This window comes from Achroia grisella, unplaced genomic scaffold, assembly GCF_030625045.1.
Source record: "Achroia grisella isolate CSIRO2021 unplaced genomic scaffold, CSIRO_AGI_Agris_v1 utg241, whole genome shotgun sequence".
Taxonomy (NCBI): Eukaryota; Metazoa; Arthropoda; class Insecta; order Lepidoptera; family Pyralidae; genus Achroia; species Achroia grisella.
The window spans coordinates 4,086,189-4,230,367 of NW_026712734.1; the positions used below are offsets into that span (position 1 = coordinate 4,086,189).

The 144,179-nt window shown below is 32.7% G+C and overlaps 14 protein-coding genes and 1 pseudogene across 16 annotated transcripts in view; 6 read left to right on the forward strand and 9 right to left on the reverse strand.

Moving 5' to 3' along the window:
• Positions 1 to 420: 420 nt before the first annotated feature.
• On the forward strand, positions 421 to 34,721 carry LOC131842675 (facilitated trehalose transporter Tret1-2 homolog). Of its 2 annotated transcripts, XM_059191247.1 has the most exons (5): positions 421 to 634; positions 8,421 to 8,646; positions 27,369 to 27,688; positions 31,779 to 31,914; positions 32,484 to 34,721. In XM_059191247.1, exons 3-5 carry the CDS (start codon positions 27,377 to 27,379, stop codon positions 33,698 to 33,700), a joined length of 1,665 nt encoding a protein of 554 aa, XP_059047230.1. In that variant the 5' UTR covers positions 421 to 634; positions 8,421 to 8,646; positions 27,369 to 27,376; the 3' UTR covers positions 33,701 to 34,721. The 2 variants fall into 2 exon arrangements, with proteins under 2 accessions (XP_059047230.1, XP_059047231.1); XM_059191248.1 differs by lacking the exon at positions 8,421 to 8,646.
• Positions 34,722 to 34,950: 229 nt separating this feature from the next.
• LOC131842687 (uncharacterized) lies at positions 34,951 to 45,027 on the reverse strand. Of its 2 annotated transcripts, none has more exons than XM_059191264.1 (5): positions 44,873 to 45,027; positions 38,656 to 38,955; positions 36,911 to 37,064; positions 36,077 to 36,314; positions 34,951 to 35,399 (listed from the first exon to the last, which is right to left on the reverse strand). In XM_059191264.1, exons 1-5 carry the CDS (start codon positions 44,984 to 44,986, stop codon positions 35,282 to 35,284), a joined length of 924 nt encoding a protein of 307 aa, XP_059047247.1. In that variant the 5' UTR covers positions 44,987 to 45,027; the 3' UTR covers positions 34,951 to 35,281. The 2 variants fall into 2 exon arrangements, with proteins under 2 accessions (XP_059047247.1, XP_059047246.1); XM_059191263.1 differs by having other exon boundaries at positions 34,951 to 35,414.
• A 3,327-nt stretch (positions 45,028 to 48,354) lies between these two features.
• On the reverse strand, positions 48,355 to 52,842 carry LOC131842655 (uncharacterized). Its single transcript, XM_059191224.1, has 3 exons — positions 52,750 to 52,842; positions 50,047 to 50,182; positions 48,355 to 49,667 (listed from the first exon to the last, which is right to left on the reverse strand). Exons 1-3 carry the CDS (start codon positions 52,840 to 52,842, stop codon positions 48,355 to 48,357), a joined length of 1,542 nt encoding a protein of 513 aa, XP_059047207.1.
• Positions 52,843 to 53,173: 331 nt separating this feature from the next.
• On the forward strand, positions 53,174 to 62,163 carry LOC131842656 (uncharacterized). The gene is made up of 3 exons (XM_059191225.1): positions 53,174 to 53,240; positions 55,895 to 56,023; positions 61,385 to 62,163. The coding sequence occupies exons 1-3, from the start codon at positions 53,174 to 53,176 to the stop codon at positions 62,161 to 62,163; spliced, it is 975 nt and encodes a 324-aa protein (XP_059047208.1).
• Positions 62,164 to 62,699: 536 nt separating this feature from the next.
• On the reverse strand, positions 62,700 to 65,265 carry LOC131842657 (proton myo-inositol cotransporter-like). Its single transcript, XM_059191226.1, has 3 exons — positions 65,239 to 65,265; positions 64,289 to 64,424; positions 62,700 to 64,012 (listed from the first exon to the last, which is right to left on the reverse strand). Exons 1-3 carry the CDS (start codon positions 65,263 to 65,265, stop codon positions 62,700 to 62,702), a joined length of 1,476 nt encoding a protein of 491 aa, XP_059047209.1.
• Positions 65,266 to 69,237: 3,972 nt separating this feature from the next.
• On the reverse strand, positions 69,238 to 73,231 carry LOC131842680 (facilitated trehalose transporter Tret1-2 homolog). Its single transcript, XM_059191255.1, has 3 exons — positions 73,184 to 73,231; positions 71,587 to 71,722; positions 69,238 to 70,735 (listed from the first exon to the last, which is right to left on the reverse strand). The coding sequence occupies exons 1-3, from the start codon at positions 73,208 to 73,210 to the stop codon at positions 69,438 to 69,440; spliced, it is 1,461 nt and encodes a 486-aa protein (XP_059047238.1). The 5' UTR covers positions 73,211 to 73,231; the 3' UTR covers positions 69,238 to 69,437.
• A 4,610-nt stretch (positions 73,232 to 77,841) lies between these two features.
• Positions 77,842 to 82,519, reverse strand: LOC131842683 (facilitated trehalose transporter Tret1-2 homolog; annotated as a pseudogene).
• A 4,907-nt stretch (positions 82,520 to 87,426) lies between these two features.
• LOC131842682 (facilitated trehalose transporter Tret1-like) lies at positions 87,427 to 91,027 on the reverse strand. The gene is made up of 3 exons (XM_059191257.1): positions 90,989 to 91,027; positions 89,645 to 89,780; positions 87,427 to 88,685 (listed from the first exon to the last, which is right to left on the reverse strand). Exons 1-3 carry the CDS (start codon positions 91,025 to 91,027, stop codon positions 87,427 to 87,429), a joined length of 1,434 nt encoding a protein of 477 aa, XP_059047240.1.
• A 2,384-nt stretch (positions 91,028 to 93,411) lies between these two features.
• On the forward strand, positions 93,412 to 97,036 carry LOC131842678 (facilitated trehalose transporter Tret1-like). The gene is made up of 3 exons (XM_059191252.1): positions 93,412 to 93,479; positions 94,223 to 94,355; positions 95,496 to 97,036. The coding sequence occupies exons 1-3, from the start codon at positions 93,420 to 93,422 to the stop codon at positions 96,773 to 96,775; spliced, it is 1,473 nt and encodes a 490-aa protein (XP_059047235.1). The 5' UTR covers positions 93,412 to 93,419; the 3' UTR covers positions 96,776 to 97,036.
• Positions 97,037 to 98,703: 1,667 nt separating this feature from the next.
• On the reverse strand, positions 98,704 to 100,514 carry LOC131842684 (facilitated trehalose transporter Tret1-2 homolog). Its single transcript, XM_059191259.1, has 2 exons — positions 100,458 to 100,514; positions 98,704 to 100,067 (listed from the first exon to the last, which is right to left on the reverse strand). The coding sequence occupies exons 1-2, from the start codon at positions 100,483 to 100,485 to the stop codon at positions 98,779 to 98,781; spliced, it is 1,317 nt and encodes a 438-aa protein (XP_059047242.1). The 5' UTR covers positions 100,486 to 100,514; the 3' UTR covers positions 98,704 to 98,778.
• A 10,664-nt stretch (positions 100,515 to 111,178) lies between these two features.
• On the forward strand, positions 111,179 to 114,986 carry LOC131842658 (facilitated trehalose transporter Tret1-like). Its single transcript, XM_059191227.1, has 3 exons — positions 111,179 to 111,278; positions 112,220 to 112,930; positions 114,835 to 114,986. Exons 1-3 carry the CDS (start codon positions 111,179 to 111,181, stop codon positions 114,984 to 114,986), a joined length of 963 nt encoding a protein of 320 aa, XP_059047210.1.
• A 53-nt stretch (positions 114,987 to 115,039) lies between these two features.
• On the forward strand, positions 115,040 to 117,932 carry LOC131842659 (uncharacterized). The gene is made up of 4 exons (XM_059191228.1): positions 115,040 to 115,174; positions 116,184 to 116,316; positions 116,584 to 117,234; positions 117,550 to 117,932. Exons 1-4 carry the CDS (start codon positions 115,040 to 115,042, stop codon positions 117,930 to 117,932), a joined length of 1,302 nt encoding a protein of 433 aa, XP_059047211.1.
• A 2,805-nt stretch (positions 117,933 to 120,737) lies between these two features.
• LOC131842660 (facilitated trehalose transporter Tret1-like) lies at positions 120,738 to 122,812 on the forward strand. The gene is made up of 4 exons (XM_059191229.1): positions 120,738 to 120,827; positions 121,067 to 121,199; positions 121,464 to 122,114; positions 122,649 to 122,812. The coding sequence occupies exons 1-4, from the start codon at positions 120,738 to 120,740 to the stop codon at positions 122,810 to 122,812; spliced, it is 1,038 nt and encodes a 345-aa protein (XP_059047212.1).
• Positions 122,813 to 125,899: 3,087 nt separating this feature from the next.
• Positions 125,900 to 133,527, reverse strand: LOC131842661 (facilitated trehalose transporter Tret1-like). The gene is made up of 3 exons (XM_059191230.1): positions 133,504 to 133,527; positions 128,706 to 128,841; positions 125,900 to 127,194 (listed from the first exon to the last, which is right to left on the reverse strand). The coding sequence occupies exons 1-3, from the start codon at positions 133,525 to 133,527 to the stop codon at positions 125,900 to 125,902; spliced, it is 1,455 nt and encodes a 484-aa protein (XP_059047213.1).
• Positions 133,528 to 140,174: 6,647 nt separating this feature from the next.
• Positions 140,175 to 144,179, reverse strand: part of LOC131842681 (facilitated trehalose transporter Tret1-like) — a 7,544-nt gene continuing 3,539 nt past the window's right edge. The window contains exons 2-3 of the mRNA XM_059191256.1: positions 143,666 to 143,801; positions 140,175 to 141,472 (exon numbers count right to left, since the gene is read on the reverse strand). Coding sequence (XP_059047239.1) covers positions 140,187 to 141,472; positions 143,666 to 143,801 — 1,422 coding nt within the window. The 3' untranslated portion in view covers positions 140,175 to 140,186. The remainder of the gene's footprint in view (positions 141,473 to 143,665; positions 143,802 to 144,179) is intronic.

Here is a 144,179-nt window from a genome sequence, read left to right on the forward strand (position 1 = left end):
GGTACACCAACCATAAAATATTAAAAAATAATATTTTGTACTATGATAATTTTTTTTCGTGTTATTCATACGTATTAAAAATCGAATGTGTTTATTAACCTCTAAATAATAATTACATCTGACTAATATTTTAAACGCGAAAGTTCGTGAGAATGGATTGACGTTGGTTACTCTTTTACTCGAAAACCACTGAACTGAACGGATTTTTATGAGACTTTACAGTAATATAGCTTATAAATCAGAATAAAACATAGGCTATAAATTACACACGTTAGAAACTGCCGGTACAGCTAGATCTACAATGTATGCATTGTATCAATTTATTTTATATTATTTATCGATAAATTCATTGTTACATTCAGCGTTATCCCTTCACTAGTGAGTGATCAAGTTAATTATTAACAAACCTATAGAGCAGAAAGTAGTCATCTGTCGATGTGTCTATGGTAGAGAAACTAGTGAAGTGCTATACGGATTTGATGTGTATTTACCGTTACTTTTTGTGCTAGTGTTGTGTCTAATAAGTTTCGTGAAAAATATTAGTTATTTATTTTAATAATAGTTACGGTTTCATATTAGTTATTTCTTTTACTAATAGTTACGTGTTCATATTAGTTATTTCTTTTAATAATAGGTACGAGTTTTATATTAGTCATTTCTTTTAATAATAGTTACGTTTTCATATTAGTTATTTCTTTAAAGTGGTCCTGAGTTTGGATAAATTAAATTCTAAATATTGGAATTTACATGTAGGTAAGTACATACAGTACATTGTTATGTTTATTTATGAATTAGAAAACATAGCGTTATTTATATAATATTTATATGTATGTGTATATTTATATTTAGTTGTATATTAATAGTTTATTTTAGTGTAGATTACTATTTAAATCCATTCTGGTGTACAACTGTACGCTTAATTTTATTTACCTACATATGTGTATATACTTGTTTTTTTAATGTTTTTTATTTTAATTTTGTTATCTTTTTTCCACTCATGTGCCGCTTAATTTATTTTTATTAATACTTTCTTTATTAAGGTTATCTGGAAGAGATTGCATTAGCGATAAGAACGCATTCTGTCTTTCATTTATGTATCGCTATATATACATATATATGTATCTGCTTTTAATATTGGTGCAATAAAGAATTATCTATACATCTATACATATAAATGAAATTGGAGTGTCTGTTTGTAATAATGAAATAAACGTTTTTTACTTCATGCATATAAATATAAATACGGTACATACGCCATAATAACATTTTTTACAATTTAGCTGCCTGTCTGTTTATTCCGCCTAATCTCTGAAATGGCTGGACCGATTTTGACGAGACTTTTTTTAGCAGGTAGCTGATGTAATAAAGAGTAACTTGGCTACTTTTATTTTAGAAAAATAAAGTTAAATTTCACGCGGACGAAGTCGCGCGTCCAGCTAGTTAATAAATAAAATAAAAAAATGATTAAAATTCCAGTGTTTTTGTGTCTATGGCGGTTTACATTTGATTATTATTGTACATACATATATTATAATTGAAATTTTTATTTGCTAACCTTGAGTATAGCTGTTGTCACATTGCCCCATCATTGGATAGTTGTAGGTTCCATTACCATACAATACAAACATTAAATATTGTGTTAATGAGTACAATTGTTTGTATTGGTCTGGGTTTTTTACATGTTATGTATTTTATAAAAATGTTTATATATGTTTTTTATATCCATGGTATATAGATTAGATTATAAAGAATTAGCTGGAAAGATAAAGTAAGAAATGAAGAAATATTGTACAGGGTGAAAGAAAAAAGGCAGATATTGAATGCTATAGAAAGTAGAAGAGGAAATGTTGGGGCACTTGATACGGCATGATGAATTTATGAAAGTAATTATTGAGGGAGAGATAGAAGGAAAGAGATGGAGAGGAAGACCAAGGCACAGCTACATCAAGCAAATTAAAGACAGAATTGGACTCATGTCATATCAACGCTTAAAGAGTATGATGGAAGATCGTAGAAAGTGGCAAGAGCTCCACCGACAAGAGCGTTGCTCTTAAGTATAAATGATTTTTTCTTCTAAAATAAAAGTAGCCTAAGTTACTCCTTATTACATCAGCCAAAAAAGTCCCGTCAAAATCGGTCAAGCCATTTCAGAGATTAGCCGGAACAAAGACCGACAGACAGTCAGGCATGTAATAAGGAGTAATTTAGGCTACTTTTATTTTAGAAAAATAAAGTTATATTCCACGCGGACGAAGTCGCGTGTACAGCTAGTAATCTATAAAATGCATTTTATTATCACTGACAATAGAACTGAATCGCGGAAATGATATCCTAGTATTATGTCACCAAATATCACATTCAATACAATGTAAAAACAACTACACCAGACACATGATAAGGTTTGTTTTTCTGTGTCACATTGCTGACCTCTGAAAGCGATAATGAATTTCGTTTCAGGGCAACACAGAAATAGCAGAGTGTAGATATAAATAGATATAGTGTAATATGTTTTGTTAGTTTGTATAATATCTGGGCTTATATATTTTTTATATGTGATAATGAAATGGTGCACCCGCCTGCGCTAACGGTCTACGCTGGCAGGGCACCAGTAGAGGGTGATAATATGAGCATAAGTTCAGGTCAGTTAGCCTATCGTGATAAATTCACATGTAATTTATAATTGCATGGTAATTAACTTTATTTTTCTGATATAAAAGTAGCATAACTTACTCCTTATTACATCAGCTACCTGCCAATAAAAGTCCCGTATCCCCCAAAATAGGTCCAGCCATTTTAGAGATTAGCCGGAACAAACAGACAGGCAAAAATTATAAAAAATGTTATATTGGTGTATGTACCGTATTTATATTCACATGCATGTAGTAAAAACGGTTATTTCAATATTACAAACAGACACTACAATTTTATATATGTATAGATATAGGATGATATTAATGTCATTAAAATTAAATATGATACCACAATGGCTTGTAATGATGAATGTTTTATATCGAAAAATTTATTAAAAGGAAGTCTAACTATATACGTAGAAGCAACCTAGATTTGTTAATCTGAGTCCTGACAATAGTTTCATATAATACGAGTAAAATCGCAAACTTACGACTCCCTTCACTACATAAAAAACGCTTATTGCAATATTATAAACAGACTCCAATTTTATTTATATGTATAGATTATTGTTATGATGGTCAGTGGTCACCAGTTGCCAACAGGTGGCCCATCTTGTTCGCTAATCCAGTTTTATAAATAACAAACGACTAAAAATTTTCCACTACAGCCTTCTTAACATTATATGCCCTTTTTATAAATAGTATATTTTTATAACCAACTTAACTGGTATTAGAGCCACCGGTTTACTTACATGACGAGTTTACTGTGAACCCGAAATAAGCTAGAGCTAGCCATGTTAATGGACTTACTTGTTGAGATATCTTATATGGGATGTTTAACTTAGATTAGCAATTGTAAGTAACTTTGACGTGGTCTAGTGTTTTGAGTAGTCATGCTCATTAAAATGTCCAGACTTGTGGCGGTGGGCCGGGTCATTGGGCTCTCTAAAATATGGTCGAGCGCAGTGATGGCTGGCTCATCAGTCATACTCGTGAACGGTTGCTGCTTGTAGGGACTGGTCTGCTCTAATCACTATGACTGATTTCCTCTTATTAATTGTTTAACCAGTTGGTTATATATTCAATATTTTTTCTATTTGAGTATTTAATTGAATTAGTGCTAATTGGTGGTTGGTATTCACACACTTAAACTTAAAAATGTAAAGTAATAATAAAATTATTTAAAAGAGCAACAAGCAAGTTCTTCTTGTGATGAGAGATGTTTCAGCTTTCCGAACGAGCGGTAGATTAAAAAAAATGCAATGACTATTCAAAAGTGCTTCAATGTAAGTTTATTTGAATAAATGATTTTCTATTCTATTCTATTCTATTGCACGGGACCACTCTAGTGATTTCGGCGACAGCTGGCCTTTACAGCTTCGGACCACTCTAGTGATTTCGGCCGCAGCTGGCCTTTACAGCTTCACCGGACGATAGGAGGCGAGTGCAGATGGCACTCCAATCACGTGGAGTGAATTTATGAAACGGCTGAAGGCCAACTCCCGCCTGACGGATACAACTTTAGTTTGAGGGCATCTCTAGGGGTTCGAATCTCGCCTCAGGTCGTCGTAATTTCGATCCCCGTTTGAATTGGACGGGGGATCGATCGGAGGGGATTTTAATATCTATACTAATAAATATACAAACGATGGCCTCGGTGGTGTTGTGGTTTCGCACACCCCCTTTACTTCCGATGGTCGCGGGTTCGATTTCTCCCACGGTACAAACTTTTATATGACGTTTGTATCATTCTGAGTGTTTTCTATGTATAATATGTATGTATTTACGAAAAAATGTATCTATGTATTTGTATTAGTTATCTAATACCCATAACACATGCTTTAGCTAGTTTAATATGGGATGGATGGCGCTGTGTGAATTGTCCTGAGATTATTATTATAAATAAAATTAATGTGTCTATTTGTAATTTTGAATTAACACCTATTCTCAGACCTACAGATGTATATACACAAAATTTCAGAGAATTTTATATATTAGAGACTAGATAAATTCAAATTCAAATTAAAAAATTAATTATTCATGTATAGGGTTGCCAATTTTTTTTGATAATAAAAACGTATAAACTGGTTTGGATAGGAAAAAAAATATTAGGAAAAATAAAGTATATGTCTAATTTTTTTTTTTGCATTTTAAACTTTGCTTTTAACAAATACGACATCTAACATTTCGTTCAGTAATTATAAACCGTTAAGTACCCAAAATGAATATTTTGTTTCACGCATTATAGTAAAGGTTGAAAATAAAGTATTTTTGCATACTTTATGTAGAAATATAAAGTATAATTACTAAAAATAAAGTAGGATATGTTATTATAAAGTATGGTTGGTAACCCTATTCATTTTAGTAGGTCATTTTAGCCGCTTATGAACGTCAAATTTTTTACAATATAATTTTATTTTTTTCACTACCGTCCAGTTCAGTATATAGATCGAATTGAGACGAACTGGCAAGAAACTCAATTGTACCATTTCTTTAAATGATACTGTCGCGTACCAAGCAGTAACAAAACGCAATACAAAGAGAGCGTTCTGATTGGAGCGCACACCCATCCAATTTAAATACTCAACATAACGTACAGACTTAAAATATCAACCGATCGATCTAACGTACTTTTGTTCACTCCACCAAAATGTAACTTATCACAGCATTTACCTATTAAATTGAAGACTATAAGCAAATCTATCATTTCTACAACCCGTAATCTGCTGAAGCCAACATCACCTACCATCTGAGCATTCGAGCCGTATCATCACGTACCAGATACTTTTTACTCGAATTCTGATAGAGATATTGAATGGATTACATATATAGTAGTAAATATAATTTACTTCGTTCCAATTGCAGTTGCACATTACATACAAACTGTTACTTAGCAACAATAATTATTTTAAATGTGATGGATTATACTATTTCTACTTCAATCAATGTGCCTAATACGGTCCCTTAATCCATTACATTTAAGACATTCTACATCTCTACATTTAAATAACATACATAATATAAAACAATATACAGAAGAGTAAACAATAGAACTACTAGCAAAAAACATATCCAAAATTAAATCTGTTAAAATACTAATAATTTCTGTTGGACCTATAATAATTTACTTCGTTCCGATTGCAGTTGCACGTTACATACAAACTGTTACTTAGCAACAATAATTATTTTAAATGTGACGGATTATACTTTTTCTACTTCAATCAATGTGCCTAATAAATTCAGGCAAGCAACGCTGCGGGATGGTAATAGTTAAAAAAATATGCGACTCATTAGACAAATATGTATTGATTACACAATCATTAGGTAATAAACATAATATTAGTAATTCGTCTAAAACGTGACGTTTTAATAAGTTTAATGACCGGCTGCAGGTGCCTAGTTGTAAAAAAACACAAGGTCACCATACAAAAGATTGGTTTTTTAAGTAAGTAGGTAGATAACAATCACTTCCTATGTTACATTTATTAGTACACTGTCATACAATTGCATTTTGTGTACGTGTAACAATTTCGGGGTATTTTTACAGTTTGTAGATAGCGTCGAGTAGTAGCAAGATTTATTTAGCTTGTTTTGGCATAACGCAAACGTTGTTTTGACATATAAATTAAAATCACTATTAAAATAGGGGTTTGTTATAGAAGGGTGAAATTTTGAGTATGATTGAGAGTTGTGAGTTGTATGTATTTTTTAATGACACATTATAAAAAAATAAATATTTTGTCGAAAAAATAAAATTAAAAGTTTTGGGGTGGACACCCCTTATCACTTAGGAGTATGAAAAATAGATAGTAGCCGATTCTCAGACCTGAATTTCATAAAAATCGGTCAACCCGTTTCGGAGGCGTATGGTAACTAAAATGGTGACACGAGAATTTTATATATACATATAAGATTTATATATTTAATTGAGACTGTTATTCAGGTAATTAATATAAATAAAATTGTCTGTGTGGTCACGGGACTGATGACGGCAATCTGCCACGATACCGCCGATACATCACACCCTTCGGCCAGTAGTCCTCTTTCAGGTAGATGGTCAGCGTGCTGGTGGGGACTCAAGCCACAAATGCCTTGGAACTCGCGTTAACACTCAATTCCAGCTGCGTCACTCTCAATGTCAGGTTACTCCTGGTCCACATGTAGTCGACAATGCCCTGCTCCTTATAGGCATAGTGGAGGCGTTTTTGGAGCTTCCAAAAATTTAAGGCACACCTTAATTTATTCACTCTGTTGTTCATTAATTCATTTTAATACACGTTTATATGTCTCTGTTTATTACAATTCCTAACATCCAGCTCGATTTGAGACTTCAATTGAGAATTGTCGAGAAACTCAACTAGGATCTATTATTACCCGAACTTAGATATCAAGTGCGTGAGTTTGAATTTAGCCGACACCAAAAATTATGATATAATTATTAATTATATAATATATATTTCTGAACGACTCTCTGGTAATGTAAACACTGATAACAAACTAAAATTTCTCTGGAAAGCGGCGGTAGACTGGCATTTAAAACATACACAACCTCTGTTTGCCCCATCTCAAATCAAATCAAAATATCTTTATTCGTGTAGGTCTATTACAGACTCCTATGATATGTCAAATCTACCGTCAGTTCGAAGTGCTTTCGAGATGAGAAGAACTGACTAGAAACTCAGCTTATATTCTTTTCGAACAGTGTTTACAATAATAAAGATTCATTTTTAAATTCAAATTTGGAAGAGATGAGATAGAGTGGCTATTTTACCACCAGCATATGCTATTGTCATTTTGTCAATATTAGTGTTCATAACCCTATAATAAATCAGGATAATAATTATGAAGATGTATTATTTTATTATTGTATCTAAAAAATTGTATACGGAAATATCAATACCTGAACAATTGTGGACAAAAAGTCGATTAATGATACTGCAATTGCTAAATCATATAAAACGATTACAAAGCCAATCGACACGCGTAATCAATTATAAATTTAAATGTTCCCAGAATTTATTATTTTTTGGCTATAACTATATCGATAAAAACAGTCTATATTTAGATTTCTATTAAATTATTCATATTAATGTTAGAACTATTTTTTATATCTATACATGGTATAAATAATCTGTTTGTAATATTGAAATTACCATTTTTTACTACATGCATTTGAATATAAATACGATACATACACTAAAATAACATTTTTTACAATTTTTGTCTGTCTGTTTGTTCCGGTTAATCAGTGAAATGGCTGGACCTATTTAACATTGAATCTTGATTTATAGTCAAGAACAATACCCAAATTCCTGATAGAGCTCACATTTTTAAGATCAGTTCCATTTATATTATATATGTATGTATTTATATCTGTTTTCCTACTAAACTGAACATAGCAACACTAATCAAAAATAATAATCTCAGGATGACCTCGGTGGTCTAGCGGCCTAGCACACCGCCGACCGGACCTTACAACCGAATATAATAATAATCTCAGGACAATTCACACAGCGCCATCTAGACACATGTTAAGCTAGCTAAAGCTTGTGTTATGTGTACTAGACAACTGATACAAATACATAGATATTTTTTTCCGTAAATACATACACATTATATATAAAAAACACCCAGACCGATACAGTCATACTCATGAATACAAATGTTTGAGCTGTGCGAGGAATGGAACCGGCGACCATCGGTCGTAAAGCGGTGTGCTAGACCGCTAGACCACCGAGGTCGTCATCATCATCGTCATCAATATTAAGCTCCATACCATTATGCTCACAGCAATCAACCAACCTATCCAAATCTGCTTGGAGTAGATCATTATTTGCAGTAGACCGAATTTTTTTCATTACTTTGAGATCATCAGCAAAAAGATAGCATTTCGAATGATGAAAACTTTTTACCACGTCATTAATGAAAACATTGAAGAGTGAAGAGTGAGGGAGGTAGCCAAAAAGGGATCAGATGTGTAGCCACTTATTACAACAACAGACTCTCTTTCTGTAAGGTAAGACTTTTATTTGTACTGGACCAATTTTGACCTAAAAAAAATTGTAATTATACTGGACCGATTTTGACCTAAAAAAAAATTGAAGTGTCTGTTTGTAATATTGAAATAACCGTTTTTTACTACATGCATATGAATAAAATTACGGTACATATACCATAATAACATTTTTTATAAAACAGGTTCAAATCACATAGGTTCAAATATATGGCAGTATTTACCATAGTTAGTTATTATACTCATCACCATTACCTTGCCTTCATCCCATCAATTGGGTTCAGCGCAGTTATTATACTATAATATTTTTTTTTAATATGCGTCATAGTTATTTTTAACAATAGTTCAAAGTAACTGAAAAACATGTTATTTATTATCTGTGACGGTCTGTGACGTAGTTCAAGATAATTCTCCACGAGGGTGTAATTATTACCATATCTATTGCAGAAAGAAACATCCAATTACTGTGAAATAAATAAAGTTTTATCAATTCAAATTAGTCCCTAAGTAAGCAGAGCTGGAATTACGACTAATTAATTTTTTTGTCGTAATAGCAGCTCTACTTAATTTTTATTTAAATGACGAATACCTTACCAATATTATAAATATGAAAGTAGGGATGTTTGTTACACTTTCAAGCAGAAACTACTGAACTGATCATCATGAAATTTTATACACATGTTCTTGGAGGTATCAGAATGAACATAGGATACTTTTTATTTAAAAATAAACAAATACGTTTTATAAAAAGCAAAAGAAAGAAAATATAAACATTTTGCTACTTCAGCGCCATCTAGCAGCCAGTAATGATTCAATGCGACCGAAGTCGCGGGTAAAAGCTAGTTGTATACTATACATCGACAGGGAATTCATCCCCACACGCTGGAACCTAAGTGGTCTCGGACAGTGCGGTTTCAGAAGAGCTTCCTCCCACGTACACTTAGATTGTGGAATGAACTACCTGCCGAGGTTTTCTCGAGAGACTACAGCATGTGGTTTTTCAAGAAGGGTATATAAGGGTCGGCAACGCGTATGTGACACCCCTGGTGTTTCATGCGTCCATAGGCTACGGTAACCGTTTAGCATCAGATGAGCCGTATGCTTGTTTGCCACCTAAGTGGTATAAAAAAAAACACCGCCATTCGTTACTAACTAAAATAAAATAGAGATTAACTGTGTTAAGTCATTACAAAAGGTTCAATTAAAAAGATTGATATAAGTGTCTTTCTTAATTTAAAATATTAAGACTAAACCTTTATAACAAAACATGTATATAGACTTGCTTAGTGGCATCATTATTTTTAAATAGATTACTTATACAACAAAGAGCCAATATAAACACTTGTACCGGATGACTCTGTTTACTTTAGCGGAAAAAATATAACAGATTACATATATGCGAGTCGATAGATCTGTGATTGATATTAGTTTTTTTCTTTCATTTATTCAGCTGAAGGCCATTTCATTACTTAAATAATATATTATATTAATATGTTTACGGAATCATATAGTACATTATGAATTCCTGGTGAATTTGTCACGATGGGCTGACCTGACCTCATCCAGCACTAGTGCCTGCCAGCGTAAACTGTTTGTGCACCCGCCTGCAGGTCTTCGTTGGCGGGGCACCAGTGGAGGATGATAAGATGAACATGAGATCAGGTTATTAGCCCCTCATGACAAATTTATCACGACGGTATCCAGGGGGAACCGCGTGGAGGTCAACCTGACATGGTACGGTATGGACCTGCTAGAAATAAGATCATCAGTCCACATTACTAATAATTCCCCCCACTTTCCCCCCACAATCCTATGTTAAGTGTAACATATGTATAGTATTCTATAGTTTACTTTTAAATGACGATTTTTATGTAATTATAACTGGCAGAATATGGATTAATTGGTTGCCAATTCAAAGTCGAAATCAAAATAAATTTTGGCATAGAAAGAACGAAAAACATTTCTTGAGAACCATAATATGACATATATAATGTTCCTGAAACATATACATATATCTTATATATAAAATTCTCGTGTCACAGTTTTCGTTCCCATACTCCTCCGAAACGGCTTGACCGTTTCTCATGAAATTTTGTGAGCGTATTGAGTATGTCTGAGAATCGGCCAAAATCTATTTTTCATCTACCTAAATGTTAGGGTAGTCCACCCCAAAATTTTTATTTTTATTTTTTTTAGACAAAATTCTTAGTATCTATTTTTTTATGATACAACATACAAAAATACATACAATCCTAAATTTTCACCCTTCTATCATCAACCCCTATTTTTTTATAGCGTTATTAAATTATATGGCAAAACAACGTTTTCCGGGACAGCTAGTGACATATACAATTAATATTTATTTAAATTTAATTTTACAATTAATTACATATATAACATACACTATTTATGATTGACGACATGGCCGAAAATCTATATTTGTAGTATAGGTCACTCAGTATCGACCACTTTCAGCCATTTTCCATAACTCTTTTATAATTTTTTCTTACTCTTGATTTTACTATGTGTCTGTAATTTGTGAATAATGTACTTATCAAAATACGTTACAACTGATAGAAATACTCGCATACTTTCAATATTTGTATTTTACGGGAATTGAACTGTAAATACGAAAGATTCAACCACTACACCACGTCAACTATACAATAATAGTTATTTTTTACATTGACATCTCTGTTACTCTAGTCAGCTCGTGACCACGGCTAGTGCAACCTAGTCGAAACGTCACGAGAGGTAAATACGTTTATTTCCCATAAAATTAGTTCGTGTTAAGACCCGGTTAAGAATATAAATAATTTATATAATAATACATGAAGAAACCACATATAAACTAACAAGTGTCAATCGTGACGTCATCTTTTTAATTGACAAATTGATAAGCTATGACCAGACATACATAGATATAGTTGATACAGTGTAGCGAGCGAGTTTAAACAAACAGACAAACAGAAGAGCTATTCTCATATTATAATATCCATAAATAGGGGGAAAAGGGGATTGTTAGTAATGTGGACTGATGATTTTATTGCTAGCAATGGATGTCAGGTTGACCTCCACGCGGTTCCCCTGGAAATCACCTTGATAAATCTTGGTGAATTTATCACGATGGGCTAACTGACCTGACCTCATGTTCATCTTATCATCCTCCACTGGTGCCCCGCCAGCGTAAACTGTTAGCGCAGGCGGGTGCACCATTCCAATATCATCCATAAAAAAAATATAGGATCTAAATATCCATTTGAAAGTACACAAAGGTACCCAATTTATTTTAAGATCAAACAAAAACAAGCATTGCTAATCAACTCTGGAAATAGTACTATATTTACGACAGTGTCAAGGGCAAATTGTGTCATTTTTTATACGAATTATAATAATAATAATAATCGTATAATTAGTAAAAATCACGGGATCTTACGTTTTATATTTATTTACTGTAAAACTGTACAATCAGTTTACCCGTGATCATGGTGGTCGAAACACTGCCGAAATATCGGGAACTCAGCAAGTAAATATAAAACGTGGTAAGATCCCGTGATTTTTACTAATTATACGTATAAATAATGACCACGTCAAGTTTAAAACAGTATATAATAATAATAATCTCAGGATAATTCACACAGCGCCATCTAGACCCAAATTAAGCTAGCTAAAGCTTGTGTTATGGGTACTAGATAACTGATAGAAATACATAGGTTTTTTTTTCGTAAATACATATTATACATAGAAAACACCCAGACCGATACAAACAATCATTCTCATGAATACAAATGTTTGTGCCGTGCGAGGAATCGAACCCGCGACCATCGGACGTAAAGAGGTGTGCTAAACCGCTAGACCACCGAGGTCGTCAATTGTGTGAAACCCACAGTGTACTGATGGGAAATAGGAAATGTCACCTGCAGACAAACGTTATTACGAAAATTGCATGTTATTATATATGTAAGTAAATACATATATAATGATATTTTCATGTCTTCTTTCTTTGTTTAGTATAAACAAAGAAACGACATTTAAAGTTTATTACAATTATTTAACTATTACTTTCTTTTTATTACATTACTAGCTCGCCCCGGCTTCGCGCGGGTGTACATGTATAATATATATAAACCTTCCTCGTGAAGCACTCTATCTATTAAAAAACCGCATCAAACTCCTCCTCTATAAAAGATATATATCTTTTATTTTTTCTCCTCTACCCAAAGGCTGTCTGGAAGACATTACATACGCGATAAGACTGCCTTTTGTACCCTATTACTCTGTTAATTGATTCAATGTAGTATATACAAAGAATGTACAGAGCAACACTCAAGTTTCTTGCTCATTATTCTTGTGATGAATCTGCATTCCGAATGATTGGTAGAATCAAAATATGACTATTCAAAAGTGCTTATATTAAGTTTATTTGAATAAAGATTATTTCTATTTGTATAAATAAATAAAGATACTACAACAAGCTCCAGTCAGCTGGGGATATATATGAATTAATAGTAACTATTAATTTAGTACTTATATTTCAAACTGTATATCTGGATTGCATTTACAATTATGTACACTAATTGTTTATACACAACTGCAAAACTTTAAATGACTATTAAGTATGTCTGTGCATCACGGTCTGTGGAAGTAATTATTCTACTTTATATATAAAATTCTCGTGTCACAGTTTTCGTTCCCACACTCCTCCGAAACGGCTTTGGCGATTCTCATGAAATTTTGTGAGCATATTGAGTAGGTCTGAGAATCGGCCAACATCTATTTTTCATCCCCCTAAATGTTAGAGGTAGTCCAGCCCTAATTTTTTTTTTATTTTAAGGCAACACTACGTTTGCCGGAACAGCTAGTATCTACATATATATAATAAATACATAAATAAAATAACAGACACATGCATGAATATATATATATATAATATTATATATAAAATTCTCGTGTCACAATATTAGTTACCATACTCCTCCCAAACGGCTTGATCGATTTTTTATGAAATTTTATATGCATATTCAGTAGGTCTGAGAATCGGCTACTATTACTATTACCCCTAAGTGGTTAAGAGATATCCACCCCTAAATATGTATTTTTTATTTTTTGGACATATTGTTTTATTTTCATTTTATTATTATTTAGGATTGCAAAATACGTACAACCCTAAATTCTAATTCTAGCATAAACCCCTAATTTTTAATAGCGATTTTAATTTATATGGCAAAACAACGTTTGCCGGGACAGTTAGTATATATATATATATATATATCTATACATGTATAACAGAACAAAACATAGAGAAAGATTTTTAGTGGGAGAGAAAGTGATATTGTCGTGGATATGTTTGTATGTCGGTCCTTTATGTGCATAAAGCTATTGCATCTACTCTATAACTATATAAAATGAATCGATGCAAAAAAGAGTAAAATATAATCGTATATTTTTCTTATGTCACAAAATTAACAAATCAAATTATATACATTCTGTATAAAGGTAAAAAAGTGGCTTTAAACTGACCAGCAATAAGCTATGAAGTCCACAACAGATATCTTAGGAAATTTTTGATGATAGCTTGGTAGAAGATTTAATAGACAAATTGTACACATTCTTTTTAAAGGTAAAAAAGTGGCTTTTAACTGGCCAGCAATAAGCTATGAAGTCCACAGCAGATATCTTAAGAAATTTTTGATGATATATTGATTTTAGTAATTTTATTGATTTTAATAAAACGCGGACGAAGTTGCATGTGTCAGCTAGTGAGTCATACGAACAGATAAGATTACGAAGCAGCATCAATATTACTAGAGCGGTTTGCATACGAACATCGAACCGTACCTACAAGTGTATATGTATGTCCCATATCAGTTCTGTCACGCTATCACGGCGCAATAGTCGTCTATTTTAATTAATTCAAATACATTTGAACGCGTTGTGTTGTGAGTGAGCGTGTTGTTTCTTGTGAGTAATATATTATTTTTTAATTTTTTTGACGGCTTTGGTAGTCTAGTAGTTTGGCACACCGCCTTCTGATGATCGCGGGTTCGATTCTTCTCACGGTAGAAACATTTATATTTAATACTAGCTGTTCCCGCGACTTCATCCGCGTGGAATTTAACTTCATTATTCAAAATAAAAAAATCAAAGTAGCCTAAGTTACTCCTTATTACATCAGCTATCTGCCAAAATAAGTTCCATCAAAATCGGTCCAGCCATTTCAGAGATTAGCCGGAACAAACAGACCGACAGACAGAAAGACAAAAATTATAAAAAATGTTATTTTGGTGTATGTACGGTATATATATTTATATGCATGTCGGAAAAAACGGTTATTTCATTATTACAAACAGACACTCCAATTGTGTTTATATGTATAGATGATTGTTTATATGCTGAGTCTGAGTCTATAAAGACAAAAACTTTGTACCCCTTTTTACATTACGTATATTTCGCCTTCTGCACTCTGCACTCTATAGTGTAGAATGCCCTTCTTCTTTAACTAAACTATTGGGGTATGTTGGATTAATAAAACAACATAAGCTTTTATTATATTTGGACTGTATTTTTTATATTTGATTTACAGGAGTACAGTATGAGTGTATATGTTGATGGTTAGAAACAGAAAGGGGTGACAATTCAGTTTGAATTAATCTTTTTATTTTTTTTAATAATGCTTTATTCATGACCATGGATACAAGTCCTTCTGTCGAATACATTTTTATAATGAATTGAATACATATCTTTTTAAATTGTTTATTGTTGCCATTACAAAGAAAAAATATACACTATAAAATATTTATATTAATTTTAGGTTCAAATTGTCTTGAACAGGGTATATATTTTTATTATGTATAATAAATACATTAAATTAATAAAATAAAACATTACACACACTATCATATATTTGACAGACGCAAATATACTCTTGTGTTTAATTGTTATTGATGATTCAAAAATATTTTTGTATTTTTTGTTCATATGCTGAGTCTACTTTCCGAATAAGTAGTAGAATTAAAAAAAAATATATATGACAAAAGTACTTCATCATCATCTCAGCCCGGAAGACGTCCACTGCTGAACAAAGGTCCTCCCCCAAAGATCTCCACGACGATAGGTCCTGCGCTGCTCGCATCCAATGCCTTCCAGCGATCTTGACCAGATCATCGGTCCACCTTGCTGGAGGCCTTCCCACGCTGCGTCTTCCGGTCCGCGGTCGCCACTCGAGGACTTTACTGCCACAACGGCTATCTGTCCTACGAGCTATGTGCCCGCCCATTGCCACTTCAGTTTTGAAATTCTTCGGGCTATGTCGGTCACTCTGGTTCTTCTGCGGATCTCCTCATTTCTGATTCGATCACGCAGAGAAACTCCGAGCATAGCCATCTCCATCGTCCTCTGAGTGACTTTGAGCTTATTCATGAGGCCCATAGTTAGCGACCACGTCTCTGTGCCGTAAGTCATCACTGGCAACCCACATTGGTGGTAAATCTTAGTCTTATCAAAAGTGCTTATATAAAGTTTCTTTGAATGGAAATATTATTTCTAATTCTATTTATTTATCGGTGAGATTATCGGTATGTATGTACATAATATATATATAAAACACTCACACCACTCACACGAAATATTTATATACATTTTTTTGTTAATACATTATTAACAAAAAAATATATATAAATATTTATCAATTGTCTAGTTCTGACTGATATCCTCTTATTAATTGTTTAACCACTTGTTATGTGTTCAGTATTTTTTCTATTTGATTATTTAATTGAATTAATGCTAATCGGTAGTTTGTATTCACACTTAATCTTAAATTGTAAAGTAAGAATAAAATTATTTAAAAGAGAAACACGCAAGTTTCTTGCTCGTTCTTCTTGTGATGAGATAGTTTTCCGAATGAGCGGTAGATTAAGAAAAATGTGATGACTATTCAAAAGTGCTTTAATGTAAGTTTATTTGAATAAATGATTTTCTATTATATCCTATTCTGCTTAGCTTGGAACTAGATGGCGCTGTGTGAATTGTTCTGTGGTTATTATTAATGGTATTCAACGGGATGATTCTGTCATTTTATTTGAACCATTGTTTTTTCGTGAATATTTTATTATTGTTGTATTAACGTCCTCAGTAGTCTGTTTAGCATACCGCTTAACTACCGATGGTTGCAGGTTCGATTCCTCGCACGGTGCAAACATTTGTATTCCTGAGTATGTTTGTATCGGTCTGAATGTTTTCTATGTATATTATATATGTATTTACAAAAAAAAAATACTAAGTATTTATGTCAGTTGTCTAGTACCCATAATACAAGCTCTGCTTACCGTGGGACTTGGTGGCGCTGTGTTAATTGTACATGGTTATTTATTTATATATTTGCCCACATTTTTCAATTTAAAAGAAGGTAGGAAGAAATCGACAATTCAATAAGAAAAACGAAGTTTATTAGTTGTATTTGTGAATAAGATTCAGTCTAGCTCATAAGAATATCCTTAGATTCTTGTCCCTGACGGGTCTAGGTAGCGAACTTTGAAAAGGGCGAGCACAATAGATCTATGTAGGTCGCAGTGCTACTGGTGCTACAGTCACCTGACAATAGTCCAAACAAACCAATAAAAAAATGCCTTTTTTAAATATATATATAGATATATATACACGATATACATCGAATCGAACCCGCGACCATCGTAATTAAACCGATGGAATTGAGGCCCTCAATCTGAGGCTGGAATCTTTAGTCTAATATTTATTTTTAATAATAATAATAATCTCAGGAGAATTCACACATCGCCATCTAGTCCTAAGTTAAGCTAGCTAAATCTTGTGTTATGGGTACTAGACAACCGATACAAATACATAGATATATTTTTTTTTCGTAAATACATACATATTATACATGGAAAACACCCAGACCGATACAAACAATCATACTTATGAATACAAAATGTTTGTGCCGTGCGAGGAATCGAACCCGCGACCATCGGACGTAAAGCAGTGTGCTAAACCACTAGACCACCGAGATTAAAAATATTAAAAATATATTCATATTACAAAAACGTGCCGTTCGAGCGATCTACTGTATGAAGAGTCGTGACTCATTAAGAGAGAAATTCAAAGAGGCAAATATTCTCACCAATTGCTTCTCAATTTATATATTCAAATATCCTATATGTTCATAAAAATCTTGACTTATTTCCAAAAAACAGCAATATTCATAATATTAATACAAGATTTAAAGACAAACTTGCTGTCCCCAAGTATCGTTTAGAAAAAGTTAATAGGTCTTTTATGGGAATAGGTATAAAAATTTACAATAAGATACCAAAGGATATGTTGGAATTACCCTTAAATAAATTCAAAACATCTGTTAAATCATATTTACTGAGCAAAGCCTATTACTCACTAAACGATTACTTGAATGACGAGTGTGCATGGCAATAGTTGTTCATGCACTGAATTTTCATTTAATGTTAGACATAGACACCTATATAAATATACATTGTAAATAAACTGGCTTCAAAAAAAAAGTAAAAGTCAATTGAGTTTCTTGCCAGTTCTTCTCAATTGGATCTATATACCGAACTGGACGGTAGGGAAAAAAATAAAATTATAATGTAAAAATTTGACGTTCATAAGCGGCTAAAATGTCCTACATGAATAAATGATTTTTGAATTTGAATTTGAATTTGAATTTGATCGTCAAAATTAACGATTCCTGCCTCAGTCCATTTAGACTATCAAAGAACTCTTCAGCTCTATAGATAAATTTATATTTACAATATATCATTGAAATTTAATCATTTAATAACACTTCAATGACTATCTCGAACTCATAAATTGTATGATTTTAGTGATAATTCGACATACGTCATGGTTAAAGAATTTATGGCAGAGTTTTGGGATTAGCACTACACTCTTGTTCAGAACAATGGGGGACACAGTTAAGATTGCCATGATGTTGTCCAACCTGAAAACCAAAATCAAACCCGTTTCATTAACACAGTTAAAATTAAAATTAAAATTTTAATAATTGTACACATATAAATAATATTTAAAAAAATCGCTATATACATATATATTTTTATATAACTAGAATAAATAAAATAAAAAGATAAATATGTATATATATATAAACTTCTGTAAACATTTACGCATGCCGTGGCAACCAGTAATTAAGTCAACACTATAATAATAATAATAATAATCTCAGGACAATTCACACAGCGCCATCTAGTCCCAAGTTAAGCTAAAAGTACTATATACCTGAACTTTTTGCAAGTGATAATAATTGTAACCTCATAGTGTATGTCTTGTTGGTCGCTCAAATAAATAAATAAATAAAATAAATAAACCTGCAATAGGAGTAACGCCTATAACATAAATATATAAATTGGGCACATTCTGTTATCATTTATAAAGAAAGAAAAAAAAATTAAAACAAATGTAGAGTTTATATTATACGTACAAATAAAGTTGAAGTGTATGTTTGTAATATTGAAATAACCGTTTTTACTACATGCATATCAATATAAATACAATACATACACCAAACAACAAACACAACGTTATAATTTTCATACTGCTTTCTTGATATATGATAGCGTAGCGGCTTTTAAAGTGCGAATACTGTAACTACCATATAGTAATTTTTGTAGCTGTGACGTGGTCGTGTGGAATGAGTAGTCATGCTCACTAAAATGTCCAGACATGTGGCGGCGTGGTGGGCCGGGTCAATGGGCTCCCTAAAATATGGTCGAGCGCAGTGATGGCTGGCTCATCGTGAACGAGTGCTACTTGTAGGGACTGGTCTGCTCTTATCACTACGACTGATTTAATCTTATTGCATATTTATATTTGACCCAAAAATTTGTTGGTAGTTTGTATTCACACGTTTCGACTTGTAAATGTAAACTTACAAGGATTATTTAAAAGAGCAACACACAAGTTTCTTGCTCGTTCTTCTTGTGATGAGACAGCTTTCCGAACGAGTGGTAGATAAAAAACAAATTGTTATGACTATTTAAAAGTGCTTAAATTAAGTTTATTTGAATAAATGATTTTCTATTCTATTCTATTCTATTCCAAAATAACATATTTTACAATTTTTGTCTGTCTTTCTATTTGTTCCGGCTAATCTTTGCAATGGCTGGACCGATTTTGCGTTTCGGAGCGGACTTTTATTGGCAGGTAGCTGATGAAAATAGAAAATAACTTAGGCTACTTTTATTAGAAAAATAAAGTTAAATTCCACGCGGACGAAGTCGCGGGTGCAGCTAGTATGTAAGAAAGAAAAAAAAGGAAATGCTAATTCGAGTATGTTACTCTTTCTTCTTTCGGGTTAATGGCAAATATTTTTTTTCTAGAAATTTGTGATATCTTTGTGTGTTGTCGTTACGTCCTATCTTTCTAAGATATCCACAACCATCTTCTTCTTTATCCCATTCATTACGCCTTAATTAGATGTCTGGAAGTAATCCTAAGCCTTACTACAACAATCAGAACATATACATATATACATTCATTCGGACAGTCAAGCTGCTCTACTAACTGTGCAGATTTTTAAAAAAAATTAAAAAAAAATACTTGTCCTCACTCAGAAATCTGTGTCGTGATGTGTGTGCACTCCCAGAGCGGGGTAATGCAAGGTGTCAGCCTACTGGTGTCACCAGAACTTATGTTTATTTTATGTTTCAGTATGTAGTTTATGTTTGATGTTTATTTATACATGGTAGTATGTCATAAATATTTACTCTGTGTTGTCCGCCTGGATTTATGTATGTATGTGTATTATTATTATTATGTTTATTGTATATGAAGGTATCCGCTGAAAACCAGCGTCGTGGCACCCCGTCACGACATATGCTGAGCGGAGACCTATTTGGTACTGTAATTATTAATATAAAATGTAAATTAAATTTTAAAAAAATTTATTCAGTGTACCAAATAAACAATTTTCTTTCTTTATTAGCACTTCACTAGTACGAAATCCGACCTAAACCTATTAGAAACTGTATCCTGCTACTAAATGAAGTAGGAAGCAGAAATAATATTACACTGGGATGGGTCCCCGGGCATTCAAATATTGAAGGCAATGAGAATGCCGACCATCTGGCAAATTTAGGGGCAAAAACCATCCAACTGGGCCCCGAACCCTTCTGTGGTGTGCCTCGTTGCCTAAAACTGGGACATCTCAAATTAATAACCAATCGAGAAGCAATGAATCACTGCCAAGAAATGCCAGGATTGACACATTCAAAAGCCCTAATATCGGGCTACTTGAAGAAATACTCCAATAGACTACTGCTATTGAGTAAAAACAACATATGCATGATGACTAGGGCCCTCACAGGACACTGCAAATTGAACAAGCATATGGCTAAACTAGGCCTATGCACGACAAGTATCTGCAGATTCTGCCAAACTGAAGAGGAAACGCTACACATCCTATACATAAAAATATGTGGTTGAAAGTTTACACTCTTTCTCGAGGAGATAAAAACCATCGCTCCTAAGAATATCCTTCAATTCTTCCTGACGGGTCTAGGCAGCGAACATTGAAAAAGGCAAGCACAATAGATCTATGTAAAGTAAGATTATTAATTCCAGTCAGTAAAATGACATTTCCAGTGTTGCAGGTTTTTAGTCCCAATTAAATAGTGATGTGGTAGAATCGAGTTTTTACAATTAAAAGTTAGTCGAGATTACATTTTTTACATTACATTACATCAATTTGCCTTTATATAAATAAAAATTCTAGTATTAATTTCTCTGAATCTCTTTTTACATTTTTTCCCAGCTTTTGTAATAATGTTATAGTGAGAAATTTTAATATGTTGGTATGTTCCATATTTCTAAAATAGTATTATTTAATACGATATGTATTAAATATTAAAAATTAAAAAAAAAGGTTTTGATACCTAATAAAATAAAGCGTGACTAAATGTCTAAGTCTATTGATCGCCGGACATTATTATTGTAGCGGGTCACCCTTTTTTGTATCAGTGACAGTTGCACTTGTCATTTTACTGACTTGAATTAATAATCGTACTTTAGGTCGCAGTGCTACAGGTGCTACAAACATTTGACAATAGCCCAAAAAACCCCACAAAAAAAAATCCCATTCCTTTGGGGTCGGCATCAGGCCCCTCTACCTCACTGGGCACACTGATCCCCAACATAGATTGCCCCCTAGTCTAGTCAAGTCCCTTTTCTATTACTAAACGATAACCGATAGCTACGCTTTTAATAAAATAATTCCAAGCAATAGATATATGTATATACCTCGACCCGGAAATCGAATCTTGTACCTTTCGCTTCGTTATTCACCAATTATAATGCTGTTATTAACAAATTGGAGGGCGACAAAAAACATCTGCAAGTACATATGAAATACGACCTTGTAAATCGAAATGATTTGTGTGGTTCCGTAGTATATATGATACTAGCTACTCGACCCGGCTTCGCACCAGTGTACATGTATTATACATATAAACCTTCCTCTTGAATCACATATATTAAAAAAAACGCTTCAAAATCCGTTGAGTAGTTTTAAAGCATACTTAGGGACGGACAGACAGTGATAGCGACTTTGTTTTATACTATGTAATGATAGTCAGACTATGTATAAAAAGCATACACAGGGACAACAGCGACAGCGACTTTGTTTTATACTATGTAATGATGATAATGATGAACTAATTGATTTTTTTTATATAATCGTAATGACAAACAATGACGCACCACCAGATGGTATCTGGTAACCGTCTGCTTTTTTTCTATTTTGTATGTTTATCTGTCATTTTGTTTATTTTTTTATTATCAATATTTTAAGTAGTGCCGTCTCTCTAAGAAATTGTGGAATGAATTTCCTACCGAGGTTTTCCCACGGGACTACAGCATGGGGTTTTTCTGGATGGTATCTGGTGTATATCCATTACCATTTAGGGGTATGAATAATAGATGTTGGCCGATTCTCAGACCTACTCAATACGCTCACAAAATTTCATGAGAATCGGTCAAGCCGTGTCGGAGGAGTATGGGAACGAAAACTGTGACACGAGAATTTTATATATATTATATCTACCTTTTTACGAGGGTAATATATTCAAACACGCGGGCCTTAGCCAAGCATGGATGAGTTATGTGATGTCATTTTATTATTATTATTAAACTTACCCTCTGTCGTTACAAAATTGCAGTTATCCGGGTACCTTCAAGTCATTATAATTGTAATATTGATAATTTCAATTCATACAAGTATTTTTCCGACGCATAGAAAATGTCGCTTATGCAATAATTAGTTCAAGGAACAATGCTTTGCGTGTCATGCATGGGTAATTGGGACTAGAGTGACTAACTCTGTTAAACAAAATAGGATTTAAACATTATAAAATCGGGACCGACAAAAAAATCAAGTGTCCAGAAAGTCTTATTAATATCTTTTTTAAACCATTAAGTGACGGCCTCGGTAGTCAAGCGGTTTAACATGTCCTCTACTTCCGATGGTCGCGGGTTCGATTCCTCGCACGGCACAAATATTTGTATTCATGAGTATGATTGGTTGTATCGGTTTGGAAATTTTCTATGTATAATAATGTATGTATTTATCAAAAATATATATCTATGTATTTGTATCAGTTATCTAGTAACCATATCACAAGCTTTAGCTACCTTAACTTGGGTCTAGGCGTTGTGTGAATTATCGTGAGATTATTTATAAAATATATATAAATACTAATGAGCGCTTTTTGAATGAGGTTCTGTTCAGTATGTATGTATGTATGTATGTAACACGTGTGATGTTCTGATATAAGTGTGATTATGAAATGAAATGAAATTTTATTGCATAAAATAGCTCGATTTCAACCGCATAAAATTTATAGCCTATGTGTTATCCTGATGTATAGCTATATTACTGTAAAGTTTCATCAAAATCTGTTCAGCAGTTTTTGCGTGAAAGAGTAACAAATATCCATCCATACTTACAAAGTTTCACGTTTATAATATTAATAAGATGTGAATACATCAACAATGGGACACTGCGGATGTATTCACATATACATCCCGACTCGGGATCCCGAGATCCCGTGTTTCTTATCCCGAGTCGGGATGAGAAACACGGGGATTTGGAAACGGGACATCCCGAACAAGGATAATTGGTAATCATACTGGTGACCACGCTGCTCTTTTGTATACGCAGCACATTTGTATGCCGACGCGGCAGGAATGTCGTCTATCATTCTTACTAATATTATAAATGCGAAAGTAACTGCCTGTCTGTCTGTCTGTATCGCTTTCACGCCAAAACTGATTTAAATGAAATTTGGTACACAGAGAATTTACACCCTTAGAAAGGATATAGGCTACTTTTTAATGCTATAAAAGGTTGTAAGGGGTTGAAAGGGGAACTTATTTTTTAAGCTGTTAAGGGTTGTAAGGGGTTGAAAGGGGGAACTTATTTTTTAAGCTGTTAAGGGTTGTACGGGGTTGAAAGGGGAGATGAAAAAGGTTGTAAGGGGTTGCAAGGGGGAACTTATTTTTAAGCTGTTAAGGGTTGTAAGGGGTTGAAAGGGGGAACTTATTTTTTAAGCTGTTAAGGGTTGTACGGGGTTGAAAGGGGAGATGAAAAAGGTTGTTGCAAGGGGGAACTTATTTTTAAGCTGTTAAGGGTTGTAAGGGGTTGAACTTATTTTTTAAGCTGTTAAGAGTTGTAAGGGGTTGAAATGGCAAGGGGGAACTTATTTTTAAGCTGTTAAGGGTTGTAAGGGGTTGAAAGGGGGAACTTATTTTTTAAGCTGTTAAGGGTTGATGAAAAAGGTTGTAAGGGGTTGCAAGGGGGAACTTATTTTTAAGCTGTTAAGGGTTGTAAGGGGTTGAAAGGGGAGATGAAAAAGGTTGTAAGAGGTTGCAAGGGGGAACTTATTTTTTAAGCTGTTAAGGGTTGTAAGGGGTTGAAAAGGGAGATGAAATGGTTGTAAGGGGTTGTAAGGGGGAACTTATTTTTTAAGCTGTTAAGGGTTGTAAGGGGTTGAAAAGGGAGATGAAATGGTTGTAAGGGGTTGTAAGGGGGAACTTATTTTTTAAGCTGTTAAGGGTTGTAAGGGGTTGAAAAGGGAGATGAAATGATTGTAAGGGGTTGTAAGGGGGAACTTATTTTTTAAGCTGTTAAGGGTTGTAAGGGGTTGATGAAATGGTTGAGATGAACTTATTTTTTAAGCTGTTAAAAGGTTGGAGATGAAATGGTTGAAAGGGGGAACTTATTTTTTAAGCTGTTAAGGGTTGTAAGGGGTTGAAAGGGGGAAAAGCTGTTAGGTATACCTATAGATAGATATAACATTCAAAGTTTGTATGGAAAATAGTGAGTTTTGATAAGGCCGGCAAAGCACTTGCAACTCTTCTGGTATTGCGAATGCTCATGGGCCGCAGTAATTACTTACCATCAAGTGAGCCGCAAACTCGCTTGTCCTCTATGCTACAAAAAAAAAACTATTTTTATTGCATTTATTTCAAAAAGATGGTGAATAGAATAGAATAGAATAGAAAATAATTTATTCAAATAAACTTACATTGAAGCACTTTTGAATAGTCATCACATTTTTTTAATCTACCGCTCATTCGGAAAGCTGTCTCATCACAAGAAGAACGAGCAAGAAACTTGTGTGTTGCTCTTTTAAATAATTTTATTCTTACTTTACAATTTATGTTTAAGTGTGTGAATACAAACCACCGATTAGCACTAATTCAATTAATTAATCAAATAGAAAAAATATTGAATAAGCAACAACTGGTTAAACAATTAATAAGAGGAAATCAGTCATAGTGATTAGAGCAGACCAGTCCCTATAGACTATAGTCCCAGTGACATAGGCTGATAGTCTATTTCAGGATATTTTCCGAGCCGATACGATATTGGCACCATTCCATTATCATCCTTAAAAAAACCTTTATCACTTAGGGGTATAAAAATAGATGGTAGCCGATTCTCAGACCTACTAAATATGCATATAAGATATGGTAACTAATATTGTGATGAGAAATTTATATATTATAATAATAATAATCTCAGGACAATTTACACAGCGCCATCTAGACCCAAGTTAACCTAGCTAAAGCTTGTGTACTAGATAACTGATACAAATACATACATAGATATTTTTTTTCATAAATACATACATATTATAGAAAATACCCAGACCGATACAAACAATCATACTCATGAATACAAATGTTTGCGCCGTGCGAGGAATCGAATCTGCGACCATCGGCAGTAAGGCGATGTGCTAAACCACTAGGCCACAGAGTCAAAGTACATTAAGAGATCGTCTCAATATATATATTACTTCTATATTATATTTACTGTTAGTCATGTGATACACAGTCACATGCTCCGATAACTAAATCAAGTGAGACAACTATTGAACTCTGACTATATTTATACACGGCATATCTTTTTGCGTCATAATATAGGCTGATATAATATTATGCACTATTAAAACAACAACATACAATATACCGTCACCACTGTCATTGTACGTGGTGTGATTACAAGTATTGTAACCTCTCGATCTTATGGTGTACGCAACACTTGAAATGTTCACATTTTTGATAAATTTAATAAATTTAATATTTGATAAATTTAATAGTACACTTTCACTTGAACAAATACAGATAAAATGCTTAAACAACGATCCCTGCACTGAGCACTGAACTGTATATATATTTATTTATTCATTTATTTCAGGCAACTAGGCCCATATTATAAATACCTTATAGACTAACATACATATAATATAATATTTAAAAACTAATACAATAATATTGTCTGTGTGATCACGGCACTGAAGACGGCAATCTGCCACGGTAACGCCGATACAGCACACCTTTCGGCCAGTAGTCCTCTTTCATGAAGGTGGGCAGTATATAAAGTAAGAATAAAATTATTTAAAAGAGCAACACACAAGTTTCTAGCTCGTTCTTCTTGTGATGAGACAGCTTTCCGAATGAGCGGTAGATTAAAAAAAAAAGTGATGACTATTCAAAAGTGCTTCAATGTAAGTTTATTTGAATAATACTAGCTGTGCCCGCGGTTTTACTCGCGTGAAATTTATAGCCTAAATATTATTCTGATGTATAAGATATAGTATAGCTATATACTGTAACGGTTCATAAAAATCCGTTCAGTAGTATTTGCGTGAAAGAGTAACAAACATCCATCCATACTTACAAACACTTTTGAATAGTCATATTTTGATTCTACCACTCATTTGGAATGCAGATTCATCACAAGAAGAATGAGCAAAAAACTTATGTGTTGCTCTTTTGAATAGATGTGTTTTTTTATATATAAATAATTACAGTATAGTAAGTAAGAGGCATGCGATAATCAACATAGAAATCGCTACGCACTCATTATTAGTGTAATCAGATAATATTGTCAATGCTATGGATATATAGATAGAGAAGTTTTTCTATAAAAACATTATTATCGTTAATGAATTCTTCAATTTTATAGTAAGCTATTTTGCAAAGGTGTGTTTTATATGACATTTAAATCTTATTTCAGTTTCAGTAGCAAGAACCGTACTTTATTTTCATTAAAAAATTACTATCAATCATTATACCCATTTAAAAGAGAATTGACTATTAATCATTAAACCCAGGTGAAGGCAAAGATACTAATTAGTTCTTAAAAAAAAACACTAATTGTTCTAAATTACTGATTTCAGATATAGAAATGGATAATGCTGATGCAAGCAATCAGCAAGACAGAAGAATAGAACAAAACGAAGAAGAATCTATAAACAACAGCCAAGCTAAAGTACAACAAAATGAAGAAGAAAAAGAAAATCGTCAAGATGGAAAGGAGAATAGTAATGAAGAAGATATTAATAATACAAATAAAATTGAAGAGAAAATGTCACAATATAATGAAAATATAAAAATCTCTAGTTCTAACAATGGGCTTTCCAGTGATAAAAGTAACAAAGAAGAAACATTGTTAGCCGAGCCTACAACAGTAGTCAGATTTTCGCCTATGTGGAGACAGGTAATTATAAACTTTATATATATTTCTATTTAAGTTCAAATTCATCAATCAAGTTGTTTACGAGTATATTGTAACTCCTAAAATACTAAAAAAGATGTAGAGAATAAGTCCTTATCTAGACATTATACTACAGATAAGATTTCATTGAAAGACTCGTTTGTGAGCAAGGTAAGAGCAACATTGTTGTTACAGTATCATCAATTAAATATGTACCAATCAGAAGTACTACAAAAAGAAGGTTATATGTATATCATTCAGAGATCAAATAAAGAAGATAAGTAAATGATAAATATCTAATAATATATGACATACCTAAGTATGATTTGACTGATATCCCTACGTGAAAATGTTAAGACTTTAATGACAAACAAGCTGACGTGTTGAGGTAAATGGTAACCGCCGCCTATGAACATGAACGTTATGAACATCCCATTATTATGTGATGCCCTACCACTCAAGCGATACCAGTGAGGGATATTTAGATGTGTCTGTTTCTTGAAATGTAATTTATTCTACCTTATGTCTATCAACCAAAACATATTTTGGAAAGTCAACTGCTTGATAGCTGAACTCTTCTCTCTCTCTACCTCACCTAGACAGAGGAGAGTCAAATATAAAGCCTACCTTGGTAATAGATTGGTTAGTGTCAATAATCATTTTCCCCGTTCTTCTTATCTGTATCTGCATTCCGAATTTGGAGATAGGTTCAAGAAATTACTATTTATATACATGTTTTAGCATTGGTTACCATGTAATGGTTGCAGGCGATTCTCATACTTAGATATTGTTTAGTTGTATGATTGATTGCATTGGTTTTGCTTTCTATATTTAGTGTAATTAAAAAAAGAATATGCTTAAGTGTTTCTATCACCTGTTTAGTATTCACAGTACAAGCTCTGTTTCACTGTGGACCAGATTTTCATGTGTTATTAATATTTTGTGAATAAAAGAAACTCTTGCTATATATTTTATCTAATCACACCGAGGTATTTCTAGGTTAGCAACATTTACAGTTATAGTAATTAGTATTAATAACTATACTAAATTATAATATTCCGATTAAGTTATCGCGCTCACATCGAGCTGTGTCAATAACCTCTTGAATAGATTCATAGTTGGTAACTATAATTTTGTTTAGTCTTTTATTTGATAAAAAGTCTTTATGTATACGAAATGTTTTATCGTTCAGCCAATAAATAATGGTTTACTTTAAAGAGTGCCTTACGCGATATCTTTGCGAAAACAGAATATATTTGGTGATTCATTCCACAATTAATATGATTTAATTCCGTGTTAGATATAGCTATCTCCATCTATTTATCTGCTTACTTCGTTTGTTTTTGTCTTTTTCTCTTTGTTTTTGCAATTAATAAATATGTTTTTTTTTATTTCTTTCTTACTCTCTTCAAGTTTTGGATTTTGATAGAGTGTCAACTATGATTTCTTCCGGAAGGTTCATATGTATAATACATCCATATAGTTATACTGTGTCGATTATGCACGATTATGCTGCACATCCGTGCGAAGCAAGTGCGGATCGTTAATTTTTTAATGGCATGTCATTGAATAGCTTAACTATTTCAGTCAAAAATTGTATTATATATCGCTATACTACGGCTTCTACCGGTAGCCATTACTAATTTGCAATAAGTGCTTTATAATTTGGGCTTGTAAAAATGAATAATTATAATAACCCACTACTGTCTTTCAGTTCAACTCTAACAGTCTAATGGAAAGTGGTATCTGTCGTCCATGTTTCTACATGGACAGCATCATGAGTGTCTTAGAATACATCGTGATGGTTAGCTTACCACCTTCGTACTTACGAATTACTGTTCATTAGGATCTTTCCTAATTTGTTCTGCTCCGTATTCTGTAATTTCTTATTTTATTGATATCAGTAATCGATTATTTTTGGTGCAAATTAAACTCGTTTTCTGGTTTGGAGTGCTATTTTAATTGGATTTTTATCAGTATTGAAGACTGCTTCATTATTCGACTAAGAATATGTTAATGAGCACGTCGGCAGATAGCAAATGTAGGTAACGGATGTTCAATTATAAACTGCATTTATCAGCTTTGATATTTGACAGTTTGTATTCATACAAAATTCTTAAATATGTGATCTGAACAACGTTTATTTAAAAAATTAACACGCAAGTTTCTTTCTCGTTCTTCTTGTGACGTGTGAACGGATGCTGCTTGTAGAAACTGATCTGCTCTGATAACTATGACTGATTTATTTTGTTACTTAAAGTAACTATTCCATTATTGATGTCAACTTTGCTATTTGTCAGTTTGTATTCAAACAATATTCTTAAAAATGTAATTCTGAGCTAAATTTATATTTAAAAGAGCAACACGCGAGACAAGTACAAATAAAATAATACATTTTTTACATCCTTACTATAATTGTATTGAAATGTGAATGTATTGTTAAACATAATTGCATATTTAAAAAAACCCATTTTGAAAGTTTGAGTTTATATCCAAAAATAAATACTTTCGGTTTTAATAGACATATAAATAATCTTCATTCAAATAAACTTAATACAAGCAGTTTTGAAAAGTCATTTCCTACTATTTATTAATAGTAGAATAAAAACTGCTTCTTCATACTGAGCATCACTTTAAGTATGAATATACTGAGCATCACTTCGGTTCTCCCACTAACCAGAGAATATGGATTTATTAAATATTTAATTTTATAATTAAATAAAAAAGATAATAAAAAAAGAAATTATTACAACATGTTTTTTAGTCAATTTTGTATTTTGTATATTTCGAAAAATAGTGTCAACCTGAATTGGATTCGAACTCAATTATTAATCATTGTACTCTATTTTTTTTCGGCTCCGGGCAGCTGGCATTAACAGCTTCATTGGACGGTAGGGGCGAGTGCAGATGGCACTTCAAACCCACGGAAGGACTTATGGAGCGGCTGAAGGCCAACTCCCGCCTGACGGATACGACTTTAGTCTGAGGGCACCGCTAGGGGTTCGAACCTCGGCTCAGGCCGTCGTAATTTCGATCCCCATTTGAATTGAACGGGGTATCGAACGGAGAGGCGACCGGGGGCGCCGGTGTGTAGGAGCGCCAGTGTGGATGTTTATACTCGTATATTACGATTAAATACATTATCCTGGTGAATTACACCTACAATATAAAAAGAAGTCATAAATAAATGTATATATATATATATATTGATTTATTATTTTACTACTTATATTTTACTTATATTACAGAATAATATATCTTGAAATTAAAAAATAATTTATTCATGTAGGACATTTTAGCCGCTTATAAACATCAAATTTATTATAGTATATAATTGATCCCATGCATGAACAACGATTGCCATGCAAGCTCCTCATTCAAGTAATCGTTTAGTGAGTAATAATAGGCTTTGCTCAGTAAATATGATTTAACAGTTGTTTTAAATTTATTTAAGGGTAATTCCAGTATATCCTTTGATATCTTATTGTAAATTTTTATACCTATCCCCATAAAAGATCGATTACGATACTTATTATTCTAATCTTATGCTATTAAATTATCTTTAATGACATGTGTATGATTATAATAGAGTTTAATCTGATGGTTGATATAAGGTTACTTTTTTTTTAGTGGATGACAATGGAATGGTGACCCCGCCTGCGTTAACGGTTTACGCTGGCGGGGCACCACTGACCTGACCCCATGCTCGTCTTATCATCTTCCATTGGTGCACCGCCAGCGTAAACCATTAGCGCAGGCGGGTGCACCATTCCATTATTATCCATAAAAAAAATACCTACCTCTCGGCCAGCAGTCTTCCTTCATGAAGGTGGGCAGCATGTTGGATGTAAGGACCCGAGCCGCAAATGCCTCGAAACTCGCGTTTTGACTCGACCCCAGCTGCGTCACCGTTCAATGTCAGGACCTCCTGGTCCGTATGTAGTTGATAATGCCCTGCTCCTTATTGGCGTAATCTAGGCCATTACCGTGGTCTGTGTGTTGATTTTATGTATATGATTGCAAATTGTTTTACCAATAAATAAGTAAATGAGAGCTTTGAATAGTAATTAATGTGACAATTACTCAATTCCAGTCGCTCGCTGCAATGGCATCAATATTCTTGAGCTTTACCGCCGGTCTTACGTCTGGATACTCCGCCATTTTGTTACCGCAGTTGCAACTTCCCGGAAGTCCTATACTAATCGACGAGAGTACAAAATCATGGATAGGTAGGTCTATAAGTTTGATTGAACAAATTTGTTTAATTTCGCTTTTGTAACGTGAATGGTAAAAGAGCTGTCGGCCACCTGATGGAAATCGGCTAAATGATGAACAATAATCACATCATCATCTGCCTGCAATGCGTTCGCATATCTATGAACTAAGGTGCTTTCTTTTATCCTAATTGCAGTAAGTAACTGTCGTATTGCATATTTCTAAGCAGAACTAAGTTTAAAAACAAACTTCTGATACAGAAATAGGCGAGACAATTTAGTACAAATGTGACGGCCTCGGCCGTCCAGTGGTGGTGTACCCGCTTTATTTTTAATGACCGCGGTTTCGATTACTCTTCTAATAAAAAGTGAGTGAGTAATTTGTATTGGTCTGTCATAATTGTTTGTATTAGCACTTACAAAAAAATGTATTGAATTATTTATATCACCCGTATGTATAGTACCAAGCACACAAACTTTGCTTAACTTAGAGCTAAATGTGAATTCAGGGTTATTATTATTATGTTCAAATACAGGAAATTTAAATTACAATATATTGATAAGGAATATTTGTGCTTTTTCAGCTGCAATGGCTGCACTACCCATGGCGCCAGGGTGTCTCATATCTGGATGGCTTATGGAGAAATTCGGAAGAAAAACATCACACTACATTCTCTGTGGACCTTTCCTTTTCGGTTGGATCCTCATTGCCTGCGCTAATAATTTAACGTTAATGCTTCTTGGAAGATTCTTTACTGGGCTTTGCGTCGGTCTGCTGGGTCCTCTTGGTCCTGTATATATTGGAGAAACATCTGATCCTAAATACAGAGGATTCTTCCTCGCGAGTGTATCTTTAGCCATTGCCGTGGGCATATTTGTAGCTCATCTCATTGGAACATTTATTACATGGCAATGGACTGCAACGATTTGTTGCCTGTTTCCAGTTCTAACTGTAGCAATATTAGTCTTTATCCCTGAGAGTCCAACTTGGTTGATTTCAAAAGGAAAAATTGAGAAAGGAGCCGAATCATTTTACTGGCTGAGAGGCTACGGTGAAGAAGCGAATAATGAATTAAAAGGACTCATTGAGAGCAAAAAGCTAGTCGACGCTGAACCTGCAATGAATTGGAAAGAGAAATTAATTAGTCTTAAGAGTCCTGAATTGTTGAAACCTTTGTTCATAATGATTTCCTTTTTCGTAACTTGTCAATTCTCTGGAGTCAATGCTGTTGCGTTTTATTCTATAGAAATAGTAGAAAAAGCTGTCGGTAAAGGACTTGACCATTACATGGTAATGTTAATAATAGATGCTCTAAGAGTTGTTATGTCCATTGTCGCATGTGTAATTTGTAAACAGTATGGTAGAAGACCATTGTGTTTCATCAGCGGAATTTTCACAGCCCTATCAATGGTAGGGTTGTCTATGTACTTATACTGGAAACCACCAAATCTCACTTGGATACCAATGATGTTTTTGATGATGTATATTTGTGCTATATCTATAGGTTTAGTTCCATTGCCATGGATAATGTGCGGTGAAGTATTTCCAACAAAAGTTCGAGGATTAGGATCTGGAATTAGTTCTGGTACAACTTTTGCGGCGTTTTTCGCAGTTGTAAAAACTGCACCTGGAATGATGACGCATTTAGGAGAAGTGATTACTTTTCTTATCTATGGCGTCATAGCTCTTACTGGTACTGGTTTAATGTACTTCATACTACCAGAAACTAAAGGCAAAAGTTTACAAGAGATCGAAGAAAAATTTAGAAATAAGAAAAAATCAAATGACCCTAAAGTTTAGATTTATAATTGTTAGGAATTAAATACTTACTCAAAGTTAATTAGCTTAAAGCGAACAAATGTTTATAATCTGTGATACTCGTGGTCATAAATGACTTTTATTAAATATGTTTATAATATAAATTACTGCATTTTTTCTTTTACATCGTGTATTACTTAAAAATGTAACTTCTGTATTATCTACTATAAATAAACTTAGATTTAGTGTTATGTGTGTGATTGATAGTATATTATTTTATCTGTCCATACTAGACTAGGATTCTGATTGTAATATTTTAGTCACGCCACTCTAAGCGTGAGGTGATAAAATCTTCTATAATATTATCACCATGGCCTTGTTTAACAGGTAGCTTAGTATGTACTTTTGTTTTAGATTTTTCTTGATGTAACTATGCTATGTTCTTATAGATAGCTGATCTTATTATTATTTTAGAACTTTGCAACAATGAATGAGTGCTAATATCTTAAGAAATGAGATTTGTGAGAGAAATTTAAGAACAAATACTTTTTTGCTTAATATTACGTAACAATTTTATTATAAGGTTCAAAATAAAACTGCGATACTATTAAATTTATATTTTAATATCTCTAGTAACATTGAACGATAAAAGGAAAACAAATATATGATAATTAAAATGGCACACGTTTTAGTAATCTAATGTAAACTAACAATAAATGCATACCGGTACTGGCACATGATAAGCGATAATATTTCTAAAATGAAATGTCATTGTAATGAATAAGGATTTTGTTGCTTTTGTGAATTATATTAATTTATGATTGTTAGATTTTGTTTCGTACAACTCAACTGTGTCAAGTGGAATTAGATACTAATGAATAAGATGAATCTTGTTCATTAGAGTTCGACCATATCTCATATAGATCCGTGGAGAAAACGCCATCATCGTAAGACATAATTTTATCATGCCGTCGTCAACTGATTTAGTAATCTAATTTGATAGTAGAAATAATGAAATTAAATCTTCATGATCAAGTTCCTAAATCTACAGAATTAGTTTCATTTACTTCAATATCTTTACGTTTAGTACGTATGAGGTTAACTTTTGCTTCAACTGCCTCATCACGCACAGCGATTCTGTGATCCTCTTTATGTTCAATTATTAGTACGATTATTATTATTGAAAAATATATTTGTATCATGAACTTTCATAAAATGATATACAATGAAATGATTTTAAGTAACGAGCAGGAGATTTTGGACCATCTTTTATGATGTCCTACATGATATGTTACATTAATTAAATATATCATACCTGTACAGTACAATGTAATTGTGCATATTGACATTATTTACTTTCACATTATCAGTGTAATATTTGTCATCCGCAGATTTACTACCATTATAGGCCGTGAGACAAACTCAACTTAAATGTGTTTGTTTTCATTGGCTTCATTTAGAGCTTCTTCCACTATGGAATTGTTAGTATTATAAAATTTGTCATCTGTTTAATATTCGTGATATATAAGAATTTTATTATTATTAATATCTTCAAGAATATCAAATGGTTATCATTCAGTATATCAACAGCAATGAAAAATTACGTCTCTTTTTCTTTGATTCTCACTTGGAGCGCGGCTTTACAAGTCTTGAAGCTGGCGGTGCGAATTTAGTGAAGCCTTGCTGATCGAATACCGGGAGCAGATCTCGGACCCTAGCAGAAACCGTTCCGCCAGTCACTCTGGAAATAAACGGACTTCTATATGTTAGTTATAATATACGAAATAAGAATAACGCAAATACAATTGTTGCGGGTTCGATTCTCGTAGGATATTAACATTTATATGATTGTTTGTATTGGTATGTTTATATGTATTCTATGTATATTATATTATTTCTATGTATGGGTATTAAACAATATATAGAGATACATAGAGGTCGTGGGTTCGATTCCTCGCACGGTACAAACATTTGTATTCATGAGTATGGTTGTTTGTATCGTTCTGGGTGTTTTCTATGTATAATATGTATTTATTTACAAAAAAAAGTATTCATGTATTTATATCAGTTGTCTAGTACCCATAAAACGAGCTTTGCTTAGCTTGGGACTAGATGGCGTTGTCTCAATTGTTAAATGTAATTAGTTTTTAGGAAATGTCTAAGTTATCTGATGGTAAAACTAAAAGATAAGAACATTGTCATTAGATACAAGGTAAAATAGAATCATCTCAATAGATTTTTCTAATTCAATAGAACTAGAAACCAGAGTTCATAGATTCAAGGAATGAAATTAGTCAACGCAAAGAAAATGTGGATATTGTTGTTTAAGTAGATAACATAGTGATAGCTACCCAAGAAAATAACACTAAAGTTATTTATTTTAAAGACCATTTTACCATAATCGAAGGTAATAGCTACCTGCTTGGTTTTATAAGTTTAGCAGCTTGAGCCGGAGTTGCCAATTCCGTAGGGAAATACGTGGCACCATAGAAATCAAGGCCATTCTGAAGCAGAATGTTTGCTTCCTCTATATTGGCGAGAGTGACTCGGATGACGCTGGTTGCCTCTTTGGGGACCATGCTGCTGACCAGTTCTCCATCGATGGTTGTTAGTGCTCGTGGCGGAGTCTTTTCCACTGGTTTAGGAGTCGATGTACCTGGAGTCGGACAGATTTATTGTTTAATTTATTTAGACGTCATGTCTTGGATATGATTTTTAAAAACAACTAAAATAATTGACTTTATTCGTGCATGCTGTTTTCTAAAATTTGTAATGATGAAGTATGCATACAAAATAGGTCATAAGATTATATAACGTTTTATTACATCAGTGATTTAAGGATCATTTCGAAATACAGTTCATTATCCAGTAAAAATCATAAGCTTGCCTAGAAGAGATAGCTTTATAACGATAAGGCTGCCTATATACATAAAACAGTGTTAGAAAATGTTTTACAACAATAAAGTTTGAGCGAGGAGAACTTTACTGTTGTAAAGTTTTAATAGTTTATGATTTCCTGTAAACATTGTGTGATTTTAGTTTATTTGCTGTAATACAGGCATCGTATTTAATTTAACATATATCACATGCACATTCGGTTATGTACCTGGAGATGTGAGTGTTTGTTAGGAGAAAAAAAAAATATCATTTCATTTCATACTGCTGACTATTCTGTTAACGGCAACGCTTGTATGAAGCGGCGGTTACCGCTTACCACTAGCTTAGACATCATTATAATTACATAAAAATTACCATCTCTTGGCGATCCAGAGAAGTGAAGGCGTACGACCTCGACCACAGACGCGTACTTGTACAGAGCATGGCGTACATCTTCCTCTGGCACCTCGTCGGGCACATCGTACACGTAGATCGTGAACGTCTTCTGTGGCCGGCATGGTATTGCGATCTGCAATTAGTATTGTATTATCTGTAGCGGCGTTGATTCGTGGGAATTTGGGAGATGTCATGCATCTGCCATTCCGAAAAAGAATGAAAATTCTTTATTGATCTCCTCACAGAAAAAAATCAAATATATAGATTATTGTGTGTAGATGGATGCGGAAGGCAGAACATCGCACATGGTGGAGAGCATTGGGAAAGGCCTAAATCCAACAGTGGATAAATACGGACTGAAATGATGATTATGCATAAATATATATAAACATACAACAATGAGCAAGACAAAGTCGCTAATAGAGAATTTCTTCCAGAATATAGAATAATAGAATAAAGAGAAGCGATTTGAATCTGGTCGAGGTGTAACAATGATAAACAATGATAATATAGTGAGGTGTGATTTTAAAATGCTGATGTGTAGACTGTATGCCAATCTTGAATGGCCATTAAAGTATCTTCCAAAAAATGTTAAAGAACTGCTTGAAAGCGCATTTGTTAAAACATAAATTATTGTAATAATTTTAAAGTATTCTAAAGATACCTTTGATTATGTCTTTCGATTTCATTATATAATTCTAAATAATTATAAGCACCGTGTATAATTGGACTATAAATTATAAAGCTCCAGAACTACATTTGAATAAACCACTTATTCTTAAGTGGAACGAATGGGATTTTGTTTTTTGAATAATTTTGTTTCTGTAATTGAGCAATATGAATTTATCCAATAAACTAAAATACAGTTATATAGTCATATGTTCAGAATCAGTAAGAAAGTGTTAAGAAGAGCAGATAAAGAGAGATATCGAGAGAGAGGCTGACGATTTTGATGAAATGATATTAGAAGATGCAGACAATGATAAAATAAAAAATAATAATAACAGATTGCGTATATTATGATGTCAAATTTAGCAGAAAGTGTTAAAAAGAGCAGATAAAGACAGAGACAGAGAGAGAGAGAGAGAGAGAGAGAGAGAACGACAATTTTGATGAAATGATATTAGAAGATGCAGAAAATGATAAAATAAAAAATAATAATAACCAAATGCGAACATTATGATGGTAGATTTAGCAATAAAGTGTTAAAAAGAGCAGATAAAGACAGCTACAGAGAGAGAGAGAGAGAGAGCGAGCGACAATTTTGATGAAATGATATTGAAAGGTGCAGACTATGATAAAAATAAATAATAATAGAATGCGAAAATCATAATGTCCGATTCAGCAAAGAAATTGTTAAAAAGAGCAGATAAAGACAGAGATAGAGAGAGAGAGCGACAATTTTGATGAAATGATATTAGAAGATGCAGACAATGATAAAATAAAAAATAATAATAGAATGCGAAAATCATAATGTCCGATTCAGCAAAGTAATTGTTAAAAAGAGCAGATAAAGACAGCGACAGAGAGAGAGAGGGAGATCGACAATTTTGATGAAATTATATTGAAAGATGAAAACAATAATAAAATAAAAAAATACTTATTAAGAATGATACTTGCAATACTTCTGACTACTCCAATTGAGATTACAGCGAAGATATAGAAATGATATTTTGGAAAATATAGCATAAATATAATTTGACCGTTGAAATTATCCCAATTACCTTCCTATAAAACCTGGAGCCAGTGACTTTATGGAAACCTTTCTTGAAGACCATCTGGTAATCGTCCACGCTGGAGAATTTGAATAGAATTCCAGTCGCTGTCTTGGTTAACGAGAAGCAACCTTTGAATTCCATCTTCTCGCAGATGGTGGAAGCCTTCTCCATGCTGAGCCCATGAGAGGGAGTGAGAAGGAAAGCGCCTTTGGTGAGAAAATGTTCAGAATCCGATATATCGGACTCGCTCTCTCCGCCCTTCATCAGAGTATGAATCTGCTCCTTCCACATGTAAGAATCTGACATCTGCCGGCAAAAAATTACTAACTATAGTAACTATTATTACATAGTATAAAACAAAGTCGCTGTCGCTGTCTGTCTGTCTCTATGTATGCTTAATTCTTTAAAACTACGCAACGTAAGATTTTGAAGCACTTTTTTTAACAGATTCAAGAGGATGTATAATACATGTACACCCGTGCGAAACCTTTTAAATAATTGTATTATTACTTTACATTTTTAAGTTTAAGTACAAACCACCAAAGTCAAATAGAAATAATATTGAATAGCTAGTAAGTACTATATATATAAAATTCTCGTGTCGCAGTGTTAGTTGCCATACTTCTCCGAAACGGCTTTACTCATATTGATGAAATTTTATATGTATACTACTCACTCATTCCAATTTTTTGTTTATTTTTTTGCCAATTATATTTTTTTGTTCGTCTTTAAAAAAGTCGTACAAACCAAAATATTAACTTTTATGTAAGAAACAGATTTAGTAGAAAAGATTAAAAAGATCAACTTTTTATTTTTTTCTATTAAATCTCTAGTCGGTACTGGGAGATATGTGAAAAAATATTAAAACAGCAAACTGGTCTATCTGATTCAAAATGTTGATGAATGAATGAAATGATTTTTAATCTGAATTCATCCAAAGTCATTTGTGATTTTTTTTATACTACTATGGCAAACAAGCATACGGCCCATCTGATGGTAAATGGTTACCGTAGCTGAAGCACCAGGGGTGTCACGTGCGCGTTCCGAAACCTTAATATACCTTTCTTGAAAAACCCCATGCTGTAGTCTCGTGAGAAAACCTCGGCAGGAAGTTCATTCCACAATGTAAGTGTACGCGGGAGGAAGCTCCTCTGAAACCGCACTGTCCATGACCACTTAGGTTCCAGCGTGTGGAAATGAATTTTAAAGGCAATTAAACGAATATAATATACATATATCCCATCAAAAACATAAATGTGAAATGATAGCCGAGTTTAATATTATGATATATGCCTTGATTGTTGACTTCTACGACAAAAGAGATGAGATCTAAATAGGTGCTAAGTTCAATGGTCTGTCCTGAAATGTATTTATAATAATATAAAATATCATTTCTTCTTATAACTTAGGATAATATACTGTAGCCTAAGGTCTAACTTGGCCAGTTCTCATATACCAATTATTACTTTCGATTGCTAGTTACTACTAATATTAAAATAGGAACCGACAAGTAACATGTTTAGAACTTGCGAAGGCTACAGTATATTTCGTATATATATATATATATATATAAATTTCGTTAAATTTCAATATATATTGAAAAAAACAGCGACAAGAAGCTAGTATTTTATGTAAAATTAATATAACATGACTACTCAATAGAGTCAGAGCTTACTTAAAGCTTATTATGAATACAATGGGATGAGTGTATTTCCTATAATGATGCCGTTTCGGTTGATCAATCGAAGGGCGCGTTGAGATGTCATTGCGTATAAGTCTGTATTGTTTAAAACTTCCTGCTGTCCAAATATAACTCCTAAACCTTACAACATCAGTCATAAGGTTCATTATCCTTTATTTGTTTAATAGCTGTGTTGCAATTGATAATTATTTTGTCTCATCTGTGCGTATATGTGAGTAAAATTGCGTGGGATCTTATCTATTTAATAGGATGATTTAAAAAATTAAATAAAATATATAACGTGTTGTATTACGATGCATAAGCTATATTACTGTAAAATTCCATCATAATCCGTTAAGTAGCTTTTGCGTGAAAGAGTAACAAACATCCATACTTACAAACTTTAATAAGAATTAAGCTGATAACCCCCGTAATGATGTTCCCCTTTTGTGTTTTACTACTCTATTTTTTTGTTTCTTTCATCATCATCATCATTATCATATTTACATAGTATAAAATAAAGTCGCTGTCGCTGTCTGTCCCTATGTATGCTTAAATCTTTAAAACTACGCAACGGATTTTGAAGCGGTTTTTTTAAATAGATAAAGTGATTTAAGAGGAAGTTTTATATATATAATACATGTACACCCGTGCGACGCCGGGGCGAGTAGCTAGTATAGTATAAAATAAAGTCACTGTAGCTGTCCCTCCGTCCGTATGTATGCTTAAATCTTTAAAACTACGCAACGGATTTTGAAGCGGTTTCTTTTAACAGATAAAGTGATTCAAGAGGAAGGTTTATATGTATGTTCATGTACACCCGTGCGACGCCGGGGCGAGTAGCTAGTATAGTATAAAATAAAGTCGCTGTCGCTGTCCCTCCGTCCGTATGTATGCTTAAATCTTTAAAACTACGCAACGGATTTTGAAGCGGTTTCTTTTAACAGATAAAGTGATTCAAGAGGAAGGTTTATATGTATGTTCATGTACACCCAGGCGAAGCCGGGGCCAGTAGCTAGTATAGTATAAAATAAAGTCGCTGTCGCTGTCTGTCCGTCCCTATGTATGCTTAAATCTTTAAAACTACGCAACGGATTTTGAAGCGATTTCTTTTAATAGACAAAGTGATTCAAGAGGAAGGTTTATATGTATAATACATGTACACCCAGGCGATAGCGATCACCCAGGCGATAGCGGCAGGCGACACCCAATAAAAAAAAATAAAACACCCAGGCGAAGCCGGGGCCAATAGCTAGTAAATAATACAGTATAATAATTGAAACTTCCGTCTTCACAGCGTGTTAAACTAAATATATGGTATACAATTGGTTTTAGACTAGGTGGGCGTTTAAGATCAATATAAAATTGCCATCAATTGTGACTCCTTGTTTTTACCACGCCATAAACCCATATAAGGACAGGCAGTCACTCTGATTAATTGTATAATGATGGTACAATGATTCGAAGGCCACTTTATTACCAATTCCGTTGTTTTTCTAAACTTTATTAGTCTATAGTCTGCCACAGATAATGATATGTTTCAAATTGGTTTTAACCGAGTAATGTTTTTTAGTTGTAATAGCAAAATAGGTTATTTTATGTGATTAGACATAGATATTATTGAGAACAAGCTGTATCCGCGACATCGTTTGCGTGGAATTTAAGTTTATTTTTCTAAAATAAAAGGAGCCTAAGTTACTACTTATTACATCAGCTACCTGCAAAAAAAAGTCCCGTCAAAATCGGTCCAGCCATTTAAGAGATTATCCGGAACAAACAGACAAAGAGATAAAAATTATAAAAAAAATATTTTGCTGTATGTACTGTATGTACTTATATTCAGATGCATTTAGTAAAACACGGTTATTTCTATATTACAAACAGACACTCCAATTTTAAGTTTTCTGCCTTGTCGTTTTCAGCTGCTTTGACAGCCTCGGTGGTCTAGTGGTTTAGCACACTGCTTACTATCCGATGGTCGTGGGTTCGATTCCTCGCACGGTACAAACATTTGTAATCATGAGTATGATTGTTTGTATCGGTCTGGGTGTTTTCTATATATAATATGTTTATATAAAAAAAAATGTATCCATGTATTTATATCGGTTGTCTAGTACCCTGTAGATGGCGCTGAGTGAATTGTCCTGAAATATTATTATTATATTATTATTATTATTTATATATATAGACACGCGGGAAAAATTGTTGGGGAACTTGATATGACACGACGAACTTATCTATACATTAAATAAAATTGGACTGTCTGTTTGTAATATTGAAATAACCGTTACCTACTACATAAAATCACTATTAAAAATAGGGGTTGATGGTAAAAGGCTGAAAATGTAGGGTTGTATATACATTTTTAAATTAAAATATTTCGTACATATATTAAAAAAAAAACCAGGAATGAGTTGGTGGTTATCATTTAGAGAGAAAATTGTTTATTTTGAAAAATATATGTACATATTCAGTAGGTCTAAGAAAGATCTACTGACCTATGTAGAATCTATAAATACAAAATCTCATAGGCATCGGTGAAGCCGTTTCGCAGGAGTATTGTAACAAACAGTGTGACATGATAACTTTGATGTAACAATATGCAGAAGCGTAAACAATAGTAATTGAAAAATTAAATATCAAAAATATTCAGTTGAAATTACTATTAATTACTAGAACACTCATTACTAGAGACCGGATTATATGCAACATAAAAAGCTTATTATATGCATGCAAATATGCATGAAAAATGCTTGAAATATGCAAGAAAATTGGCAGAATATACAAAATTAAATGATAAATTTTAGGAATCCAAAAAAAAAATTAGAAAAGTATTATCTTTTATTTCAAAATCAGCATAAAATTAGTAAATTATTTTTTGATAGGGAGAGGTGCAGTAACATTATATGACATTAAAATATTTTTTTTTGTAAACGTAAGCAAGTATGAACATGAAACAATTATATGCGTAATAGGTCTGTCTCATTCATTGTATTATCGTAAATTAAAAAAAAAACACGCGCGCGGGGAGTGCCTGCGTTCCGAAATGCAGTAAAAGTCACAATTATTACTCAATAGCTCTTATACTTTGTGACTTTTATTATATTAAATTTAGTTGCATTTCGGAACGCAGGGTGAGTGAAAAATATTGTAAATGTACCGATAATATGCGTCATAACTAGATCTTAGGTAAAATATGCTATTACCTCTGAGAATAGCTAAAATATAAATATGCAAATGATATGCGAATATGCAAATGCATATAATCCGGTAGAGACCGAGATAATAAAACAAACTATAGTAATGAGTAGAGACTCATTACTATAGTTTGTTTTATTATCTCGGAGACGAATTTGACATTATCTGTGTTGTCAGTTTTGTAATTTAATACCGTAAAATATGTATGGAAACTAGATTAAAGTCTTTTTGTATTGTTTAATTTCAAAGTAATGGAAACACTAATGTACATAAATATTTTTATTTATTTATTAGGTCTACAGAACTGTATGTCTTACAGAGTACATAACTTTACACACATAAAACAAACTATACTTGGTGCCACTGAAAATCAGCTGTATGTTCACATAGAACATACATTAAAGTTGAGTGGAGCCATTTCAGTGCCTATATGGATGTAAAAAAATGATTAAAGATATTTTATGTTTATTTTTAACTTTGCCCGCGGCTTCGCTCGCTTTAATTTATACCCTTAGGGGTGGAATTTATCAAAATCCTTTCTATGGGGATGCTAAGTCATAGTAGCTTTATGCATGCAATATCTCAGCCCGATCGGTTTAAAATTAACAAAGTTTCATGCAAACATTCATCCCTTATTTTATCCCCTTGGGGGTAGAATTAATCAAAATTCTTTCTTAGCGGATGCCTACGCCATAACATCTACCTGCATGGCAAATTTCAACCCGATCCGTCCAGTGGTTTGGGCTGTGCGTTGATAGATCACTACGTCAGTCACATTTGAGTTATATATATTTAGATTATCTGCATGGTAAATTAAGTTTAATTATATACACATTTTATTTGATTTTTTTTAATTTCGTTTGTTTTTTATATTATGTGATTGTATTGTATTTTTTACATTGTTGAAAAGCACTGAATAAAATATTTTCTTTCTTTCTATTCAAGTAATACATCCTACTAGTAATTTGTAATAATAATTTGTATTCATCATCGATCAGACTTAGACGAATTGAGAAAAAACTTTTTTAAACATAATTAAAAAAATAGTAGAGCTCCAAATGTTTTGAGTTAAACTATACCTAATAATTTGTCAAACTGTATTTAATAATCAATATTATTAAATACAGCACATATATTTATCTACCGATCTATATACACCTAAAAATTAATTGACCAATAAAAAAATTTCATTTCATTACCAAAATTTTCATAAAAAAAAATATATTTTTGGAGGAAATTTTTATTCAAACATAGCGTAAATGTGGTATACATACATATATATATATATTTATATGTATGTCTGTATGTTTAAATACTCGAAAAATAAATAAAGAAATCACGTACCTGCCCTCGGCCTTTTTCGTTCTTCTTCTTGCTCGCACCCGAATTTGTATTATTCTGTTTGTCTTCTTCGGTCCTATTCTGTTCTGTGTCGGATGCTGCCCCCGCTAAGGACATGGTATTCTGACTGGCGGCTGCTCACGACCGCCGCTTTTCGTTGAGACTGATGCTAAATCACCCGTGGAGCGGCGCTCCTTGATTTTGTTGGACTAGCAGTGGCGTGGAGTGGGTTTGTAATTTTTGTGTGGGCGTTAGTTACGGTCTAATTTTTAATGGAGCTGGTAAACAGCTGATTGAAACAAATAAACATTCGAGAAAAAGTAGTAATCGTTGGTTATTAATCGTCTTATGTATTGCCTTTTTAAGGTTTAAGTTTTTGTATCTGTATACCGTAATTTTAATATCATGTCTCATTATTATAATCACAATAGAGCTTGCGAAAAAGTTCTCTTATGATTTTTATATTATTAGTTATGCATACATTTTAATCTATAAGATTTATTTTCATAAATGAGAAGAAAACGAGAAAATTATTGTAATATAAGGGGACAAATTCGATAGTTGTATTTTATGCTATTTTGACAGTACAAAAAGAAATCAAAAACTGCTACTTTATTGGAAGTGGACAATTGAAAATAAGGAGATAAAAAGAATAGAATGCAATAGAAAATCCTTTATTTAAATAAACTTAAATTTAAGCACTATTGAATAGTCATACTTATTCATTGTTAATCTACCTTATTGGGTAAGCTATCTCATCACGAGAAGAACGTACAAAAACTTGCGTGTTGCCTTTTAAAATAATTGTTGTAACTTTACATTTCTAAGTTGAAATTTGTGAATACAAACTACCAATTAGCAGTAATTCATTAGAATCAAAATAGAAGAGAACAGAACAGAAGTAGAACCAGTCTCCGTCTCCAAATGGAAATAATAAGAAAGTTTTTGCATAGTCTTTTCAGTTGAATCTTTTTAATGAAATATGTGATAGAGCTTAATATGCCCATTATTAGAATGATTTAATTTACGTTTAATTTGAAGATATTACAAAAAAAACATATTAATAGCTATTTATGTATTCATATTCTAATCCATATTTTAAATAATTATTGTGTACATCGATATATCATATCTTCACTTTTGACGGACTCGGTGGTTTAGTGGTTGAGCATGGAGCTTCACTTCCTATGATTCGATTCCACGCACGGTGGTAACATTTGTATTCATGAGTATGATTGTTTGTATCGGTCTGGGTCATTTATATGTATATTATTTATGTATATAAGTCATATATTTAAATAAATTTTTGATTATCTCTTGAATGAACAAAATGGTTCTTAATTATCTATTGTTGTCATAATATATATGTAAATTTCTCTTTTATTTATTTTTATTGGTGTATAAATGTGCCGTGTATATATATATATATATATTATGTTTATGTATTATATGTATTATAGTTGGTATATATTTATATTTATGTACGTATATTTGTAATTATTTTTAAGAAAACCTATTTACCTATGTTAATTAAAATTATAGGTTAGTCCTTTCCCGCCACTGCCCATCAACCGCTTTCTGTTCTTACCTAATAGTTAGCTGATAGAGAATGCCATATGGCATTAAGCTCGCCAAATTGTACAATCTTTAAAAGTGCAATAAAGAATAAATAAATAAAATAAATAATTATATCAGTTATCTAGTACATATAAGACAAACTCTGCTTATCTTAAAACTAAATGTCGAGTGTGTGTGTGTGAGTTGTTTAGTATTATTACGATTATATTAATATTGTAGAGATAGCATATTTTGTTATGAGGGACGTAAATCTCTGAACTACTACGCCGATAACTTTTTAGAAAGTAACTTTGAAAGATACACTATTCAGATTGTTCACAGTTTCCACTATTGCAGAGTGATAAGGATTATGTTAATATATAAAAAATACACAGAGTTACAGATGAGTACACGGACAAAACACGCGGCTATTATCTACATAGAAATTTCTACACAGAATGACGACTCTATGGTTTTTGAACTATTTTTATTGTAGCCGCTATTCTTTAAGAAATAGGCACGTTATGTCACAATAGTACATACCATCAATATACACAATTACTGTTAACAGTAGATTTATTGTTATTCACATGACAACTCGTATATTACTTCACATTTTTTCTTACATTGCTGTTTTTATTTAGCGTAGCAACATGGGCGAATTCGCGGGTAATACTTGTATATGATATTATGTATATATACATATATAAAAATAATATTATTAATGTTTAATCTATTGAAAAGAAATTCTATTTCTAGAACACTTAAACATAAATATGCCTAATAAATAAGATTAATAATCGTGAGCAATTTACACAGCGCCAACTGATCCCAAGAAAACCGGAACATGTCTTAGGGTACTAGACAACTGATATAAAAAATATTTTTTATATAATATATATTTGCCACATACCCGCTGCTCTTTAGTTTACTTATAATGATCACGGTGGTAACACGGTGGAACTCAATATTTCGTTTTATATATTATTATAGAGTTCCCAATACTTTCTCTACTCCACTCTCGCACATTACCGTTTGGTGGAAGCTGTGAAGCCTATCTGCGTTTTAGCGTTCGAATATTTTGAAACAGAAGGAGATGAAATCTATGCAAATATTATATTTACTACATCATCATAGCATATATCCTTATTATGCATATTAACAACTGCTATTTTAATATTAGCCTTGAATATTTGACAAAATACATTCTTATGAAGTCAATGGGCCGTGACAAATATGATATAACTTTTTGTTCTAGCTCACCTCCCGAGAATGGGACGCTTCACTGCTTCTTCCTAGCTACTCTCAATGTATACACATATATTGTAGCTAGACATTTTTTTTAATCAAAGAACAAAGTTGAATCCAAGTTAATACGTATTTCCCAAAATACCCATAATAATTAATAAGATAAAATCTAAATAGATACAATTAGACTTACTTTGTAGTAAGTCTAAGCATTGTTCATGAAGTTGTGCTCAACAAAATTTATAAACTTAATTTTCATAACTAAAAGTACGTAGAGTAAACAACACAAGAGATCGCCCAATTCGTCTATAATTAATTTAACATTCAGTAAGTTCTATAGACAAATAATATTAAAACAAACAATATTAATCTGTGGTATAGAACCACAGACAAATTGCAATGTGTTTAATGCATTTTTATTGACTTCATGCATGATTTAAAAAAAAAGATTATTATTCTGCATTCCTTTTTTATATTATACAAGTGCATACATTTTAAAGATTAGCATTTTGTATTCCTTTTTATATTATATATTAAAGTGTATAAATTTTTATACTCCATCCGCGGGATTTTCGAAAAAGGGATACAAAGTTTTTGATTTACGGTTTATGTTTAATATAAACCATAAATCAAAAACTTTGCAAGCAGCAAGTTGTGTCTATAAAAATATAAATATATTTTTATAGAGACAACTTGGTAACAGTGTCTGTATCATGCAAAATTATTGGTTGAACTAAACTAGAATCATCATCTGATGCAACCGTTACATTTTTAAACTCATTCTCAATATCTAGAAGAGTCTTATCTTTAGTCTCCGGCATAAATTTTAACAAAAACAGCGAACAATAACTGCATACACCGGCATATATTAAATATGTTCCATGTAAACCTATAGATTTCTTAAGATACGGAAAAGATTTGACTACTCCAGATATTGCTATTGTAAAGTACAAAGTAGTGATACCTGCTGAAAAACTGCGATATTCAAGAGAAAATATTTCACCATCTAAAGCAAACGTGAGTGGAAATATACCAACTAAAAATGTGAATAAAATCAAATGGATCAATATAATTCCTATAATTGGATGATCGAAAGGTAACATATCATTTACTTTACAGTAGGAATACAGAGCTGTGGCTAATAGAACAAATATATTTAAATTAAGAAACGTGGAGAGAATAAATCTTCTTTTACACTTCCTCATAACAAAAACTGCGATTGCATTGTAACAAAATCCCATAATGTCTGTATACACTATTTGTAGATTAATATCAGTGTCTGGACTGGTTAATGCAGTAAAAACATCTTGAATATAAATCACTATAGAATTTGAGCCACACCAATGGCCAAATGTATAAATGTGGACCATTATTAGAATTGGCATGTAGCCTTCCCTTAACTTAATTGCATTTAAATTCTTCAATAGTTTAATTTTAGTATCTGTTAAAAATCCTTTAGATGTTGTGCTTTTATGTATTCTTTTAGATATAACACTTATAATGTTTTCCAACTCATTTATTTCTTCTTTTTCCCTAAGCCAATAAAATACTCGCTTAGAGTCTTCGTATCGTCCTTTCTCAGCTAACCAGCTTGGAGATTCTGGAGTAATTACAATTATGAATAATCCGACACAAGTAATGAACATACAGACCAAAGCAGTCAGTTTCCAACTAAAATAAGACCCTGTAGTGTGAACTAGCGTAGTCGTAAGTGTCATTAGAATAATCATTATAGACGTGAATAGTGCTCGATTCTTAGGACTTGTGTATTCAGCAATTACTATAGATGGCAAAGCAGTTACCATACCCATAGAGAATCCTTGAAAAAGTTTTCCAACGAGAATCAAAGTGACATCTTGACTTAAAATTATAAACACCCAACCAATTAGAGATACTATGTTAGTAACTAGACTAGCAGGTTTTCTGCCATAATGTCCCATAATTAAGGGCAAAGATAAATTACCCGCAAATAATGTTAAACCATGCACGGAAGCTGAAAAAGAAATAAATGAAATGACATATTTTTTAAAACTATAATATAATCCACATGTCATAAGCGAATTTAATCCAACTAATGTTAATTAAGTTAAAAAAACAATTATATTTGTAAATATAGATTCATTAATACTACGATTTTACAAAATTTTAATGTAAATAATTATTATGATTTACGTAGCTTTTTAGATTATTTTATTTTTCATACTTTTTCATACTTATTAGGATTTTAACAAATACAACGATATTTTTTAAAATATTTGCACTAGTTTAGATCGAGATCGTATCTGTCTGTATTTTTTATTTGTAAAATATTTTACATTTTATTGATAACAATTTATTGATAATTTATTAGGTATTTTAAATTTAAGTTATACCAATCCAAGAAGCCGAATTATCATCTACTGGAATGCTAGAGTCATCTCGCTGCAGTTGTGGGAGTAGGCGGGCGGTATAACTAGGTACCATAAAAAGAATTGCGTTGTTGAAAGATGCGCCCAGTGTAACAAAACACTAAAAACATATAAATTTATTTGTATAAGAAAATTTAATAAACTCTGAAATTAAAATTACCTTAACATTTGATATATTTAATGTATTCAAATAGTTCATTGTTACTATGGTAAATTTTGGAGATTTTAAAGATTACGGAACAATTATATTAAGATTATTTAAAATAATTAAAATTATTTAAAATATAATATCAATCCACAAAAGAACACCCTCAGGATAACATTAACGTAGAATTAATGAAAGACTTAACCATATTGAATCACTTACTTGCTTCATAAATGGAGATATGTACATTTTCAATTTCCAAACTTGTTGACTGAACTGAATGTGAATTGGCAATGCTAGTTTTGTTTAAATTACGCCACATTTAAAGAATTATTGTATTCTCTTTACTCGAATTCAAGGTGAAGTTGCGTAAATAAAACCTTTAATATATTATTAATACGTTTATAACAACGAAGTTTTAAATTCGATTTACATGAGACGCGATATCATCACCAAAAACAATAACATTTCATTGACATTTATTTTTAAATAAATGATACATGTAAATATTAATGAAATTAAATTATGTATCGATATTCGTGATGACTTTACAGCATCTAGATAATGGTTATCAATATATTTACAACATCATTCGTGTCTGATGTACATATTTTTTGATTAGAGCAAAAACCAGAAACCAAATTTTTCACATCTAGACACGCGGTAGCATGTCAAGCCGAGTTTCAAGTAACTGGCGAGCAGCACCGTGTGTATATTTACACGAACCATTTGGAGCCACTTTTGACCCCCTCATAACTCAAAAACTCTTTCACATAAACCTGTCAAATTTGGTTCATACATTGAGACTTGCGAGATAAATATGTGTTCCAAATTTCATAAACATATCTCAAACGGTTATTTAGATATTAACGTCCAAATATCGTCATTTTTATCACTGATCAACTATAGATCAAAATTATAACCCACTTCCAGATGACCTAGGAAGTTCAAATTTGGCATACAGATAGGTAATTAGGTATATAAAGGAAAAAATCTGAAACTGGTAAATTGTTATCATTTTATTATAATTTTTCACTTTAATTGATTCTATTTCAACTTATATTGGACGAATACTAAAATTCTATGAAAACGTCGATAGCCACCAATGAATATTGATCCCTGGAAAAATAGCTCATCTTGTACTGGACGGAAAGTAATATTGTATGAAAACGTCGATAGCTACCAATTACCAGCTAGATTATTATAATACACAATGTACATTCAAAATATCAATCAAATAAAATAAATCATAAGGTATTAGGTTAGAATCAAGCGACTAGAGGCAAACTTTACAAAGCTGCCATCCATTTCATTGCACGAACTCATAAGCACAATTTCAAGATAAAAGAAGTGGAACATAATAAAAAACATACGTATACCAATAAATATATTTATTTATTCAGTATAGAAAACTATTTAACAGAATTTAAATCTTGTAACGTTAGGGGTTGAACTAAATTAGAATCATCTGCTGCAACTGTTACTTTTTTGAACTTATTCTCAATATCTAGAAGGGTCATGTCTTTAGTTTCAGGCATAAATTTCAGTAAGAAAAGTAAACAGTAACTACATATACCGGCATATACAAGATATGTGTTATGTAATCCTATAGAATTCTTTAGGAATGGGAAAGATTTTAATGATGTAGATACTGCTATTGTAAAATATAAGGTAGTGATACCTACTGAAAAACTACGGTACTCTAAAGAAAATACTTCACCATCGATAGTAATTGTAAGAGGTAATATACCAACTATAAATGAAAAAAAGAACAGATGTATTAATATGATACCCATAATTGGATAATGAAAAGGTAACAAGTCGTATACCTTACAATATAAATACAGTGCAGTAGTTAGTAGGACAAATATATGCAAAGTAAGAAACGTGCAGAGAATGAATCTTCTTTTACATGTCCTCATGACAAAAACTGCTATTATGCTATAAAAGAGCCCAAAAATATCTAGTAATAGTATCTGTATATTGATATCAGTATCGGGACTTGTTAAAGCAGAGAAAATATCTTGCATATAAACAATTGTTGAATTTGAACCACACCAATTGACAAATGTATAAACATGGACCATTATTAAAACTGGCATGTAGACTTCTCTTAACTTGATCGCATTTATATTCTTCATAAGCTTAGTTTTCTTTTGATAGAAGAATTCTTTAATGGTAATTTTTCTTTTATTTAATGTTTTAGAAGTTACACTTATAATATTTTCTAACTCATTTATTTCTTCTTCTTCTCGGAGCCATAAGAAAACTCGCTTAGAGTCTTCGTATCGTCCTTTTTCGGCTAACCAACTAGGAGATTCTGGAGTCATAATAATTATTAATAAGCCCAGAAAAGTAATCAATATGCAGAATGAAGCAGATATTTTCCAACTGAAATAAGATCCTATAGTGTGAACTGCCGTAGTCATAAGTGATATCAGAGTAAGAGTTATTGATGTAAATAATGCTCTATTCTTAGGACTTGTACATTCAGCAATTACAATCAATGGTAAAGAATTTACCATACCCATTGAGAATCCATGAAAAAGCTTGCCAATGAGAATCAGTGTGACGTTATTACTTAAAGCTATACACACCCAACCAATTAGAGCCATTGTGGTACTAACTAGACTTGCAGGTTTTCTACCATAAAGTCCCATAATAAATGGCAGACAGAAATTACCTAGAAATAAGGTAAATCCGTGCATGGAAGCTGAAAAATAAATTAAAGTTACATGAATCAAGTTTTATGTATCTATGTATTTATCGGACAATTCTTCAGGAGATATTCTGGTGTGATTCTAAAAACATCTCCTGAAGAATTGTCCGATATGAAATCTAATCGCTTAGAACCTAAATGGTGCCGGGTTCAGAGGAGCTTCCTCTTTCGTACACTGAGATTGTGGAATGCACTAACTGCAGAGGTTTTTTCGCGAGACTATACGCATGGGGTTTTCCAAGAAGGGTATTTTGAGGGTTGGCAACGAGCACGTGCACGAGCACCCGTGGTGTCGTAAGCTACGATAACCATTTACCATCAGAGGGGCTATATGCTTGTCTGCCACTATCATAGTAACAAATATACTACAATTACAAATCTGCTGTACTTTCACTATCATATCTCATATTTCAAACCAGACTACAGCCTGTAAAGTAAGCTGCTTGCGGCAGAATTAGGTGAGACCGAGAAGGACACGTAGATGACCATTTGCGTATCTCTCTCTGGTTTAAAACTACTTCAAATTAGAAAATTACCTATCCAAGATGCAGAATCATCATCTATCTGAATGGTGGAGTCATCACGACGCAGTTGAGGAAGTAAGCGTGCTGTGTAATTTGGTACCATTACTATTATTGCTTGATTGATGGTTGCGCCCAGAGTTACCAAGCACTGAAATCATTTTGAAACAATAATGTAATAATCTCTGTAGATGAACTACATCTAATGGGAAATGGCAATTTTTCACCAATAGATACTATAGGGACTGTTAATGAATTGTAGGCATTTGAAATAAATAATAGTAATAATACCCCTGGACAATGAACACGTCATCTAGTACGGATGTAAGAAGAGTTTGTATTATTTCACCTCTTTAGATAAACAGCATCTAATGTTAGACATAGACACCTATATAAATATACATTGTAAATAAACTGGCTTTAAAAAAAAAAAGTAATTCCATTGAGTTTCTTGCCAGTTCTTCTCAATTGGATCTATATACCGAACTGGACGGTAGGGAAAAAAAATAAAATTAGAATGTAAAAATTTGACGTTCATAAGCGGCTAAAATGTCCTACATGAATAAATGATTTTTTAATTTTAATTTGGGAAATGACAATTTTAAACTAATAGATACTATAGGGACTGAATAATTGTAGGCATTTGAAATAAACAATAATATCATACGTCATCTAGTCCGAATCAAAGCAGAGCTTTTGTTATAGACCCAACTGATATAAATATTTAGCTATTTTTTTTGTAAATACCTACATAATTGGCCTTGAAAACATCCAGATCATACTGATATAAAGAATTTTACTTATGTATTTATTAGAAAGCCTTGGTGATGTAGCAGTTTAACACATCGCTTTGCTTCCGATGGTCATGGGTTTAATTCCTTGCACGGTACAAACAATTTCGTATCCATGAGTATATTTGTTTGTATTGGTCTGGGTTTGTCCTATATTTGTTATATATGCATTTTCAAAAAGAAAAGTATAAACTATTTCAATCAGATGTCTTACACCTATACCACATGCTCTGCTTAGTTTGGGACTGGATAACGCAGTTTGAATTGTCCAGAAATATTATTATAATTATTCATATACTAGCTACTCGGCCTGGCTTCGGTCATATATTATATATATGACCTTCCTCTTGAATCATTCTATCTATTAAAAAACCCCGGATCAAAATCCGTTGCGCAGTATTAAAGAATTAAGCATAGGGACGGACACACAGCAACAGCGACTTTGTTTTATACTATGTAATGATTTACTTTTTAAATATACAATACGAATATGTTAAATTATCATTTGCATAATAATACAGATATTATATGAACAGTTGATCAAACTTACTTGTTTCATAAACGGAGTTATATTCATCTTCGAAATCAGTAAAAAAAGTAACTACACAAAAGAATAAATGTACAAGAGATTCATCCACATGTTGTTTTAACACCATAGATTAGACGAAGCCATCTGCTTTAATATGTTTAGTACAATTTGCTAAAAATTTCAATTTTATTCTTTATGTTCTGGAGGAGGTTTTTCAAGTCGACGCTAAGTTTTTTCTGCAGCCAATCTTTGGTTTCACTGCACTTATAATGTGGTAAAGAGTCAGGCCGAAACTCATAGCTGATTAAAAAAATGCAGATAAACATTGGCAATGTCATTTTTTTCTTCACAGTGTTGTGCGTATAATTAAGGATACTATATGCTTATATTTTCTGTTTAAATTTCAACTGTCTTGTTTTCAAGGTGCGTATTATTTAAACAATTGCAAATTTTTACTAAATAAAAATTTAGTATAATTTTATTTATAAAAAAATTCTGTTAATGACGACTAATGTAATAGTTTTATTAGAGTACCTACTCAGAAATATATATTAATATATATCGAGGCTAAATAGTAGAAAGTAATATTATTTTATTATTCGACGGCCTCGGTGGTCTAGCGGTTTAGCGAGTCATCGAAGGCACGACCATCGGAAGTAAGGATTCCGATGGTCGTGGGTTCGATTCCTCGCACGGTACATACATTTGTATTCATGAGTATGATTGTTTAATATTATAAGGTATTAGGTTAAAATCAAACAACTAAACAAGGTAAACTTTACAAAGTTGCCATTCGTTTCATTGCACACGAAACTCATAAGCGCAGTTTCAAGATAGAAAAAGAGGAAAAACACAATAAAAAAAATACGTAGATCAATAAATATTTTTCTTTATTCAGTATAGAAAACTATTTAACAGAATTTAAATCTTGTAACGTTAGGGGTTGAACTAAATTAGAATCATCTGCTGCAACTGTTACATTTTTGAACTTATTCTCAATATCTAGAAGGGTCATGTCTTTAGTTTCAGGCATGAATTTCAATAAAAACAGTAAACTGTAACTACATATACCGGCATACACTACATATGTGCCATGTAATCCTATAGAATTCTTTAGGAATGGGAAAGACTTTATTGCTATAGATACTGCTATTGTAAAGTATAAGGTAGTGATACCTGCTGAAAAACTACGGTATTCTAAAGAAAAGACTTCGCCATCAATAGTAATTGTAAGAGGTAATATACCAACTATAAATGAAAATAGAAACAAATGTATTAATACGATTCCTATAATTGGATGATCATAAGACAGCATGTCATATACTTTACAATATGAATACAGTGCAGTGGCCAGTAAGGCAAATATATTCAAAGAAAGAAACGTGCAGAGAATAAATCTTCTTTTACATTTTCTCATAACAAAAACTGCGATGATATTATAACAGAGCCCTAAAATATCCGTTAATAGTATCTGTATATTGATATCAGTATCGGGATTTGTTAAAGCAGAGAAAATATCTTGCATATAAACAATTGTTGAGTTCGAACCACACCAATGGCCAAATGTATACACGTGTATCATTATTAAAACTGGCATGTAGCATTCTCTTAACTTGATTGCATTTATATTCTTCAACAGCTTAGTTTTCTTTTGATAGAAGAGTTGTTTTGATGTTATTTTTCTCTTATTTAATCTTTTAGAAGTAACACTTATAATATTCTCTAACTCATTTATTTCTTCTTGTTCTCGAAGCCAAAAGAAAACTCGCTTAGAGTCTTCGTATCGTCCTTTTTCGGCTAACCAGCTAGGAGATTCAGGAATTATTATGATTATTAATTGACCCGCAAAAGTAATTAGTATACAGATTAAGGCAGTTAGTTTCCAACTGAAATAAGACCCTATAGTATGGACTACCAAAGTCATAAGTGATATCAGAATAAGAGTTATTGATGTAAATAATGCTCTATTCTTAGGACTTGTATATTCAGCAATTACAATCGATGGTAAAGAATTTATCATACCCATTGAGAACCCATGAAAAAGCTTGCCAATGAGGATCATTGTAACGTTATTACTTAAAGCTATACACACCCAACCAATTAGAGACATTGTGATACTAACTAGACTTGCAGGTTTTCTGCCATAAAGTCCCATAATAAAAGGTAGACAGAAATTACCCATAAATAACGAAAATCCGTGCATGGAAGCTGAAAAAGAAATTAAAATTGCATAAGTTAATGTAGAAATAATTTATACTTACGGCTACCTTTTACTATCTTAGAACTCGTCATCGATAGGGAATTCATCCCTACAAGGTAGAATCTAAGTTGTCCCGTGTCCGGAGGAGCTTCCTTCGTGCACATAGATTGTGGAATGAACTACTTGCCGAGGTTTTCTCGGTAGACTACGACATGAGGTTTTTCAAGAAGGGTATATTAAGGTTTCTTAAGGGTCAGCAACGTGCAAATCTCTGGCGTCTTAGGCGCCCATAAGTTACGGTGACCATATAACATTAGAAGGGCCGTATACTTTGTTTGCCATGATCGTAGTACAAAAAAATGTAATCCAATTGTTACAAGTTATTAGACGAAAAATTTCGTAGACATCGTCGTTTCGTAGTATCTCCCACTTTTTTATCATTAATATTATTATTTTAATTTTATATATCTTTACCTTTTCCTAAATCTCTAATATGTTTTATATCTGTTGATATTTCAAATCAAAAATAATTTATTCATGTATGTTATTTTAGCATGATTTACAACTCAGACTATAAATTGTAAAACTTACTACTAGACTATTAGCGGCAGAATTATGGGAGACCGAGGAAGACACGTAGATGACTATTTGCATATCTCTCTCTGGTATAAAATTACTTTAAATTAGAAAATTACCTATCCAAGAGGCAGAATCATCATCTATCGGAATTGTGGAGTCATCTCGACGCAGTTGAGGAAGTAAGCGTGCGGTATAACTTGGTTCCATTGCTATTATTGCCTGGTTGATGGATGCGCCCAGAGTGACAAAGCACTGAAAATATTTTGAAACAATTATCTAAACTTACCTTTTTGGACTACATCTAATGGGAATCACCTTTTTAACTAATGGATATAACAAGGGCTTCTAATGCGTTGCAGGCATTTGAAATATTTGTATTATATGTTTAGCGGATATTATAGGACCTCTATTACTTAAATATCTAGTGTTAGTCTGGTATAGGTAGCAGAGGAAAAGCGTGGAGAAAGAATGAGACCAGTCGTGGCTTTGTATATGTGTGTATTCTTATGTTATTTACAGTTGGTAAGTAAATGTATAAATATGTTTTGAAATTTCACTGTAAATGAAATAGAAATAGAAAAAATCTTTATTCAAATGAACTCATTATAAGCACTATTGAATAGTCATATTTTGATTCTACCACTCATTCAGAATGCAGATTCATCACAAGAAGAATGAGCAAGAAACTTGTGTGAAACCAGATGTTTTCTTTTTAATAAATTATCCAATATAACAAGTAAGCGGCATGCGATAATCAACATAGAATTTGAAACAAAACTGGAAGGACTTATTATTAATTACAGAGTGTATTTAAGACAAAAACGTTACATTTTTTTTTTATTGATTACCATTAACAATTGAACTTGACTTTGACAATTGAGTCAAGCACCCTCGACTCTCTATCACTTAAACTTTGTGGTCAGAGTAATATGTTGATTAATATAAATGTAACAAATAAATTAGAAAGTTAACTATGAGGAACCATAATACACTTTTAGCGAAGCAAGTAAGGAAATAAAAGAACAAATATAATTTAAAACAAAACTGAGTTTTTGGAAATCTAAGCGTATTTAAGACATTTTTTTTAAATACATTTTTTTTCCATTAAAACCCGAAAAGATTCTTTTTGCTTCCTGTAGGAAGCTGCCTTTTTACTTTAATATTTGCTCGTTAATATTGACGGCCTCGATGCCTAGTGGTTTAGCACATTGGTTTAATTCCGATGGCCGCGGGTCTTTGCACGGGTGTTACCTATTATACAAATATATTAAAAATAAAAAATGTACGAATGTATTAAGTTATCATTTGCATACAGTTATTACACTAACAGACGATTAATTTTTTTTTATAACACAGGCGACAAACTAGCATGCTGCTCACCTGATGGTAAGTGATTACCGCCGCCCATGAGCACCCGCAACACCAGGGGAATTGCAAGTACGTTGTCAGCCTTTTAAAAAGGAATAAGCTCTTTTTCTGAAGGTTTCAATATCGTATCGGTTCGGAAATACCATTTCTGGAAGGTGATTCCACAATGTGGTTGTGCGTGGCAAAAAGTTTCTAGAAAACCGCACTGTGGAAGACCGCCATTCATCTAGATGATCAGGATGGTATTTCAGTTTCTGGCGGATGGTACGGTGGGGAAACTCAGCAGCTGGTATTAATCCGAACAATTCCTCAGAACACTCCCCGTGATATATGCGGTAGAAAATACACAGAGATGCAATATCTCGCCGCAAAGCCAATGGGTCGAGTCTGCCACATACTATTACATACTACTATTTTACTTACTTGTTTCATAAACGGAGTTATATGCATGTCCGGTAACACTGAATAAAACGAACTACACAAGAGAAGTGTACAAGAGACTCATTCACATATTGTTTTAACACCATAGATTAGATGCCGTTTGCTACAATAGTTTTAGTAAGAACTGCTAAAAATTGCAATTTTCTTCTTACTTCTCGGCTTCTGGATGGGGTTTTCAAGACGTGCCTAGTTTTTTCTGTATAAACACAACCTATCTCAGCTTTCACTGCAGTTATAATGAGGTACAGTGCCACATTTGAACTCATAGTCAAATAAAAAATGTAGATAAACATAGGTAATGTCATTTTTTACTTCAAGTATGTGACAGAATTGTGCGATAATTAAAGATACTATACACTTTTATGTCATGTATAAATTTCAACTGTATTTTTTTCACGGGGCGTGTTATTTAAACAACTGCAAATGTTTACAACATTTTGAATTTATAAATTCTCTGTTACACTTAGTTTTATTAGAGTACTCAAAAAAATATATAAATATATGTCAGTTAACTATATAATGTTATTATTTGACGGCCTCGATGATCTAGCGGTTTAGCATACCGCTTTACTTCTGATGGTCGTCGGTTCGATTCCTCGTCCGGTAAAATTATTAGTAGTGCATTGTATTCATGAGTATGATTGTTTGAGAAGGTACTTTTACTAACAACTAATGTAGTATTAGAGTATTAAAAAAATATATAAATATATGTCGTGGCAAAATAGTAAAAAGTAATAATTTATAATAATGTTAAGTATTTATAGAATATTATGGACTATCGTGACATCGTTGTTGTAATAGAAATAGAAATAATCTTTATTCAAATTACCTTTTGAATAGTCATATTTTGATTCTACCACTCATTCGGAATGCAGATTCATCACAAGAAGAATGAACAAGAAACTTGTGTGTTGCTCTTTTTAATAGATGTTTTTTTTATATAAATAATTACAGTATAACAAGGAAGAGGCATGCGATAATTTACATAGAAATAGCTATGCACTCATTATTAGTGTAATCAGATAATATTGTCAGTGCTATGGATTTTAAGTTTTCTATAGAAACATTATTATCGTTAACAAATTCTTCAATTTTATAGTAAGCTTTTTTGCAAAGGAAGTGTTTTATATGACATTTAAATCTTTTTTCAAGCAGATTTATAACCACAAGCCACAAGTCTGGACATTTTAGTGAGCATGACTACTCAAAACACTAGACCACGTCATAGCTACTTACAATTGCCATCTGATAGTAATAGTATTCACATTTTACATAAGAATGCATGCGGCAATCATTCATTTATTCATTCGTTCACACCGCCAAGTTTAAAATCTTACACGCATATAATTATGCAAAAATAACATACCAAATGACCGATTTACAACAATGCAATATGATAAAATCATTCTCAACATAAAGGTGAAAGAAGAAACAACAAGAGGCAGATATAATCTACATATATCATACCATATTTAAAATTCTCGTGTCACAATGTTAGTCACCATACGCTGTAACAGCTTGACCGATTTTTATGAAATGTTGTGAGTACATTCAGTAGCTCTTTGAATAAAATATACATTATTTTTCATATCTATAACTGAGAATGGTGGTCCATATTTTTTTTTTAATTGAGGGCAAACGGCTTATTTTGTTTTTCGGGTTAGGCATTAACACCTTCAGCGCCAGACCCTAAGTCACCGTTTTAAAAAAAAGATTATAATTTTTTTGTAAAATTACCGATTCCCAGACCATTTTCATCGAAAAATGCGACAAGCCAGGGCTTTCATTTGTGTAATAGTCATAATATGTACAGATAACGTGTTCCTAAAGGACCCACAGCGCGTTTACTGTGTGGAAAGATATTGTATTGTGTATACTTTTGAACACTGTGTTCCAGTCACTGTGTGACAAAAAGATGCACATGGCGCCTAAGGTGTTAAACATACAGCAACCTTAAGTTTTCACCCTTCTATAGTCAATATATAGTGACAATGGCACTAATTTTCGAGGAGCGAACAATATATTATCGACCGTTAATTGGGATGACGTTTCTTCCAAAATATCAATCCAAAAAATATCATGGCGCTTTATTCCACCTCAAGCGCCATGGTGGGGTGGATGGTGGGAGCGTGTGGTTCGTACTATAAAAGAAATTTTGAGGAGAGTTTTAGGCAAAGCTGCTCTGTTAGAAAAAGAATTGTTCACTGTACTTTGCGAAACAGAAGCTGTCATTAATTCACGTCCTCTGACTTATATAGTAGATAGTACTGAAAATTTTAAAGCTCTCACTCCAGCTATGTTTCTTAAGGTAGGCAATACTTCTACGTTTGATTTAAACCAAGTTAAATCACCTAATCTTACTACTCGTTATAGTTATATCGAAAAAGTTAATACAGATCTACAACAAAGATTTCGATCAGAATATTTATCTTTACTAGTACAAAAGAACACTAAAAACGAGAACAATCTCCAACCTAGGGATATCGTGCTTATAGGTTTAGATAATTTGAAGCGCGTTAACTGGCCTTTAGGTCTCATTTTAGAGATATGTTTAGGTGTTGATAATGTCGGTAGGGTAGCACGTGTTAAAACAGCAAAGGGTGAACGTGTTCGTGCACTGCAACGTTTATTTCTTTTAGAGATATCGAGGTTAGAGAGTATTCAGTTTCCACAGTCATCAGGGTCAAATGATAAAGTCGCAGATCCCGCTCTTGAGCCCGACAATCTTTTAACAAAGACAACACATTCTGCTCGTCTTGTGAAACTGCCTCGACGTCTAAACCTGTGATTTATTTTTATTTTATTGTAGTTCTTTAGCATTGCGCACGCGCAAGGTGGGGTGTATGTTGTGAAACCTCTTTAGTTTAATTTTTTATATTTAAAAAGTAATATATTATAAAATTTTGAAAGTTAGTTCCTAAGATTATTGCAAAAAGTGACATTATATTTTTTCTTTCGGAATTTCCTGAAATATTTTATTTCTATATATAAATCCACTCATCCTATGTACCTGCTGTCCCAGAACCTATTATCGTATATCATATATCACAACATCATCGATTTATCCAATCCATCACATTAAGTATGACAAATCAACGTTTGCCGGGTAACCTACTATTACCTATATAAAACACTCTATGTATTAAAAAAACCGCTTCAAAATCCGTTGCGTCGTTTTAAAGATTTAAGCCTACATAGGGATGGACAGACAGCGATAGCAACTTTGATTTATACTATGTAATGATTAATAAACTTAATTGTAAGATGAGGTTTAATAAAAGTCGTTTATAGAGTAACATATGTAATTGTTTATTTCTGTACAACCTATTTAACAGTATTTAGATCTTGTAATGTTAGAGGCCGAACTAAATAAGAATCATCATTTGATGTAACCTTGGTGTTTCCATTTTGAAACTTATTCTCAATATCTATAAGAGTCATATTTTTAGTTTCAGGCATGAATTTTAATAAAAATGCTAAACAGTAACTACTTATACCAGCATACATTAAATATGCGCCGTGTAATCCTATTGAATTCTTAAGATATGGAAATGATTTTATGGACGCAGATATAGCTACTGTAAAGTATAAAGTAGTAATACCAGCAGAAAAACTACGATATTCTAGTGAAAATATTTCACCATCTATAGTAATTGAAAGAGGGAATATACCAACTAAAAATGAAAATAATAGCAAATGTATTAATAAGATTCCTATAATAGGATGATCAAAAGGCAGCATGTTATATGCCTTACAATAGGAATAAAGGGCAGTGGTCAGTAAGACAAATATATTTAAACTAAGAAAAGTGCAGAGAATAAATCTTCTTTTACATTTCCTCATAACAAAAACTGCGATTATATTATAACAGAGCCCTAAAATATCTGTAAACATTATTTGTAGATTAATATCGGTATCAGGGCTGGTTAAGGTAGAAAAAATATCTTGCATATAATTAATTACTGGATTTGAGGCACACCAATGGGTAAATGTATATACGTGGATCATTATCAAAACTGGCAGGTAGCATTCTCTTAATTTAATTGCATTTAAATTCTTAAAGAACTTTGTTTTGGTTTCGTTCAAAAAGTCTTTTGTGCTTGTACTTTTTCTTTTATTTCTTCTTTTTCTGGTAGCACTTATAGTATTTTCTATCTCATTTGCTTCATCTTTTTCACGGAGCCAAAAAAATACTCGTTTCGAGTCTTCGTATCGTCCTTTATCAGCTAGCCAGCTAGGAGATTCTGGAGTCATTATGATTATTATTATACCCAGAAAAGTAATCAATATACAGATTAAAGCAGTAAATTTCCAACCAAGATAAGACCCTGCAGTATGTACTAGCATAGTCATGAGTGAGATTTGAATAAGTGTCATGGATGTTAATAGTGCTCGATTCTTAGGACTTGTATATTCAGCAATTACGATAGATGGTAAGGAATTTACCATACCCATTGAGAATCCATGAAAAAGCTTTCCAACAAGGATCAAAGTTATGTTGTCACTTAAACCTATACACACCCAACCAATTAGGGATGTTGTAATGCTAACTAGACTCGCTGGTTTTCTGCCATATAGTCCCATAATTAAAGGCAAACATAAATTACCCACAAATAACGAAAATCCGTGAATGGAGGCTAAAAATGAAAATAAAATTATTATTTTCAAGTCATTAGAAAGAGACTTTGTGCCTCCTTAATTGCCTGAGTGGGTATCAATCTTCATTGCCTTTTCTTAGGACCGGAGATTTCCGGAGACAATAAAAGAAATACCTTCGTATTTCATTTATTGCCTCCGGTACCATATTTCTTTCTTCAGATACGAAAACAGAATTATGTTAATTAGGTAAGATGGTACCCATGCAGACTTCAGAGAATATTTCCATTAATTTTTACTTTAAATTAAAGAAATACCAATCCAAGAAGCAGAGTTATCGTCTATCGGTATGGTGGAGTCATCTCGACGCAGTTGAGGCAGTAAGCGTGCGGTATAACTTGGTACCATTGCTATTATTGCTTGATTGATGGATGCGCCCAGTGTCACAAAGCACTGAAAAGATTTTTAAAATAGTCAGCGAAATAGCAATCACTCAACCACCTGTGGAGTAAGTCAATTGACTATTATATAGAAACTGGATGATGAAGCAATGTACCACTTTTCATAGCTAAAACCTTTAACTACAGTATTTATGATAGGAAAGAGTAGAGATAGAAAGACATAGGGGAACAAACTTGGAATTAGAGAATTAAGACAGGCATGACGTCTTAGTCCTGGAATTACTACACAAGAGGGTAACAAGATAAAGTGATGTCCTTAGTAATGTTCGTGTATATGAGCGAAATGTACTCTCCTGATCTGCAAGTAGCCTATCAACATGTTTGCTATTCCAATTACATCACTAGAAATGAATAAGATGAATGGATGAAAAGATTTCTGAGAGATGACGAGGTGTGTGTTTTATGACAATATTAGTAGGGACTGCAGTAGGCATACATCTTAATTTTGGACAAGTGACCAGAATGGTCCTCTATGATACAGTCCTATCTACAGTACCTAATTATCAATATTCTTATTAACGAAATCGTTTTGTGCATATTTGTCATTGGAAAATAAATAAGGGAATGATTAACGTGACCCGATCATCTATAATAAAAATTTTGACATGGGTTACTTATTTATTATAATTAAAAAATCCACAGATTATTGTTATTTAATTACGGTTAGTATACACATCGACATGCAAAACAACATCTGTTTTCTAATATATTCGTTTCTCTGCTTTAAAATTTAGTTATCTACTTTTGAAAACACTGTTTACTTAACATTCACATAAATTACACGCACAGTAGTAAAAGGTACTCACTTGTTTCATAAAGGGTGTTATATACATGTTTGGTAGTCACTTCTATAATTCCTTGTGAACCAACTGCACGCGGATTACAAATGACCAACCTTGTGTCATTGAAAACCACAGATACACAAAGCCGTTCATTTTATTATTTGCACTGCGAACGACAAAATTTTGCAAATTTTCTTTACGCTTTAATTCCGGGGAAATTACCTGGAACTCTTCAAGTCCACGGTACCTCTATTATTAACTGAAGTACTGTAGTAAGGTAACAGTTATCAGTTATCAGAAATGGCCTTCCGAAATAATATAAATTAATTCGATTAAATAATTTCTTAAAGTACGTCATGGCGTTGTACGTATAACAAAAGATACTGTCTGTATGTTTATAAATTCTGTTTAAGCTTTAGATGTTTCGTTTACAATCTTAATGTTTAAACACTTGGAAATATTTAATAATTTTAAAGTAACAAATGAACTGTTACTACCACTGCTGCGAGGTATATAGTTTTATTAGTGTATTATAAAACATAAGTCATTGTTTGCCGTAGACGTAGATAATAAAGCAAAAAATATATGTATTTATTCAAAACATTAAAAATGTAAATGTTGTACATTATTAAACTTATCAAGCACACATTTTAATTATGTTAATTAAATTTAGTAGTGACGGTATACTCATTTTTAAATGTAATGAAACTGTGTTTCGGCAAGATAATGATTTCCGCTCGGTAGCTTACATATATCATTTAATATCTCAACTCTATCTGAACTCTAATGTTACTTTCAGATGTTTTTAAAGGACTAAACTCAAAGCTTTTAAAAGATGGTTTTCGAGACGTATGGGAAAAATTCGAAAAACAAAAATAAAAATAAATTAATTCTATAATATTCAGAAGATAAATTATAAATATTCGGAAAGATGAAACCCAAAATAAAGAATTATTAGATATAATATATAGAAGTCAAAGAATAAACAGTATAAGAACAGACGAGGGAAATATGGGTATATTTGAAATTAAATACAGTATTATTAAAAAAAAAGAAGAAATAAATACAGTTATATCACAGTCGCTTATTTTGAGAAGTGAAGCAATTATTTTACAAATTTGTGCGCATTTACCTTTTGTAGACCATTTGTTGATGGCTATACATAATCTATACATATAAATAAAATTGGAATGTCTGTTTGTAATATTGAAATAACCGATTTTTATTACATGCATATGAATATAAATACGGTACATATACCAAAATAACATTTTTTACAATTTTTGTCTGTCTGTCTGTCAGTCTGTTTGTTCCGGCTAATCTCTGAAATGGCTAACCTATTTTGATGGGACTTTTTTTGGCAGGTAGCTGATGTAATAAGGAGTAACTTAGGCTACTTTTATTTTAGAAAATAAAGTTAAATTCCACGCGGACGAAGTCGCGGGAACAGCTAGTAATAAATAAAACATCTGCACTCCACTTATTTATTTTATTAATGACATCGTAGGCGGTGTTTTGAAAATATTCACAAAATTATTTATTTCACACTTTTGGAGTTTATCTTTATCAGTTTTCTTGGTCGATTGATTTATATATGCTGTGAAAATTTGACAATCATTTCTCCAGCTTTTTATAGAAAACCTTAACATATAAACAGACAATCATATTACTGAACTCTTTGATACGTTTTTATACCATTTTAAAATTTTATAATCATATTATTTTGACATATTAATCTTTATAAATAAAAATAGATACTGTTTATTTATATTTACTTATATCTATGCGTTACCGCAGTATTCATTCTACTATAAAAAGACCTTATGAACTCTTCTTGCACATGCAATTCACTTAGAGTAACCTATTTGACATACTTAGTACTAAACTTAATTAAATCCAAAATTACACATTTTGGGACAAGGACTAACAATTTTAACTTATAGTTAGTTTGTTATTTACTTATTGTATCCAATATTTGAAAGAACATTACTGTAATAGTTTTAATTCTAGATCTTTAACAATTTTATTAATAACAAATTTAAATCCGACACAAATCTCGGATAATAACATAATATTCCATTAATTACGACACAGGTTCTAAAATCTTCCCCGTCTGCTGCTGAAACTTTACTAACAGACAATGTTAGCAGTTCATCATCTAAATTATAGCATACATCATGTTTAGAAATAATGAAAATATTCAAACAGCTTAATAATAAAAAAACAGAGGATCTATGGGGTATATCTGTTAAAATACTGGATAATGGAAATTATTACGCCGTCTCTTGCTTTTATTTTCAATAAATGTATAGATGAAGGTAAATTTCCTAACATAATGAAAATTAGTAAAATCATACCGCTTTTTAAATCTGGAGATAGGAGTGACCCAATAAATTATAGATATATCTATACTTAGCACTCAGTAAAATTTTTAAAAATAATCCTTATGCAGCTTGTCAGTTATTTCAATTTAAATAATTTAATCTGCAATAGTCAATTCGGTTTTTCCAAAGGTCGTTCAACTACAGACGCAGGTGCAGAGTTGCTTAGACACGTATTTGCTGCATGGGAAACTAAAATGGATGCGATAGGTGTTTTTTGTGACCTTTCTAAAAGGCGTTTTGATTGCGTTGATCATAATACATTGCTAAAAAAACTTGCTTTTTATGGCGTCAAAGACAAGGCTTTAAATTTAATAAAATCTTATTTATCTGATAGAATACAGAAAGTAAGTTAGCAACGCTACGTCTGACGGGTCACTTGTGCAAATGGGTTACCTGAAGGATCTATTCTCGGTCCAGGTTTATGTGAAAGAGTTTTTGAGTTATGAGGGGGTCCATTTTTATTCCTAGTTTACATTATTTATCTCCCATATGCCATGCAGGATAGATGCGGCATAGTATTATTTGCAGACGATACTTCATTGATTTTTAAAGTTAATAGAATGACTAATAATTATGACGATGTAAATAGTGCTTTGCAGCGTCTCCTGCACTGGTTTACAACTAACAATCTTATGTTAAACGCTAAAAAAAAACAAAATGTGAAAATATATCTCTGTCTAAAAAAATAATTGCAAAATTAAATTAAATGACGAATCTCTCGAATTTATATAACATTCTACTTATTTTGAGGAATCATGCAGATAATAAAACACAATGGGGTGCACAAATTGCCTTGCAATAATAAGTTCAAAGCTTTTGCCTGCGTAAGGTTAGACAGTACACTGATACTGTTACTGCTAGATTTCTATTTTAGTTATTTTCATAGTGAACTCTCTTATGGAATATTACTATGGGGAAAAGCGGCAGATATTAAAAATATATTCATATTACAAAAACGTGCCGTTCGAGCGATCTACTGTATGAAAGAGTTGTGACTCATTTTTCAAAGAGGCAAATTTTCACCGTTGCTTCTCAATTTATATATTCAAATATATATGTTCATAAAAATTGACTTATTTCCAAAAAACAGCAGTATTCATAATATTAATACTAGATTTAAAGACAAACTTGCTGTCCCCAAGTATCGTTGAGAAAAAGTTAATAGGTCTTTTATGGGAAAGGTATAAAAATTTACAATAAGATTAAAGGATATGTTGGAATTACCCTTAAATAAATTCAATCTTTAAGATAAAAATAGATACTGTTTATTTATATTTACTTATATCTATGCGTTACCGAATTTTCATTCTACTACAAAAAACCTATATAAAAATACATTGTAAATAAACTCACTTAAAAAAAAAAAGTAACTTATTTCACATACTTAGTACTAAACTTAATTAAATCTAAAATTACACATTTTGGGACAAGGACTAACAATTTTAACTTATAGTTAGTTTGTTGTTTTACTTACAGCATCCGATATTTGAAACATTACTGTAATAGTTTTCATTCTAGACCTTTAATAATTGACAATACTAATATATCCATTAATAATGCAGTTAAATCGTGACCACGGTTATTGCAACCTTCTCGAAACGTCGAAAGAAGTAGATACTATTATTTGCTATATAATTATTCGTGTTAAAACCAGTTTAACTCTATTAATAATATGTAGTAAAAGCGAAACTTTAAAAATAAATACAAAAGTATCCAAATGTCATACATTATTTCTCCTGCGCCAACAATGTACGGTGTAATATAAAAAACTGTAAGCATAATTTTAAGAAGGCACACAATAAAAATAAAATCATTTGAATATACTATGTAATCAAATATTTAATACGCTATATGATCATGCACGGTCAAAGGTTTAATTAAATTAGAATCATTTGGTGTAACTACCTCCTTTTTAAACTCATTCTCAATATCTAGAAGTGTTTTATCCTTAGTTTCAGGCATGAATTTTAATAAAAATAATAAAGTATAACTACATATACCAGTATATAGTAAATATGTCCCGTGAAATCCTATGCAATTTTTTAGATATGAAAAAGTTTTTATTACTAATGATATTGCTATTGAATAATACAAATTAGTTATACCTGCTGAGAAACTGCGATACTCTAAACAAAATACCTCACCATCAATAGCTACTGTAAGTGGTAATATACCGGATAGATATGAAAATAAAAACAAATGTACTAATAATATTCCTATAAATGGATAATCAAACGGCAATATGTCATGTGCTTTACAATAAGTATATAAAGCAGTGCACAGCAAGATTAATATGTTAAAACTCAAAAACGAACAGAGAATAAATCTCCTTTTACAATTCTTCAGAATAAATATTGCGATTATATTATAACAAAGACATAAAACATCTGTGAATACAATTTGTAGATTAATATCTGTATCGGGACTTGTTAAGATGGAAAAAATATCTTGTAGATAAATAATTATAGTACTTGCACCACACCAGTTCCCAAATGTGTATAAATGAATCATTATTAACACGGGCATGAAACATTCTCTATACTTTAACGCTTGCATGTTCTTTAAAATCTTCCTTTTAGCATTTGTTAAGAAGTGTTTCGATGCATTTTTGTTGTCATTATTTCTTCTAGTGGCAGCGTTCATAAGATGTTCAAACTCATCTACTCCATCTTCTCCTCTAAGCCACAAGAAAGCTTGCTTGGATTCTTCATATTTTCCTTTCTCAGCTAACCAACTAGGTGATTCTGGAGTTATTATAGTTATCAATAGGCCCGTAAATATTATAATTGCACAAACAAAAGCAGTCAGTTTCCAACTACAATAAGAGCCTATAGTGTGAACGAGAAGAGATGTAATCGATAGTTGTATCAATGTTACTGATGTAAATATTGCCCGATTCTTGGGATTTGTACATTCAGCGATTACTATAGACGGTAATGAAATTACCATACCCATAGACAATCCTTGCAATAGGTTTCCAATGAGAATCAAAGTTACGTTACTACTGAACATGATGCACAGCCAACCGATTAAAGAAATTATATTACTGACTAGATTTGCTGGCTTTCTGCCGTACTGTCCCATAATTAACGGCACTGATATATTACCAACAAATAAGGTAATACCATGTACCGATGCTGAAAAAAATGAAACGATGTATAACTAAAAGAAAATATAGCTAAGAAATAATTACAAGGTCTAGCTTTTTTTCGGATTTTGCTAATGCTGTTGGGCGCGGCTGTCCTTTACAGCTTCAGCGGACGATATGGGGCGAGTGCAGATAGCACTCCAAACCCGCGGAAGGACTTATGGAGCAACTGAAAGCCAAGGTCTAGCATTGGTAATGAGGTATTTATATAAATAATGATAAAGTGTTTAATTTATTGAATCCAAAATTACAAAGTAATGTTTAATTGCGATTGTATACATATTATTATCTTCTACTTTTTCTTATTCCTGGTAAATTCACACACCGCCATTTAGTCTTTCCTCCGATCGATCCCCCAATTCAAACGGGGATCGAAATAACGACGGCCTGAGCCGAGGTGCGAAACCCTAGTGGTGCCCTCAGACTAAAGTCGTATCCGTCAGGCAGGAGTTGGCCTTCAGCCGCTCCATAAGTCCTTCCGCGTTTTTGGAGTGCCATCTGCACTCGCCCCCTAACGTCCGGTGAAGCTGTAAAGGCCAGCTGCGGCCAACAGCATTAGAGTAGTCCGAAAAAAAAAACCGCCATCTAGTCCTAAACTATGCAGAACTTGTGTTACGGTTACTAGACAACTGATGGATATGCCTAGATACATTTGTTTGTAAACGTATGTCTATACATACATAGAAAATACCCAGATCAATACAAACAATTTTACTCATGAATACAAATATTTGTACCATGCGAGCAACCAAACCCACGACTATTATAAGTAAAGTATCCTGAACGAACAGACTACCGAGACAATCATTTATAATTAAAAACATTAAATTTTAGATATACCAATCCAAGAAGCCATATTGTCGTCAACTGCAATGATGGAGTCATCACGTCGCAGTTGTGGAAGTAAGCGTGATGTGTAACTAGGTATCATACATATGATGGCTTGATTGATTGCTGCGCCAAATGTTACCAAACACTGAAAATATAGTAATAAAATTTAATGTCATCTTCTTGAAGAACTCTTTATCGCATATAACAGACAAGCAACTTCCTTTGTCGTCCAATTCAAACGGGGATCGCATTACATCGACCTAAGCCGAGGTTCAAACCCTTAGAGGTGCCCTCAGACTAAAGTCTATCCATCAAACAGGAGTTGACCTACAGCCGCTCTATAAGTCCTTCCGTAGGTTTGGAGTGCCATCTGCACTCGTCCCCTATCGACCAGTCAAGCTGTAAAAGCTAGCTGCGGTTAACATTAGGATAGTTCGAAAAGAAACAGATGTAATATTTTTAAATTAAACTTTATTTTAAATAATTTAGAATACTATTTTATCTATTCAGGATACAGTTTTCAAGACAAAGTTAATGTCTTTATTCTTATGACATTGCGTTGTTCGTTTCATATGCATACATAATCAAAAGTGTGCAAGTTTGTAGCATTATATATTATCAAAGATATTTTAATTAAATTAAAATTGAAATAAGTTTCCTAAAAAAAAAGGATGCAATTATAGTATATTATTCTTACCACGAAGAACTATCCTGGTTGGTCTGAATTTATATTTAAATTTAAATTATTAACCGGGTCTTGACACGAATAATTTATGGTAAATAAAGGTATTTACCTCTCTCGACGGGGGGGAAGGGTATTGTTAGTAATGTGGATTGATAACCCCATTGCTAGCAATGTACCATGTCAGGTCGACCTCCACGCGGTTCCCCCTGGAAACCATCGTGTTAAAATCCTGGTGAATTTGTCACGATGGGCTAACTGACCTGACCTCATGCTCATCTTATCATCTTCCACTGGTGCCCCGCCAGCGTAAACCGATAGCGCAGGCGGGTGCACTATCCCATTATCATCCGTAAAAAAAAAAAAAAAACCTCTCTCGACGTTTCGACTAGGTTGCACTAGCCGTGACCAACCTAGTCGAAACATCGAACCTTTATTTGCCTTAAAATTATTCGTGTTAAGACCCGGTTAATAATTTAAATAATGAAATCACTTTCCCAAAATATTATTTGAATTATAACTTTAAAATATAATAATTTTATTCTTTCTAAATTGAACCACTTTAAAAAAGTCTGTTCAAATGCAATATACCATTCTTTACATTAAAGAAAGTTATGCCTAATACTAGATTTTTCATTTTACATTTCTAAAACAACTTCTAACAAATAATGTAATCTATATATTTTTTATCAACAACAGGGATAAACCTAGGAATAAGTTCTCCAAAATGTATAGCATTTTGGAGAACTTATTCCTATGTTCATAGGTACCATTCTTTACATTAAAGAATAATGCCTAATACTAGATTTATCATTTTACCTTTCTAAAACAACTTCTAACAAATAATGTAAATGATAGAAAATATATATATTTTCTATCCACAACAGGGATGAACCTAGGAATAAGTTCTCCAAAATCACTTACTTGTTTCATAGATGGCGATATAGACATATTCGACGTGTACTTGTCGAATCATGAATAAAGAATACTACAGTTTTCAAGGTAACTGTATATTTAATAATATATATCGGTTATGCATATTAATAATTGTTTTTTAAAACCTGTTTCACAGGTTAATATTTGTGTAGTGTGCAGTAGTTAATTTGATAGTATATTAAAACTTTCTGACGGTTTTCGAGACAAATATTTGGTCTTCTCGCAAGAAATTACTTAATGTATTATTTTTTAAGTAAATAAATGAAGGACAAAGTTGGTGTCGTGTCGTATCAACATTTAAAGAGGATGATGGAAGATCGTGAGAAGTGGCAAGAGCTCCACCGACAGGAGCGTGGCTCTTAAATTATGAATAAATGATAACATTTTATTATTACACACTTATTGAAGAGATATCTTACGTGAAATAAATATGTAAAGAAATTACCATACACGTGAATAAAGTTTTCTATATTGGTTAATAAACGAAATATAAAAAGTAAAAAAAATATATTGGATTGATACTGCTACAATTTTAAGAAATTCCATCAAAGATATTAAAATTAAATAAATTTCCAAAAAAAAGAATGCAAGTATAATTATTACTTTCAAACCACAAAAGACTGTTTTGTGTTCTGAAATTTTCTATCTGTTCTTTCAAAATTGAAATCACTTTCCCAAAATATGATTTATTTACAATTATTCATTTATTCATAACTAGCTGTGCCTGTAACTTCGTCCGCATGTTGTAGTGGCCTTGACCAAATAAAGAAAAAATATTCAATAATCTAAACCAAAATGCTACAAAAAAGTGTCATTGTTCTAGCTGCCAAAAATGACGATTATCCATACAAACTTTCATCTCCTCTTTCAACCTCTTACAACCCTTATTTCGCATATTATATTATTATAATATAGCCTATGTCCTTTCTCAGGGTCTAATCTATATGTGTACCAAATTTCATTTAAATCGGTTTAGTAGTTTTAGCGTGAAAGTCATCAGAAGTAGTTTAGTTGTAGAAGTAGTCAAGTTGTAGAAGTCAGACTGACAGACAGACAGAGTTACTTTCGCATTTATAATATTAGTAAGGATTTAAGAGCTACGCTCTTGTCGGTGGAGCTCTTGCCACTTTCCGCGATCTTCCATCATGCTCTTTAATTCTTGATGCAACACGACTACCATTTTGTTCTTAAATTCAACCACTTTTAAAAACTATTCAATGTACGATTCTTTACAAAAAATAATGTTATGACTAATACGAGATTTAGATGGATGGGGATTGTTAGTAATGTGCACTAATAACCCCATAGCTATAAATGTTTGCCCCTGGAAACCATCGTGTTAAATTCATAGTGAATTTACTACGAGCACATCGTAGTAAATAACTGACCTGACTTAATGCTCATTTTATCATCCTCCACTGGTGCCCCGCCAGCGTAAACCGTTAGCGCAGTCGGGTGCACCATTCCATTATCATCCATAAGAAAAAATGAACAATATTTTTCATTGGAGATTTCTAAATCAACTTCCAATAAATATTGAAGAATTCGTTAACGATAATAATGTTTTTATAGAAAAACTTTAAATATATATATATATATAATAATGAGTGCGTAGCGATTTCTATGTTGATTATCGCATGCCTCTTACTTGTTATACTGTAATTATTTATATAAAAAAAACATCTATTAAAAAGAGCAACACACAAGTTTCTTGCTCGTTCTTCTTGTGATGAATCTGCATTCCGAATGAGTGGTAGAATAAAAATATCACTATTCAAAAGTGCTTGTAACGAGTTTATTTGAATAAAGATTATTTCTATTTCTATTTCTATTTCTAATGTGTGACGAATTAACTATTATCGTGCGGTAACACCGTTGCCTGGTTACAACAGAACACAGGCCTGTCATTCGAGACCGAATCACTTTCTTGTACATATATATATCAATTGTAAATACTTCTATATTATAAATATGTACATAGCCACACTCTGGACTCATCATTTCATATCCTCCTTTCCTGCTGCTGCCACAATAAATGGAACACATTACAAACACAAACAATAGCGGCCCCAACATAGCCGCTAAAAATATATACAATTTATATTTTCTTTCAACGACAGAGATGAATCTATGAATAAGTTCTTCAAAATCACATACTTGTTTCATAAATGGAGATATATACATATCTGACGTGTAGTTGTCGAAATAGTAATAGTAGAATAAAGAATACTAGTACTAGTCTTCAACACTATTTCAGTATTAAGTTATAATTACATTTTCTTCCCTAAGTACTCTTTGCGGCATTAAAACAATTAGTATTAAGTGACAAAACGTGCATAAGTAATAATTAATTGTCTTTAAATTGTTTTATTGTATTATATAGAATAGCATGTATGTATGTACAAGGTGCATACATTTTATTGGCAACACTTGATACGGCACGATGCTTTTATGAGTACTATACTATACTTATCACAGATAATATAATATTACATACTATTATTGAAGCCAATGTATGTCTATCTAGCTGTACTCGCAACTGGAAAACTCGCGTGGAAATTATCTTAATTTTTCTAAAATAAAAGTAGCCTATGTTACTCTTTATTACATTAGCTACCTGCCAAAAATAGTCCCGTCAAAATCAGTCCAGCCATTTCAGAGATTAGCCGGAACAAACAGACAGACAAAAATTGTAAAAAATGTTATTATGGTGTATGTACCGTAAAAAATGGTTATTTCAATATTACAAACAGATACTCCAATTTTAGTTGTATGTATACATATATTTGTAAGGCGTCTAATGATTTTACCCTTAAGGGGGTTAAATGAATTAGGGGATATATTTTTTAATGTAAATTCGTCATTGTTGAAGATAAAGCTTGAAACTTATTTTTGAGGCTGTTGATTAAATATAAATAAATATGACATTCTATGTTTGTAAAAATTTTACCCTTAGGGGGTAAAATAAAATAGGGGATGAAAGTTTTTATGTAAATTCGTCATTTTTTAAGATAGAAACTGATTTTTGAGGCTGTTGATTGAATATAAATAAATAGGCCATAAAAGTTTATAAAAATGTTACCCTTACGGGGGTAGAATAAAATAGGGGATGAAAGTTTTTATGTAAATTCGTCATTTTTGAAGCCAGAAGCTTGAAACTTATGTTTTAGACTGTTGATTAAATATAAATGAATATGACATTCAAAGTTTGTTTAAATTACCTTTAAGGGGGTAAAATAAAATAGGGGATGAAGATTTTTATGTAAATTCAGTCATTATTGAAGTTAGAACGATGAAACCTTTTTATTAGCTTTTTGAGTTAGTTTATTAAATACCTTACTAATATTATAACTGTGAAAGTAACTCTGTCTGTCTGTCAGTTTTACTTACACGCTAAAACTACCTACTTAACAGATTTAAGTGAAATTTGGTACACAATTAGATCTTGATAAAGCACATAGGATACTTTTGAATGCGAAAAAAGGGTTGTAAGGGGGTTGAAATGGTAGATGCAAGGTAGAAAAAGCTTGAAGTTTAATTTTTAGCCTATTAAAAGTTGAAAGAGTTATGTATGGAAGTGTCGTCATTTTTGAAACAAAAAGGATGAAACTTTTTCATTTGGTTTTTATTGGGTTAGGTCATTAAATATTTTTTTCATTATTTGGTCAAGGTCACTAATTTACGCGGACGAAGTCGCGGGTACAGCTAATATGTTCATATTTATAATATAGAAGATATTATAAATATGTACATAGCCACACTCTGGACTCATCATTTCATATCCTCCTTTCCTGCTGCTGCCACAATAAATGGAACACATTACAAACACAAACAATAGCGGCCCCAACATAGCCGCTAAAAATATATACAATTTATATTTTCTTTCAACGACAGAGATGAATCTATGAATAAGTTCTTCAAAATCACTTACTTGTTTCATAAATGGAGATATATACATATCTGGCGTGTACTTGTTGAATTAGTAGAATAAAGAATACTAGTAGAATAGAATAGAATAGAATAGAATAGAATAGAATAGAATAGAAAATCATTTATTCAAATAAACTTACATTGAAGCACTTTTGAATAGTCATAACATTTTTTTTTTAATATACCGCTCATTCGGAATGCTGTCTCATCACAAGAAGAACAAGCAAGAAACTTGTGTGTTGCTCTTTTAAAGTGTCTTCAACACTATTGCAATTGCATATTAAGTTTTAATTACATTCACATAAGTTGTTCTCAAGGCAACCCTGTATATTATGTATGTTAATCATTGATTTTAAAACTCCTTAACTAGTTTATCATTGTGCAGTGTAACGATTTGAAGTATTAAATAAATATGTTTCAGTTTCATTGTACTCTTTGTTTATATATTAATTGAAGTCTAAACCAATACAGCAATAATATTTATGTTTTCATTCCAATTATTTATTATTTCTATAAATAACTATTACTTCCGTGTTGCTCCCATGACCAAGTGGCCAGCCTAATCTTTTCAACCTTGCAAAGGACGAACCTTATCTCTATACCTTCTTTTTTCCTTTTCCACCATTTTTTTTAATAAAGTAGTTATTAGTAATCAATAGGGATTCAATAATCTCCTTTTATTGTGCATCACATATTTTGTTGATCACTTAATGTCATCATAAAAGTACATTTGTAGCTTGATTTTCATTCTTCATAACTGTACCTTTAAATTTTTTTTCAATTTCCAATAGAGATTTGTCTTTAGTCTCAGGCAATAATTTTAGAACTACAATTAAAGAATAGACACAAACAATACCATATAAACTACACACACCGTAAATATTAATATTATTATACAAAAAATAAAAAGTTTTGAGCACTATAAATAAATTTATTGACGACAATACGGCTGAAACGGAACTAGTTAAACTTCGACTTGCTAATGGAAAAATTTCACCAACAATTATTATTGGCAATGGCAATGGACCTAGAGCAGCAGATAGATGAACAAACAATAAAACTAATCCAACAACAGGTCCATTATATACAATCATTTTACTTTCTCTCAAGTACACATAGACTGCTATTAAAAACAGTAAGAGAATATTGAATACTATAGTGGAATAAATAGTAATTCTTCTATTGAATTTCTTAACTATATACATCGCTAATAAACTACTAAACAGTCTTATAAGATCTAGAGATATAATAGTCATAGGTATATTCGTTTCGGTTCCAACAACTTTGGTCACTATTTCTACTGGATAAGAGATTATAATTGTAATTCCACACCAGTAACCAATTGTATAAAGATGATATGATATAATCAAAGGCTTGTATACTTCTTTTCTTGTAAACGTTGTTTTTAAATATTTAAATTTACATCTCATTGTTTCTACTATTGACTGGGAGACATTAGATTCATTAGTTGATTGTCTAATCTCTACGCTAGCTTCAATTAGATCTTTTAGTTCCTGCTCTTCGTCATCACCTCTAAGCCATCGATAGACTTTCTTACAATCATCATACTGCGCATTATATGCTAGTGCACTTGGTGTCTCAGGAGAATACAAACAAATTAACACACATAGAAAATTAAGAACGGTGCAAATTAAGGAGACTGTACGCCAATTCAGATACAAAGCCATTATATGCATAGAGAGAGTAGCTATAGACAATACAATACTTAATGTTGTACACAAAATGCCTCTGTATTTTGGACTAGTGTATTCTCCTATAATCACTGGCCCTGATATAAAAATGAGGCCTATAGAAGTGCCTTGTAAAAATCGTCCAATAAATATTGAAGTAATATTTCTTGCAAAAAGTATTGAAAGCCATCCAGAAAAGGATAAAACGGATGTTAGTATATTAGTTCTTCGTCGACCAAATTTAGACATAACGCCATGCAACTGCCATGTTTCCAAATGCCTTTGCAATGCCTGGTAATGCAACTGAAACCAAAATGTATTATTTCATTAAAGTCACATTTAATATAATATATAAACTCTTGCATGTAGCGTGTATGCACAATAAATCATTGAACATAATTATTAAATAGAAAAGTAATTCTTAAATAGAAAAGTATGTATACATATACATAACACACCACTTCATTTTTAATCTATTTATATATTGTATAATGTTTTGTAATAGTATAATTTTTTAAGAGCTCGATGTGTAATATATAAACATTCACGTATATATGTATGTAAGTATGTATTTAATTATAGGAGCCAACAGAATATCAGCGCTGCAGACTTATCTGTAGCTTCATGCTGAGTTGGTTGCCTCTTCATCATTGCGACACATAAAGCCACCTCCATTTTTATTTTATTTTGTAATATTATATTTCTGTATTATTTAATCTGTAAACTTTATTTCTATTTATAAAATGTATCTCATGTATGCTATGTGTTTGTAATTGTTGAATAAAGAACTTATCTATCTATCTATCTAATTAAGAACCGAGAGAACTAATAGCAATAATATTTAATTCAGATTATTGTCCAATAGTAGTAATAGTGTAACTAATAACTTTAACTAGACACTTTTAGCATTTAATCTTAAACCTATTGTTATAATATATACAAGAAGCACATGCAAAAAGTTTTCTTGCAACAAACGCTGGCTATGCGTTAAATGCGATAAATACATCTTACTCGATCACTATCAAAGTTTCGTTGTTTATTCTGTAACATAAATAATTAATGCCCACGAGGAAATCATTAGTAATTTCATCACCTCTTCCTATTTCTCTAATGTTCATTCCATGCTTTGGTTTTATACTTTTTGGAGACGTCTTACACTAATTTCATATATTATTAGTATACAGGAAGTACAGCAGATGATAATAACTTAAGAATTGAAATCTGAGGAGGGGATTGCCTTGTAAGTGGGTGGATTTTTTTTTAATAGATGATAATGGAACAGTCTACTCGCCTGCGCTATCGATATATGTTAGGCATCAGTGGAGCATGATAAGATGAGTATGAAGTGAGTTCACCCATCGTGCCAAATTAGTTTCTAGGGGGGATTACATAGTGGTCAATCTGACGTGGTACATTATTAATTTCCGGAAATTAACAACCACATTTTAGCCTGCCCTAGCGGTATACCATAGTATATACGGTTGGGCACCATTGGACATGACATCAGATAACCCATCGTGATCACCCATCATGGCAAATTAGTTTCCATAAAGGATCGCATGATGATCAATCTGATTACATTATTAATTCTCCGTCCCTAACAACCCCCTTCCAAATTTTAGCAAAGGGAAAAGGGATTTTGTTAACTATCTGACTGGTCGTTATTACCACAGATATAATAATATCATATTATTGCTGATAGTAACTTTTTCCTACTAATTAGGTACTTGGTTTAATAGAAAATATTTATTTCCTCCTTGACTTACCTATCCACGATGCAGATTCTTTGTCACTGGATATATTTGAATCAGGATGCTCAAGTTGTTTCACTATGGCGACTGAATAAGCAAGCACCAGCCCCATTTGGCACATGTTTAGTGCTACTCCCAGAGTGACGAAACACTGAAATCAATTTGATATTTAATTATTGACTGGTACAGTTAATTAATTATTTTTATGCCAATTGACAAATTATTGAGTGGTTTAATAAACTATTAGAGGGTTTAATTAATTATTAAGTGGTTTAGTTAATTATTAAATGGTTTAGTTAATAATTAAATGGTTTAATTAAATATTACCGGGATTAATTAATTAATTAGTAACTGGTCTAATTATTTATTTATTTATTTTAATCGTTTAGCCTTACAAAGTCGTCTCCATTGTCTGAGGTAACTACTCCAATCAGTGATATTTCTGACGCCAAGCAGTTTACTTTGTTAGCTGGGTTTCGCCTGGAGGTTAAGATGTGGCAGTGAAATTATAGGGTATGAAGGGCTGACAACTTAGTCCTCAAGTGTGACAAGGTAAGGGCATTACGATGTAAGTATTTTAAGTATGTTTACATATACTGTTGACCATGCAACATTCACTGTTGATAATCTATGTGTAGAGTCATGAAGATACTTTTATTTTATATGTATAATTAAATAACGTTTTTTTTATTTCTACAGTATTGTTATGTCTGTATTTAGATCCGATGATAGACAAACCGTATGACATTCAGTTCACCTTTTGTATGTATAAGATATGAAATATAATTAGGTTTGATTCTTTATTTATTGGTTTATCAACAATGTAAATCAAAGCAATTAAATTATTATATAATTTAATTGCTTTGTTTTATATTGTTGTTATCATCATTGTCGCAACCGGGAAGACGTCCAGTGCTGGACATAGGCCTCCCCAAAGATCTATCTATATATAGCAATTTAAATAATATACTAGTAGTTTAACTATAGTATATTTATAATATTAAATCAAATAACAATTCACACAACGCCATCTAGTCCCAATCCAAGCAGAGCTTATGTTAGGTGTACTAGAAAATTGATGAATACTTAAATATATTTTTTTGTACATAAATAAAATACATAGAAAAAACTCAAATCATTAGAATCATAGTTATGAATACAAATTTTTGTACAACCCGAGGAATCGAACCCGGGACCGTCAGAAGTAAAGTGTACTAATCCGCGAGACCACAGAAGCGCTACTCGCTAGACCACAAATCCACGAATATGTCTTTTAAAAAGTCTAATCTCGGATATAAGTCATATAGAGTTGTTACAAAAATATATTGCAAAGAAAGTATATCCTACGACAATAGCATACAGAAGGTCAAAATATTAAAACTAAGTTATTTATGTAAGTATTAATTATAAACAAGCACAACTGTACACAAAAAAAAATATTTTACCTTAAATATAATATAAGGTAAGTTAAGCATTTATACGATAAGGAATTAAATTTTATTTTTCTAAAATATAAGTAGCCTAAGTTACTCCTTATTATATAAGCTACCAAAAAAGGTCCCGTCAAAATCGGTCCAGCCATTTTAGAGATTAGCCGGAACAAACACATCGACAGACAGACCGACAAAAATTGTAAAAAATGTTATTTTGGTGTATGTACCGTATTTATATTCATATGCGTGTAGTAAAAGACGGTTCTTTCAATATTACAAACAGACACTCCAATTTTATTTATATATATGAATTTAAAATTGACATTATATATATGAAATAAAAATATACAATCACATCAAATAATTAAATTACAAAAACAAAAAACAACAATTCACAGTACAATTTAGATCAAACAATTTTTCACACATCATTTCATAATTATTTTTTTTATACCCATATTTATACCCATTTTTATAATGAAAATCACTTACTTGCCTTAAAAGTGGAGTTACAGACATTGATAGTACACTTGATGTAATATATTTATTAATCAAATCAAATCAAATCTTCATTCATGTAAGTCTATTACAGACTTATAATTCGTCAAATCTATCGTCAGTTCTGAGAACTTTCGAGCTGAGAGGGACCGACAAGAAACATTATTGAATATTTAATATTCTCATTAAATATATTATTAAATTGTTAAAAGAAATTATTGTTAGGATGTTTTGTTATAGACACGTACTGGCTGAGAACATTTGTTATAGATAAATGAACATGTGTTACATTCGATATAGTCCAGTCAATGAATGTTATCGAGGAAAACTGTCGTCAAAATTATCATTATGGTAAAATTATTATTGTTACTATGTTATATATATATATATATATATAATAATAATAATAATCTCAGGACAATTCACACAGCACCATCTAGTCCCAAGTTTAACTATCTAAAGCTTGTGTTACGGGTACTAGATAACTGATACTAGTACATAGATATTTTGTAAATACATACATATTATACATAGAAAACACACAGACCAATACAAACAATCATACTAAATATGTTTTTCTGACATAAAGTTGCTCAATTATTACATAGTATATGTATAACAAAATCGCGGTCGATGTCTGTCCGTCCTATCTTTAAATTATGCAACGGATTTTGAAGCAGTTTTTTTAATATATATATATAGGTTTATATATATAATATATGTACACCCATGTGAAGCCGGGGCGAGTAGATAGTTATTTATATTATTAACCGGGTCTTAACACGGATAATTTTATGGCAAATAACCTCTCTCGACGTTTCGCCTAGGTTTTATTTGCCAATAAATTATCCGTGTTAAGACCCGGTTAAAAATATAAATAACTAGCTGTTCCCCCAGCTTCGCATGGTATTATATATATAAACGTTCCTCTTGAATCACTCTATCTATTAAAAAAACCGTTTCAAAACCTGTTGCGTAGTTTTAAAGATTTAAGCATACATAGGGACTGACAGCGATAGCGACTATGTTTTATATATGTAATGATGTTGATGATGGTGACTCGTTTAAATAATTACTCGTTCTGTACTCGTATTTTCAACTTGATATAATAATAATAATAATAATAATCTCAGGACAATTCACACAGCGCCAGACCCAAGTTAAGCTAGCTAAAGCTTGTGTTATGGTACTAGACAACTGATACAAATACATAGTTTTTTTTTTCGTAAATACATACATATTATGCATAGAAAACACCCAGACCGACACAAACAATTATACTCATGAATACAAATGTTTGTGCCGTGCGAGGAATCGAACCCGCGACCATCGGACGTAAAGCTGTGTGCTAAACCACTAGACCACCGAGGTCGTCAGATATTCCGTGTTGACTGGACTATAATCGATGTACATCTCAATGTGTGTTCAATTGGTTTGGCTGCAGACATTAATAATGGAATCTATTGTCTCGTACATAAGAGACCCCATAGATTAACAAAAATAATGTCGTTAAAGCCAAATTCAGTAGTAACAAATAACTCTGGATAATTAACACAGCGCCATCTAAACCCACGCTAAGCACTACTTGTGTTATGGGTACTGGATATAAATACTTAGATTGTTTTTAAATACGCTCAGACCGATGCAAACAACTATACTCATGAATACAAATGTTTGCACCGTACGAGGAATCGAACCCGCGACAATTAGCAGTAAAGCGATGTGCTAGACCGCTGGACCACCGACCGTCTTAGTAATTAAGTAAAAATTTTCCGCCGAGTAATTAAGTAAAAATTAATTATTAATTTTTATCACTGTCTGATATTTATACTCGGGTTGTTGTATATGTAGAAAGTACTTTGAAATCATAATAAATTACAGACATATAAATTTATGACCAATGTGTGTTGCCAGTGATGACTTACGACGCAGAGACGTGGTCGTTAACTATGGGCCTCATGAATAAGCTCAGAGTCACTTAGACGGAAATGGAGAGGGCTATGCTAAGAATTTCTCTGCGTGATCGAATCAGAAATGAGGAGATCCGCAAAAGAACTAGAGTTACCGACATAGCCCGAAGAATTGCGAAAGTGAAGCGGCAAGGTGCCGGACACATAGCTCGTTGGACAGATGGCCATTGGGGCAATAAAATCTTCAAGTGACGACCGCGGACTGGAAGACGCAGCGTGGGAAGGCCTCAAGCAAAGTGGACCGACGATCTGGTCAAGATCGCTGGAAGGCGTTGGATGCGAGCAGCGCAGGACCGATCGTCGTGGAGATCTTTGGGAGAGGCCTTTGTTCAGCAGTGGACGTCTTCCGGGCTGAGATGATGCTGATGAAGATGTTATAAATTTATGTAGAATAGTGGAAAACAATTAAGAATGTAGACCACAACAAGTTAGTACATCCGGTGAAGCAGTCTTTTTTTTATTTTCCCGCGCAAAATATAATACGCCACAGATTCACAATATCGCACGGCGCACAGCTGCAGTAGAATACGAGAGTGTTATAGCTGTATGTGACGTTAACATTGAGTACGAGTAACAGTTATCTATGCAGCGGATTTTTTTTTTAATTTATTAACAATGAGGTAAATAATGTTAAATTTATTAGCAAAACCGAACGGTAGGGCGATTGGTTCTAAATTAAACACTTCTATCACCAAGTGCGTGAGACATGAGATGAGAGGTTTCCACGTAAGCCTTTCTCTCCTAGTATATCATATACTAGCAGACCCGACTACGCGCGCTATGTTGATTATCGCTTGTCTAATCCATGTTACATTAACTTGGATTAAACAAGCGAATCTCCTTAAAGTCTTCTTAGAACAACATTTATTTAAAAGAGCAACACTCAAGTTACTTACTCGTTCTTCTTGTGATGAGTCTGCGTTTCCAATGAGTGGCAGAAAAAAATGTGACATTTCAAAAGTGCTTATATTAAGATTATTTGAATAAAGATTATTCTTATTTCTATTTCTAAAAATCACTCATGTTCTCTTGCTGCTATTGTCAAAGTTTACTGGGCTCCCTAAAATATGCCCGAGCGCAGTGATGGCTGGCTCATACGTCATACTCGTGAACGAGTGCTGCTTGTAGGGACTGGTTTGCTCTTGTTACTACCAGTGATTTAATCTATAATAATATAATATATAATATAATATAATATTTGACCCTAATAAATTAGTGCTAGTTGGTAGTTTGTATTCACACGTTTTGACTTGAAAAATGTGAACTTACAAGGATTATTTAAAAGAGCAACACACAAGTTTCTTGCTCGTTTTTCTTGTGATGAGACAACTTTCCTAATGAGCGGTAGATTAAGAAAATTGTTATGACTATTCAAAAGTGCTTAAATTAAGTTTATTTGAATAAATGATTTTCGATTCTAGTTCTATTCTATTCTTTTCTTACGTAATACTAACGTCTCTATCGCTGCGTTAACGCTGCGTAAACGCAACGACTACTAGCTTAAAATATACTAGTGTGTAAGTACTTAAACTCTAGTAACAGCTTGTCATATGCGGTAGATACCTATGCCATACTATTTTAAACCGTCTGATGTTGGGTATAGAGTTAATTTTATAATTTTGTCACATAACAGCATTTAACATGAGACAGTTGGAGTGTGAAAGAAAAGAAAGAGGTACACAGACACTAGTATTAAATATATGGTAAATGAATGTATGGAAAAATATAGTTTGTAGCTAGAACACATCTATATGTAATATACAGATCCATAGACATCCTAAGTCAATCAAGCCAGTGATCCAGACGAAGATGCGAGGATCAGGTAGTATGCAATAAAATGTTGCACACTAGCTTTTGTGTATGTTGCATACTTATAAAGTTTCATCTCAATCCGTTCAGTAGTTTTTGCGTGAAAGAGTAATAAACATCCATACTATATCTATACATATAAATAAAATTGGAGTGTCTGTTTGTAATATTGAAATAAACGTTTTTTTACTACATGCACATGAATATATCTACGGTACACACACCAAAATATCATTTTTTACTATTTTTGTCTGTCTGTTTTTCTGTCTGTTTCTTCCGGCTAATCTCTGAAATGGTTGGACCGATTTTGACGGGACTTTCATCGGCAGGTACTTGATGTAATATGGAGTAACTTAGGCTACTTTTATTTTAGAAAATTTCTCTAGTTAACTTTTTTATTTAATTCCACGCGGACGAAGTCGCGAGTACAGCTAGTAACATAAGATTAAGATAAGATGTGATATTTTGACTTTTATAAACGTATTGGACACAGATCAACAGACAAAATGGGTAAATATTCCCGTTTTTATAATTTGGAAAATCATAAATTCATTTCCAAATTTATTTCAGTTTCATATTTATATTTATACAAAAATTTTTATTTATTTATTTATAATTTCATATACAATAAATTTACATATAATAAATTAACAATATAAACACGGACTCTGTTTAAAGAGTGTAGCAATTTCGTAATTGACTTCATTATATAATTCATAATTCATTCAGATTTACAATAGTTAAAAGCGTCCAAACGTTAAATTTCATTTAGTCCTAACAATTTAACAGACAGTTTGTTGGGACAAAATGAAATTTCAATTTCTGAAGCTAAAAGTCTGTTGTAATGTCTGCTTAGCTCCTATAGTACGTCTGCTAAAAATTATTTTAGCGTCGATAAGTTTTTGCTTTCAAGAATTCTTTCTTGCTTTCCAGGATTTTGTTGTATATTAGAATAGATCCGTAGTAGGGATAGTAGGGGTAGTAGATTTTATACAATATTTTGCAATAAAAAAGACACAAATTTCATCATCACTCCTTATCGAACCTAGAAAATCATCAAGCAACAGATGACTGAAAATAAAATCTAACATGAGACCGTACAACAAACATAATTTCAATAGACTAAAGATTAATCCTATATTATAATAATTATGGTACACTTCCTTTTTTACTCCTAAACTCTTCTTCAATTTCTAGAAGCGTCCTATCTTTAGTCTCTGGTAACAACCAACATATTACTATAAGACAGTAACCAAGAACAACGGAATCTATTAGATACGTCCCTGAAAATCCTACAGTATTTAAAAATAATGGTACAGTTTTAACTGTAATGAAAACATTCATAGACATAAACACAGTACTGATTCCTCCAGCAATACCTTTATATTCTAACGGAAAGATTTCCCCAGATAACACAAAAGATATTGGTAATGTTCCAGCTGCTATGAAGAACATATGTAAATGTATTAGTAACAAACCAATATAAGGACTGTCGTAGGGAAGCCAATCATTTTGTCTAGCATAAGTATATCCAGCTATAATAAGATACATTACAAAGTTTGAACTAACAGTGATCAGTATTAGAAGTCTTCTACGAATCTTCTTTATAAGAATCAGACCAACAGTACTTGTTACTATTCTTTGTATATCAATAGAAATGATAATAATGTCAATATTTTCCTTCAATCCTGTGACGTTTTCAACGAGATCTATCAAGTATGAAGTGAATATATTCACACCACTCCATTGTGCCATTGTGTATACGTGAAACATTATTATTACTGGCATATAAAATGCTCTTTCCTTTAATGTTTTCTTCAGATAACTTACAGCTACTTCTATTTTAGCTGCAATTGTTTCTGGTGCAGCTAGTTTCTTCTCTCTATCTTCCTTGGAAATAACACTGGCTTCTATCATCTTTCGTAATTCATCTTCCTCGTTATGCCCTCTCAAGTATCTGAATACTTTATTACATTCTTCATACCTTCCTTGATTTGCCAACCAACTCGGTGATTCAGGTGATAGTATAACTATTGACATAGTTATTACAGCAATACCAATACATATCATAGATGTCGTTTGCCAATGTAAATATATACCTAATATATGTATTAAAAATACTCCTATACCTAAAGATATCGATATAGACATTAGAAATGCTCCTCGGTTTCTAGGACTGGTATATTCGCCAATTAAAATGGGTCCCAAGGTAACAATCAATCCCATTGCGATGCCTTGTAAGAATCTGGCAGCGATCATCAAACCAGTGGTGTTAGAAAAGATAAGGCATAACCAGCCGGTAATGAAAGTCATGATACTGATTAAATTAGCAGTTTTCCTTCCAAACTTATTCATCAAAGTTGGTAGCATGAAGTTGCCAACGATGATAGCCATTCCTGGAATGGAGGCTGAAACAATAAAAAAAAAAGTGTCCAATTAAGTAAGACTATCATAAATGTCAAACTAAATATTTAATCGTTTTTATTACGTAATGTCTACTGATATTTATTATCACAATGATATTGTAGTATTTACGTAGGGTTGCCAGTTTAATAATTTATTACCTCGATGATGATGAGACTCAATTCGGCTATCTTCCCTCGTAGAAATTCACACTGTTTTGACTGCATGGAAAAGGAGGAGGATGAAGACTTTGCTGCAGTCAACAATATAATTTGAATTGTACGAGGATCCTGATGACCCATAAACCGAAAATCTTGAAGCTATACGAGATATTAATACGAATAGGCAACCCTATATTTACGATGTCGTAAGATAAATATTACTTGATAAAATGGATACAATGTATAGAAGGTCTTTGATATCATCTACAAAGTCATTTGCGGGGCATCTGTGTCTTACATGTATCTTGCTTTCTTTTAGTCTAGCTTCAGAGATATGCACTCAATTGGAGAACGGAGGCACGGTATCTAAGTCTTAGAAAGTGGCAACGCATGAGTGGTACCATAGGCGAAAGTTACCATTTTTTTGATATTATAGTCCTACAGCGGTTTTGTAAATCGCCTTTCCAAAAAGTCGAGATTTTCACCGGTGCGAGAGGTAGGTAGGGAAGTTAATTTGCTTGTAAATTTTAATAAGGAGAGCATTATTAGTAATGGAGTTAAAGTAGATGGGATATTAACTGTAGTATATCATGTCATGTCAGATGTGTAGTATATCATGTCTCCATGGTGTCTCTTCTGGAAACCATTGTGGTTAATGCTAATTGAATACATCACGGTGGGTTGACTGATCTAACTTTATGTTTATTCTATTCTCCACTTACACTGATTAACGTCTGATAACACAGGCGGGTGCACCATTCCATTATCACGATCCATCCTTACGTGTTCAATATTACTCTTACCTATCCAAGATCCTGATGACTCATCTATTTGTATTGCTGAGTCTGGTTTCTCCAACTGTGGGAGCAGCACCGTAGAGAATCCCATCACCAGTCCCATTCCAGACATGTTTAATGTCACTCCTGCTGATACGAAGCACTGTAAACATTTGAATATATATGTATCAGGAGCTATTTTTTATGGTTGATAATGGTTTACACTGGCGGGGTACCAGTTGAGTATGATAAGATGAACATGAGGTTAGGTCAGTTAGCCCATTTTGGCAAATTCACCAATAATTTATCACGATGGTTTCCAGGGAACCGCGTGGAGGACAAGCTGACATGGTACATTATTAGCAATAACATCATCAGTCCACATTACTAATAATCTGCTTCCCCCCAGAGGGGCTATTGTCAGATGCTTTAGAGCTGTAGCACTGGGACTTACATTGTATTCGCTTTTTTTAAAAGTTCGCTACTTTGATCCGTCAGGGCCAAGAATTGAAGGATATTCTTAGGAGCGATGCTTTTTATCTAAATGGCTTCAAATCTGATCGTCATCTATGAGATATAGTTCCTGTGAGAGATGAGAAAAGGGATCACAGGACCCGTTTACCACAAGCAAACTCAAACTAAAAATCATTTATAGGACATTTTCGGCAGCTTATGCATTTACATTTTTTATCTACACTACCGCACAGGTTGTTGTGCCCGGTACCCCGCGCTTCCTTGATGGTACCCTAATCTATCTTAGATAGCATCGTTATAATGGACAGGATTTTTAGTATGTTTTGTTTGTAATGGGTAAAAAGATAAATTTTAAAATTCTTTTACCTACATTCAAATGCAATATCTCATGCTGATAAGCAAGAAATATGGGCTATGTTTAAATATACGTGAATATATAAATATAGATAAGTATCTCGAGATATAACTAGTAATTTTGGTATATTTTAATACTCGGATTTTAATACAATTTACGTAAAAATTATCAAAAGTTGAGGTGAAATCAGTCAAAATCAAATTTAATTTACGGAAAAAGTTATCACTATTTAAGCCGTAATCTGCACTTTATAAAAGTTGACTAATACAGAATGTTATAGCATAAGACCAACTTTTCTATTATAGTTTAATAGTTAATAAAGCAAAAAAATAATTAATTTAAAAAGAAGCTGAAGTTATTCCAGGCAAATTCGCTGAAAATAGAAATAATCTTAATTCAAATAAACTTAATATAAGTATTTCTGAATAGTCACATTTTTTTATTCTACCACACATTCAAAACGCAGACTCATCACAAGGAGAATATGAAGTAGCAGATGATATTATTGAAGCGTCTATAGTCCATGAATAACAAATACTTACTTGTATAAGAAAAGGCGATATTCGTGTTTGTAGCCCCATTTTTATTAATTTAATTTATATTATTATTTCTATTGATTTAACAATTATTATTGTCAGATTGTTCCATTGTAGCGCGGAGTGAGCACAACACTGATTTCGCAACTATATATCTAAATATAAATTGATATCTACTGTAACATAACTAATATAAACAATTGTGGATTTTGCGTATTTATTCTGCGCTGATTGGAGTAGATACACTCATTCATCTATTTCTGTCATTATTTTACTTTGTATATTACGTTTATGAAGGATATATATCAATAATAATCTAGGATCACTTCGAGGTGATATCCGTTGACACTTCTACAAGTCTTCTCGTCGTCGCTACCACAAAGCCTTACGACCAAGGTTTATAACCAGAGCGTCCTACCCATTATGACATACAGTGCCGAAACGTGGACACTGACGATACGACTGGTCCACCAACTCAAATTGGCTCAATGAGCTATAGAAAGAGCTGTGATTGGATTTCTCTAAGATCACCGACATAGCTCTTCGTATCTGTAAGAGGAAGTGGCAGTGGGCTTGTCATATCTGTCGTAGAACCGATGCTCGCTGAAGTAGGCGTGTTCTAGAGTGGAGACCGCAAATTGGCAAACGTAGTGTAGGACGTCCAGCAGCTAGGTGGAGCGACGACAAACGTAGGGTTGCGGGTAGTAACTGGATGAGAAGGGCTGAAGATCGTGCCCAGTGGTGTGCCTTCGGAGAGGCCTACGTCCAGCAGTGTACTGCAGTGGGCTGATGATGATGAGGTCAATTCACACAGCGCCATCTAGTCCCAAGCTAAGTCCAGAGCTTGTACTATGAGTACGAGACAACTTATACAAAAATTTTAATCCATTTATTTTATAAATGCATACTACGAGCAATATATAAACTCTACTCGTGAATACAAATGTTTACATCATACGAGGAATTGAAGCCACGATCAACAGAATTAAAGCAGTGTGATAAACAGTTATACCACCAAGGCCGTCGCCAAGCCAGTTAGGTATAATGCTTACTCTGTCAATGTAACTCCATCACAACAATAAGAAAAGACATGGCAGGACAGGACGACCTTGAATGTAAAAGAAACGGATACAACCGTTGTTAAAAATACATTTGCATTAATGGAACATCACTTGATTGTTAAAATAATTGAGTTTTTCACTACAATAGATACGGTATCGCTGTGTTGCGAACAACTGTAAAATATAGATAAAACAATTAATTAAGGTACAGTAAACACAGCTTATATTACTTTGAAATACACGTTCTTGTCAGTCAAAATCCTTAGACTATTATTATCGTCGCAGGTTTGACCACAAATTTAAATTAAAAATATCATTTACTAGCTAATGATATTTTTAATTTAAATTTGTGGTCAAACCTGCGACTATTGGAAGTAAAACTAGATCAGTGATGCCGTCACATTACACGTGTTTATTGTCAATAGTATCAAATGAATAATGAATGTTAATTGCTGTTTAATTTTCTAATGTAAATACCAAGTACTGTGTGTTCACACCTACATCCTACTAGATCGAACTCTATGAGTTTTCAGTAACCATGTGTATATAGAGCACATATATTTCTTTCCATATTTATTGGATTTGATTAGAAAAATACAATACGAACAGGTATTCAAGGATTTATTTTATATTCATTTATATCATTGTTCACATATTTTAATTTGGTAAGACATTTTCTACAATATTTTTTAAGTTCACTTAATCTTATTGGACGATGATAAAAACATTGTATAATCATTAATAAATTGTATAGATTATTCAAATAATTTATTAATATCAGCATTTTTGAGTAGTCATATTTTTTTTATTCTACCACTCATTCGGAACGCAGTCTCATCACAAGAAGAATGAGAAAGAAACTTGCGTGTTGCTTGCTCTTTTAATTAATTGTTGTTCAGAATTACAATTTAATGAAATTCTATTTTATTATAATTATCTGTTTTGCATCTTTCGTTTAACTTTCTTTACTTTCCATAAAGTTAGTGCAGTAGTGATGGCTGGCTCATTTACTCTTGAACGAGTGCTGCTTGTAGAGACTGTTCTGCTCTAATCACTACGACTAGTTTAACCTTATTTAGTTATTTAACTAGTTGATTATGTATTTAATATTGTGACTTTAATGAATTAGTGCTATTTGGTAATTCATATTCACACATTTCAAAAAAATGTAAAATTGCAACAATTGTTTAAAAGAGCAACACGTAAGTTTCTTGCTCGTTCTTCTTTTGACGAGACTGCTTTCCAAATGACAGATTAAAAAAAGAACTATGACTATTTAAAAAAAAGTGCTTGAGATTAGGTTTATTTGAATAAAGAATTTTTTATTATATTCTCGTAATTTAATTATTATAGTTCCTGTAACTTCAAATGCAAATATGGCTGAATCCAAACCTGACAATAAACACTCCAAATGGATCACACCTTTCGTGAAACAGGTAATTTGTTTTCTATGTAAATAAGACGAACAGATAAAATTAAAGAAACACTACTAATACATCTTCCACACAGTTGTTTTCTGGTAAATTGACCACAACGCCTAAAGTGTGAGAAGACACGCATATCTTAGTTTAATCAAACTCCACGTAGCCATGATTGGAAACTGTGTTTAATAGTGAATATATTTTATTAAATTAGATGATATTTTGCGGAAGTCCATTTCATTTCCTTATGAAACTGTATTAATTATCTGCTTCTTCCTTATGCCATTAATTTGGCATAATGTTTTTCTCTGCCTTTTATCCCTGATCGCAGTCACCTCGTTATTCACTACCCATTTTGCGATATCATCTTTCTTACAGTCCATCCTTCTCTTTAATGGAATTGAAAAGATAATATTTAAAATATCATTTTTTAATTCGGCTACTATTAGCAGCATTGCTACCGGAAGCGTTACGACCTTCCCCACTAGTGATCAAACTCCGACCGTTATCGGATCTACACAAATATTGTCACAGGTCTATCGACTTTAAACAAGACAATGAATAGAGTTTGGATATAATTTGGAAGCTTAGTGTTGACTGCTAGTGTCAGTGGCGTCATAATCAAATCATAAACAAAAATCTTCTGTCCCACACACAGAAGAACACGCACTCTTGTATGTGAACACTCTGCCCAAATTAATTCATCTTACCAAACGACTTTGCACAAAGTGTACCTTTATTAAAATATTGCTTTTCAGTGCTTTGTAACGATGGGAGTCGCACTCAGCATGATGAGCCATACGACGGTACTAGCATTCCCGACGGCTCTTCTGCCACAACTCAGAGAAAGTCATCTTATTGAAATTGACGACAATTCTACGTCTTGGATTGGTAAGAATAACACTGTTATATTATTTAATTAACAAGCTTAACCTGTTAAAGATTTTTTTTCCTATTCTCCCAATAGTCACAGAAATTTTCGAAAGAATATTATAATATGTTTTTTGGGGTCAAGAAAACAAAACAGATAGTTCTATTTTTTGTACCATAACGGTGCTGAACTAGCATATTCTGATCTGACGATGTGATGGTGAAATATTCTCGTATATTAAGGAACAATCATCTGAAATCATACACACATACACTTTCCCTGGGTTTAGCCGGGAAGGGTCGTAAAGAGCCTTAAGGTTCAATATCACGTGAACGACCCTTAGCGACGAAATAAAGATTAGGTATAATATGCTAAATAAGCAGTTCGATGACAGTAACAATTTTTCAAACATATAAACATAGACTTATATAAAGAAATAGCAATTATCAATTTTAGCAATTCAGATAGTAATGAGTATTAGGAGAAAGGCGCAATATTATTTCTTAAACGAGCAGTGTATGGAGACATGATACCGTAATTCTTGTTACGTGATGTGTACTGGGGATTATACTTGATAACGTGACCTCAGTGGTTCTGGTTATAGATATAAGTTAAGGTACTTATTATACTCCTCCACTGATTCCTATCTGACGTCATATCTGGGTTTCCTCTCGTTTCTAAGCATATATAGTATATTCACGCATACTTTTAGTTGTCTTAATCTTAGTTAAAATTCAATACTTTGATTAGACAAGACAGAAGCTAGGCACTGTAAAATGAATAAGCACATGGCGAAATTAGGCCTTAGCTTAACATCAATCTGCATATTTTGCCAAGCAGAAGAGGAAACGCTACTACACGTCTTAGTGTAGTAGTTCTTCTACACTGGTGGTAGCCCACTCGGGCATAAATAAAATATCTCCTTTGGAAAGTATACACTGTATTCTAAGGAGATAAAAAACATCGCTGCTAGAATATCTTTCAATTCTTGTCCCTCACGGGTCTAGGTAGCAAACTTTGAATAAGGACGAGCACAATCTATACAGGTCGCAGTGTTACGTGTCTTCGCACCTGACAATAGATCAAACACCCCAGTAAAAAATATATAAAATGCAATACCATCGGCTGTAAATAATAAAATATTTCTTTTATATTTTCAGCATCCATTGTCGGTTTTGGACTCATCACAGGCATGTTAACAGTGCCTATTATTGTCCATATATGCGGAAGAAGGGTGATCAATCTAATAGCAGCTATCACGGTTACCTTAGGATGGATAATAATATACTCAGCTACGGCCACGCATACATTTATAATAGCAAGATACATGCAAAGTGTTGTCAACGGTTTTACCGCTATTGTAGGTCCAGTCTTAATTGGGGAATACACATCTCCCAGGAATCGAGGAGCCTTTTTAACAACATTAACTACATCGTTTGCTATTGGTGTATTTCTTGCGCATGCAACAGGATCTTCCCTATCTTGGCAGAAGTCAGCTTTAATATGTGGTTGTATAAGTTTTGTAGATATATTTATAGTATTATGTTCTCCTGAATCGCCTTTGTATTTGGCGAAGAAAGGGAGATATGAAGAATGCAAGAAAAGCTATCACTGGCTGAAAGGTGATGAAGAAAATGATGAATTAGATAAAATGATAAAAACTGCAATGTCAGAGAAAGAATACAAGAATCAAACACAAAATATACTTAGTTACAATTTGATTAAGAAAATGATTAAAGAATATGTTTTAACATTAAAGAAAAGGGAGTTTTACAAGCCTGTTGTTGTTATGTTTCATCTTCAGGTTATTAATGTTTATTGTGGTGTCATTCTTTTTGATGTCTTTGCTATAGATATGCTGCATACACTTACAGGTTCTAATATTAATGTTCCTTTAGTGTTGTCATCTTTGGACTTGCAAGCAATAGTTACAAATTTGCTATCAATAATAATTATAAAGAAATTTAGAAGAAAAACAGTCTTAACCATTTGTACTTTGCTGACTATAACAGCGTATTTATTAATTTCTACTTACTCATATTTAAGAACTCAAGAATTGTTACCATTTGATTATCCAATTATTGGAATATTACTATGTCATTTTCATTTAGCGGCCATATACACTGGTTGTGTTTCAATACCAAATATAATTGCAGGAGAAATATTTCCATTTGAATATAAAGGTATTGGTGGAATGGTTTCTCAAGTAACTTTCTCAGTATGCCTCTCAGTGACTTTAAAAGTATTACCATATTTGTTTTCATCGATAGGCCTACCTGGCACATATTGCGTTTTAGCTGTATTACTTAGTTATGGTCTAATAGTCTCAATTATCATACTACCAGAAACAAAAGATAAAACTCTACAGGATATAGAAGATACCCTTAAAGGAAACAGTATTGTTGGTCAGAAAATAGAATCAGATATGTTAATATCCTAATTTATATGTTTATAGACATAACCAACAACAAACATAAACAGGTTAATTATTGGTCGTCATCATCTGCTTCATCCTTATCCCGTTTATTTAGGGTCGGCGTAACATGTTTTTCTCTTCCATTCATCCCTGTTGGCAGTCATCTCGTTATTTACTCCTTTCCTTACCATGACATTATCATCTTTCACACAGTCCATGTATATCTTTTTTGGCCTTCCTCTGCTCTTATAACTATTCACATTAACATGTAACACCTTCATATGAATGTGGATGGTTACTAATTAAGGTTACTTATTGGTATAATAAACAATAATTCTTATTTGTAGTTTTTTTTATATAACGATGGTGGCAAACCAGCGTATCAGGTCATTAACATCAGATGATGGTCAACAGTTACCGTAGCGTATGGATGCCTGAAACTTACTTTAAAAAATTACCTGTGATGAAAAGTAGATTAGTCGAAAACGCTCATTACATGAACCCTGGCAAACCAACCAAGTCCTTTTTTTTTTTTTTTAACGTGTGGAAAAACCTTCAAAAGACCGTCATTCCGCCGGAGGGATGGCGAGGTGGTGTGTGGGACTTGTACCCACTAAAAAACCACACGGTGTACCTACGAGCGCCTATGCCGGAGCCAGGGGATTCGCAAGTGCATTCTACCCCAGCTCCGACGGCGACGGCCCGCCCTGTAGATGTTGTAGGGCAGGCCCCATAAACCAACCAAGTCCTGTCCCAAGTGAAAATTGACTTGAAAAGTTACTTTTGAGCGTTTGGTGGACTAGTGCTGGTGGTGTTCACTTCTGCTTTCTTAAATCTGGCTAAATGATCACGGCAGATGTCTGCAAACCATGATGTAAAAGCTACCTGCTAAACAAGCGAGGTTGGTCAATCTCCGTAGGCCACTGCTGCTTCAGGATAACGCTAGACCACATACTGCACATCAGAAAGTTATCAAATTAAAAGAGCTTTAATTGGTCTAAGACATCCACCTTACTCCCCGGACATTGCTACAACAGATTAATTTTTTTTCGAAATTATGAAAAAAATCAACTCCGATGAGGCAGTCCAAAGCGCCTTCAAAGATTTTATTGATTCCCGTCCGAATAGTTTTCTTAGCAAAGGGATCAATGCATAAATAGCAATGGTATATATTATGATTAAATAAATATATTATAATTTGAAAAATCTACTTCAGGTAGGTAACATTACAAAACGCTAATTTCATATGTTAGGACCTAATATTTTTTTAATTTCATGTTAGGAATACATACTTTAAAAGTAAAAAACTAAAGGTGTGCAATGATAATGGTTAGAAAAATGGTAAACTCCCGTTATATTTATTATTTTTATTTATTATAGCAAAATTATAAATAGTATCTACCTATTATTTTTCTATATTAATCACAGACTAAATGGTCCAGAGATTTAGCATACTGCTTTACTTCCGATGATTGCGAGTTTCATTCCGCACACAATGCAAACATTCATCAGTATGATTTTTCGTATCAGTCTAGGTGTTTTCTATGTTATGTATGTATTTAGAAAAAAAAATCTCTGTAATTATGTAAATATTCTATCAGTTGTACCGGATAACCCATAACCCAAGTTCTGCTAAAAATTTACCTAAGTATTTCTGTAACATATCTAGTACGATAACACAAGCTTGAGACTAAATGGCGTTGAATCTTCCAGGTATATTATTGTTCTCTCATTTATATGATTCTTCTTCTTTATATGTCGTCTCCTACCGGAGATTGGGTGGTGCTGGTGATCTTAATTTTGTCCACCGCTGTTCTGAATTAACCCCAAACCACTGCCTTAGATTCTTTAACCATGAAGTGCGCCGCCTGTCTGGTCTTCGGCGGACTTGGATTTTTCCTTGGATAATTAAACGTAAAAGACCATATTTTTTACGCATTATATGTCCTAAGTACTGTAACTTCCTACGTTTTATGGTATACAACACTTCAAGTATACTAAGTATAATAATTGCACTAAAATAATAACTAAGAAGATTCAACTTTCATAATTACTGATTCTTCATTTCGCGATATCGACTGTCTTTTATACAACTGTTTCTTACTGTACATGCTCTCTATATTTTGTAGAGTCTCATTTCTTGTCTCTGGCATTAGTTTGCAAGAAACTAACAAACAATATGTAATAACTATACTCTTTATAAGAAATATTCCGTGGAGACCTGAAATTTTTTGCAAGTAGGGATACATCTTCATTTCTATTGTTATAAATATTGAAGACGATACAGTTGTTATTAGTGGACATATTCTTTTGTATTCCAAAGGAAATATTTCACCAGAAATTGTACATCCTAATGGAACCGGTCCAGCATAGATTGCAAATAAGAGCAAGTAAATAGACAAAGCACCTAATACTGGATATTGTAATATACCTGTTTCTGCAGCATATAAATACGCACTTATAAGTATTAATGCTAAAATATTTAATGCAACTAATAGTTGAAGCATAAGACGTCTTCGAAACTTTGTAATTAAAATAATTGCACTGAATGATGATATCATTTTCAAGATATCTGTAATCAACATGTGCAATGATACATCAGCATCGTCACCCAGTATTTTACGGAAGACATCAACTGTTAATGAAACCATCATTATATGTCCAGAATATACCAGCATTACATCTAAATGCAGCATTAAAATCAACGGTTTATAAAATTTTGGTTTCTTCAAAACAGTTGTAAATTGTAATAATTTATTTTTAATTTTATCATCTGTATGTCTGTTGCCCTTAGCTGCTTCTTTGGTTAAAGCATTCTCAATCATAGCTTCTAATTCTGCTTTTTCATCGTGAAATCTTAGCCAATAGAATACTTTCCTGCACTCTTCATATCTTCCACGTGTCGCTAAAAATACTGGTGTTTCTGGTGATAATATAGCCAGTATTAAATGTAAAACAGCTAATCCGAGACAAATCAATGATGTCTCTTGCCAAGATATAATAGATCCTAATTTATGAACTATTAAAGTTCCAAGTAGTAATAACGATACAGACAAAGCTATGAAAGTGCCTCGATACTTCGGTGTAGTGTATTCACCGAGCAACAATGGGCATAGCATACTTGAAATGCCCAGTGATACTCCCTGTAAAAATCTTCCCACGAGAATAAGATTGATATTGTGAAGTATAGAATTACAAAGCCATCCTATTATGATAAGAATGACGCTGGTAATATTTGCATGTTTTCGACCATATTTGCTTATTATGAATGATGTCAATACTGCTCCAGGAATGAACGAGAGCCCGTGGATTGATACTGAAATAAAAAAAGATGTGTCAGCGTATAATTGTGAACTCAATTTATAATGTAGGTACTTAGAAAAGTATGTTAATATTGATTGCAGTAAAACGTATTTTTGTAAATAGATGTTAATGCAATAATGAAGTGGTGCTTCCGCCTGCGTCAGTGGTATACGCAGGCGGGGCACCAGTGAAGGATGACAAGATGAGCTTATTTATACATTTCTAACATTTCACATTTGGTTAGTTTATTATCTAGTCAAATCGTGAATCGGAAGATTCTTTCTCAATCTTCTTGTGATGAGTTTGCGTTCCAAATGAGCTGTTAAGTTTATTATAATTTCTTATATTAAGTTTATTTGAATAAAAATTATTTCTATTTCTAAAGATGTTATTGTGGACTTACTCATCCAAGATTCGATATTCATATCCATTGTTAGGTTCGGGTCCTGGCGGAGTTGCGGCAATAATATTGCGCTGTATGCAAACACTAATCCGCACTCCATCATACCAAGACTTACGCCTGCATTCACGAACACCTGTGCAAACATTATATAAACTGACATAAACATAATTATATAATAATAATAACTCCAGAACCATTCAGACAATATGGGTATTGTCTGAAATCAAGTCAAATCAAGTCTCAAGCTAAGCCGACTAATTACTAAATCAAATCTAAATATCTTATGATGATGTCAAATCTACCATCAGTTCGGAGTATTTTAGAACTAAGGACAACTAATAAGAAACTCCACTATTATTTTTTTCTAATCAACTTGTATATGATTATAAAAATACTGCATTTTTGTCAAATCTAACCAGTGGTCATAATCCGAGCACACCATTATGGGCACTAGACAACTGATATATATATTACATTTGTTTTGTAAATACATACATAATATACATAGAAAACACACAGACCAATACAAACAATCAGGCTCATGAATACAAATGTTTGCATAAGTAAGGCATCAAACCCACGACCTTCAGACCTACTGAGTATACACACAATATTTGTCAAGAATCGTCCAAGCCATTTCTGAGGTAATTATTACAAACACTATAATAAGAATAAAGAAGAGAAGAAGAAAAAATTTTATATATTTACTAGCTTTTGCCCGCGATGGAATTTATCAAAATTACTTTCTTAGCGGATACCTACGTCAGAACATCTACCTGCATGCCAAATTTCAGCCCGATCCATCCAGTGGTTTGGGCTGTGCGTTGATAGATCACTATGTCAGTCACCTTTGAGTTATATATATTCAGATTTAATTTTAATTATTTAATATTATCACAAAAATTTACATCACATAATATTCTTACATTTGTATAATAAAAATACACTTATATTTAAAACTATAAACATATCTATAATGAACAAGCGCATATTAGATATAATAAACGTATGAAATACTTAACTCACTTACTTGTCTCAACAATGGTTTAAGTTTTGATTTTGAACTCATTTTGATTGAACTAAATTACGAAATGAAGTAAGAAAAATTGCAGAAAACACAGCGTCGGGTGCATAGGACACGTTGAATAATACAACGTATGAGGTATACTGTAATATAGAGATGTACTAACTCGTAAACATGACTCGAGTTAACTCGAGTTAAAATTCAGGTAACTCGAGTTGACTCGAGTTACCTGGAATAAAAAGTTTATTTTTTATTTTTTCGAACAATTGTAAAGTTTTTGGGCGCAGCTAGCCTTGAAAGCTTCATCGAACTTTAGGGGGCGAGTAGAAATGACACTTTAAAGCCGCGGAAGGACATAATGGAACACATAATCATTTTATTGATAACATAATCGGACGAATATGCGAAAAAAAATGATAACAACCTCAAATCAATATTGAAATATTTGTGACGAATGACAATTGTATGATATGAAATGATCGGAAAATTTCATGGTCATTGTCAGTTCGATGACAGAATCATGCTCTCGCTCTTTCACTTGATTCATTCATTTACCAGTTAAATTCTTCCAACTCGAGTTGGCAGAATGCAACTCGAGTTAAATCCAGTTGCGCATAATTCGAGTTTTTAGATTTTCACTTACATTACTGAGTTGACACATTTCTACTGTAATATATGTTTTTGGGGTTTAATAATTATATAAACCCTGGAAATATCACATATATATACAAAATTAATATTGTAGCCTCGGTAGTTTAGTGGTTTAATATATCGCTTCAGTATCCGATGGTCGCCGGTTCCATTCCTCATACGGTATAAACATTTGTATTCATGAGTATGACTATTTATATCGTAAACCCTAGTATCATCATACATATATATTTATAAAATTAATATTACAGCCTCGGTGGTCTAGTGGTTTATCATACCGCTTTACTATCCGATGGACGCGGGTTCGTTTCCTCGTATGGTACAAACATTTGTATTCATGAGTATGATGTTTGTATCGATCTGGGTGTTTTTTATGTATATTATAAAAATATCCATGTATTTATATCAGTTGTCTAGTACCCATATCACGAGCTCTGCTTATATTGGGACTAGATGGCGCTGTGTGAATTGTCCTGAGATATATATTACTTTCTGCTGCCAACTCTGTGCATACTTTTATATACTTTTGTAAGAATTTTTAATGTAATTTTTACAGTTTTAGCATTATCATTAACAATATATTATTGTCACTTTTCCCTGTTATCCTCTTTATGAATTAATTCCTGCAAACTAAATGAGTGTTAAAATTTAAAAAAGAGTATGCATATTCACAAGTGCTTATATTAAGTTTATTTGAACAAAGATTTTATTTTATACTACTATAATCTTAATCGTATTATAAATGTGAAAGTTTGTAAATATGGATGTTTGTTACTCTTAAACGCAAAAACTACTGAACGGATTTTAATGAAACTTTACAGTAATATAGCTTACTAGCTTTTGCCCGCGGCTTCGCTAGCGTTAACTTATCTCCTTAGGGGTGGAATTTATCAAAATCCTTTCTTAGGGGATGCCTACGTCATAGTAGCTTTATGCATGCAGAGTCTCAGCCCGATCGGCTTAAAATTGACAAAGTTTCATCCACGATTTTATCCCCTTGGGGGTAGAATTAATCATATCATAACCATATCAATATCATATCATAATCAAACAGACTTTAACATAAACAAAGCAGTATATGTGTGTGTGTGTGTGCCAAATACATGGTAGTGTATATAATGCCTTTCATAGATTTTATGTATTATTTATGCATAAATTAAAAAAAATATTAGCTTTTCCATATAAACTACGAGTATAAGTGTTCGAAATTTCATTCCCCCATCCGAACAAAAACTATAAGTGTTCAAAATTTCATTCCCCCGTCCGCACAATGACTATAAGTGTTCGAAATTTCATTCCCCCATCCGCACAAAAACTATAAGTGTTCGAAATTTCATTCCCCCATCCGCGCAAAAACTATAAGTGTTCGAAATTTCATTCCCCCATCCGCACAAAAACTATAAGTGTTCGAAATTTCATTCCCCCATCCGCGCAAAAACTATAAGTGTTCGAAATTTCATTACCCCATCCGCACAAAAACTATAAGTGTTCGAAATTTCATTCCCCCATCCGCGCAAAAACTATAAGTGTTCGAAATTTCATTCCCCCATCCGCACAAAAACTATAAGTGTTCGAAATTTCATTCCCCCATCCGCACAAAAACTATAAGTGTTCGAAATTTCATTCCCCCATCCGTGCAAAAACTATAAGTGTTAAAAGGGTACAAAGTTTTTGTTTCATGTATTAATATATATAGTTCATTACAAACTATCGGTTTTACTTTTTTACTATATATAAGTCATATTTATGATGCTGTTTATATATGTAGCTGACGGTTCCCATTTATCTTCAGATGGGCCGCCCCCCTTTTTCCATTCCACTAACATAAGAATTTTCCATTCCGGTATCATAAAAATGTATATATGTATAGTTAAATAGTACAGTATGATAATTAATGTAAAACACTATGTTTGAAACACAATAAACATGCTCTTCATTATTCTGTTCATTAGTCTGGAATGTGATACAAAAAATAATGAAATTTACAAAAAAAGACATTATTCTTTAGATATGGTAAAGAATCTGTCTGTTTTGTAAGTAATATAATACCAAGTACCAAGTGTACAAAAGTCCCTAAATTTAAAAAGAAATTGACATATACAGACCACCTGTTAAACAAATATATATAAAAGGCGACTGGGTCCAAGCCAGAAACTACTCTGTACGCGGGCCAAAATGGGAATTCGGCAACATAGTGAATAGACTGGGACGATTGCATTACGAAGTACATACCGACCAGGGGCATTTGTGGCGCAGGCACGTGGAGCAGCCACTACCCCCAGGAGTCCACTAGTGCAGAGTAGCGGCGGAGGACTGTCATATACTGGCCACCAGTCGCTAGTTTGAATATTTATAATATGAAATATATTTATTTGACACCTACCTCGGTTTCTCACGGGTGTACATATATCTTATATATAAAATTCTCGTGTCACAGTTTTCGTTCCCATACTCCTCCGAAACGACTTGACCGATTCTTATGAAATTTTGTGAGCATATTAAGTAGGTCTGCGAATCGGTCAACATCTATTTTTCATCCCCCTAAATGTTAGGGGTAGTCCACCCTTAATTTTGTTTTTATTTTTTAGACAAATTTTTTAGTTTCTATATTTTTATGATACAACATACAAAAATACGTACAATCCTAAATTTTCACCCTTCTATCATCAACCCCTATTTTTTTATAGCGTTATTAATTTATATGGTAAAACAATGTTTGCCGGGACAGCTAGTTATACATGTAAACTTTCCTCTTGAGTCACTCTATCTTTTAAATAAAACCGCTTCAAAATCCGTTGCGTAGTTTTAAAGATTTAAGCATACATAGGGACGGACAGACAGCGACAGCGACTTTGTTTTATACTATGTAATGATACAAATGATACAATAAATAAAAAAATATAACTGTACTAACAAAAACGCGACAAAAGTCGCGGCCACCACTAGTTATTGATATAAATGAAGTAAATATTTATTACCTTACATTAATGGGAATTCTACGCGAATAAAGTCGACTGCAAAAGTGTGTATTGTGATGAATAAAGATATTATATCATGTAGACATTTTCAAATTAATAGCTTAGGAAAGTATATGAGTACCTGTTACATTTTTTTTAACTTATTGCCGTCTATACAATCAACTGGCGTTATTAATATAATGTCGCGTATATCGCGTATTTAATGCTATTGATTCAATACAATAATTTGTATTGAATCAATAGCATTAAATACGCGATTTAAACACATCTGAGATGTTTTTGGTGAAGTACAAACTAAGGTGAATATAAGGAAAACGTGATAATTACACAGAAGTCGTAATCTGTTTGTGAAATAATTTATTTTTCAATACATTTGCTAGTAAAGTGGATCTTTTAACGGTTTTAGATTTTAGACAAAGCAGTGCTTATAACGCGCGTGCGTTATACACGCAAAGAGTGAAGTTATATTCCATAACTTATTTGTTATTTTATTTATCAAATTTTGAAGTGACCGCAGAGTTATGCCAGCAAGTAACAGGGTGCCGAATTAAAAAATTATGTGTAGTGTGTATCACAGTTTTATGGTTGATTTTACTTAAAATCAAGTGTGTTAAAACGTCGTACGATATACGCATTTAACACACTCGGTTCTATTACGCCTCGTGTGTTATAACCATCATAACGCACTTATATATGTTTATATATAAAAATTAGATGTCACATTGTTTGTCCGCGGTAGACTCCTAAACTACTGAACCGATATTGTGTGCAATTTGATCCAACTTGAAAGATAGGATAGCTTACATCTCAATTTATAGTCGCAATATTATTTTATTTAAGAACCTTAGGCACAGCAACGCGTGGCCTAGTCTGATAGTTAATTATAAAACTTCTTAACATGTTATACGGGTATTTTCATTACAGTTCATGGTCTGAGAGTATTTGTTTTCAGTACGTATTTATATGTATAACCCACGACTTCGTCCGCGTGGAATTTAACTTTATTATATCTAAAATAAAAGTAGCCTAAATTGCTCCTTATTACATTACCTACCTGTCTATAAAAGTCCCGGCAAAATCGATCCAGCCATTTCAGAGATTAGCCGTAACAAACAGACAGACAAAAATTGTAAAAAACCGTGGACCGATTTTGACGGGACTTTTTTTGGCAAGTAGCTGATGTAACAAGGAATAAGTTAGGCTACTTTTATTTTAGAAAAAATAAAGTTAAAACCACGCGGACGAAGTTGCGAATACAGCTAGTCATAAATAAAATAATACTTACAGTTAATAATCACTTTCTCATATTTTTTTAACAGTTTTTTACAAAATCTTTTCCACACGTCCGTTCGTAACGCTTGTTGCAATCGTAATAATCTCATCGCCATTGGAGAATAGAAAACTGGGAGGTAGCTCCCAGTTTTTTAAATAGTCAATACACTTACTTTTACTTTAACAATGCAATTAGATAAAATGGTTATTAAATATGATAAAGAAGCGTACTACCCTTAGGCAATTCAAATAGAACAAATATAATAATCATGACTAACTGTTGATAACACTTGTTTATAAAATTTTGTTTGCAATCGTAATATTTGGATACGAATAAAGATTTTATCAATCTATCAAAAATACATGATGAATATTTTTTTCAGAAGTTTAACAAATAATTGCAATGGAAGAAAACAATATAACAAATTACAATAAGCAATCACAAGTAGATGTACAAACAAGACGTACGGTTAAGTCAAGTTCAAGGAGACACCTGTTTAGACAAGTGAGTCAAAGTATTCAGTTCAAATAAGTAATTATAAATAGGTCTGTGCCTAGACGTAGTAGAGGATAAAGTTAGTACAACAATAATAATTTTTCCAATAGTCCTATCATAATAAAGTATCATAACAAAAAATGGCAGGCACATACTACCAGCCCGACAGTTAGTCACGGCATATGCTGAGTGTTAGCCATGTTGCCAACCATATATATAAATAATATAAGATAGTATAATTGTTGTCAATCAATGTTATTCTTTTCTTTCATACCTAATTACCTATATCATAGTCTGAAACAATTAACAATACAAAAACACTCTACATTACCCTTCAAAAGGCTGCAATTTTAAATAATTGTCGAACTGTCCGGAAATTTCTAGAAATAGATGAAAAAGACATAATACCAATCACACAATAAGTACACACACTCACACACATAAACACGCACTCATACATACACACGCACTGCACTTATTTGGTTTCGGCCGGTAAGTGTGGTCAAAAACCAACATAAGCTGAGAAAATGTGACAATAGTGTAAATTATGATAGTAATAAGGTATACGCCACAAAGCATAAAAACCCAGCAAGAGCTGTGAAAATAAAACATATAGCAATAATAAAGCTGTTAACTTAGATACATGTGTAATAGTTCGTCGCTTCGTAAGTGCTACAACAGAATAGTAGAAAGTAACAAGAGATTTCGCATGTCCCGTCCTCGATACTAGCTACCGGCTTCGCTGTGTACAAGAAAGATAGTAATAATCTCAGGGTGGGTAATAATCATAATCTGAAGCTTGTGTTATGGGTACTAGATAACTGATACCAGTGGCACTCAATGAGGAAATAGCCATTATTATTGCTAAAAGTTGCATATAGATGGCGTAATTGGTATCGATGGAATTCTTCATAGTTTTGCAAACGTTTTAAAAAACAAAACTGTGTTTTCAAAATAATTTAATCCATTTTTAAAAAAATATATATACATGTTAAAATGAAATAATGCGTTTAGAAAAGTAATTTTCATATATTTACTCATTTTGTTATTTTCCAGTACTTAATTACACTTTAATCAGTGCTAATACGGGGCTCAATGTTTTCAAAATGCTTTCATAGATGGCATTGTTGTCATTTGTATCGGCCTAATTAAATGTCTTTTTTATATTTTCCAATAATAAGCACTTAATATATTATTATTGTAAATTAAACATATAAAAAAAGTTTAAGTAAATTAAAAATAGCCGAACAAGCAAATAATACTATTTCCAATAATACTTATGTATGAAGTGTTGTCATATTAAAAATAAATACATGTATTATCGATTTTTTTTAATAATCGATAACAGGATTTTATTACAGCGCATTATTCGATGATGCTTTTAATGAGTCGTTGTGAACAATAAATTTTCATTATTTTGTATTAAGTATAGCAGTATTCCGTTTCAAAGAACGGAATATAGTAGTACATTATTAGTGTCGTTGGTTATTTACATTTGTACTGAAAAATCGATTACATAATAATTTAAAATATCGAGTACGAATCGTAGCTGTCTTCGAATACTGGCAACTGGTAAGATTAAAATAGTTTTAAAAAAAAGAGAGAAATCGACCCTAACTCGTATACCATAAAGTTTATTTTCCTTTCTCATTAATATCACAGCAGTTTGTTTTTAACTTGCGTATGACTCTGTGGTATGATGTTTAACGTGTATTGTTATTGTACGGTGCATACATTTCAAAAATTATATTTTAATGTAGGTACAAACATTTCTTTCATACATTTCATACATGTCAAAAATTATCTTTTAATGTAGGTACATACATTTCTTTCATACATTTCATACATGTCAAAAATATCTTTTAATGTAGGTACATATATTTATTTCATACATTTCATACATTTCAAAAATGAACTTTTTATGTAGGTACATACATTGTTTTCATACATCTCATACATTTCAAAAATTATATTTGAATGTACATACATTTCTTTCATACATTTCATACATTTCAAAATGAACTTTTTATGTAGGTACATACATTTCTTTCATACATCTCATACATTTCAAAAATTATATTTTAATGTAGGTACATACATTACTTTCATACATTTCAAAAATTATATTTTAATGTAGGTACATACATTTCTTTCATACATTTCATACATTTCAAAAATGAACTTTTTATGTAGGTACATACATTTCTTTCATACATTTCATACATGTCAAAAATTATCTTTTAATGTAGGTCCTTACATTTCATACATTTCAAAAATTTCATACAATACATTTCTTTCATACATTTCAAAAATTATCTTTTAATGTAGGTGCATACATTTCACACATTTCAAAAATTTCATACAATACGTTTCTTTCATACATTTCAAAAAGTATTTTTTAATGTAGGTACATAACACCCCATGTCAGACCCCTTATATTTGGAAGAAACTTAAAAATAATGCCAAAAATATTAGATGAATATATTTTTAATACGAATATTGTTTTATTTTTGTTCATCAACTTTATCCCTCACTAACAATACTAGTAGTAGTACATAACCTGGTTTATACCGCTAAAGATATTGAAAGATATACGAGTAATTCAGAATGTTATCAAGTTCAAAATAAGCACACATTACTTGCTTAGATAACAGAGTAATATTACTAGTAATAAAAACATTTGTAATACCCATATGTATACTACGTATGTATAGTAAGTACTTACGCTGCGGCGCCGTGAGACTCGTCTAAGTACTTCATCTACTCATCTACGCGCGGTAACCGCGCCGACCGACCAATAGGATAGCGCCTCTCGTGTTTCCAGAAAGTTCGCGACTAACGGACGATATAGTAGTAAGGCAATGAGTGTCCCAGTGATATCATTATAATATTTTCTCGTTAAATTTTATTGTAATATACACAATTTCGCACTAAATAACGTGTTACCCCGTTACACATTTCTAATAATGAAAAACCTAGACCGACCCTGTTCACTTAATCTTACAAGATCTGACTTTAAAAATTACGATATCCTCATATAGCCTTTCATTTCCCCTTTCAATACTTTTTCGCAGTAAAAAGTAGTCTCAGGGTCTACATTATCTGTCTACCAAATTTCAATTAAATCAGTTCAGTAGTTTTGGCGTGAAAGCGAGACAAACAGACAGACTGAGTTACTTTAGCATTTATAATATTTGTAAGAATATCGCTATTAAAAATAGGGGTTGGTGAAAGACGGGTGAAAATTTAGGCGTGTATGTATTTTCAATGTAACATTATAAATAAATAAAAAATTGTCCATAATACAAAAAAATATTTTTTCGGGGTAGGCCACCCCTATGACTTAGGGGTATAAAAAAAATAGATAACAACCCTACCTCAGACCTGGGAAGTATACATATCAAATTTCATCAAAATGTGGGAGAAATATGGCAACTAACACTGTGATACAAAATTTATATATAAGATATAGCGGAATTCTCATTAGGTAAAAGAGGGGTACATCGTAGAATACATGAGGTATATACCAGTAAATTAATTGTAGCTAAAATCAGTCTCATACATATAACGATTGAAATAAAAAATCGTATAGCCCGATTTTGATACGTACGAGTATAAACGTATCAAAATCAGGCTATACGTATAGCGCAGACGCGTTACAACATATCAAAAAAAATAGGCATGGAATGTAAAATAAACCATAACACAATAGGTATATACATTGGCACATAAGCCATATCTGCAGAGTGTCGGCTAACGATATTATACCTACACATTTACATTGAATCTTGAATCGTCCCTAATGAGGTACACGATACAGTTACCTACATATCTATTATATACATATCTTTGCAAAACAGATGTCATGTAGACTGAATTCACTGCCATCTATTTTCATGCTTTGTTACTAAGCACCCACTAGTAATCCGAACTGCTTCAGATCTAGCGACATCTAGCGGCTACGGTGGCGAAATAAAATAGCCCGAAGAATAGCCCGAGTTAGGAAGGAACCATTTTCTTGTATGGGATGGGGTATCTGTATGTAATATTATGTTATCTGTGCTGATACTAACATATATATATAATTTTTTTTTCGTACAAAAAACAAACCATAAAATGTGTAACTAATTTAGAAATGACAGACTCCAATGTCGATCATTCGAAATTTCTTTCAAGATTAGATGGGTAATGTGTCGATGAAATTCACCCATTTCGAGTAAGTAAAGCCTAATATATATGTAAAATAATACTTATTTTTGTTTATCAGTGTCTGGTGTCAACTGGTGTTTCCCTCAGTATAATGGAGTTAGGCCTTATAATCGGATTCACAGCAGTGCTAATACCTCAATTAAGGGATGACACATACATGGGGATGGACAAAAATGCGGAGTCTTGGATTGGTAAGCATACTTCGATGGTTTTATAAAATACTATAGTCTCGCCCTGGCTTTACTATTCTTGGACTTACTTGGATTTTCTACATGAATTATACATACCTTCCTCTTGAATCACTTTACAATTGCTGAAAATTGTTTCAAAATTCGTTACGATAATTTTATTTTTTTGCGATTTAAGCATGAATTTAATAGAAACAAACGGCAATTTCGTTTTATCCTATGTAATATGACATGCATAGTATATGTATGTGTGTTGAATTTTTGTCTTTATTTTAGATATATGTATATATATTGTTTGGTGAAGGAATACTATTGTTTGTTTATAATAATTAAACAATAAATTGATAGAATCGTTTTGGTACAGTAGATATTACAATATTTATTTACGCTACGCTATATTCAAGAAGTGTGTATCTTACTAATATTATAAACGCGAAAACTAGTGAGTTTATGTAGATGTATAAATCAAATCAAAAACTATTTATTCATTTTTATTCCATAAGTGTATTTTAGCCACTTATGGAATAAAATTGGACCAAGAATAGATCCTTGAGGTGCACCCACTCGCACAAGTAATGGTTGGGTGGATGTATATATGGGTGACAAACTGATTTAATAAATAACAATGTTTCTCTATTCAGCCTGAGAGGAGGCGTTAAACATTTTATGTTTTAAATAACTTTCACCCGCATGAAATAGCCTATATAATAATAATAATAATAATATAATAATAATAACTCTTTATTGAGCATACATAAACATAGGACAGTAAGTACAAAACAATGAAAATAAATGTTTTACAAAAGGCGGTCTTATCGCTATCAGCACTCTCTTACAGACAACCCGGTATTGTGATGATTGAACTTTAAGAATTTACCAACCTGTTTTGTAATTCATGTTTTCATCTTTGAATATCAAATATATTACATATGTTGTTGTTTCAGCATCAATTCAAGGATTTTCATTCATGCTAGCAGCTTTTGTGAGTCCATGTGTAATAGACCAATATGGCAGAAGAAAGGCAAATTTTATCGGAGCTATCATTGTAGCCATCGGTTGGTTCTTTCTGATAGTATCTGGGAATCTTACTATGATAATTATCGCCAGAATATTACAAGGTCTAGCACTTGGAATATCAAGTTTGTCAGGAGCTGTTTTGGTAGCGGAATATACATCTCCGAAATACAGAGGAGCCTTTATCACCTTAACTACAATTACAATGTTATCTGGAAGTTTAATAGTTCATGCATTAGGATATTTTCTTTTATGGCATCAGGTAGCTATATTCTGTCTGTGTGTTGCAATTTTGGATGGTGTCTTAGTATTTTTATCACCAGAAAGCCCGGTTTTCTTAGCAACTCAAGGTAGATTTGACGAATGCAAAAAAGTGTTTCATTGGCTACGAGATTTGGATGAAGACGAAGAATTAGACGCTATGATCAAAGTTCAAATATTACGCAGAGCAGCTATGAATGAGCCACAGAAGACAATACTTAATAAATTTACTGTTAAAATAAAATCTGCATTGATTACTATTAAGAAAGCTGATTTCTACAAGCCTTTGATTGTGATGATGCATTTTAATATTATTTCCGTTTGGTGTGGGGCGGTCATGATGGATGCATATGGGTTTGATGTATTTCAGAAGCTGGTTGGTAACGACATTAACATTACTATGTTGATGTTAATTATGGATATAATTAAAATCATTTCTGCCATTATTGGTATTGTCATTCACACTACGTTTAGAAGACGTTCGATGCTCATGTTCTTTGGGCCTTTGAATATTGTTTCTTATATACTATTAATTGTTTATCTATATGCTAAAGATAATCATATACATCTATTTAATAATCCATTTATAGCAGCAGTGTTAATCTATACCCTTGTTTTTTCTGTAGCAGCAGGTCTAATGCCTCTAGTAAATATCATAGCAGGTGAAATATTTCCTCTAAAATATAAAGCAGTATGTACATTAATAACAACATTGTTTGCAATGGGCAATCTTACAGTTAAATTGAATACTATGTCAAGTCTATTCTCTAGTATTGGTTTAAGTGGTTCTTTTGTTTTATATGGTGCTTTAGTTTCGTACAGTGTTATAATACTTTTATTAATATTACCAGAAACAAAAGATAAAACATTACAAAATATAGAAGAAAAGTCGTGGAAGAAAATTAAATGTGAAACAGATGTAATGTCTTCTTTAGATAATCAGTTACTGGATTTAGATTCTAATAAATTACAAATGTCTGTACATCATCAGAATGATAAAGAAAATTATGACTAATATTATAAATTTATTGTAAATAGTATTCTAATTATTTTGTAAATTAAATCGTTTTTATGTGAATCCAAATATATATATTTTATTTAGGAATACAAAGCTCTTTTTGTACATCTAAATATATATAACTCAAAGGTACTCTATCTACGCACTGTCCAAACCACTGGACGGATCGGGCTGAAATTTGTCATGCAGGTAGATGTTATGACGTAGGCATCCCCTAAGAAAGGATTTTGATGAATTCCACCCTTAAGAGGATAAATTAACGCGAGCAAAAGCTAGTATATATATAAGAGTAATTATAACCAGCGACAAATCCCTTGTACATAGCTAAACACGTTCTACTTATAATCTCTATATTTTTATTTATACTAAATTTAAATTTATGGATTGTACTATCAAAAATATTTGGACTACTCTAGTTGGCAGCTAACCTTTACAGCTTCACCGGACGATAGGGAGCGAGTGCAGATGGCATTCCAAATCCGCGGTCTTATGGAAATAGAAATAGAAATAATCTTTACACAAATAAACTTAATATAAGCACTTTAGGAACAGCTAGTAGCAAATAAAAATAACAATATTGCAGTAAATAAAACCACAGGATAGTCTTGGTATAAGTATGTAAATTCAGTAATAGCAAAATGATCACATGATAATTCTAAACATGTCAATTTATAATCTTACTAAACATTAAAAGTTTGTGAGTATGGGTTGACGGACGTTTGTTACTCTTTCACACAAAAACTATCAAACGGATTTCGATGAAACTGTACAGTAATACCTATAGCTTATACATCAGAATAACAAATAGGCTATACATTTAACGCGGACGAAGCCGCGGGCACAGCTAGTGGTTAATATTAAAATGTATCCAGTCAACGAGCGCGGTGTTTTTGCATGTACTCATTAACATGGATGTGTGGTCAAAAAAATAACTGGGACGTCTTTATCCTCTAGCATATAAGTAAGTAAATAAAAAGTAAGGTGAACTTACAGATAACGCAGTAATTATAAACAAAGGGTATTTTTTTCGTCCAATAATTTACTTAAAATAGAACATGCAATTCAGGACCTTTCATTACGATTTCAATTCTCACAGTAATTACTTTCAGTGAGTATATAATTGTAATTATTGTTTGCAGAGCGTCGTGACGTAGTGATTTAATGTCACGATTTATATCTAAAAGGGCGTCAATTAAAGTCCCGTCAACACCAAAAATCAACTTTATTGCCTTGATCACCAGGAATACTTTAATTAATATTTAACAGGAGGGTCAGAGGACGAGATTCTTCAGAATGGAAAGAATTTCTCATTGCCAGCTATCAGGTTTACCTCCACCTATTTTTTACTTGGAGTAAATCTTCATGGAGACCCGTCCGTCCCGGAGGCAAGCGGGTACCTCAAGACTCATACTTACTAAACACTCCAAGATCTTCCTCATCCAACGCCACATGCCGGAGTCGCAGGATCGAAATGACAGTTCACCGCGACTCCAACGTCGCCGACTCTAATTATCATTGCGAGTTCCCTGTAGAACTTCCTGATTTCCCATTATTTCCTGGTGAAAACGCGCAAGGACAACCGAGCAACTTATTTGAGCCTAGTTTAGTAGGGTAGGAACAACCCCCGCGGTTATCACCCCGGACCGGTTTTGATCCACCTTAGAAATCCTGAAAACTATCGTCGTACATTTTTAGCAAGGTTTTTCTGAGCTCATCAAACTTATAAGCTTATTCTTGATACCTTTTTATATAAAATAGAATATTATATTCACTAAATAAGTCTTCGTTATTCAATTTGCCACTTATTTAATTATAAATTCAGCTTAGATGAATGGTCAAGTAACCCGTTTAATTTTTACAGATATTTGAAAGGATATACCAATGGATGAAGATTCTATGGTCGACCGAAATAAATCACAAGAAGTTGTACAAAAATGGAGTAAAGTAAAGTCAAGAAGACGGCTCATTAGACAAGTAAGTACTACTTATTAACAATATTCTTAACTTATTACTCCTATCTGAATTAATACATCAAAATAACACATAGGCTATAATAGAAATAGATTAAGATAAGAGCATCAATGCTCTAGCCGTTAATCATACCGCTATACTAATTTTATAGTCGCAGGATCGATTCCATGCACGGTACAAACATTTGTGTTCATGACTATGATTGTTTGTTTCATGTGTGTTTAAAATAAATGTACCAAAGTATTCATATCAGTTGTCTATTAACCATAACATATCTACCTTGATATTAGAATAATAAAATTATATGTGCAAATTGGACGAAATATAATGATAACCTAAAGAAAGTTGACAAAAGCACAATAGTACAAGTAGCCAAAAGAGAAATAATAGATATTGATTAATGTGAAAATATTTAATTTACGACCCACAAATTTATTAATAAAATAATAGTGTAATATAGAGTAGTAGGTAATACTGAGAATGATGTATTACAGACAACTGATTCAAGAAAAGCCACTCACAAAATTGTGATAACCGCGAATACACCATGCGTTGCTAGTTCAGAATTAACTGAGAATAACGATATTTTACAAGTAACCCACTTCACAATACTATATCTTGTTAAATATGTTTTTATGTGTCAGTGCCTGGTGTCGACTGGTGTTTCACTCAGTACGATGGAGCTGAGTCTTGTGCTGGGATATACGGCAATACTAGTACCTCAATTACGAAATGATCCAAATATAGGAATGGACAAAAACATGGAATCTTGGATCGGTAAGGTCACTTGGGATCTCTAAATAAGATTGTCTTAATTGACTAAAATTATAAGTTGATTGTCCACCTAAAGGAGGATGATCCTTGTGACAAAACACATTTTAGAGTTTATGTAATGACCTATATCAACATCTTTGCAAATTTTCTACAGTATATTATTTACTATAAAATATTTCTAAAAATCGTTTGTTTGTAAAAAATAGTAATTAAGTTTAATTGTGACATTATTTTCTACGTTCTTGTAAACAGATACATGTTTTGTTTCAGCATCAATTCCTGGATTAGTAGTAATGTTAACTGTATTCATGGCTCCAACTATAACAGACCGATACGGCAGAAGAAAGGCCATCTTAATTAGTGCTATTATTATGAGTTTTGGTTGGCTCTTTTTAACCATAGCCACCAATCTACGTATGATAATTATCGGCAGAATATTACAAGGCTTAGCATCTGGGATATCAAGTTTATCTGGGACTATTCTAGTAGCTGAATATACATCTCCGAAATACAGGGGAGCGTTTGTACCTTTAACGACTATAACCATGTTATCTGGCGGTTTGGTAGTTCACACATTAGGATCATATTTTTCATGGCATAAGACTGCTATATTTTGTTTGGCTATTGCAGTTTTAGATGGTGTCATTGTATTTTTCTCACCCGAAAGTCCAGCATTCTTGGCAAGACGAGGAAGATTTGACGAATGCAAAAAAGTATTCCATTGGCTTCGAGATTTGGATGAGGACGAAGAATTAAATGCTATGATCAAGGTTCAAGTGTTACGTAGAGCTGCAAAGATTAAACCAGAAGATCGCTCACTACTTAATAAATATACTAACAAAATAAGATCAGCACTGAATACTGTCAAAAAAGTTGAATTCTATAAACCTTTAATACTGATGATACATCTTGAAATTATTGGTATGTGGGCAGGTGGAATAATTATGAATGTATATGGGTTTGATATATTTCAAGAGATTGTCGGAAATAATATGAACATAATTATATTGATTATACTTGTGGATGTTTTGAAAATGATTTCAGCAATTCTAGCTATTTACATTCACCATAAATTTAAAAGACGTTCGATGCTCAAGATTTTTATACCAATAAATATTCTTTCTTATTTGCTATTAACCGGTTACTTATATGCCAAAGACAATCATGTACATCCATTTGATCGACCTATAATAGGTGTTGTATTGATCTATGTTCTCATTTTTTCTATGGGAGCAGGTGCAATGCCTCTTTCAAATATAATAGCTGGTGAGATATTTCCTTTACAATATAAAGCGATATGTGCATTAATAATAGCATTAATATCAATTGGCAATATTACGATAATATTGAACACGTTCTCGAAGCTTCTCTCCAGCATAGGTTTGAGTGGCATTTTTCTATTATACAGCGCTGTAATAGTGTATGCTTTTGTAATCGCGTTGATTCTTTTACCAGAAACGAAGGATAAAACTCTTCAGAATATAGAAGAGAGATGCTGGAAGAAATCTAAACCTGAAATACATGTAAAGACTCTTTTAGATAATCGGTTATTAGACGTAGATTCTAATAAATTAATTGTAAGTTCTGATCACCATAATGACAAAGGGAATGTAGTTTAAGCATAAAGATTTTTTATAGTTATGTTTTATGTAACTATGCAGTATAAATAAATTCAGGAATAAAACATCAATAAGAAACTAAAAATTAATGAGTGAGACGGTCATAAGCTAATTCCATGTTATTGAATGAAATGTGGGCAAGGAAATATTTAGTATTGCATTCATCACCACGTCGACATTTGATAATAGGCGAGATTCGTACATCATTTATTTTTTAGTACCTGTAATAAAGAAATAGTATAGAAATAATAGTAATTTTGTAAACGGAAGCTCAGAAGATACCTAGAAATTTATTGCTTTATATGTAAATATAGCCCCAGTTTCGAAATTAATATGATTCAAATAATTAATTAAGTGGTTTTATTTCGTTTCCATTTCAAAGCATTAGAATTATTAGTTGTAGTCTCGACTTGGAACAAGAGTATGACTGTCATATTCTTGAACTTGGAATGAAACACATAGAATATAAAGGAATCGAACCCGCGACCACCGGAAGTAAGGCCATATGGGAAACCTGTAGGCCATCGAGGCCGTCTAACTTTTATTGTATTCTAATTGTATTTACATAATAAAAAATAATGAGTAGTAGAGCCCACATAGAAATGCGAATTGTCAAAATACATATATAATATAAAAATATATGTACACACAACTCCCCACTTACATTTTTGTTGCATATATGTAATATTGCGAAAAAATGGGCCGTTGTAAACGAAAACTTTGTCCCAATTTTTTAGTATTCAAATATTTATTCTGTAATTAGGCCCTTACAGCTACTTTTACAAGTTAATATAAAAAACCAAATATAAGATAAAAAAGAAAAATAATTTTTAGTATAATGTGAATGGGATGTATGGATGTGGATATTCTACACAAGATTTTTAACATTAATGTTGGGCTTTACAGCTATTTCTATTTTATATTTACACTAAATTCTTTTCTATGTTTTTTTTAACAAATTATGTGCTAATAATATCTTACCTACTATATAAAAAAAGTCATTTATATAAAATAAAAATAAGGACCTAAAATAGAGCCCTGAGGAACACCCACTTTAACTCTAGTACTCTCTAACTTTACACTAATTATTTTAAACAATTTGCATTCTATTATTCAATAGGATTTCATCATATTTTAGGGCTTCATTTCTAAACCATAATGTTCTAGTTTGTGAAAAAGTATTTCATGATTAACACAATCAAATGCCTTTGAAAGGTCAAGTCGCTTCAATACCCGGACCTGGTTTGAACAAAATATCTCTAAAAATGCTGTGCCCGTCTATCTATTCCCTAATAAGTGATATCTATAGTCGAAGAGGAGACACTCCCTGGTCACCACGAATCTAAGTCCAATGAACTTTACCCTTATGAGTTTATTTACCAAACATACAAATCCACTATGGATTTAACGGGTAAACAAACCGCGGTGAATTGATGAACTTAAAGAAAAGAAATGTCAAGCATTAAATAGCTTACTTGCCGTTCAACGATGGAAAATTTTAGTAATTGTTAAAAATTATGCCAACAACGAAACGGAGCAAATTTGGATGAAGTGTTTTTTTTAAATAATTCCCCTTTTATATATATTACCACACAATAAAAATAAACAAACTGTATTTCGGGTATTTTTTTCAGTTAAAAGGATTTATGGGACACTCTGTAAATACCATTGGATTTTCGCCCCTTCCACAAAATTCTAACAGGTATCAAAATTAAAACGGCCTGAGCCAAGGTTGGAATCCCTAGTTGTACCCTCGAGGTTAAAGTCGTTTCAATCACGGTGGAGTTGGCCTTCAGCCGCTGCATACGTCTTTTCGAGGGTTTGGAGTACACTGCACTCGCTTTCTTTAAAAACTGTATAGGTTGCAACCAATAATGCTAACAATTCAACAACAACAATTCGATTAGTTCGAAAAAAATAACGCCAGTCGTGCAAAATAGAAGAGATTTCAAATTTTGCCAAAAATAAATAGTCTGGATGATGTTTATGTATATTATGTATATATTTACAAAATATATATATATCTATGTAATTTTATCAGTTTTCTAGTATCCATAACACAAGCTTTGCTTAGTTTGTGAGTAGATGACGCTGTGTAAATTCTCCTGGATTATTATTTATATTTTATATAAAAATAATAATGATTAGTTAATATTTAATCTGTATCCAACAGACAATATGTGCGTTGTCATTGCATGAACTCATTAACATGGATGCGTGGTTAAAAAAATAACAGATGGCTTTATCCTTAAACAAGTAAGTAGATAAAAAGTAAGGTGAAGTCATTGATAACGCAGTAATTGTATACAAAAGATATTTTTTTCGTACAATAATTTACTTAAAATTTAACATGTAATTCAGGACTTTTCATTACGAATTCTGTCCTCACAGTAATTACTTTCAGTGAGTATATAATTGTAATTATTGTTGTCAGAGCCTCGTGGTATAGTGATTTACTATCACGATTTATATCCAAAAGGTCGAGAATTCAAATCTCTGCGACACCAAAAGTAAACTTCCTCATCGTGATTTCCAGGAGTACTTATTTCAACTAATAATCTCCTGATGTGGTAGAGGAGGGGATTCTTATTTTTGATAGTAGCATCATTGCCAGCAAGTAAGTTGATTACTATGCGCTTTATCATTTTTTTACTTGAAGAAAAAACCCGCCATTTCCGGGTAAGCGGGTAATGTGAGATTCCTACTCACTAAAAACTCCAAGATGTCCCTCATCAAGTTGCAAATTCAAAGAAAAATAGGCCATTAAGTCGTTAAATTTCCACAGACATTTGAAAACATATACGAATGGAGGAAGATTCTATTGCCGACTGCAATAAATCACAAGATGTAAAAAAATGGAGTAAAGTAAAGTCAAGACGACGGCTTATTAGACAAGTAAGTTTTATTAATAATTATAACAGCAAGAAGTGGTAGGTACTCGTTAAATAATTATTCAATACTCTTATGCTAAATCCTACCTTCTACTAATATTATGAATATAAAGTTGGTATGAATGTATGTATACATTCAAATATCAATATTCATACACAGTGAGATTCAGGTGCCCACGAAAACAATTACAAAGTGACCCATTTCAAAATACTGTGTCTTATTAAGCTTGTATTATATGTCAGTGCCTGGTGTCGATTGGTGTTTCACTCAGTACGATGGAGCTGAGTCTTGTAATGGGATATACGGCAGTACTAGTACCTCAATTACGAGATGATCCAAATATAGGAATGGACAAAGACATGGAATCCTGGATCGGTAAGCACACTTTAGATCTGTAATTAAGATTGTTTCAAATGACTAAAATTCCAAACAAGCTGATTATCCATCTGATTGAAGATGGTGTTTTAACTCATTGATGGTGATGGCATTCCAGAGTTAATGAATCTTTGTTAATTTTCTGCTGTATAAAATTTTCTATAAAACACATCTGAAAATCTTTTGATTATAACAAATTGAAATTAAGTTTAATTATCAATTTATCTTCTGAGTTATTGTAAACAGATACATGTTTTGTTTCAGCATCAATTCCTGGATTAGTGTTAATGCTAGCTGTATTCATGGCTCCAACTATAACAGACCGATACGGCAGAAGAAAGGCCATCTTAATTAGTACTATCATTATGAGCCTTGGTTGGGTTTTCATGACAATAGCCACCAATCTAACTATGATAATTATCGGCAGAATATTACAAGGCTTGGCTTCTGGGATATCAAGTTTATCTGGGACTGTCCTGGTAGCTGAATATACATCACCGAAATACAGGGGAGCATTTGGACCTTTAACGACTATAACCATGTTGTCTGGCGGTTTGATAGTTCACACATTAGGATCTTATTTTTCATGGCATAAGACAGCTGTATTTTGTTTGGCTATTGCAGTTTTAGATGGTGTCATTGTATTTTTATCACCAGAAAGTCCAGCGTTCTTGGCAAGACGAGGAAGATTTAACGAATGCAAAAAAGTGTTCCATTGGCTTCGAGATTTGGATGAGGACGAAGAATTAAATGCCATGATCAAGGCTCAAATATTACGTAGAGCTGCAAAGATTAAACCAGAAGATCGCTCACTACTTAATAAATATACTAACAAAATAAGATCAGCATTGAATACTGTCAAAAAAGTTGAATTCTATAAACCTTTAATTGTAATGATACATCTTGAAACTATCGGTATGTGGGCGGGTGGACTCATTATGGATGTATATGGGTTTGATATATTTCAAGAGATTGTTGGAAAAAATTTGAATATTACCATATTGATGATACTTATGGATATTTTAAAAATCTTTTCGTCAGTTCTAGCTACCTTTATTCACCATAAATTTAAAAGACGTACGATGCTCAAGTTTTTTGTACCATTGAATATTCTTTCTTATTTGCTATTAACTGGTTACTTATATGCCAAAGACCATCATGTGTATCCATTTGATCGTCCTGTAATAGGAGCCGTATTGATCTATGTTCTTATTTTTTCTATGGGAGCAGGTGTAGTGCCTCTAGCAAATATATTAGCTGGTGAGATATTTCCATTACAATATAAAGCAATATGTGCGTTAATAATAACATTAATCTCAATGGGCAATATTACGGTAATATTGAATATTTTCGCAAAGTTTCTCGCGAGCATAGGTTTGAGTGGCATTTTCCTTTTATACAGCGCTGTAATAGTGTATGGTTTCGTGATCGGGTTAATTCTTTTACCAGAAACGAAGGATAAAACTCTTCAGAATATAGAAGAGAAGTCCTGGAAGAAAACTAAACGTGAAATAGGCGTAAAGGCTCCTTTAGATAGTCAATTATTAGATGTCGGTTCTAATAAATTAATTGTTAGACCAGATCACAAAGATATCAAAGGGAATGTGGTCTAATTATGTTACATCATTAGAGACAGTAATATGTTGTGCAATAAATTTCATCAATTATATAACTATCTTTACAGACAATCGCCGCCGTTTGTTCGTATTTATCCTTTAACTTATGCAACGGAATTTAATACAGTTTTAGGCAGTAGATAGAGTGAGAAAAGTAGAGAAGGAAGGAAGGTACATAATACATGCTTGTATGTATGTAGTATGGAATAATCTGAGATAATTAAAGATTCGTAATGCATCCCTGCGAAGCTGGAACAAGTGTACTCTATATATATATATATATATATATATAGTAGTACATGAACGAAACACCGATAACAAACTAAAAATTAGTCCGTGAGACGGCGATAGGCTAATACCCTGCCGATGAATGCAAATAATGTACAAAATAAAGAAATGTGGTGAAAGAAATATCAAGTATTGAATTCACCACCACGCCGAAAGTTGTCATTGCTCCTGACTATACAATAGTCGTGATCGTACATTATCCGTCATACTCGTGAACGAGTTCTGGTTGCGGGGCCACTCCAAGCAGCTGTTCGGGTAACGAACACAGATTAGACTATTTCCTTTGTCAATAGCATATGCTGATGGTCACTCTATTGTACCAAATTTGAATTTAAAAATGAATCTGTGTCATTGTAATCATGTACGTTTATTTGAAAAGACTATGAGCTGAGATTCTTGTCAGTTCTTCTCATCTTAAAATCATTCCGAACTGATAGTAGTTTTGACATATGTATCATAAGAGTCTATAATGGAACTACATGAATAAAATTATTTTCAATTTTAGTAATTATTATGAAAAAACGGTACATAACCTTGTTCGACAAAGCTTAGTAGCATATCGATTCTATATATAGTATATGTAACACGTAAAAATATATCGCTACATGAAATCCAAATAATCTCAGTTTCGTTTTAAGATAAAAATTATAATAATTTGTATTTAAACTATTTCTTTATTTAAAATCTTTATGATAATTATGATACTCTGAATAATTAATTATGTTAATGAATATTATCATTTTATTTTAATACATATAAATAAAATTGGAGTGTATGTTTGTAATATTGAAATAACCGTTTTTTACTATACCACAATAACATTTTTTACTATTTTGTCTGTTTGTTCCATCTAATCTCTGAAATAGCTGGACCGATTTTGACGGGACTTTTTTTGGCAGGTAGCTGATGTAATAAGGAGTAACTTAGGCTACTTTTATTTTTGAAAAATAAAGTTAAATCCCACGCGGACAAAGTAAACAAATATAATTATTTCGATTCCCTATACGTCTTTATATTCATAATAGCAATTGAAAGTAAAGCAGTGTTCTAAACAGCTACACCACCGAAACCGAATAGTAAAAAAAAATTTACAAAACGTTTACAATTTCGATACATGTGTACGCTTTTACAAAACTCGTTTGCAATCATATTTTCGGAATGTTCACTAACCTAGACACAAGTAGTAATTAACTTGTAGAATGTTTAATTTGAGTTCAAATTTAGAACAGTTGACCCCATTGCTAGCGATGTACCATGTCAGGTTGACCTCCACGCGGTTCCCCCTGGAAACCATCGTGATAAATTCCTGATTAATTTGTCAATTTGTCACTGGTGCCCCGCCAGCGTAAACCGTTAGCGCAGAAGGGTGCACCATTCAATTATCATGCCTAAAAAAAAAACGCCTTCCAGGAATCTTTATCAGATCGTCGGTCCGCTTTGCTTGAGGCCTTCCCACGCTGCGTCTTCCGGTCCGCGGTCTCCACTCGAGGACTTTATTGCCCCACGGCCATCTGTCCTACGAGCTATGTGCCCTGCCCATTGCCACTTCAGTGTCGCTTCGGGTTATGTCGGTCACTCTAGTCATTCTGCGGATCTCATTTCTGATTCGGTCACGCAAATAAACTCCGAGCATAGCCCTCTCTATTTACGTCAACAGTATACAGAGAAAATATTTAATGAAATTCATTGTTATTGACCTAGGTTAGCATTTTTTTGTAATTGGACGCGTGCCGTTAATACCTCTAATTTATAGATTCTTGTAGATCAGTAAAAATGATAAATACCTAGTGAATAATTGCAAAATTACTAATTCGCGACTACTGACGTAGTTACTACCTGTTGAATTAATAAATATTCATTGACTTGTATTGTTATTATAACCTTAACTTACGATAAATCAGTTATTTATTTAGCATAAATACACAAATAAAGATGTACATTGTGGAGTTGAAATCCAAAGACATTTTCTCTCTTAACCATAGAGATCAAATCATTTAGCGGAGAATAAAATCCGCATTTAAATAGCAACACCTGTTAACAATTAAAAAAATATTTTTTTTCGGACTACTGTAATGCTGTTGGCCGCAGCTGGCCTTTACAGCTTCACCGGACGTTAGGGGGCGAGTGCAGATGGCACTCCAAACCCGCGGAAGGACTTATGGAGCGGCTGAAGGCCAACTCCTGCCTGACGGATACGACTTTAGTCTGAGCCGTCGTAATTTCGATCCCCGTTTGAATTGGACGGGGGATCGATCGGAGGGGTTAAATATATATATATATATTATATTCTAAAGACGCCATTGCTAACAAAATTTCTAACATGTATCACATAATCTTGTACATAATCTTGTATTTAAAAAGGCAATATAGAATACATAATAATGTATTTTATTTACGTATGTATAGTTTATTGTCTACATATATGAGAATGCTTTAGGCTCCACATTTTAGGTATATTCCATTGAAAAGTTTTCTGTCTGTATGTCAAGCCGAGTACGCGGTTTGATGACATTCTTGCATGTAATATAGAGGATTCACATAGGAGTTTAAGAAATTTGAGACGATAAAAATAAATACTAATTATAGATATCAAAGTCCATTCAGGATTGACGAAGTTAATTTCTTCCTTACTGAAATCGATTAATTTAAGTACTTAGGAATAAAATGTAGGCGAGTTCACGGGCACAGCTAGCTGACTAACAAAACTAAAATATGTCTAAGATGTCATATCCTTATGTACAAATCTAAATCTTATCTTAATATAAATAAAACTAAATCTTACATAAATATATATATTTAACTCATATCAGAATCATTAATCATTTTCCTTTTAGTATCCTTATCAGTTTCATTATAACTATGATACTTACCATTATTGAAATAATCTTCAATTTCGACCAATGTCTTATTTTTAGTTTCAGGCAACATAAAATATAATAACAACAGTGATATGGCTACGAATCCACCATAAACTGTAAACGTGCCATGCACGCTAATATTTTCCAATAAATAAGGAGTCATTTTTAAAGCTATCATTAAGAACAATGATAAAATTAGGCCACATAATGATGAACCAACACTCCTGTGACTTAAAGGTAATATTTCTCCTAATATAATATAAGGTATTGGTGTACAACATAAATTAACTAAAATAAAAAATATAACAAACATTGAAAGCGGTATCCATGGGCGATCTTTAGAAATCAAGTCTTTGAATACTAATAACAAATAAAGACAAGCACTTGTTAATACAGCAAGAGCTGGAATACCTGTAGTGAATAGTAATGTTCTTAAATTTATTACTTTAACTAAAATTGATGAAGATATAATACTAGACATAATTATTAAGTCAATAGATAATGTGTAATAGAAGGATTGCGTCTTATCACCAATGAGAGAATCAATAATTTGCATAGCATACGCTGGAAAAAAATGTCTTCCACAGGCTTCTGACAATATCCCAGTTAATACAATAATTATTATAGGTTTGACGAAATCTTTCCTCGTGAATTTTTTTAGGAGCTCCTTCAGAAAAATTATTACCGTTGATTCCTCTTTCAATTTGTAAAGACTTATCTCTTGTGTTTTAAACAGTTCTGATAACTCTAATATTTGTCTCTCTTCTGATCCCCTCAACCAAATGAATGTTTCTTTTGCTTTTTGAAATTGTCCTTTAGACGCCAACCAAGCTGGGCTCTCTTGCCAAGTGTAAATAATCACTAGCGCTACTAATTGCGGTATTAAACCAATTATAGCTATAGTTCTCCAACTGAAGAAATTGTTTAAAATATGCACAACCATATTTCCTAAACATACTGACGCAGATTTAAGATTTAGGAACATTCCTCTGACTTCTGGGCTAGTGTATTCTCCAATAACAATGGCCCCCAACGTAACCGTAGCACCGGCAGTGATTCCTGCTAAAATTCTTCCGATCATTAGAGTTAGGATGTTGTAAGAGAAGTAAATAAAAAGCCAACCAGAGATTCCTGGGAGAATGACCAACATGTGGGTAATACGTCGGCCAAAACGATCCATTAATGATGATGAGATTAGGAAACCCAACATACTCGATAAGCCCACAGATGATGCTGAAAATATAGAATAAAATACTTTTAATTGTATATTACACAAGTGTACACACAACTATTAGACAAATACAGGATGCTGTGTTTGGAACGTAGAAGAATTTTGCTTAATACTAATATAAAATGCAAATACATTTGATTGTACTGAGTTAACTAATAGCTGTGCTACGTGGTGCCAACCAGTGTGCAAAGGGATATTCTTCACCCCAACCTATCGGACGTACGCCGGTGCACGAGCGCCTCTTCACCATATTGTTGATGTATTTAACACCAAATTTCCTGATTTAGATATATTTGATTTGTCATACTTTAAATTTAAGAAAACCCTATTAGACATATTAAGTATAAATAAATAATGTATATAATAATAAGAGTAACATAACATAAGTAAACCCGTGGATATCTGTATTGGTTTTACTATTATTAAATCTATGTACTTATATATATACTACATTGTGAAACTGTTTCTATCCCAAATAAAATAAAATAAAATAAAATTATAAGCAGGGTAATCTGTAAATGCTATTATTAGAATGAAAGGATATAATAGGATGGCTTACATATGTCAATTTATCATTTACCTTTCATTACTATTAATTAAAAATAAATATATATCTCAATGTGCTCACATAAATATAATAGATAAGAATATTGTTCTTCCATTACATTTTACTAATATTATAAACCCGGAAGTTTGTTACTCTGTCACGCAAAAATTACTAAATGGATTTTAATGAATCTTTACAATAATATAGCTTATACATCAGAAGAATAAATAGGCTACAGATTTTACCGCGATGCAGCTATGTAGTCTAATAAAATTATTAGTGCAATATTGTACACTGATATTGAAATTAATGCAATTAACCGAGTTTTTAATTAGATTGATTTATAGATGAAATATATCAATATGTGTGGTAAAGAATAAAAAAGAAAAGGTTAGGAATGTTTTGATATTAGTCTTCAGGGAAGGACTATGTTCAACAGTAGATTTTTAACAGAATTATTCTCTCATCTGCGGAGGAGCCAGTATTGGTCACACTATAGCCCCATCTGTGAGAAGTCCTGTAATTGGTCTCGCAGAAGGAGCGTTAATGCCATATTGATGACTAACAGTTGAAAGGTTATTCAAATTCAGATTCGAAATATTTTTATTCTTGTAGGTCTATTACAGACTCTTATGATATGTTAAATCTTCCGTCAGTTCAGAATGAGTTCGTAGCTCAGCTAGCGTTCTCAACTCATATTCTTTTCAAATAAATGTTCTATGTTCACGGATATACGGATTCATTCTTAAATTCAAATTTGGGAGAATTATATTTGCTATTGAAAAAGTAAATAGTCTAATTAGTGTGTCGTAACCAGAATAGATCAGTCCCCACAAGCAGCACCCGTTCACGAGTATGAGACAGCCATCATTGCATTCAACCATATTAGAGGAAGCATATTGACCGGGCCCACCACGCCGCCACAAGTTTGAACTTTATAGCGTTAATAATAATGATTTTGCTTACCTAACCACGAAGCAGTTTCAAGATCAGCTTTTATTGCTGAATCCGGCTCCCGAAGAGCTGGAAGGAGGCACGAGGAATAGCTCAGCACCATCCCTTGTGCCAACATATTTGCGAACACACCACACACAGTCCATATCTGTAATAAGACAAACAAATACTTTAAAATTATTAGGAGTCATTTTTTTTTCAAAAGAATTTCCGACACAGCTGATAATTAAATTTAAAACAAAAAATTAAAAAAAAATTCAGATTTCAGATTTTGATTTAAAAATTCTCTTACAATTAGCATATAGCGGTTCGAGATGCGAGAAGCATAGATAGGTATAGGTAGAACGTAAACATACCACATTTTTTATTTTCTGAGTGAATTAAGTTTTTTTTTTTTGTAAAATGAAAAATGTTTGAATAAATAATGCATTCAATTAAAATGTACCTAACGTAATCATATATTGATTTGCAGTATATCTGCGAAATAAAAGGAATGTGTGGAAAAACGTACGGCCCGTAAAACTTCAAGTAAAAATATTGTAACGATAAGCATATTTTCTTTCTTACTTTTCTTCAAATTAAATCACTTTTTTGTTTTCTAACAGATGGAGAGATGGAGGGCAAAGGTAACAATTATAGTCCAGTAATTTTTTTTATTAAACGTGATGTGACCAGATTTAGATATAAAAATAAGTTTGCAAGTTCGTGTTAATAATATTCAGAAAGAAATTTTGATTTCCATTAACAGGAAAGTAATGAAAAAATTTAAAAAAACGGTTGGAAAAAGCCTTTTTTTCAACATAACTCGATAATGGTAAGAAATATGAAAAAAATATTTTAAATAAAAGTTGTAGAGAAAACAATTCTGCTGTCTCATCACAAGAAGAATGAGCAAGAAACTTGCTTAGCAACAAGCAAGCTTTTATCATTATAACTTTACATTTCCAATTCGAAACCTACGAATACAAACTACCAACTAGCACTAATATATTAGGGTCTGATATTAAATACACAATACGATTATAACAGTCGAGTGATTAGAGCAAACCAATCCCTACAAGCAGCCCTCGTTCACGAGTATGACGTATGATAGCCGTCACTTCGCTCGACCATTTTTAGGGAACTAATATTAAACTATATTATTTACTGATATATGTTAATTGTGACGCCGCGGCGCCGACGTCATACTCGTAAACGAAGGCTGCTTTTAGAGACTGCTCTGCTCGCAACTCTGAAATCGCATCGACATTGGAACTTTGTTGCCTATGTCCACTAACTTTCAATGTGGGCCCACTGTGCACCGGTGTCAGAGACGTTGAAGAGTCTATCGCGGTATAGACATGTAATGCGTAGGAATGAAGATAATATTTCAAGGAAGGTGTTACATATGAATGTGGTTGGTTATAAGAGCAGAGGAAGGCCGAAAAAGAGATAGATGGACTGTGTGAAAGATGATATGGTAAGAAAGGAAGTAAACAACGAGATGACTGCGGACAGAATAGAATAGAATAGAATAGAAAATCATTTATTCAAATAAACTTACATTGAAGCACTTTTGAATAGTCATAACATTTTTTTTTTTTAATCTACCGCTCATTCGGAATGCTGTCTCATCACAAGAAGAACAAACAAGAAACTTGTGTGTTGCTCTTTTAAATAATTTATTCTTACATACAATTTAAGTTTAAGTGTGTGAATACAAACCACCGATTAGCACTAATTCAATTAAATACTCAAAAAGAAAAAAATATTGAATACATAACCAACTGGTTAAACAATTAATAAGAGGAAATCAGTCATAGTGATTAGAGCAGACCAGTCCCTACAAGCAGCACCCGTTCACGAGTATGACGGATGAGCCAGCCATCACTGCGCTCGACCATATTTTAGGGAGCCCAATGACCCGGCCCACCACGCCGCCACAAGTCTGGACATTTTAGTGAGCATGACTACTCAAAACACCAGACCACGTCATAGCTACTCACAATTGCCATCTGATGTTTATAGTATTCACATTTCACATAAGAATGCATGCGGCAATTAATACAAAACCCGCTACGCTTTCATATTTCTAAAATAATTGAATCAAGAAAGCAATGAGATAAACAAATTATAACGTTGTACAGAGATGAATGGAAGAGAAAAATATATTACGCCGACCCCAAATAAATGGGATAAGGAAGAAGCAGATGATGATAATTGTTAATTGCTACAGTCTAATCGATAATTACGCTACTTTGTACTAAGAATCGTAGTGATCGATAACAATTAAACGTATTCATTACTTTCCTGTTACACTTCTAAGATTGTAATACTATTGAATCACTAATTAATCTATTCATCATCTAACTTGAGTTATATCTAATTACTAGCTGTCCCCGCGACTTCGTTCGCATGGAATTTAAGTGTATTTTTCTAAAATAACAGTAACCTATCTAACTCGAGTTATGTCTAATTACTAGCTGTTCCCGCGACTTCGTCCGCGTGGAATTTAAGTGTATTTTTCTAAAATAACAGTAGCCTATCTACCTTGAGTTATGTCTAATTACTGGCTGTTCCCGCGACTTCGTCCGCGTGGAATTTAAGTGTATTTTTCTAAAATAACAGTAGCCTATCTACCTTGAGTTATGTCTAATTACTGGCTGTTCCCGCGACTTCGTCCGCGTGGAATTTTAGTGTATTTTTCTAAAATAACAGTAGCCTATCTAACTCGAGTTATATTTAATTACTAGCTGTTCCTGCGACTTCGTCCGCGTGGAATTTTAGTGTATTTTTCTAAAATAACAGTAGCCTATCTAGTTTCGAGTTATATTTAATTACTAGCTGTTCCCGCGACTTCGTCCGCGTGGAATTTAAGTTTATTTTCTTAAATAACAGTAGCCTATCTAGTTTCGAGTTATATTTAATTTATTTCCCGCGACATCGTGTGGAATTTAAGATATATATAAAGCCTATCTAGTTTCGAGTTATATTTAAATATTCCGTCCGCGTGGAATTTATGTTTATATTTCTAAAATAAAAGTAGCCTAAGTTACTCCTTATTACATCAGCTACCTGCCAATAAAAGTCCCGTCAAAATTGGTCCAGCCATTTCAGAGATTAACAGACGGACTGACAAAAATTGTAAAAAATGTTATTTTGGTGTATGTACCTACCGTATATATATTCATATGCATGTAGTAAAAAACTGTTATTTCAATATTACAAAAAGACACTCCAATTTTATTTATATGTATAGATATATATAAAACTGCTAAATATTCCTGTATAGATGAAAATGAAAACTACAAATAATCAAAATTGAACAATTTATATTATTACTAGCTGTCCCGGCAAACTTTGTTTTGCTATATACATTAAAATTGCTATTAAAAAATAGGGGTTGATGCTAGAAGGGTGAAAACTTTAGGATTGCATGTATTTTAAGGACAGTTAGAGGTGGACATTACCAGTTAGGGGTATGAAAAATAGATAGTAGCCGATTCACAGACCAACTGAATATGGATATAAAATTTCATAAAAATCGAGAGTTTTATATTCTTGGAGATCTGTAGTACAGGTTTCGACTTAGTTCAGACAAATTCAATTAGTGCTAATTGGTGGTTTGTATTCACACACTTATACTTAAAAATGTAAAGTAATAATAAAATTATTTCTCACAAGTTTCAATATTTTGTAAGATTATTATTATTATTATTATATATAAGATATATTAAGAGCAGAGACCCGGCCACGCATTGCTGTGGCCAAGGTTCTTGTTATATTAAATAATATTGCAACTATAAATTAAGATGTAAGCTATCCTATCTTTCAAGTTGGATCAAATTGCACACAATGTGCAAATCAAATTTGCAATCGGTTCAGTAGTTTAGGAGTCCATCGCGGACAAACATCGTGACACGTAATTTTTATATAACAGATTATTAACTAGTACTCGCCCAATGGATGCCCATACTTAATTTAACTGCATGTTATTTTAAATAACAATAATAATAATATATAATATACAATAATATAATATAATAATAATTATTTAAAATAGCATTTATTCAGTAGAGCAACACACAAGTTTATTGCTCATTCTTCAATGAGTGGTAGAATAAAAAAATATGACTATTCAAAAGTGCTTTATTGGAATCCAAATTACTTCTATTTTTGGTGGCTCAATAACTTAATAACCAATAAATAATGCGTTAGTACAGAATAGAATTTATAGAAAAACTTTAAATCTATAGCACTGACAATACTATCCGATTACATTAATAATGAGTGCGTAGCGACTTCTATGTTGATTATCGCATGCCTCTTACTTGTTATACTGTAATTATTTATATAAAAAAAAACATCTATTAATGTGTGAATGTGATGAATCTGCATTCCGAATGAGTGGTAGAATCAAAATATGACTATTCAAATGTGCTTGTAATGAGTTTATTTGAATAAAGATTATTTCTATTTCTATTTCTATAATAAAGAACTTTTTTTTATATAGAGAGAAACCTGCGTAATGCTACGGCTACCTTTAACCATCGCCATCGACAAGGAATGCATGCCCATACGCCAGAACCCAAGTGGTCTCGGACAGTGCGATTTCACAGCTTCCTTCCGCGCACACTTACATTGTGCAAAGAACTTCCGGCCGAGGTTTTCTCACGAGACTACAACGTGGGGTTTTTCAAGAAGAGAATTTAAGGTTTTGTAACGCGCACGTGATATCCCTGGTGTTTCAGGATACGGTAACTATTTACCATCAGTCAGGCCGTATGCTTATTTGCCGCTATCGTATATAAAAAAAAAATCTTTCACGTACCTGTCGGATTAAAGGAGAGCCCATGTCTTCCTTCCAAAGAGTTTGCTACAGAATTGTCGCAATCTCCACCTTGTAATCTCAATACAATCACTTTATTAGAATAGATTTGTAAACAATCAGATCCAATTATAGGTACCTATGACACGAACATTATCGCCTTCCAACTAAACCATAAATTTATACCTCGACCAGACACTGTCTAATCACTCCTACATTACACTCCTACGTACAAATATACTCATAAATACAAATATCCGTCATACTCGTGAACGGGTGCTGCTTGTAGGGACTGGTCTGCTCTAATCACTATGACTCATTTCCTCTTATTAATTGTTTAACCAGTTGTTTATATATTCAATATTTTTTCTATTTGAGTATTTAATTGAATTAGTGCTAATTGGTGGTTTGTATTCACACACTTAAACTTAAAAATGTAAAGTAATAATAAAATTATTTAAAAGAGCAACACGCAAGTTTCATGCTCGTTCTTCTTGTGATGAGACAGCATTCCGAATGAGCGGTAGATTAAAAAAATGTAATAACTATTCAAAAGTGCTTCAATGTAAGTTCATTTGAATAAATGATTTTCTATTCTATTCCTCTCCATCCTAAGGTTGCCTGGAAGAATATTAACCGGGTCTTAACACGAATAATTTTATGGCAAATAAAGGTATTTACCTCTCTCGACGTTTCGACTAGGTTGCACTAGCCGTGGTCACGAGCTGTCTGGAGTAACAGCGATGTCAATGTAGATAGGTGACAGCAGTTTTTTCTTCATCTACCGTCACTGTTTAACGAAAGTTCGCAACACACAGCACTCACGGTATCCGTACACTTATTGACTATTGATGCTACTGAACTTTGCTTGAATTTATTTATGACTGGATTCCACGCAGATGATAATTTTAAGCCATCCTCTCTGTTGAAATTGGGATGTTTTTTAATTTCAATCGCCTCCCGGACCATTCGTGGGTAATAGTGGCGATCAGTAGAGAGGACCTTACGCGCATGTAGTTCAATCCAGTGATTTGTTCCAGCGCTCAGTAGATGATCGGCAATCGCTGATTTGTGTGGTTGTTGATTTTTAACCGCTGCGATGTGCTCTTTGACTCTCTCGGCTATTGATCGTTTTGTTTGGCCAATATAAGAGCTACCACAACTACAGTCAATTTTGTAGACATCTGGAGCTTCGTAAGGTAGCTTATCCTTTGGTGAACGTAAATTGTTCGTTACTTTTGAGGGCGGATAATATACAGTCTTAATGGAGTATTTATTTAGTGCTGTTCCAATTTTGTCCGTTATTCCTCTTAAGTAAGTCATGTACGCTGGCTGTCTGTTCACGTCAGGTTTTCTAGCTTTTGTTACGCGCTTATTTTGCCTTCTACTCATTATGTAACCGTTTATCTTGAGTAATTCTTGAACGTGGGATAGTTTTAGATTCTAGTTGTTATATTTTTCTATGAGAGGAACAATAAAGTGTTTTTTATTCATTCATTTCATTTCATAACCCATAGTTTTGTCTAAGTTTTCGCAGTATTTTTATGGATGACTAGCTGTACCCGCGACTTCGTCCACATGGAATATAACTTTATTTTTCTAAAATGAAAGAATTTTTCTAAAATAAAAGTAATCTAAGTTATTCCATATTACATCAGCTATCTGCCAAAAAAAGTCACGTCAAAGTCGTTCCAGCCATTTCAGAGATTAGCCGGAACAAACAGACACTCCAATTTTATTTATATGTATAGATAAGGAATGGTACACCAGTCTTTGCTAACGGTACGAAGCACCAGTAATATTTGTTTTATCGGGATACGAATAAAGATTTTTATCTTATCTTATCTTATCTAATATTGTCCTTGAACAAATTACACAGCCCCATCTGATCCCAAGCTAAGCAGAGCTTTTGTTATGGGTACTAGATATATGACATAAATACTTAGATTTTTTTATAAATACGTAGAAAACTTATTAAGCTTAATCCCCGGACAATTCACACAGCGCCATCTAGTCGCAAGCTAAGCTGAGCTTGTGTTATGGGTAGATAGATAGATATATCGTTTATTTTATGTTCATATGTATACAACATAAGATTTATAAAATTGTGTTATTATGTGTATCTGTACACGTGGAACAATGTTCAGGGAACAAAACACTGATTTTCCGCTTTAACCCATTTGGGGGTACGTGAAAATAATAATTAAAATGGATATAAAACAAAAAGAGCAATATTATTGATGACTGTCTGTGCGTGTGTATAATGTAAATAGTTCAGAGTATAATTTGATATAATTTTAACTGAGTGGTAAGGATTAAACGAAAAAAAAAAGAAAATATTACTAAGAAAAACATAGAAAAAAAATACTAGCTACTAGACAACTGATATTTTTTATATAAATACATAATATACAAAAAAAAAACAAATATTTTTGATTCAATCCGAGCGAAGCGTAAATAACAAGATGACTGCGAGCAGATATGAATGGAAGATAAGAACATATTACGCCGACCACAAATAAATGATATAAGAAAGAAGCAGATGATGATAATATACAAAAAAAACCCTGACCGATGCAAACAATCATACTCATGAGTACAACTGTTTGTAACGTGCGAGGAATCGAACCCGCGACCCTCGGTAATAAACCGCTAGACCATCAAAGCCGTCAACAGTACATCTACAGCCGTGCAAAGCCGGGGCTAGTAAACTGTAAATCCTTTGTAATCTGCTAAACTTCTTGCAATATTTTCTCGGTAATGACTCGAAGTGTTCTTGTACCGAGTCAAGGTGAGTATCACTATGACGTTTTCCGCAGTAATTCAATTTGAAAATTCGCCACCATAATTTATCACGCAACGGATATTATTCAGTAACATTGAGGTACAATACGTGAGTACTCACTAGAGATGATGTTACATGCAAATGTGTGGCGAATTTACTGTTAGTAAATTGACACACGCGGCAAAACTGTTGTCTAGTTACAGCGCAAATTAAAATGAATATTGCTTATATCTGAAAATATTTAATTGCGTTAAAAATGAGTGCGTAGCAGTTTCTGTATTACTTATCGCATGCCTCTTACTTGTAAAAGGAGAGATGAAATTTTTCATTGCTTCTTAATATTCTCTGGGGATGTTGTAAAGAGTTACTTCACCCGTTTCCTTTATCCCTTTCCTAATAAATATACAGCATTTATTTTTGTCTAGATATTTGCTTACTAGCTGCACCCGCGCCTCGTCCGCGTAGAATTTAACTTTATTTTTCTAAAATAAAAGATTTTTTTCTAAGGTAAAAGTAGCCTAAGTCACTTCAAGTATGTAATATTATGTTATCTGTGCTTCAAGCTTTATTACATCAGCTACCTGCCAAAAAAGTCCCGTTAAAATTGGTCTAGCGATTTCAGAGATTAGCCGGAATAAACAGACCAACAGACAGACAAAAATGATAAAAAATGTTATTTTGGTATATGTACTGTATATATATTCATATGTATGTAGTAAAAAACGGTTATTTCAATAATACAAACAGACACTCCAATTTTACTTATATGTATAGAATTATAATTAAATCAAAATATCTTTGTCTACTACATCAGTCTACAACAATCTACAATTTGATTTAAAGTAAAATGTACCGTTAGTTGGGAAAGTAGTTCAGTGCTAAGAAACTCGGCTCCTTATTTTTTTTACTTTATTTATTAAATTTAATTAGTGAGAATGTAGTTCAAAACAACACGTGCTTTAGTCACACCTGTCCCTGATTCAGACAAACAAACTCACTTAACACAACTACTGTACGCCCTCACAGATTTTTTTTTTCGGACTACTCTAATGCTGTTGGCCGCAGCTGGCCTTTACAGCTTCACCGGACGTTAGGGGGCGAGTGCAGATGGCACTCCAAACCCGCGGAAGCACTTCTGGAGCGGCTGAAGGCTAACTCCTGCCTGACGGATATGACTTTAATCTGAGGGCACCACTAGGGGTTCGAACCTCGGCTCAGGCCGTCGTAATATCGATACCCGTTTGAATTGGACGGGGGATCGATTTGAGGGGGCCCTCACAGATATATCAGCTTACACTTCTATTTGTTTCTGCCTTCTTACAATCCCTTATATTATATTGATAGCTCTTTCTATTATTCTATACTAGCTACTTGCCCCGGCTTCGCACGTGTGTACATGAATTATATATATAAACCTTCCTCTTGAATCACTCTATCAATTAAAAAAACCGCTTCAAAATCCGTTGCGTAACTCAAAGATTTAAGCATACACAGGGACAAACAGCGACAGCGACTTTGTTTTATACTATGTAATGATAATGATTACTCTAAATTCATTTCTAAAACCACTGTATCTACATCAGCTGATTTGTGGTACTAACACCGCAGTTGGTTTGTAGTGTCTTTTCTAGTATGGTAATGTTAATCAATGTATAGTTTAAATACCTCAGTTTATATGAAAACTAAACTTTACTGAACCTTCGATTGGCTGAAGATTACAATCCTCGAATACTAAAATGCATCTGTAGATAACATTATATTTACTAATAATAAATGCATTACTCAGGGTTATATTCCAGAATTAAAACACATTAATAGTCACACGCGGAGGTCTACCTGACATGGTATATTGCTAGCAATGGGATGACCCCATTACTAACAATCCCTCTTCCCCAAATAGTCACTATTTGTAACAATGTTGAAATCATCAAAGCTATAACTATTTAAAAACTATAGCTATTTAAAAAGGTAAAAATCATCAGCATTTTTAGCTTTTTAAATAGCTATAGTTTCGTAACCTGTATGACTTATTCTATCTCCTTCTTCCTTCCTTCTATCTCTTTCCCTCTTCCTTTCAAGTTTCCGGTTTATCGTCGATTTTTGGGACTGCCTATATGTTGTATGCATTTTTATTTCGGACTACTCTAAGGCGAGACTACACGAGGCGAGTGCAGGTGGCATTCCAAACCCACAGGACTTATGGAGCGGCTGAAGGAAGCAACTCCCGCTTGACGGATACGACTTTAGTCTGACCGCACCGCTAGGGGTTGGAACCTCGGCTCAGGCCGTCGTAACTTCGATTGGACGGAGGATCAATCGGAGGCAGTCCCTAAAATCTTACGTAAGCACTACATATCACGTTATCATGTGACAACCGTGATACACATACGTCATTCCGTGAGACTAAAATGTCATGCCACTTTTCCTGTAATTTGAATTTTAATTATTTTCTTGTACATTGTTTTTTAAAGATGTTACAATAAAAATAAAGTCCGAATAAAGTAAATGTTCGCTTCACAATCAGAAGGTATGTAAATTAAAATTCACTACTTCATTCGTTGGAAAAAAAATAAGGAAGTGATTTTTTTTATTGAGGTAATGTATGCCGCTGCATATTTGTATTATTTGTTTCTTTTGTACAAACATGTTTTGTATTTAATTAATTAAAGTAGTTAACCTTTGTTCAAATTTTTTCTTTTTTGGATGATTATTTTTTTAATGGAAGTGCTCCTACCTGCTCTAACGGTTTACGATGACTGGGCACCAGTGGAGCATATGAGAATTAGAATGAGCATTAGGTCAGGTCAATTAGCCCATGGAGAATTCACCAAGATGGTTTCTAAGCTGAGCTAACGGTATATGCTGTCGAGCTAGCAGTAGAGGATGATAGGATGATCATGATGAGGACGAGGTCGGATCAGTTAGTCCATATTAAATTCAAGATGGTTTCCAGGAGGAACTGCGTGGAGGTTCTTGTTATTTATATTATAGATTTTTTAATAGTAAAATTTTGTCCAAAAAATAAAAAATAAAATGTTAGGGGTGTACAACTCTTATCATTTAAGAGTATGAAAAATAGATAGTAGCCGATTCTCAGATCTACTGAATATGCATATAAAATTTCATAAAAATCGGTCAAGCCGATTCGGAGGAGTAACATTGTGACATTAGAATTTTATATATTAGACTACTCGCCCTGGCTTTGCACAGCTGTATTATATACCTTCCTCTTGAATAACTCTACCTATTAAAAAAACCTCTTCAAAATCCGTTGCGTAGTTTTAAAGATTTAAGCATACACAGATACAGACAGCGACAGCGACTGTTTTATACTATGTAATGATTTTCAGGGTATATTTTTTATGTGGGTAATAAAACACTAAATCGTTCTTTTTAATTATTTTTAATAGAATATTTTTGTATAAAAGAAATATTAAATAATACTGTACCACAATACGTACGTAGTAAATAATACACGCACACGTATGAGTATATATATGTATGTATATTCTAGAAGAGTAATTAATTGATAAAATAATTCCTTGAGAGATCTATGACTCATTTGAGAGGAACTTTTATTTCCTGTAACTAGTAGAGCAGCAACAGGATAACGGCCCACAAGATGGAATTATGTCATCGTCGTATATAAACAAAATAACCACAAAATTCACAAAATATATATTTGATACCCTTCATTCGTCTCTGAGGAGTGTACTGTGCCTCTATTTACTATAATTACACTGATGTTTCTCTTTCTTTAACTGAAACACAGATGGCAATACTTTCAGAATTAAGTAAGACTATGGTAACCACGCAAACGCCTTTATTCAAAGTGAAATCTGCATAAAATCCATAAACAATCACACAATACTTCTATAGATACATCATCAACTTTGAAAATCTAACTAATCATTTTTAACTTTACTTCATCATCATTTTCATCACGCCTAACATTTTTAAATGTACCATAATTAAAGTAATCATCGATTTCCTGTAAAGTCTTGTCTTTAGTTTCAGGAAGTATGAAGAGTAAAATCAACAAAACAATTCCAGTAGTCGCGCCAAGAATTGCAAACGTACCATAAACTTTAACACTAATCATTAAATATGGAGCAATTTGTAGCCCTATATTTAGAAAGATGGACATAAAAATTCCTGCACAGCAGGATCCTACACTCCTATGAGCTAATGGGAATATTTCCCCAACTAATGCCAATGGTATAGGCGTACACCCTAAATTTGCTAACACGAAATATGCTACAAACATTACTATTGGGATCCACGTGTAATTATTCGAAATTACATCTCTAGATACTAAAAACAAATATAGGCATACACACAAAAGTATAGCTACAGCAGAAAATCCACTCACAAAAAGCAAAGTCCTTCTTTTAAACATTTTTACCAATACAGACGAAAACGTGGCACTAGCAGTGATTATTATGTCTATAGCTAAAGTGTAGTAAAAAGACTGCGAGCTATCACCAGTTATCTCGTTAATGACGGTTAATGCGTAAGCTGGAAAAATATGTCTTCCAGAAGACTCTAAAAGTATCCCGCCAAGGACAACGATTAGAAGAGGCTTGGAGAAATCTTTCCTCATTACTTTTCTAAGAAATCCTTTTATATGATCGCCCAATGTTATATTATTGGACGCTTGAGATAAATTTGCCTTCTGTGCACTCAAGAGGTCTTCGATTTCTTTTCTAGATTGCGGTGATTCTCCTCGAAGCCAGTAGAATGCTTTCTCACTTTTCTCAAATTGTTTCTTCAACGCCAACCACGAAGGACTTTCAGGCCAAGAACAGATGATGCCTAAAGCTAAAATATGGGGTACTAGAGCCACAAGAGCGATAGTTCTCCAATGCAAGTAATGTCCCAATGTATGCACCACCATAGCTCCCATACAGACTGAAGCTGTTTTCAAATTGAGGAACATTCCACGATGTTTAGGATCTGTATATTCACCGATGACTACGGCACCTAGAACTACAGTGCCACCGGCAGTCATCCCTCCCAGAATGCGGGCAGTCATCAGCATTGGGATGTTGTTAGCGGTGTAGACTAATGACCATCCAATTGTTCCTGGTATAATAATAAGAGCATGCGCCACTTTTCGTCCCCAGATATCCATGAAGTATGACGACATCAAGAATCCTGGCATTCCAGCCAACCCCACAGATGATGCTGTGGAATAAAGAAAATAATAAAATCGTTTTAAAAATGTCTTTTATGATTTGTATTTTTAAAGAATATCGCGGTCTAATCAGCTTTGCTGCAAAATCAGCAAAAACACAGTTTGTTTTATAAGCTGTGTTGATATTTTTGTAGACAAAATGTAACTTAAAATTTATAGAGCTGACAATATTATCTGATAGCACAAAGATTGAATTCAATGTACAGTTGAACAAGTACATCCGTTTTGTTTTAGTTTGCAACTGTGCCACTAGATGGCGCTCATTTGTTATATTCATTTTTCTACATCTCGATGTTAAGATTTCTTTTTGAGTCGTTATAAGCGTTTCGATTATATTAAATAAACACTCCTCCGATCGATCCCCCGTCCAATTCAAACGGGGATCGAAATTACCACGGCCTGAGCCGAGGTTCGAACCCCTAGTGGTGCCCTCAGACTAAAGTCGTATCCGTCGGGCAGGAGTTGGCCTTCAGCCGCTCCATAAGTCCTTCCGCGGGTTTGGAGTGCCATCTGCACTCGCCCCATAACGTCCGGTGAAGCTGTAAAGGCCAGCTACGGCCAACAGCATTAGAGTAGTCCGAAAAAAAAAAAAATTAAATAAACATGAAAATGTATATAACAACCCAGTTTAATTTATTGACTAATAATTTAACCTAAGTACACCCTCAGAGATTTAAACATATTCTAGACCCGAGTTCAGCTAGTTAAAGCTTGTATTAATAGCACTAGATAACTGATAAATATATAGATTTTTTATAAATGCATACATATTATACATAGAAAACACCCAGACCGACACAAGCAATCATCATGAATACAAATGTTTGTGCCGTGCGAGGAATCAAACCCGCGACAATCCGAAACCGCTAGCCCATCGAGGCTATCATATATTTAAAATACTCTTTGCCATAACGGCTATTTCTTATTTACATACGACAATATTCTTTCATAGATAAGACATAGATATTTGATGGCCCGTAAAATAATTATACACTAGCAAAATATATAGTGAAAATATATAAATTGACTCATAACTAAGCATAAAAAGAAGTAGGTGAAGGTAAACATGTATGTACATAAAATTAGTAAAAATTACGATATCTTACTATGTTTTTTTTTATTGTGTTTCATGATCATGGGTGACAAGTAAAACTAAGAAATATTTATTTTTATATGAATTATTGTTTAATGTATGAATTATTATTTTTATAAGAGTAATTAGTAAAAAAATGGCAATATCAATTGGAGTTTCATCCAGAAAGAAAAGGTATCTACTCAGTTGCATTCATAAATTTAATAAAAGAAGAAAGATTAAATGTTGTTAAGATTTGTTGGTGAAATTAAAAAGGGCTGTGATTTTTCCTAATTGTATGTACCTATAAATAACGACCGTCTCAAATTTAAAATATCTCCTTGGACAATTCACACAGCGCCATCTAGTAGATTACTGATATAAATACATAGATACATTTTTGTAAATACATAGAATACGCCCAAATCAATACAAACAATGGTACTAATGAATACAAATGTTTGTACTTAACATAATCCTAGGTTCGTATTATTATATAGGTTCCCACAGTTATCTAAACATATAAACAAAATTGGAGTGTCTGTTTGTAATATTAAAATAACCGCTTTTTACTACATACATATGAATATAAATGAACATACACCAAAATATTTTTTTTTACCTTTTTGTCTGTCTTTTTTGTCCGAACCGAACCCTGAAGTAGTGTGCTAAACCTCTACACCACCGAGGCCTATATCCTTACTAATATTACATATGTATGCGAAAGTAACTCTGACTGTCTGTCTCGCTTTCACGTCAAAACTACTGATCCTATTTAAATGAAATTTGGTACACATGTAGTCTGGACCCTGAGAAAGAACATAGGCTACTTTTGAATGCGAAAAAAGGGTTGTAAGGGGTTGAAAGTGGGGATGATTCATTGTATGGAAGAATCGTCATTTTTGAAGCTAAAAGCTTGAAACTTATTTTTGAGGCTGTTGATTAAATATGAATAAATATGACATTCAAAGTTTGTAAAAATTTTACCCTTTAGGGGTAAAATATTATATATGCTATAATTTAAAAAGATATTATATAAATTGGGCGATATATAATAAGTGTGATACAGACGAAGTCGCGCGGGTCAACTAGTAGGACTATATATACTTACAAAGCCACGCAGCTGTATTCAAATCAGTTTTTATGGTTGAATTTTCAGACTGAATACCTGGAAGTAGACATGCTGGATAACTGAGAAGCATTCCCTGACCAACCATATTGAAGAGTACTGCAGATACCGTCCATATCTGGAAAAAAAATTGCAATTATAAATCATAAGTATTTTTTTTTATTTTAATGCAATGCAATTGTTTTTTTTTTTAATCAATATTGCAGGCAAATATATATAGTAAAAAATGAGTAGACTAAAGGCCGTAACAATTGGGTCTATGCTAGTTGTTTTTCAAAAACTATACTTGCCTGGGGGAAGTGGATTGTTAGTAATGTGGACTCTTGAACCCATTACTAATGTACCATGTCAGGTTGACCTCCACGCGGTTCCCCCTGGAAACCATCGTGATAAATTCCTAGTGAATTTGTCACGATGGGCTAACTGACCTGACCTCATGCTCATCGTATCGTAACGGTATACGCTGGCGGTACACCATCCCATTATCATCCATAAA

Excerpts from the sequence above, each read along its gene's own strand:
- LOC131842682 (XM_059191257.1), bottom strand. The coding sequence starts at position 91,027 with ATGGGGCTACAAACACGAATATCGCCTTTTCTTATACAA. Across the intron at positions 89,781-90,988 it reads TATCGCCTTTTCTTATACAA|TGCTTCGTATCAGCAGGAGT; the intron begins GTAAGTATTTGT and ends AAATGTTTACAG. Across the intron at positions 88,686-89,644 it reads GTCATCAGGATCTTGGATAG|CCTCCATTCCAGGAATGGCT; the intron begins GTAAGAGTAATA and ends TTATTGTTTCAG.
- LOC131842659 (XM_059191228.1), top strand. The coding sequence starts at position 115,040 with ATGACAGTTCACCGCGACTCCAACGTCGCCGACTCTAATTATCATTGC. Across the intron at positions 115,175-116,183 it reads ACTTATTTGAGCCTAGTTTA|TGCCTGGTGTCGACTGGTGT; the intron begins GTAGGGTAGGAA and ends TTTATGTGTCAG. Across the intron at positions 117,235-117,549 it reads GATACATCTTGAAATTATTG|GTGCAATGCCTCTTTCAAAT; the intron begins GTATGTGGGCAG and ends CTATGGGAGCAG.
- LOC131842661 (XM_059191230.1), bottom strand. The coding sequence starts at position 133,527 with ATGGGCTCTCCTTTAATCCGACAG. Across the intron at positions 128,842-133,503 it reads GCTCTCCTTTAATCCGACAG|ATATGGACTGTGTGTGGTGT; the intron begins GTACGTGAAAGA and ends GTCTTATTACAG. Across the intron at positions 127,195-128,705 it reads TGAAACTGCTTCGTGGTTAG|CATCATCTGTGGGCTTATCG; the intron begins GTAAGCAAAATC and ends CTATATTTTCAG.
- LOC131842687 (XM_059191263.1), bottom strand. The coding sequence starts at position 44,986 with ATGTCCTTAGCGGGGGCAGCATCCGACACAGAACAGAATAGGACCGAA. Across the intron at positions 38,956-44,872 it reads ACGAAAAAGGCCGAGGGCAG|ATGTCAGATTCTTACATGTG; the intron begins GTACGTGATTTC and ends TTTTGCCGGCAG. Across the intron at positions 37,065-38,655 it reads GCTCCAGGTTTTATAGGAAG|ATCGCAATACCATGCCGGCC; the intron begins GTAATTGGGATA and ends TACTAATTGCAG.
- LOC131842656 (XM_059191225.1), top strand. The coding sequence starts at position 53,174 with ATGGGGTTTTCCAAGAAGGGTATTTTGAGGGTTGGCAACGAGCACGTG. Across the intron at positions 53,241-55,894 it reads GCACGAGCACCCGTGGTGTC|AATTCTTTAGGAATGGGAAA; the intron begins GTAAGCTACGAT and ends GTAATCCTATAG. Across the intron at positions 56,024-61,384 it reads ATCAATAGTAATTGTAAGAG|GAGCGAACAATATATTATCG; the intron begins GTAATATACCAA and ends CTAATTTTCGAG.
- LOC131842657 (XM_059191226.1), bottom strand. The coding sequence starts at position 65,265 with ATGTATATAACACCCTTTATGAAACAA. Across the intron at positions 64,425-65,238 it reads TAACACCCTTTATGAAACAA|TGCTTTGTGACACTGGGCGC; the intron begins GTGAGTACCTTT and ends AAATCTTTTCAG. Across the intron at positions 64,013-64,288 it reads TAACTCTGCTTCTTGGATTG|CCTCCATTCACGGATTTTCG; the intron begins GTATTTCTTTAA and ends TTTCATTTTTAG.
- LOC131842678 (XM_059191252.1), top strand. The coding sequence starts at position 93,420 with ATGGCTGAATCCAAACCTGACAATAAACACTCCAAATGGATCACACCT. Across the intron at positions 93,480-94,222 it reads TCACACCTTTCGTGAAACAG|TGCTTTGTAACGATGGGAGT; the intron begins GTAATTTGTTTT and ends ATTGCTTTTCAG. Across the intron at positions 94,356-95,495 it reads CAATTCTACGTCTTGGATTG|CATCCATTGTCGGTTTTGGA; the intron begins GTAAGAATAACA and ends TTATATTTTCAG.
- LOC131842658 (XM_059191227.1), top strand. The coding sequence starts at position 111,179 with ATGGAGTTAGGCCTTATAATCGGATTCACAGCAGTGCTAATACCTCAA. Across the intron at positions 111,279-112,219 it reads AAATGCGGAGTCTTGGATTG|CATCAATTCAAGGATTTTCA; the intron begins GTAAGCATACTT and ends TTGTTGTTTCAG. Across the intron at positions 112,931-114,834 it reads TGTATTTCAGAAGCTGGTTG|GAGGGTCAGAGGACGAGATT; the intron begins GTAACGACATTA and ends AATATTTAACAG.
- LOC131842680 (XM_059191255.1), bottom strand. The coding sequence starts at position 73,210 with ATGTCTATATCGCCATCTATGAAACAA. Across the intron at positions 71,723-73,183 it reads TATCGCCATCTATGAAACAA|TGTTTGGTAACATTTGGCGC; the intron begins GTAAGTGATTTT and ends CTATATTTTCAG. Across the intron at positions 70,736-71,586 it reads CAATATGGCTTCTTGGATTG|CATCGGTACATGGTATTACC; the intron begins GTATATCTAAAA and ends CATTTTTTTCAG.
- LOC131842675 (XM_059191247.1), top strand. The coding sequence starts at position 27,377 with ATGGATAATGCTGATGCAAGCAATCAGCAAGACAGAAGAATAGAACAA. Across the intron at positions 27,689-31,778 it reads TTTCGCCTATGTGGAGACAG|TCGCTCGCTGCAATGGCATC; the intron begins GTAATTATAAAC and ends ACTCAATTCCAG. Across the intron at positions 31,915-32,483 it reads GAGTACAAAATCATGGATAG|CTGCAATGGCTGCACTACCC; the intron begins GTAGGTCTATAA and ends GTGCTTTTTCAG.
- LOC131842684 (XM_059191259.1), bottom strand. The coding sequence starts at position 100,485 with ATGGATATGAATATCGAATCTTGGATGA. Across the intron at positions 100,068-100,457 it reads GAATATCGAATCTTGGATGA|TATCAATCCACGGGCTCTCG; the intron begins GTAAGTCCACAA and ends TTTTTATTTCAG.
- LOC131842660 (XM_059191229.1), top strand. The coding sequence starts at position 120,738 with ATGGAGGAAGATTCTATTGCCGACTGCAATAAATCACAAGATGTAAAA. Across the intron at positions 120,828-121,066 it reads GACGACGGCTTATTAGACAA|TGCCTGGTGTCGATTGGTGT; the intron begins GTAAGTTTTATT and ends ATTATATGTCAG. Across the intron at positions 121,200-121,463 it reads AGACATGGAATCCTGGATCG|CATCAATTCCTGGATTAGTG; the intron begins GTAAGCACACTT and ends GTTTTGTTTCAG.
- LOC131842655 (XM_059191224.1), bottom strand. The coding sequence starts at position 52,842 with ATGGCTCTAATTGGTTGGGTGTGTATAGCTTTAAGTAATAACGTCACA. Across the intron at positions 50,183-52,749 it reads ATGGATTCTCAATGGGTATG|TGTTTTGTTACACTGGGCGC; the intron begins GTAAATTCTTTA and ends ATATGTTTTTAG. Across the intron at positions 49,668-50,046 it reads TAATTCGGCTTCTTGGATTG|CTTCCGTGCATGGTTTAACA; the intron begins GTATAACTTAAA and ends TTTCTTTTTCAG.